The following is a 144,179-nucleotide window of genomic DNA, read 5'->3' on the forward strand; positions in this document are numbered from 1 at the left end:
ACTTAATAATGAACTGTAGTCCAATACCCTGCACATTGGCATAAAATATGTCATCTCCATTTTTGCCCCCATCCTGCCTCTATTTCTTTTTTCCAGACTGCCAAGCACTGGCCTTTTCTCTAAGAACAAAGCTGTCCTTGACTGAGTTAAAGTGCTGTGCTATATCTTTGAGTCTATAGAAAACTATGCCAGCATAGCATTTTTTTTTTTTTTGTTACCACAGGTTTCTATGGGATTTCCAGACATGAAGTTGTAAATGATGCTAATATAAATTTGCAGAGCACTTAAGGAAGGGAATTCTCAATTCTCCAGCCTTCTTTTTCTCTCCCCAGTCCAAGTATCATTAGCTGGCAGGAAACATCCACTAATCACTCTCCTTAATATAGAGTTCTTTGCACAATGGGGAGAAGCAGATTTAGCTACCTGTCGAACTCGTTATGAGTTTGACAAATGCAAGTGTTTTGTAAAGGTGTATTTAAAAGGTATTGGACACAAGGCTACAGCTGTTCCAGAATATGGCTGAAACCATATACATAAGCATCCTAACTCAGCTTGTAATCAGTCTCCCTTTGAACATGGCAAAACACTTGTGCAAACAGAGCAAGTTTTGATATTCAGTTTGTATAACTCTGTACAATTCACAAATATTGATCATGAAAAAGTGATTGCTCAAGCCTTACAGCTTCCAAGACATAAGAGAAAGAGATGGGCAGAGAAAGAGGAAAACAATAGTTCTTGCACCAATTTTTCAAAGTGACTTTATGATTATAAACTAGGGTCAAAACAGTTCAAATAGTTTGTTCTCTTTTCTCTGCCCATCTCTTTCTCTTGAGTTCTATGTCTTTAATAGTGTAAGCCTTGGGCAATCTCTTTTTCTTTTTTTTCCTTTGCTTCCACTATTTAGCTGAATGGAAGGAAATATTACATCTGCCCAAGAAAAGCATTTAACTCCGACTGCCACTCTATATGTGGCTATTCAGTAATAAATAATTCCAGATAAAATGTATCTGATAATTTCAGATAAAATGCCAGGTCAGTGTGGAAGTGCTTCAATCTTGAACATGTATATCTAACTGTAACCCCAATTTATCATAATGGAGTTTTGTCTAAGTAGATTTGTTTAGGAGTGTAAAATCGCCCTAGATCAAAGGTGATCTGAGGTTCTCCAGATGTTGTTGACTCTAATTTCTAGCAGTTTTAGTGTTTCCAGGGTGACGCTGTGGGTTATAGAGAAACAAGTGAAGAAAACAAGTTCCAATCCTGTTTCTTTTTAAAGCAGAGAACACTGACCCAAATTATTTTGTGTGTTCTTATTGAAGACTACTTTGTGTTATTAGTTGCGAAGTCGTGTCCGACCCATTGTGACCCCATGGACAATGTTCCTCCAGGTCTTCCTGTCCTCTATCATCCCCTGAAGTCCATTTAAGCTCATACCTTCTACTTCAGTGGCTCCATCCAGCCACCTCATTCTCTGTCATCCTGTTATTCTTTTGCCCTCAATCTTTCCCAGCATTAGGCTCTTCTCCAGCAAGTCCTTCCTTCTCATTAAGTGGCCAAAGTATTTGAGTTTCATCTTCAGGATCTGGCCTTCTAAAGAGCAGTCAGGGTTGATCTCCTCTAGGACTGACCACTTTGATCGCCTTGCAGTCTAAGGGACTCGCAGGAGTCTTCTCTAGCACCATAGTTCAAAGGCCTCAATTCTTTGACGCTCAGCCTTCCTTATGGTCCAACTTTCACAGCCATACATTGCAATTGAGAAAACCATAGCCTTGACTATATGCACTTTTGTTGGCAGGGTGATGTTTCTGCTTTTTAGTATGCTGTCTAGATTTGCCATAGTTTTCCTCCCCAGGAGCAAGCGTCTTTTAATTTCTTGGCTCCCCATCTGCAGTGATCTTACTACAATTAAATTCCCTAGGATCAGGGAAGGAACAGTACTGACTTGAAGCAACAGTAACTAGCATGACCAGTGATTAGGGATCCTGGGTGTTGTAGCTTGGAAACATTTGGGGGTCATTAGTTCCTCAATCCTGTCATAGAAGATGGTATTTGTTGGATATGTTCCTCTTGCGAAATTGTTTAAAGTGTTTTTTTATATCCATCTCTAAAATATGTTAAAATGAGAATGCACAAAGTGCAATAAAATAACACTAGCAAGTGGCAATAGAACTAACATAAAATAAAATTTATTCAATAAATGAAAATGATTTTTGAGTAAATACTATCATAGGAAAGCCCAGTTCCTCCTAGAGGGAGCAATTCTTCATCTGATCATTTAGGACAGCTCTCTGCAATATTGGGCATTCCATATGTGCTCCCATTATCTTCATGTTCTGTTACCAACAGCCTTTAGTCATGCTGGCTTTGGGGCTTATGAAATCTTGAGTTTTCCAGGCTAAGAAAAGCGTTTTAGGATAATTGCTTTGGTATTTTTCATTGAAAACAAAGAATCAAACCATGAGTGAGGAAACAAAGCTGAGCATCTACCACTATGATTTGCTTGGCCATCCTTCTCAGGTTAGCAGGATAACTTTTGCAGTAATTGCTCTTTTATTGAACAATCCCTGAATAAAACTTTGCTTATACTATAAATCTTTTTTTTCTTGGGACTCTAAACTTCAGCAGGGTAAACTATTCTCCATTAATCACATGGAAAAACCTTCACATCTACTATATTTGAGATGCCCGTTGTTTTATAGGGTCAATATTTTCAAGAACACCCTCTTTTCTGAGCAGATTTTCAAAAAAAGAATGTCTACTAAAGTACACATTTTCCCCAGGATTTGCAGAAGAGGATCATGACAAATGACTATGAAACCTCTGGATTGAATTCCTAAATAGTGTAAGATCTGATCAAACAGAAAATGCATATGCAAAGCCTGTTTCTTTTATAACCTTAGTTGCCCTCAGGCTGCTGAATAAAAGTTCAAGACATGTCAGCTTTTTGGCTAATATCAAATATGTTGGTTATTTTGCACAATATCATCCTATTAATGTGCCCATTATGGAAGCCATCTCATTTTTATATTTTTTTTAAAAAGATATTAAAATCCTGTATAAAAAGAGGAAAAGAATTCTTAACTGTTATATTCTACTGTACAAACATTCTGTTAAAAATTTAAGGTTGTATTTTATTAAAGCCTTCTAAATTCTCAAAAGTGTTTTATAGAAGCACGATCTTCTTTATCTTATACTGTATATGTAAAATCAAATGTCGGAAGATGTTTTGTGTTCAACCCCAAAAGACTGAACTAAACAACTAGTAAATAACATTTTATATATTTTAAATTCATCCCACAATATTGAGAACAAGAAACAATGGCACTTTCAGAAAAATAAAAATGGTGAAGTATCTTTAAAAAGTATATGTTATGAATAGACTGTCATTTCTCAAGACTGTTTGGGAATATCAGTCGACTTAACATTAAACACATAGCATCTGTTTAAAAAAAAAAAAGATAGCCAGCTCATTTTCTGAAAGTTCTTTGATTCCCAATTCCTACAATGTAGATAGAATTGGGAATACAGAATGTGCTCATTTGAGAACTACAAATTTAAGCATTCTCTTTGTTACAAACTTATCCAGACTCAAAAATGTATCTGGACTATATCTTTAAATATTTGTCATGGCACAATTCCAATTTCACCTGTTTTTTCAGACAGGAATTCTTAATCAAATCTCTAGTTTCATTTGGAGATATAGCTTATATTTAATTTACCATTTTTTCCCAATTTTTTATTTTTCGAAAGTCTTCAAAGGATATGCATTTTCTAACAATTGTGCAAGCAGAGAGTGATGAATATAAAATATAAAGAGCTTTTCCTTCTCAATTGTTAATGGGTAAGTGTTGTAAACAGTAGGGCAGGCTAGACTTATTTCCCGATAAATAATGAAGTGGGATCATTTGGCATTCTGCCCAGGAAAATCAGAATCTATCACTGAAACCTAGAAGAATGGCTTACTAGTCGAAATCTGGTTGACATTTTCTAAGAGAAGTACTTATATGAACCATGGTTGGAATCATTGCTGTGGAGAAACTTTTGAGCTAATCCAAGACAAATTACTTAATTTGTATTATTTTTATTATTTATAAGGTCTCTGTGACACGTTGAATGTCCTGAAATACTGTGATATTGGCACATATTCATTGTGGCATAACCCTAACCATCACAATGTACACATAAATGTACACATTTATGGAATTGAGCACATGGTGCCCCAATGTGGGATACCATAGGGCTCAGTCGTCCCTTTCCTGTTACAGGTAGTCCTCAACTTACAATAGTTCATTTAGTGACCATTTCATAAGCACAACTGTTTTTCTTTTTTCTGAGCAGCACCAAGGAATGATTGTATAATGCATGCATAGACAAATTCAAGAAATAATGAGCAATTGAGGTTGGTTTTTTCAATTTACTCAGCTGATTTTACATTCTTTATCCTTGGCTGATTCTACTGAACAAAAAGGGTTTTAACCGCACATGCCCTTCTACTTAACCCTAGCGGTGGAGGAATATTCAGTCAATTCCCTAGAGCTTAGATAAGCCTGGAGGTTCTTCAAATATTTTACAGCTGTAACTTCTAGGATTCCCCAGCCAGTTTAGTCTCTGAAATTACAGTCTTCCCAGCACATCTGGAAGCTACCAAAGTGAAGAAGGCTTAATGCTAACATTTTCTAACTAAAGACACTCACAGGCAGCTGCTCACTACATTCCAATAACCTAAGATGAAATTCTAATACCCATTTGCTGAGGATCACAGCAGCTTTGGCTCAGAGGAGGAGGGGGAAAAATAATATTTGAAAAATTCTTCATTTTTTTTTCCTTTTACCTATAATCTCCTTCCATCCCTACCAGGGGTGGTATTCACTTATCTTCGCTACTGGTTCTCAAATGTGAGTGTGTGCTTCGCTCGCAAGCACCACCTCCGGGCATGCGTAGAGGCTCTGCGCATGCACAGGGGATCAAAAATGGGACATAATGCATCCGGGCAGGTGGGCGGAGCCTCCCGCAGCCGCCACTACCGGTTCGCTCGAACCAGATAGAACTGGCTGAATACCACCACTGATCCCTACCATGCAAAACTTCTCTTAATCACATGTGTTCCAAGATCTTCAAAACTAGCAAACCATCCACTTTATGCACTTCAAATATGCTATATAAAGCACATGGGGAACCCACTGATTTGTAATGGAGCTATATGTCCATTAAGGACATCTAGGCTAAGGAGGATAAAGGACACAAACAAACCTGGTCTGTTGCTGCCTTTTTATTTTTGGCATTCACTGACAATCCAAAAGAAACTATTGTTAGGGCTAACAGCTCGTCCTTCCCACTGCCTTTTATACTTTAGTCACTGCCCACCCATCACCCAATCACACGCACAATCCCCTCCCATGTGATCCAGAAGTATTTATAATATTCAATAGACAGCATCTGCCTGGCCTATCCCATGTCCCTCAGGCTGCTTGGCCACGCTCACTGGGAAAGGGAGCCAGGCGCTGTGCTGGTCATCAGTCTATGACAGTCAAGGGAAGATGCAGACTTAGAATTGCTACCAGGAGAGTCTGAGTAAGATGCAGAGAGATTGGAGGTGTTTCCTCCTGCTTTTGCCAGTCTCCTTGCTGACATCGCTGTGCCTCTTAGCTGTTCGGTGGCCGCGCGACTCCCCCGGACCTCTGGAAACAGTTCGGAGCCCTGCTGTTGCTCCCACAGGTACCAGGCAGCACAGTGCCATAGTGTGCATCCTCCTTGGCTTCTCGTACAGCTGGGTAGTCACTCTCCTTGCCCCGAATGGCAGGTCCAGGCCGGCCGGCACGCCGGAGCTGACACTAGACAAATGTGAACAACCTTTTCTCCAATTCTGTCCAGGATTATCCTGATGCTTTCGTTATCAAACTTTCTTTTCCCCTCCCCTGCAGTCATGGTTCTGTTATGCTAGACGTATACTTTTCCAAGTTTCCTTGTATTATTTAAGCTATTTATTTTCCTTCCATAAAATAGTATGGCAACCCTGCAGTTTCCTAAAGAAAAAGAGCCACAACTTTTCTTTGGAAGGCAGACACTGAAGCTGAAGCTCAAATACTTTGGCAGCTAATGAGAAAAGAGGGCTCGTTGGAAAAGACCCTGATGCTAGGAAAAGTGGAAGGCAAAATGAGAAAGGGACAGCAGAGGACGAGATGGTTAGATAGTGCCATCAACACAATGAACATGACTTTGGACAAACTCCTGGAAACAGTGGAAGAGAGTAGCATGCTGTGGTCAGAACTGGCTAGGTGGCTCAGTGGCTAAGATGCTAAGCTTGTCAATCAGAAAGGTTGGCAGTTCGAATCCCTAGTATAGGTCTCCTGCATGAGAAGGTGGTTGGACTAGATGACCTCCAAGGTCCCTTCCAACTCTGTTACTGTTAAAGACTTAGTGACTGATCCACAACAACCCTGCCTTTATTTGTTAAAAAAAAAAAAACCCTTTGTTTTTCTTTACAAAGGGGAGAAAAATAATATCAGGAAACATAATGTGATTTAATTGTTTCGAAATGGAAATCGGATGACTTGGCCAGCCTCCACCTGAATTTGCTCATAGACCCATTTCCGGTTGCAGCGACATTCTGCCCCACACTTGGTTGAATTACACTTAGGACAAGGGTAAAAGCAGCCCAGGCAGTTCTTCTCTAGGCAATCACACAAATCTGTTTTATTGGAAATCAGATGGCCATGTTTGTCATATTTCTTCACAGTCCTATAAAAATAGCAGACAGAGGAACCTTGTTAGATTGATAGAATATGAAGTAAAAGAAAAAACGAAAAATGCACTGTAAAGCAAAAAAAAGAGAGAGAGAGAGAGATCTCCAGAATTCCCCTCTGATACTATTTTAATGTACAAATAAAGAACACTTTTATCTGTACCTCAGAAATGGAATGTAGCATTACCAAAGACCTATTTAAAAGAGGAGGAATAAAATTGCTTTGACAGATGGTTCCTCAGGACTGCTTAGCATGGGATTTTTTTTTAACTCAGGTAAACTATAAATGGCAGCATAAATGGTATGCCAGATTGTGTCCTGTTAGGATATGCACTTTTTTTAATATATGAAAGCAATATCCCCAGTGGAAAAGAGAAATATTAGGATTCTGATCAGCTACATAAGTCTTAAAAGCAGGGCATGCAGAGCAGCAAATTAAATTCCAATTAAGCAGAGGATTGCCAGATTGCTAATGTGGAAAACAGCCAGCCACATAGACTGGGTAGCGACTTTAATACCCATCCAAACTAACTAGAGATAAAAACTGACATGTGGCTATATTTCTTGGAGACTGCATATATATATATATACAGGTAGTTCTTGAATTATGACTGGTCCTTTAACAACCATTCAAACATATGACAGGCCTAGAATGGGTCCCAGCCAGTAAAGCACTTCTGGCCATCATAAAATGTCATTCCACCTCCTCCCCTCCCACCCTATATCACATGACCACATTTTGGACACTTGGGAACTAGCTTGCAGAGTCCTGTGATCACTTGGCCATGATTTGTATCCTTTTTGCTGGTTTCTGGCAAAAACCATCCATTCAGAAGAATGGGTTCTCATTTACAAGCATGGCATTTACTTAACGAACACAGTTTCATTTAACAACCACTGCAACAAAATGTTGTAAATTCAGGTTCAGTCACATGGGTGTCTTGATTTATGACCAGTGGTGGGATTCAGCCGGTTCTGTCCGGATCGTGCAAACAGGTAGCGGCGACTGTGGGAGGCTCCACCCACCCACCTGGACATAATACGTGACTACTGTGCTTGCGCTCACATTTGCGAACTGGTAGTGAAGGTAAATTAATCCCACCTCTGCTTATGACCGTAATGATTTATAGCCAAAAATCTGGTCCCAATTGCTATCATAAATCAAGGACTATTATATATATGTAATGTACTGTATGTACAGTATGTGTATTAGTGTGTGTGCATGCGCACGCGAGTATGTGTATACACAAACACAAATGCATATGTGTGCATGTGAAAAAAAAATAGGCTATTGCTTCTCTTTGTCAAAATAATATAATTCCTATTTTGATTTTTTTTTTCTTCATCCACTTATTAGGGTTCCAAAACCTTTTAAGATTCCCGTTTAGATGCAAAACTACATAGAACTATCAATCAACATACTGAAGATCACTTCTACACTGCTGGATGTTCTTTCTGTGGTTTCTTAGAAATGCTAAATAAAATGCACGAGGACTAGAAAAAAGTACTATATGTAGCACTCGAAATAATACTCCTAATTTACTCTTGCCCCTTAAATCACCTTTGAGGGAAAAAAAATCCTCTGGAATTTAGAAGAGACATTCTGAATATGAAACAGCGTTTCAGCCTTGAAATTTCAAATCCAGAAAACTTTGCTCACCATTAACGTTAATTGTATTTCATTTCATTAATATTCTGTGCATGTGTGTATGTGTATGCATAACACACTAAATTTAAACCAATATTTGTATTTGTCTTGGCTTCACTCTCTTGTAGTATGATACACACTACTCTCTGTGACCAAATGCAGCCTTCAGCCCAAAACCAATTGTACATCCTTAATCTTCCAAAAGACCTATAATTTAATTCTGAGCAGATTTATTGTCTTAAATACTTAAAAAAGAGAATGTTAAGGAACAATAGCCATGATTGCAGCAATCATGGTAATTTTGAATAGATTTTTTTTTCCCCGCTAACTGGAGTAGAACTTTCAAGAAGCCATGCATTAGTCTGGAACCTTAAGCATCTGATGGTGATTAAACAACCCTGTAAATTTCTATTTCCAAACCTAATTTAAAATATAGGAAGAACTTGGATACATCATCTTACTTCTTTGTCGTATTAAAACAATCCTGGTTTATCATTGACATACAGACTTTCTTTTGTTGTTCCCGAGTTTCTGGATTGAAATCTGCCAGCAGAGGTCCTGGATTTTGAAATGCCAAGCATTTTAGCTGTCGTTCAATTTGTTGCTGTCAACAAACACACTAGTGGTTATGATAAAATGTTCACAGTTACATTTAGGAATTCAGTATTAAATGAAAACAGAAACTTTAAAACAACTTTAAATTGTAAATCAGCAATCTTTTTTACAGTAATTCCTGTTAAAACATAGAATCAAATTCCCTTTTAAAGATAAAAAACATAAAATTGTATCCGGTCTGTAGTTTTGAATTGTATGTGATCTATCTTGGTGAATCTATCTTGATGAAACCATCACTACCCAGTCTACCTCAAATCAGAAGACCTACTTTTGGATTCTAGATATTTTATTCAGCATGAATTGCAGATACTTCATTAGATGAATTTAGAGGAATAGACAAATTATGTCAGAGTCAATTTACCTGACCTGCTAAACAGGCAGAAAGAACTTAACTCTTATTATTTCATTTGCAAAATAGCATTTTCAGCATAAGCTACTGTATCTGTTTAGTCCAGCGATCCGCAACCTCAGTGGGGGGAAGAGGAACCGGGCCACGCGAATGAGCAAGTTTTGCTGCATGTGCATACGAGCTTGCCACTCTGAGGCATACTTGCAAATAGGCCATGGCTCAGTAGAGGGCCATGGTCCGGGGCAGGTCAGGACCCCCGATTTAGTCCATCTGAATTATATCACATTGAAGTAAGGTTAGGGATTCTAGTAGCTAGCTGAGGCTGCTGCTAGCATGTCCCCCTGTGGTTCTGCCATTGATTAGCAGTATTCTTCTACTGTGCCTGTAGTAGAAAAAATGAACCTAACTAACAAAATAAAGACTTTACCCACTCCCAGACCCCACCTTGCCTTTTGGATATGATCAAGGTAAAACCCACTTCCTCTTTTTGCGTAATCTATCAGAGTTGAATTGACTCACCCTGGCCTTGGCAAATTCTCTCCCCCTCTTCCATCGAGACCAAAGAATAGAAGCATCCTCACCCACTCACAGTATAGCACAAGAGCAACAGGAAATTGTGACCTAGTTGTGATTTTATCAGCTGATGACCTCAATGTTTCATCTCTTTCAAAATGAACATCTCCAGCTCTGCTGCCTTCCTAAAAGTCCCACTCTGCCTGATGATAGAATTCACTACAGGAACAGGGACAAAGACCTGCTAAGCTTGCCCAAACTGACCAGACACTTAGATCCCTAGGATTTCCTGCCTTGTAGCCCTCCACTTCTATTAAAAACTGCTTTTCCATTGGTCATGGACACTTTTTTTCTAAAAGATGCATTCAGTGATCATTGCAAAACTATGGTTCTTCTCAGTGTTGTACTCCTTATTTTGGCAAAGTTCCACAACAGTGCCAAGCAAACACCCATTTCTCACAACACATTTTCCCATTTCACTTCCCAATCCTTGGGTGACAGGAGAAGAAGAGAACAAAGGGGAAGGATTGATTTAAGTTGAGTTGCCTCTATAGTCAAGCTTACTGTGACTCAGTAGCAAGGTAGGAAGTGTTGCTGCCTTTACAAATTCAAGGTAAAGACTGATGGGTTCACCAGTTTCATTTTCATCAATTAAAAAAAAAAAAACCCACCTCCAATTGTTCTCAATACTGTATGGTAAGATAGGGCTAAAAACTGTAGACACTCTTTCCTCTTGGCCAAATTTTGAAAGTACTGTATTTATTTCCTAGTGGAAATAGTCCTATGGGACTATCCCTAGTGCCGCATAATGGGGTGAGCTCCCATTACTTGTCCCAGTTTGAAAGTACGTAAGAAATGCAAGTAGAAAAATAGGGACCACCTTTGGTGGGAAGATAACAGGATTCGTGCACCTTTGGCGTTAAGTCATGCTGGCCACATGACCATGGAGATGTCTTCAGGCAGCACTGGCTCTTCAGTTTTGAAACAGATGAGCACCGCCCCCTAGACTCAGGAACGACTAACACATATGTGCGAGGGGAACCTTTACCTTTATGGGACTATCAGTCTCCTTCCTATGTTTCTTTAAAAAGTCCAAATGTCTTCTGGGAGATGGATCATTTCTGTATTAAAAAGCAGACCAATAAAAGGCTTCGCAGAGCAGACGTCTGATCTGTATTACAATCCAAGCCTGAGTGACCATAGGAATCAGCATCCAATGACAGGCTAAAAAGAGGGAAAGTTCACAACAGACTTCAGCAGTTGGACAGAGCCCTCCCACTGACCATTTAGTTGCCAGGCTCATTTCTGAGAGCCTGTAGATGATCCTTACTACAAGACTTGTGTTGGGAGAAAAGAGAAAACATCACTTCAACCGCAGAACAACCAAAAACAACTTGCAGCAAACTGGACATGAAGCAAGCAATGTTACAATTATATGACCCTTAGAAATGGTTAGGCTCTTTATCTTTGTTGTGCAAAGGGTCTCAAGATCAACACCTGTCCTTGGAATTTATGTAAGATAGACCAGGGGTCGGCAACCTTAAACACTCAAAGAGTCACAAAGGTCCTAACCAGAAGCCCCCGTTCAATTCTGGAGACAATTGAAAGTCCAGTTCCCCCATCATAGAGTCTCCCCCTTTTTCCTCTGCCAACTGGAAGTCAGTTCCCCCACCATAGAGTCTCCTCCTAGCGCGGCGTCCTTTTTCCTTTACCTGTCCTAACCGAAAGCCCTATCAACTGTGGAGCTAATTGTGGAGAAAAACATCACAGTTTCTAGCAAACCAGTGATGGCACAAGGCAGGGGTGTCAAACTTGTGTAGTCACAGCATTGTCACGTGATGTATTGTGACTTTTCCCTCGTTCGCTAAACCGGGCATGGGTGTGGCCAGCGTGTGACGCAACCGGCCTGCAGGCTGTGAGTTTGACAGCCCTGGCACAAGGGATCTGCCATCCACTCTAGCCCAAGGCCTGTAGGAAGAACCAGATATTATTGACTCATTTAAAGAAGGTCAGGGTAGGGGCAGTGGGGATTTTGTTCTAGAAGGCAGACACCACAGGAGAAGAGGCCTGCTTCTCTATCAGGCATGTCTTGTTGTCCTGCTGTGGCTAAATATTTGCTATCTGATTACTTGGAGAAAATCTCCATGGTCTGATACCTGAGCAGGTTTATACAGCATGTGGGAGATCAAACTGCATCACAGTTATTCAGGTCTTGGGACACATTTACCTGTACGTGTTTGAGACTTCAAAAATAAACCAGAAATAAAATGAAGCGTGCCTCAGGCAATTTATGCACCCAGCAGCAATAAACATCAAAGCATTCCAGCAGAAGTCTTTCTATGCTCACATATTAGTCTAATATATAGCATTACTCAAACTTAGAGTGCTTATTGTCTCCTGGTAAAAATGAAGTCTGACTAGAAAAAGTATTATTCTGCCTACCAGGTAAGGGCTGAATGCCCTGCCCTTGGAACTTATACAGGATAGACATTTCAGAAACTTTACAGGTAGTACTTCACATGGTGTGCTAATCCATAATTGTACGGGTATGTGGAAATGACCTTGGGAAAAGGGGTGTGAAGAGATGCTGCCTAGGAAATAATCAGATAACAGAGGACATAGCCTGCAGCTGCATAATGGCCAGAGAAGGAAACTCAGAAAGGAACCTCTCAGGCTATAGAAGAAACAGTGGGAGATTTGTATTTAGCAGGCTTGCAAGACTCTGTTAATGTACCTTTACAATGGAATTAGTTCATCAGTTTGTGTTTCCTGTCTGGCCTACCTGGGAAAGCTGACAGTAATATGAATTGCTTGTGTGGGGTTTAATATGGTGACAGAACTCAATTATTACGATTGAGTGGCATGACATGAGATCTCTTCAAAGTGTACTGTATGGAATAGTAGTTAACCAACAAATTTTAAAGCTGGGGAAAAACTAGTGGAGTTTGCTATGGATTGATATAGATAACAAACAGAGGGAATTTTTCCTACCTCTGTATTTTGTTTGGAATGTTATGTTCTGTCTGTGGCTCTTAAGCAACTCTTGCTAATTCTCTGTTAGTTGTATTCCAGACAAAGACAGCTTGTAAACATGGGCATAGCTTTCCTAGGACTGATATTTTGATCCTAGTTATCTTGTCATGTTGCCTACCTTGCTAATAAATCATTGGGATAGTGGAATCCTGCAACCCATAAGTAAATTGTGCATTTATTCAACATTAGGTGGGATATCTTAGAAAAATAGAGGCAACTTGTCTGTGTTAAATAGTGAGACTGAATAAATGTGTATACTACACTCTCTATGTTTTCCTCAGACCATGTTCATTTGGAGTATAAATATATTAATGCCTTTTATTAATTATTCAATTTGCAAGGTAAGTTGCTTTAGAAGTTACAGCTTTTACAGATCCAGTCATCTGTGTAAATCTAACTTACAGGGATATTATGGCTGTTTCAAGGAAATTGTGCAGGTGCCAGGAGAACATCAAGCCCATTCTGTCCAGCTTTCTGAACAGGAGGTACCATTTGGAGATATGGGGGCATTAGATGATACTTTGTGGGGAAAGAAATGCTGTCTGAAGGTTTGTCAACTGTCAATGGTTTTAGAGAAATGAGAGACTCGAGAGCAATCGATTATTTAGGTGGTCACCATAAGCATATCAGGAGCTAATAGATGCTAAAGTAAGGGTGGTAATAGAGGGGATGCCATAGAATGCTTTAACCCAGTGTTTCTCAACCACATATCTGAGTTGCCAAAGTTCATGAACATTGTTTTAATCAGATTTTGGAAGTGGCATAGGAAAAAGTGCATGGTTTGGAGGCAAGGTGGTATCAGCCCTGTTAGGCGGTATATGTGGTACCCAGGCCATTCCCTGGGTATGTAAACATCTCAGTAAGTACTGTTGGACCAAAGGTGGCTGTGACTTTGGCTCTCTGGGAATTGATTGGGCACATACCAATATTGAACTGTCTGTTTGTCTGCCTGCCTGCCTGCCTGCCTGCCTGCCTGCCTGCCTGCCTGTCTAGCTTGGGATACCTCATCCTGCCATTTGCTCAAATGGTTTTATGCTTCACCAGTTTAAAGTGTTGCCCAGCTTGATTTTACCTGCAGGGGAAAGGCTAGTAAAGAAAAAGCAGAACAGAAGGCTGAGCATCGGGGAAAAGAAAAGCTAAAACAAAAATAATCTGAAGATCAGTCACAAAACCCCCGGACCTGGAATCCACAGAAGCTGCTTTTTTTCTTGATTTATTTGCATCACATTTGGAATGGTGCAAACAGTAGCTTCACACTCAAAGGTCTTCAGTTGCAAAATACTCCTATAAATTAAAGCACCCACAGTTTATGAATGTTATAGGCTGGAAAAAATAATTATATGGGCTTTGAATGGAGAACAAGATAAGAATGAGATTATTTGGATCATTCTAAGACATCCTGGAGTGGAGGGGGGGTGGACAAAAGAAAAAGAAATACTATTTGTCTTTGTCTTGTGCTATAGTCAGCCAATAGACCAGAAGGACAAAAAGAAATTTATGTCATTCCACACACGGCACTGAATCAAGGTGTATGCAGAGAGAATTGTATTATCTTACGTCAATATGAGATATCTACAGCAAAAGGGTGCCTTTCAATACCTGTACAATTAGCACAGCCCCCCCACCAAGGCTGTGTGCTCTCTCCACTTCTCTCTATATACCAATGACTGCATCTCAAACAATCCATCTGTTAAACTATTGAAGTTGCAGATGATACATCAGTGATTGGTCCCATTCAAGACAATGATGAATCCGCATACAGATGGGAGGTTGAACAACTAACCTTGTGGTGCGACCAGAACAATCTGGAACTGAACACACTCAAAACCGTAGAAATGGTGGTAGACTTTAGGAGAAACCCTCCCATACTTCCACCTTTTACAATACTAGACAACACAGTATCAACAGTAGAGACCTTCAAATTTCTAGGTTATATCGTATCTCAAGACCTAAAATGGACACCTAACATCAAAAACATCATCAAAAAAGCACAACAAAGAATGTTCTTTCTGTGCCAACTCAGGAAGCTCAAACTGCCCAAAGAGCTGCTGATACAGCTCTACAGAGGAACTATTGAGTCTGTCATCTGCATCTCTATAACTGTCTGGTTTGGTTCTGCAACCCAACAAGACAGACACAGACTTCAGAGGATAATTAGAATTGCAGAAAAAACAATTGCTACCAACCTGCCTTCCATTGAGGACCTCTATACTGCACAAGTAATAAAGAGGGCTGTGAAAATATTTACAGATCTCTCACATCCTGGACATAAATTGTTTGAACTCCTTCCCTCAAAACGACACTATAGAGCACTGTACATCAAGACAACTAGATACAAGAACATTTTTTTCCCGAACACCATCACTCTGCTAAACAAATAATTCCCTCAACACTGTCAAAACTATTCACTAAGGCTGCATTACTATTACTATCGGTCTTCTCATCGTTCTTGTCACCCATCTCCTCCCACTTGTGACTGCATGACTGTAACTTGTTCCTTTATATCCTTGTGATTTATATTGATATTGATTGTTTCCTAGTATGATTTGATTGCTTATTGTACCATATGACTGTCACCGGGTGTTGTGCCTTGTGGTTCTTGATGAGTGTATCTTGTCTTTTTGTATACACCAAAGACAAATTCCTTGTGTGTCCAATCACACTTGGCCAATAAAGAATTCTATTCTATTCTATTCTATTCTATTCTATTATTCTATTCTATTCTATTCTATTCTATTCTATTCTATTCTATTCTATTCTATTCTATTCTATTCTATCTGAAATTGGTAATAGTGACTCAGTATTGTAGGTTATATAAATGGAGCTAAAAGGTTAGCATCATAAATGATTTATACACCACAGCTTTAGCCCAGCTTGTGAACATTTGGGCATTCTCTTCGTTTTCTTGCATCAATAATTGCAGAATCATCTGGACACCATGATGGATGCACACACGAAGAAAGTCTGAAATGAAGCATAGGCTCTGGTACAATCTTATCTGAATAAACAAGCATTAGCTCTAAGAATTCGGGTAAATTATTTGTGGGCTGGGCAATGGAAGCACTTTCTATGAAATTATGCAGCCAATGCCCCACAACTATTCAAAGAGAAGAGCAACCAGGATGATTAGGGGACTGGAGACTAAAACATATGAAGAACGGTTACAGGAACTGGGCATGGCTAGTCTAGTGAAGAGAAGGACCAGGGGAGACATGATAGCAGTCTTCCAATATTTGAGGGGCTGCTACAGAAAGGAAGGGGTCAAGCTATATTCCAAGGCACCTGAAGGCCAGACAAAGAATAATGGATGGAAACTGACTAAGGAGAGATTCAACCTAGAAATAAGGAGAAATTTTCTGACAGTGAGAACAATCAACCAATGGAACAGCTTGCCTTCGGAAGTTGTGGGAGTTTCATCACTGGAACCTTTCAGGAAGAAATTAGACTGCCATTTGTCCGAAATGGTGTAGGGTCTCATGCTTGGGAAGGAGGATGGACTCAGTGGTGGGTTTCAAAAATTTTTACTACCGGTTCTATGGGTGTGGGTTGGTGGGCATGGCATGGCTTGGTGGGCGTGGCATGGTGGGTGTGGCACGGGAAGGATATTATAAAATCTCCATTTCCACCCCACTCCGGGGGAAGGATACTAAAAAATCCCCATTTCCTCCCAATCAGCTGGGACTTGGGAGGCAAAGAGTAGATGGTGGCGGGGCTAGTCAGAATTTTTACTACCGGTTCTCTGAACTACTCAAAATTTCCGCTACCGGTTCTCCAGAACTGGTCAGAACCTGCTGAAACCCACCTCTGGTTGGATTAGATGACCTATAAGATCCCTTCCAACTCTGTTAATCTAATCTATTCTAAAATTTCTCCTGGGTGCATACTAGAGGGAAGGCAGGGATATGATAATAGCTGAATATGAGGAATGTGGCAGATTATCAATATTGGTTCAAGTTTAGTGAGACCTGAAGATAGATAGGCCAAGATTGTAGAACTTGTTTAGGCAATTGTTAGCACAGGTGAATTTACCCAAATAAAGAATAGACTGAACACAAATTATAAACCTGAAAAGAGCAAATAGATCAGAGAAGGGAACCCAAGTGAAAAGTTTCCAGGAGGTCTTGAAAGTGGGGCAAAAGGCCTTATCAGACTGAAACCAGCAGCATTATGTACATTTCTTCCCAGGTGGGCTGGAAAGATTAATCATTAAATTACTAAGCTTAACTTGGAAAACTTCTAAAAGGTGCCCATGCAGAATTTGGCTGAATTATGTATCATAATTAGGTATTAAAATGTCTATGCAACGCAAGTATGGGAGATTCAACCATTACAGTTTCTGGGTTTCTTCCTTCCTGTTGTACTTGTAACCTGCTCTTACATTTTTTTTGGGTGGGGGGTGTCCTTGGATCCCACATCTCTGGTAAAATTTTAATATTTGAAAATATCTACCTCAGTTTCTGTACCATATTTTTTTTTGCCTCTGATTGTAACTTTTGCTTTGCATCCTGGTTTAAATAAAATATTTGAAATCTGCCTTCAGATTTTTTGAATATCTTCCTGTGGATGACTGAGCTAATAAGCCAACTGTGATTTATCAAATAAATTATGGTCAAGTTCATAGTTTAGAATAATGTGTAAATGTAGTAAGTGTAATTCACTGCATTAAATCATAGTTGCTTTAAATGATGGATTGCTGAATACAGTGGCTAGAAGCATGTAAAACATTAAACTGTAAGCAAAGGCTTGCAAAGGCTTGTAAATCTGTAATGGTTGGGTTCAAATATTACACTAAGTGAAAAAGAAACCACTTTAGGACTTAGCTTTAGACAGAATACAGGCAGTATCTATCAACATGAGCTTCCCTTCTGCAGAAAGGGATCCATGACAAGAACCCACAACATTTAAACAGATTCCTAGATTATATTCTTTGTTCTCATTCAAGTCCTCTGATTTATCAAATAAATATTTGGTTTGAATCAGGTACATTTCTAACTTTAGGGTTACCTTAGGCATCCAATATATTTATATCAATACCAAATTCCAGGAAAAGGAATGTCTAGAGCAGAGGTCTTCAAACTTGGCAGCTTTAAGACTTGTGGACTTCAACTCCCAGAATTCTCCAGCCAGCATAGCTGGTCTGAAGATTCATAACAGAAAAGAATAACATATGAGTCAAAAGCAAGGCCTAATTTTTTTTTTAATCTTTAAAAGTGAATTATAAAACACTTTCTGAAAGTTATAAATACTTCGGCAAATTCTGGTTGTACCTGTTGTTTTTGCTCCAAGGTCATCTCCTTAGTGCATACGCTGCTCCCTCCTGCCAATTCCCCTTCTGCAGACGGGCTCCCCGAAGGACAGGGGCCTTCCGAACAATCACCCATTTTTAAAGGTATGAAAAAAATCTGCAATGAGAAATCCACAAATCATGGACGTAGAACTTTGTCAGGGAAAATGCCAGAATCTTGGACTGTTGAATTAAACACCATGATAATATCCATAGGTGAAGCACTCATCCAGTTTCAGTCCCCGAACTTCAGCTTGGTTTTAAGGCAGACGTGGGACTCGCTGACCTTAGGTTAAGTTGTTACATTCTAAAGCATCTAGGTTCTGCTACAGTGTGGCCAGTAGCTGGGATGACTTGAATTGTAGTCTAATAATAACTGGTATTATTACAGTTATAATGGTACAGGTAGTCCTAGATTTACTATTACAACTGAGAGCAAACTTTCTGTTGCTAAGCGAACTATTTGTTATGTGATTTCCCCCCCCATTTTATAACCTTTCTTGCTACAGTTGCTGAGTGAATCACTGCAGCTGTTAAATTAGTAACACAGTTGATCAATGAATTTGGCTTCCCCATTGACTTTGATTATCAGAAGGTCGCAAAAGATGATTTACATGACCCCGGGACATTGCAACTGTCATAAATATGAGCTCAGTTGCCAAGTGTCCAAATTTAGATCTTGTGATCGCAGGGATGCTGCAACAGTTGTAAGTGTGAAAAACGATCATAAGTCACTTTTTTCAGTGCTGTTGTAACTTTGAACAGTCATTAAACAAACTGTTGTAAGTTGAGGACTACCTGTATACCGACAGTTCCTCGCCCCTTTCTTTAATGGAATCTGCTGCCTTTATCCATTTTAAAAAGGTTCCTGAGCTTTCTATTTTAGACAGCAACGCAAAGCTGTTCACCAACAGCTTTGCACATCAATAATCCCAGGAACAAAACATTATGAGATTCAGTTTTGATCACTGGCATTTGTTAGGATTTTTTTTTAAAATTGTTGTATAGCTAAATACTTTATATCACAGGCCTTTTGCTGTCATTATTCTGTATATGATTCAGGCTCTTTGAATGTAAAACACGACTGGGAATATGTACACGTACATTGATTTGGAAAGAAACAAATGAAGAAATTATACAGCAGAATAAAATGCCACGCAATTACATTTACACACAATTAGCTTTAAATGGATTATCCCATAAAATAGAAGTTTAATTGGTCATATTAACAAGTGCTGTATTTACATTATAAAACTTCCTACAGAACAGTTTGGTAATTAATCCATATGTTTTAAATATATTTATACGTTTAAAAATATTCTGACAATTGTCCCACTGAGACAGCAGCAAACAGATACTAGGGAGAGTAAGCCCAAAGCTAAAGATATTTATTTTCAACTATACGTGCAAATGCATTATTAGCCCTGATGTTAACCTACGCCAGTGTTGCTCAACCTTCGCAGTTTGAAGATGTGTGGACTTCAACTTCAAGCTATGCTGGCTGGGCAATTCTGGGAGTTGAAGTTCACACATCTCCAAACTGGCAAGGTTGAGAAACACAAGCCTACACTATTATACAAAAAGAATTCTGCCAGAATAGAATAGAATAGAATAGAATAGAATAGAATAGAATAGAATAGAATAGAATAGAATAGAATAGAATAGAATAGAATAGAATAGAATAGAATTTTTTATTGGCCAAGTGTGATTGGACACACAAGGAATTTGTCTTGGTGCATATGCTCTCAGTGTACATAAAAAAAAAGATACTTCATCAAGAATTATAAAAAACAGCAACCACAATTAAAGTTGGAAAAGGGTTAAACAGTTTTGGAACTGGTTAATATACTACCAGTAATATCAAATATTTTTTGAACAATCCTACATTAAAGGGGAAAATTGCATTGCACTGAACTTATTTATAGAAAGATAGGGAAGCTACCAGTCCTGAACTCAAACACCATCCTCTGACATGTGCAACTGAGGCTTGATTTTAAAAAAGACAGGTGTCAAATACTGAAATTTGCATATAAATTAAAGGCCAAGAAATTCACAGTCAGGGGACAGGTGTCAAAGAGTCAAAATAACTATGGCAACCATAAGATCTTGCTCAGATGCTTCATTCCGGTTACAGCCTCAATCTTTGATTTGCTTATTTATGTTAACTAGTGGGTCAGGTTGACTCCCTTCTCTCCTCTACCTTATAATTACATTGGTTAATTTTATAAATAGAATGCCTTACTTTACAGGCAACAAATATTGCTCCATAGTTATTAGTTCAATTATTTTGTTATTTTGATCTGTCCTATCCTGCTTTCAAATATACTATAGTAATATATAGACAGTGTACATGTATCAACTGATATTTAAGTTTGATATATTTATTTTATATGCTGCTTGTCTCACTAGCCAAAGTGACTCTGGGTGGCTTAAGGTAAAGGTAAAGGTTCCCCTCCATATGTGCTAGTCATTTCATTTCAAAGCCAAAGAGCCAGCACTGTCCAAAGACGTCTCTGTGGTTATGTGGCTGGCATGACTAAATGCTAAAGGCACATGGAATGCTGTTACCTTCCCACCAAAGGTGGTTCCTATTTTTCTACTTGCATTTTTTACGTGCTTTCAAACTGCTAGGTTGGCAAAAGCTGGGACAAGTGACAGGAGCTCACTCCGTTATGCGGCACTAAGGATTCGAACCACTGAACTGCCGACTTTTGTCTTACAATGGTATAAAATCATAAATATAAAAACATTAAAAGCATTAAAAGTAAGATAAATAAATAAAATTAACATGAAATAAAGATTAAAACCAAGAGCATGGATTTATGGGACTGGATTTTATTTCTCTCTCAACCAACCAGCAGAGGGAGAATGTGTGTGTGAGCGCGTGTGCATGCACACACGTGTGTATACATATATGCACACATGTAAATCTCTGATTCTCTCTCTCTCCTCTTTTTGGAGAGAGAGAGGGAATCTTTAGGATTGATTTCATAAAATGTTTGACTTTACATTTTTTCAGTCTACTTTTTCTTTTGGTTGATTTCTCTTAAGCTTCAGGGTTTCTTTCTGTTGAGTAAATGAACATATTACTACCAGGAGTCGTGGTAGCGCAGTGGTAGAATGCAATATTGCAGGCTAACTCACTGTTTGCTCCCAGGAGTTTGATTCTGACCAGCTCAAAGTTGATTTGGGCTTCCATCCTTCTGAAGTCAGTAAAATAAGGATCCAGATTGTTGGGGGCAATATGCTGACTCTGTAAACAGCTTAGAGAGGGCTGTAAAGCACTATGAAGCGGTATATAAGTCTAAGTGCTATTGCTATTAATTGTAGGTGATGATTTCGAGCCTAAGATTTATATATCCACTTAAAGAACAGCAAACTCCACTCTCCCTGTAGCACTCCAAGGCAAACAGTGTTCTATTTTTAAGTGATAGAAAACCAAATTATCTCTGTACCATATGCAGGTAGCCACTTACTGATTGTAACAAAAATACACACAAACACAAAAGCTCAGGCTTTAGTGGAATGAGTTGTTTCTCTGCAAATCGTTGTGGACAAAGGTTCTACCTTGAAAAAAAAGCTCAGGAATATTTTTGAAACAGCAATTTAGTACCTTTTAACAGTGCTCCAAAATCTGTTAAGTGAAAGCAGGCTTTTCCTTTCTATCAGCAGGACTAACCTTCAGGAACCACTCCCAATTTTGTGGATCTTGTTTTGACTTTTCTCCCTTTAAAAAAAAAATGGAGCCATATTTCTTCGGCAGCACTACACATGTAAGGAAATACCGCCTGGAATGTGTTGTATTTCCATACACATTTCATCAACTATCACCAAAAGGAATTTCACAAACATAAACAAATAAAAAAGCCTCACATTAGTTCTGCGGTGGGAAAAAACATTCAGCATTTTCAATTGCAAATGCAGCAAATAGTAAATGCAATCTACCGTTAGGTGTCAGTGTTGTTCTATGTAGTTGAACCATTTTACCATTCTTTTATATGTTTCATTTTGCATGGACTAAATGATTGGGTTCCCGTTAGTCTAGCACTTGGAGGGATTTGAAACCACCAGATAATCCCAGATTTGTATATTAGAGTAGGACTTCAGACAAAATATCCCAGAAGAAAGTAACAGCAAATCACTTTTGTATTACTGTCAGGAGAATCCCCTGACATGTTTGTTGAATGTATCATCCTCATCCACAGAGTTGTTCCATTCACATTGTAGAAGAGGATCGCTTGCTGTCCTGCTTTACATTTCAACTACATAGAAATTGGTTGCATGTTTTTAGTTAGGAGGTCCGCAGTTCCAGCTTTAAGTTCCTTACTAACCCTTAGTTATGATGTCCAAGATTTGATGAATTCAGTTAACTTGCTTCCAATCAGGGCCGGATTTTCCTATAGGCTAACTAGGCTTCAGCCTAGGGCCTCAAGATCAAGAGGGGCCTACATTCAAATTGTTAGCAAAATTAAAATTACACTTTCACTATAGGTGAAAGGGCCTCATAAGTGGAATAGCCTAGGGCCTCTTTTCATCTAAATCCGGTCCTGCTTCCAATACAGATAATCATATTGATGATGCATCAAAACAATTTCTTCCCATCATGGATTAATGAATTTAAAGCAATCTGCCCAGACAGTTGCCTTCCCAAAATGTGAAAAGCAGACAGTCACACTGGCTACAAATTTTTAGAGCTGTAACCCAACACATCTGGAGAGCACATTAAGAAACACTGACTTAAAGCAAACTCGTAACTGTATACAGCTATTTTATTGTAATAATATAAATTATTCTGTTTCCAAACATCCATTAAGACTCAAAAACAAACATCCACCATAATTCCAAGGTTTTGGCTAGCAACAAGCTTGGAATGCAAGAAATGGACCCTGAAATGTCTGTATGTGTGTGTGACAAATAAAATTTTAAAAAATCAAGATTGCAATTTCAATTACATGGTCACAGACATCATTTTGCTTTTTGTGATCTCTCCACCTTGCACCATATAAAGTTATTCATTGCAAAATGGGATAACTATTATTTATTATTTCATTAGCTTAACCTATTATTCTTTGAAATTAGCCTGGTCATTATATGTTGTTATATTTGCATTTAAAATATTGCAGATGTGACTTTCAGTATTACAGATATATGCAGCAGCTGTATTTATATTTATCCTTAGATGCTTTGTTACTATTCTTTATTTCAGAACTAAAGGATTCAGCTGCACTTTACTTTACATGACTTCAATGACATACTTTGTGATAAGCTGCTTATTGGAAAAATAAAACTCTCCATTGTGATTGAAGTCAGGAAGTACAATTTCTGTGGTTGGAGTGATTTGGTAACATTTCATCTCCTATTCCCCAAAGACTGAAACCAGAGACAATGTCCCTAAAGCATCAGGCTTCTAGCAATGCTAGATAAATAAATCTAGTTTTACTGTAATTTCTTTCCATATTTTATAACATATGCAAGTATGCAGATCAGAATCATTTTCACATGAAATATCCACTAATGTTATTTCGTAGAGCAGCTGTTTCAAAATAAGATTGCATCAAATAGTTTCAAATATTTACTACAATAAAATCTTTTGGACAATGAGTCAATCCATCTTAAAATTGTTAGAATTTTGTATGATGTGGTTTACTGTAAAAATTAAAACATAAAATTGGACTTCCATGTAATGTATAGAAGACGGAGGTGCTTCTTATATTGTCTTTTCAACATTGCTAAAAAAAATAAACATTGATTTTTAAATTAATTTTTTTCACATATTCCACAATGAATATTCTATTGCATAATAGTTTTGGACAAAGAATGCATTAAAACTATACCAATGTTAGAATTAAAAATCTTTCTTATGCATAACCTACGGCGTTTATTTTTTTTCAGCTAATTATTTTTTGTTTACCTGCTCTACAGAAGAAAATACACAATAGTTAATATAAATAATATAAATAAGCATGAAATAATTCTGTGAAATAATTCCATTGAATTCCGTGAATTCAATGACAGATAGTAAATGACCATTACTAAAAGGTCTCTATTTGAAGTGTAAAATTAAGAATCAAGATGCTGGTTCACATTTTCAACAACAACAAAAAAAATACAACAAATGAAACATCACTTGAATGTTCACTTTCGGGTAATTATTGATCAAGTTAGCAATTCTTATTATGTCTAGATTCTTTTTTCAAAACTTACCTAACAAGATTGTTAAAATGCAATAAACAATCTGACAGCGAATTTCTGCTAGAGGCAGACACCGCATAAATTCAACTGTTAGTACTGGTACACTGTCTGAAATCCTGCTAATTGTCTCTCAGTAGCAATGCTACTTGTTTGCTCACAAATGTAATTGGGCACAATGGGCAATGTGACTGCGCTAATTAGTGCACCTTCTACTGCACCTGAGTCACATTTAACCAGGGATTCTGCAGGTAACATGAGAAGAACAGCATCGCTTCATTAAAAAAAAAAAACCTTTAAAATCAAGAATTGCAGTTTTACAATGTTCAAGTTTTTATAATTACCATACATGCATCCAGAAGATGAATGTAAGACTTTTAGCACTAGGATTTAAGTTTTTAATTTGATTTTCTGATCCAGACGAGTTTTTTTCTGATTTACCTTGGCAGGTGAAGCACAACGCAGTCAAAGCCATCAAATGAATTAAACGTTTAAACTCACAGGAGGTAAAACAACAACATGGATATGGTTACCTTTACCTTCATCACAATTCCAAGATATTCTATAACAGTGGAGAGTTTTGTATATGATTGAAAAACTGCTGAAAATGAAGATTGAATCTTTATTGATGTATTGCAATGCATTTTGGGTAGAAAGAATTGGTACATTCCAAACAACTCTCTGGCCTTCTGCCTAATTATGTTTGCTCTGATTGATGAAGTTGCTTGGATGAACAACGAAACATTTCAGATTAACAAAGTTTGGTTCAGTTGCCATGATTCAACCTTCAGACTCATAAAATAGGCTTTTGTAACTTGGCTATCTTCTAGTGAAGTGCTCGGCTTTTTATTTATTTACTTGTAAAGTAAGTCAATATTTATAAACAAATTTCCTAAACAGTGATGTCCCAAGTTCAAGATTCTTTAAAAAGCATAAAAAACCAAATAGCTTCACATTTTGCACTTTGACTGAAATGGCTAATGCCAGCCATTAACTAATTCTAATTGGCACATTTTTAATGGATATTTCAGTGGTGGCAGAAAAGAAAAGGAGCATAATGGTCACCTATCTGTTTGATTTTAAAAATCTAGTACAATCAAAATAATTTTTAAAAATAAATAAATAAATAATTTAAGCAGGTTATTCTCTTCACTAAAGGCAAGCAATTGAAATTTGTTTTCATCCAGCTTTTTCTTCCAGCTGCTGCAGAACTATAACTCTCAGTATCCCTAAATACTGGCCAGGCAACCAGAACTTCCTAGAAACTAAGCTTCAGTTCAAAATTTCAGGTTCCCAGCTTCTATCTAGTGGAATTTCAGTAGATTAAGGAGTTTCTCACGTAAGTCTTCAGAGAACAAAAACACACACTATGTACCCTACACTCCTAGACCTACCTGCTTCAAAGTAAATTATACCCAAAGAATATAATTTATTTATTTTATTTATTTTATTTTATTTTGAATTTATATACCGCACCTTCTCCCGAGGGACTCAGGGCAGTGTACAGCCTGATAAAAAACATACAATACAAACATTAAAAACAATTAAATATATATATATATATATATATATATTAATTTGGCCCCCATTTAAAATAACAAACCAATTAAATTGGGTATATTATCACCTACACATATTTAGATTTGCAGGTTGTGCCTGCTTATTTGGGAAAAAAGCTCACTGAATGCAATGGTATTTATGTCTAACCATGAAGAGACTTGGATGAGGAGTGTTAAACTCACACAGTTTTTCTTGGCACATGTAGTCTGGCTTTCCTTGGGATTTTAAGGACAAAATGTTCCTGCCTAAGCTGTAAAGGATTTCTGAAAGTACATTTGTTAAGGAAGAAGGAGCCCTAAACAATATAACAGAATAACCGAGTTGGAAGAGACTTTGGAAGTCTTCTAGTCCAAGCTCCTGTTCAAGCGGGAGACCCTATAACCAGTGGTGGGATTCAAGTAATTTAACAACCGGTTCTCTGCCCTAATGATTTCTTCCAACAACCAGTTTGCCAAACCACTTAGAAAGTTAACAACCGGTTCTCCCGAAGTGGTGCGAACTGGCTGAATCCCACCACTGCCTATAACCATTTTGAATAAATTGTATTCCAGTCCCTTCTTAAAAGGCTCCAGTGTTGGAGCATTCACACAGCACCGTAATCAGTACTAAAAATACCTCCATAGTTCCAAAACATTTCAAATCCATTTAATCTATAATTGCCATTATATATAAATTGGCCCATTTTTTTTTTTAAAGACACCTAAAACAGGCAATGCTTAAAAAGAAGTTGGTACAAAATACCATCCATATATTTTATGATCTGAAAACTCAAAATTAAGCACAAAGTAAATTTCCTCTGGGCAACATGACATACATTCCAATGTTCTGTTGAGGCTGATTGATTATTTCTGACAGATCTTTCTTGGAGGGAGGGAGAGGGAGGGAGAGAGAGGGGGGGAGGGAGGGAGGGAGAGGGAGAGAGAACAACTGTCCCAATTAGACAGCTGCTGTAACTAAAAGAATGAATAGCAAAATCAATGCTCAAGGTATCTTTTCTGATCTCCAGCTTGCTCACCTTCTCCCTGGATTAGGTCAGTAGTACAGCAATAGTATTTAAGGTCACAACAGCAAATAAGTAAATGTGGACCCCTCATATTAACAGAGCCATCCAGACTCTTGAAGGCCACTCTCTTTCCATTTTTATCCCTTCCATTCAGTTTTTCACTATGAATATACAGGATGTCCTGCCCTTAGTGCCACTAGACTAGACTCTAGTAACAAGAGAATTTGGGAAAAGAAAATGCTGCGGTTTATGCAATGTGGAAGATATTACTGCCTTTATTCAAACATCGTATTGCTTACCTTCATTAGAGTCCTTCCTTTGTTCTTTGACTGTTTAATAAATTAAGCAAAGGTTAAGATCCAAAACTAAAATTTTTAGAAAATTTGCAAAAACAATGTTTACACACACACACACACACACACACACACACACACACACGTATATATATATATATAATTTATATTTTGCTGATAAAGAAATAAAGAAATTTATTTCTTTATCAGCGAAATATAAATTTAGTATGTCATGGTTTGTTGTGAATGCGACTGCTTGAGGGCTCCTGGATTGGAGCTGAAAGGCGAAAGGGATACAATAAGCTCCCTCCCACATGCTGGGGTAGACCAGGTGTCTCGATAGAAAAACATTTAATATATATTTATATATATATAAATTATATTATAATATATTATATTACTATAAAACATATACCTTTTTTACCTCACTACAGAGAAACACATTTTCAGGTGATATATTCTTATAATGAAATTCTTATATTTTATTGTCATCATTTTCATTTAAAAAATAAAAAAGCTATAGCTCAAAAATATTTGAGTCCCATTTCCAAGGCACATCAGAGAACAACAGAATCTTCTAGCTTCCGGTTCATTTCAAACATAAAAGTTTCCTTTGTTCAATTTCCTTAATATATAATATTCTTTGAAATTCCTTTTACATAGCTTTTAGAAGTGCATTTTTACAGAGGAAGAATTTCACAAAGTATACAAATAGTTGTATAGACATTGTCCTGGGAGAAAACAATTCATTTAATACCAGTAGTTTGCTTTGCACTGAATGGTATTTTATTGCTTCCACAGTAAAACAATTGTGTGTATACCCAAAATAACATCTTTCAAATTTTCGGGAAATTTTAATTGCTATGAAGATATCTTTTTAAAAAAGAAATGTCTCAGCTGTCAATTGTCCATATTTTCCTTTAACCACATAATCATTTTAGTAATTGATTTTTTTCTTTTTTCATTTACAGATTTTTCTGTCAGCATTATGTCTGTAGCCATTATCTTTTCTTCAGGTTCAAGGGTATTATTAACAAAAACTTGTAACTAAAATAAAGCAGACAAAGATTAATAAAGGCAAGTGTTAATCTAAACAGTATATTTTATGACATAATTTAACATAATATAATGTATATCAGATACACGTAATACTTTACAGTGTAGAAGGAACTGTACACAGATAAATGGAAAGTCAAGTTACTGCCATCCTTGTCATTGTTCCAAAAGTCCTTCCAGACTTGGTTATATCACCAAGCTTGGGTCCCAGGAAACCAACAATATCTTAAGATAGATCAACTATTCATTTTCTCTGTGCTCCTGGTTTGTATATCTTTTTAATATCCTTTAATTTATAATAATGATTGATTTATATTTTATAATTGTTTTCCATAATTGTTTTTATTTGATTATTGTATTGTTTTCTATGCTTTGGCTGGAAAAACTCAAAGAAGTAGTCAAAAGTTGGAAGATGTGGAGAGATCTGGCCCATAGAATCACCAAGAGTCAGACATGACTCAATGGATAAGATCATCATCATCATCATCCCACTCAAAGCCATTTCTTGTGAGACAAGTGATTATACAAGTCAAATAAATATATAAATGGAAATGGCTTAACTCTTGTTCTTAGTAATTTTGGGAACAAAAGTAGAGGTAAAACTTTTCACTGGTGAAAAATCTAACAAGGTTGCTTTCCATCTTCTCCTTCCTGAGCAGCCCAAAACTGCTTCTAAATGCCACACAAAGTATAAAGGAATGGGATTTCATATAGTAAGTTAGAGAGAAATTCAAATGGGGATAGCTTATAAAAATAAAAGTTGACCACAGAAAGCAACTCCTTTAAGTATTAGGTGGAAGTTCAGACATCCCAGATTTATACACCAGGTGTTGGGCTAGCGGTTAAGGCACCAGGCTAGAATTTGGGATGCTTCCTTAGGCGTGAAAAACCACCTGGATATATTGGGAGTAGAATCCAGATCTCAGAAAGTAATTGACCCATTTTATTCTGCCCTGGTCAATTCCCACATGAAATATTGAGTACTGTTCTGGACACTGCAGACTGAAATTAACACCAGAAAATTGGAATAAGTTCAAAGGAGGACTCCCAAGATAATAAGGAGGCTGGAAACAATGATGACCAATTAACACCACTGCAAGAAGCTGGGGCAGATAATGATAGTCTTCAGATACAGAGAGGTAATTGACTTATATCTTAGTCCAGATATCAGGACCACAACCAATGGGCTAAAGCTACTGGAAAGTAGATTCATTTAAGATCACAGATGGAATTTCTTGACATTAAGAATCAGCCATTGAAATAGCTTGCCTTACAAAGTGGTATGTTTACTTTCAGTGGAGGTCTTCCAACTGAAGTGTGGTAGCCAACTATCCAATAAATAGTAGTAACTGTGAGAGGAATCTTGGAGTGTTAGTGGACAATTATTTAAATATGAGCCAGTGTACTGTAGCTGCCAAAAAAGACAACACAGTTCTAGGCTGCATAAACAGAGGGGTAGAATCAAGATCACATGATGTGTTAATACTACTTTATAATGCCTTGGTAAGGCCACACTTGGAATACTGCATCCAGTTTTGGTCTCCGCAATGTAAAAAAGATGTTGAGATTCTTAGAGTCTAGAAAGAGTGCAGAGAAGAGCAACAAAGATGATTAGTGTACTGGACGCTAAAACATATAAAGAATGGTTGCTGGAATTGGGTATGTCTAGTTTGATTAAAAGAAGGACTAGGGGTGACATGATAGCAGTGTTCCAATATCTCAGGGGTTGCCACAAAGAAGAGGGAGTCAAGCTATTCTCCAAAAACCTGAGGGCAGGACAAGAAGCGAAGGGTGGAAACTAATCAAGGAGAGAACCAACCTAGAACTAAGGAGAAATTTCCTGACAGTTAGAACAATTAATCAGTGGAACAACTTGCCTCTAGAAGTTGTAAATGCTCCAACACGCGAAGTCTTTAAGAAGAGCTTAGACAACCATTTCTCTGAAATGGTATAGGGTTTCCTGCCTAAGAGGGGGTTGGACTAGAAGCCCTCCAAGGTCCCTTCCATCTGTTATTCTATTTCCATTTCAAATGCTTTAGCAAATCCTGCCCTGAGCATGGCGTTGCATAGTCAGCTTCCTTTCAAGAACCTTTCAATCTCTAAGCTGTTATTTTGTGTTTTATTTATTGATCATAAGATCTTTATCCTACTTTTGTTTTGTGTCAGCAAACATACAGTAATAGTCCTTCCTATTTTCCACATAATAACAACCCTGTAAGGTGGCTTTGGGCTGAGAGATAGTGTGTGATCCAATTGGCTTTCATATCTAAGGGAGATCTAGAATTCACTATCTCCGGGTTTCTACATCAGCAGCTTAATCACTAAACCAAACTGGTTTGTATCTTAGGGCAGGGATCTCCACCCTTGCAAATTTAAGGCTTGTTGAAGTCCACAAATCTTAAAGTTGCCAAGGTTGGAGACCCCTGTTTTAGCCCCAGCATGCCATTCAAATGCTAAGTGCAGCATTTGGCATAAAATAATTGAACTCTTCCATTACAGGGCAAATCCTTTTTGTTATCTCATTGCACTATATTTTTTTATTCCACTTACCATTTGCATTTGAATGTCAGTAGTGACAGTGGTCATGAGAGCATTCAGTGTAAACCTATAACCAAGAGCATTGTTACTTTTTGTAAAGGAAAAGTATTTTGAAAAGATGCTAAGTTTATGCTGTAATATTTTCACCTTTCAATTTTTACTCAAACTTACTCTGAAAGAATAAACCTGAAGTGTTAAAACAGGTTGATTTAAGGTTATGTATTTAAGATGGGCAGCTATATAATTTTCTAAATAAACATCTGTAAAGAAAGTTCACACTGCACTTGATCTGATTCTTTCTCAGCCCATGTAGCTTTGAGTAAATCTAGCAAGCCTAAGCACATCTAGATTTTAGAATGCTAATAGGAGAAGAGAAGACTAACACTCTCAGTTTAGTACTGGTTCAGGTTGCATAGAAAAAAGATTAATAAAAATTACTTCCCAGCTTTCTGTGAGTTTACAGTCCCAGTATAAATGGATATATAGAATATTTTTTCTGGATTCATACCAGAGTGTTGCTGCCTAACTAGGGTGTAGCTCTTTATATTTTAATAAACAAACAAACAGTTTTTTTGTTGCTAAAATGTTGATGTCTAATTCTGTACATGTTGATGTCTAATTTATTCCATAATGGAATAAAATATTTCGGGACAAATGTTCTCCCCCAATCCCAAAGACATGGAACTTCACTGTCATTACCTAATGGGCAGATATGACAAATTTTCTGATACAAATGTCCATGCTGTCCAATATCCAATCTCATTCTTGACCACATTCTGAACTGCTTCGATTGTAATAACTGGTGGATTTGTCTCATCATTGTGGATATAATTCAAGTATCTGCACAGAGGTTTATTTACAATAAACATTTGTAAGAAGAAAATTAATTTCTAAAATGCTACTAAAATTTCAATTATAATTAGGCTCAGTTAAAAATAATGGAAAGAATGGGAAGGAAATCTACAAAATTACCATTGTTATAGGAATTACAAATGCATTTTGTAATGTTACATTTGGAAACTTCGGAGAAAGTTTGTATTATGTCTTGAACAACTGAATGCAAGACCCACCAAAGCTTTGATACATTCATGAAGTCACTAAAAATGTTTTTCATTTAAAAGCATATGAACCACTACCGCCACCTCCAATTATGGAACAGCACTGTAGATAGTTTCTTGTAAAAAAACAGACAACTGAGGAGATAGACAAGGATCCTTATTTTAGAACTTTTAAAATTATACTCTAGTGTTTCTCAACCTTGGCAATTTTAAGATGTATGGACTTCAATTCCCAGAATCCTCCAGTCAGCATCCTTAACGCTCCCAAGGTTGAAAAATACTGCTATAGTCAGATTTCTATTTTCAGTCAAATAGTAAGATTAAGTTTTCTGTAAGAAAGACAATCAAAAAAATGCACAGGAGGATGTAGATAAGACCAATTGTGAGATTTGTTACATGAATTTTTTCATGTTTGTTACATTTGTTACATTTATCTTGGAGACATGATTTTAAAAATGTTTTGGTTTTGCCAATTTAATCATCTGAAAATAAATTTTTGAAGAATGTGCCAAAGTGAGAATTTCTAGATATGTATAATGAAACTTTATTCAGAAAAGTGATGTTACTATCAAAGAAATGAACAAAGAAATTTGAAAAATGGAACTCATGCATCATTTTTTGTGGTTTTATGTTTTATCAAGAGAAAGAATGTTAACATAGACAGCCTGTAACTATTAAGCAAACAGTCATGTTTACAACTATTTTTTTGTTTTAAAAAAATAATTATACAATCATGAACTTAAGGAATCACTAAGTCCATATCTAGCAAAAAGTGAATGAATTTGTAACATTGTTATTGCCTTTGTCTTGTGAAATCATGAATTATTTTTTCAGTCAGTGCAAACATTAATTAAATCACCTTTGAAGTAACCATGGATTGCGAGTGCAACTCAAGGCAAAGAATATATTGGCTTTGTATGCATTTTCGGTCTCATTCTTTTTAAAAATTTTCCATATAAATTCCCATTCTTCTTCATTCCCCAACCAAACACCATAGCAACAAATAGCTGAGCTAAAACAAACAGGAACCCTGCAATTATAAATAAAACAACCTGTTAATATAAAGAGATGAAATTAATCATTGTGATCAATACAGTCCTAAGTAGAGAGCATTCTATGTTTTCACAAATACGTATTTTCAGTTAATCCAATAGTAGTCATCTACCATATCCAATTAGACCCTTCTTGCACAAAATAAATTTACATGGCTATGCATTATAAGTTGCATTTTCTGTCCCTGTCTGGTGAAAATGATAGAATCCCTAAAGCACGCAGTGTTGTTTTTCAGCTTCCATTCATATGGTTTATTAGGATTTTATTTAGCATTTATTACTTCTGTTCTGTCCCAATGCTTTGTTTTTGTTTTTCTTCTCTGTACATTTTGTGCTTATTTTTACAATAATTGTCTAGTATTTACACAGCTTTAGAACATGTTTTATGGGAAAAGAGCACATTTTATAATAAGGATGAGGGGATAAATTGTATTTACTCATGTTTGGAATTGTTCATCCACTTGTTGAAGAATTCAGAAGCTAGGTCTAAACAGTCGCGAAGCCCAAACCAGCATGCTGTTCTAAGAATTTCGTCTACATCATGTCTCCAAAGAAAAACAAAAGTGAGAAACAAAGAGAAATATATTAAATGCAGTGCATTACATCAAAGAACCAATTCTATTTAATGCATATTTCTAGCACCAGGGCTTTTTTGCAAGGTCATATTTGTAGCCCATCTCCTCTGGTCTTGATTGAATAAATAATTTGGAAAATTGGTGAGTTAATATTTCTGCCTTTCATCATGAAGATGAACTTTATAGATTTTTTCTCCTTCAATAACTTTTTATTTTTTGTTATGACAAAATGGAGACAGTGTCAAAGGAAAGGAAAAATACAGAGAAAGTGCTTTTTTAAAAAAAGTAAAGAAATGTTTTTATCATAGTTATCTTTTGTTTTGCTTTTATTTATTTTTTATTTATTTTTTGTCATTTTAAAAGCAATACCAAATAAATAAAACATTTCACTTTCTGGTATGATCAGCTCTGCTTTGTTTTGTAGTGTGTTTTTATTACTTACTTTATTGTAAGCCACCCTGAGTCAGTTTGGATTCAGGTAGCATGTAAATTGAATTAAACAAATATAATGATACACACTGTTTATTTACATGACTAATCATATATCTATACAAACAAGGACCACAACTACAATAAAAGAGCACTTAATAAGGAAAGAGACTAAAAAGATTCAATCCCTGCAACATCGTAGTATGCTATTACACACTGTCAACACACATATACACACAGCTGTAAGATATAAACAGCGGGTGGTCCAAGGGCTAAATACTCTTTGCTCTTCCTGAACCTCTCTCCAACCATTATTGGCAAATATAATTTCCTGCCATTTTAACACAAGGAAAAGATATGATTGGTTAAAAAAAACCAAGGATACCTCTAACCCTGCAAAATTAAAAAGGTATACACCAAAAACTTGGAAGCGGGGGGAGGGAATCTATAAATTTCTGATTCCATCGGGGTTATATAGGAGCTGGGACAGATGGTATGCTTGGCTGCAAAAAAAGAAATCTTAAGAAGAATGGAAATATTAACCTTAATGTGAACGTGGGTAAATATTTATAGGAGCATTGCATGGCAATTGAAAATTTTTTCTTCTGGATAAACTTTTCTTTCTTTTGATGAGTTGGTTTAATGGAGGTCTGTACTTTCTCTAGGCGAAAATTGATACTTTAAAACTCTCTATATATTATATTACTCTCTGCAATTCTAACCATATCGTTATACTTTTTTTTGTATTTTTTAATAATTTTCAATAAATTTTTTTTAAAAAAATAATAAATAAATTTCTGATTCCACCAATGTACAATTCTGATTTTTTTTAAAAAAAAATGTGTCAGACTCTCTGTCCATCTAAAACCTATTAACCCCATACACTTGGATAGACAGGTTTTGTTGGAAATGTTATATGGGCAATGTTTTTTTTTTTAAACACATGTTTTTGCAATGTTCTACACTTATTAAATTTGGGGAGAAAGTAGTGGATTATATCAATGTGACTGTGACAAAAGTTAAATTTTTCAGAAGACAATATTCTCTTCAATTACATTTATTTATTTATTTATTATTTATTTATTTATTTATTTATTTATTTATTTATTGGTTCGATTTATATGCTGCCCTTCTCCAGAGACTCAGGGTGGCTTACAATGCGTTAAGCAGTAGCCTTCATACTTTTGTATATACCTGCTTAGTAGGGCTTTCGGCCCCCCCAAGCGGTGTTCTTTTTTATACAAAGTCAGTTTATTGCCCCCACAATCCAGGTCCTCATTTTAGCTACCTCGAAAGGATGGAGGCTGAGTCAACCTTGAGCCTGGTGAGATTTGAATTTGCAGTAATTGCAGGCAGCTGGTGCTACTTAACAGACTTTAGTCTGCTGCGCCACAAAGGCTCTTGCATATTATGTGGAATTGGACAACTGTATAAGGTAAGTGGATTCTCAGTGCCTTACTATGGTCAAAAGCCAGATATTGCAGCATTTGAATGATAAATGTACGGCCCCATTTATGCAGTGGACTGAAGACCAGATTACACTTGCCATCTCTGAATGGATCGCCTATAGATGTATGAAGAACTTTATTTGTGTAATGAAATCTGGAACTCATTTATACAAGCGCAATAGTTTAAACACAAATGATAGTTTATACTAATTTTTTAGAAATAAATATACATGTACTTGAATAATGCCTACATTAGATAAGAATATATAGAATTGTAACTGTTATAATGACATATTATACGTCAGGTTTTTTTCTGTTGTATTTTTTCTTTCATTTTTTAAAAAAAGTATTTTTTTTAAAAAGCACTGTTTCTTTTTTGAGAATGTCTGTATCTGCATTATAATTATTTTTGTGTTTTATTCCTTTTCTTTTTCTATTGTTATTTTAAAAGCACTAAAATATAAGTAAATAAAAGAAATGTTAATCCCTGATCTAAGCAAGATTTCCCATGAAATAAAAACACATTTGAAGACAATTTGATGACAACACTATGTGGCTATTTTCTAAAAAAAATAATAATAAGAGAACAGAGTGTAGATATTACATAATATGAAGTATATAAATTACATTTATTTGGACATATTAATTGGAAAGGAATTTCACTGATGTCAGTGAAACTCATTACTTTGTATTAAACAAGGTCTTGGACATTTTAATCATATTTAACACCTTACTTGGTGAATGGGTTCCTATCCATTGCTTCAGAGTTCTCACGAAGAAGATTTGCATAGTGATGATATATTGGTGTTATTCGTGGTAATAAATATTGCTTTAAAGAAAAGAAAAAGACATCATTATTTTATAATTAGGAAGAGACACTGATCCTTGACTAGCAGCAAATCAAATGCTCAAAATATGTAAAGAACACATTTTTTGAGGAATTATGGTCAGCCCTATTAAACTTATTCCTTAACTATAGGTTTAATATTTCTTCTTATAATGTTACTTTCCTATTCTATTTCTCTCAAGGAAAAATAATTTCTATAGATTGACTAGACTAGACTAGACTAGACTAGACTAGACTAGACTAGACTAGACTAGACTAGAATAGCATACAATAGAATAGAATAGAATAGAATAGAATAGAATAGAATAGAATAGAATAGAATAGAATAGAATAGAATAGAATAGAATAGAATAGAATAATTTTATTGTCACTTTGAATGTACACTAATTGGCATACATTAAAAATGAAATTTCATTGCATACAGCTCTCAAAGGGTCACCACCTCCAATATATTCTCCAAATGTGCCTCCATTTCCCCGTACTTGAATTTAGGAGAATATATATGTGTTGGGGGAGTAGCCTAGCGGTGAAGATGCTCATGTCCCACTCAGAAGGTTGAGAGTTCAATCCTAGGTAGTGGCAGATGTTTCTCTCATTTAGGGTACAAAGAAAAAATATCTGCTGCAATCTCCACATAGGCATCAGGAAGGGCATCCAACCAGTAAATGCTCATCTCCACTCAGTCGCCCCAACTAAGGGACTACAGGGTCATTTTTTTTATAAAAAAAAAAAAAAGAACACATACACACACATAGCTTCTGATTGTATAATTTTTATCAAAATCTCAATGTTAGTTTATAATATTTTGCAAAATGACCAGAACAGAAGAGATCGCTACTTAGTTTTTTTCTTCTCTTAGGATATTGAGAATATTTACAATGAATATAGTCAATTTCAGCATCCATTTTAGTTACCTTTAAAATTGGAAATAATTCAGGATCTCTCAGAAGAAAATCACTCTTGAAAATGCCCAGTGCATGCAATGCTGTTGTCCACACTGCTGAATCATCTTCTTTTTTAAGGTATTTAGTTAAATACAGTGGAGTTTCATATCCAGTGTGATTGGACCTATTTAAAAGAAGTCATATTTAATTGTGTGGTTCTCAACTACTTTTCAATAAATCTCATTAATATTATTTTAGATGAATAGCATTGTTAGAATCCTATAGACAACCCTTCTATATATATTAACCATGAACAAGTATTACATGGGCTTATAAAGTTTGTAAAACAGAATCCATACACGTATACACAAGAACATATAAATAAGAGCAGTGACATAAAAAATGCTGTTTGGTAGGAGTAACATATATATAGTTCACTTTGGAAGGTATCAACATTTGTACTTTCTGAAATTTTAGTAATTAGCAGAGATTGCTAGTCCTACCATATCTTAGGAGAGTTTTTAAATCCTGAAAAAGAGTGCATTTATAATTAGCTTCAACGATATTATAATCAACAAATGGCATTTGGGGAAAAAAGGCTTTAAAACACATGAACATATACAAAGCTAACTTTCCATGTCATGTTAACTGAAACGAGCTGAAATGAATATTCCTTTTAGACAATATGATTTCACTGGGGCATGACTTTAAAAGCCATCAAAACCTATACCAGAGAACTGTCTTTTAAAAGGAAAGAAGTTGTAAAACAAAGAGGCCTGACAACTTTTGGAATCAATTTTGTCCTGTTCTACATGTTTTTTCAGTGCTTGCTACATTAGAAAACTTTTGGGACGAATGGGATTATTGATCTGTAAACACTAAGATATATACAAATATTTTGATGAAGATCTGGGGGTAAAGCAGCAACAGCATTGGGAACAAGGAAAACAAAAACACAAATGAAAAATATAGGGATTGCAGAAATAAAACAACTGCTTGTAGTTTATAACAGGGGTGAAATTCAAATTTTTTCCCTACCGGTTCTGTGGGCATGGCTTGGTGGGCGTGGCAGGGTAAGGGTTTTGCAAAATCTCCATTCCCACCCCACTCTGGGGACAGCCAGAGGTGGTATTTGCCAGTTCTCCAAACTACTCAAAAGTTCCGCTACCGGTTCTCCAGAACCTGTTAGAACCTGCTGGATTTCACCCCTGGTTGATAACCTTACTACTGATACAATAACCTTTTGTAAATAAAATCATGTAGAAATTCTGCAAAACACTTTCCCAATTTATTTGATTGCAGTCAACCTCAGAATTCTACACAGAGCACCACTTCATACATTGCGTCTGAAAATTGCCTTCAAAACCGTAATGACACTAGAGGTCTTTGCAGAGATAAAATGTATTAGGCAGTTTCCCTGTCCCATTCACAGAATTTAGAGATGTCCAGGTATCATTATCTATCACAACCTTTCCCAAGTTGAGACATTCAGCATAAAAGCCATTAGTGACGAAAAGATAGGAAAAGAACACAATATATTTCATTAGTTCAGGAGTTGTCCATCTGGAAATATCTCTTAACTTCATCTTTAATTTGCTTCTGAGTCAGTAGCCAGGTAGAAGAAAACACTGGCAGAATTCAAGATATACTCACAGTTCAAAAGCTTATGAATGGCGAGGACTTGAGTTGGATCAGGAAGCAGGCGGAGGGCAGAGAAGGCAGGTGGTCTGGGGTCAGAGCTGGAGCAGAAAAAGGGCAGGAGCAAGAAACAGGATAGAGACAGGATAGAAAGTACACATTTGGACTGCAGATTCAAAAATGCCAGTAAGAATGGTTGGCAGGAGAGGCATGTGCACGGCCAAGGCTGCAGCCCTAAATACTTTTAGTAGGAAGTCCTAAATGAGTTTTACATCAGAGTATAAATACTTAGGACTGCATTACATAGCATCAGCTCCACACAGGCTGAACAGTAAACCGACTGAATTATGAGGGATCTGTTCCTACAATAAACAACCTGGAATATATTGTAAACATGTACATTGGGTGTGATCAGGCAAGAGGCCATTCAATGTAAAGGTGAAGATAACTGGCTAACCCATTGCTCTTTGTCACTCTTTCTGCTGCCCAAGGAACTGTAGCAATTCTGTCCTTTCCCCCAGTGCTGGTGACCTGTTTTCAACTACAGGCTCTTGCTACCCCTTTATAGTGAAAAAACTACAATGTAGCAGAAAAGTGGGTAAAGACATAATAATAAACTTTCCTTGTTCCCAGCAACCTTGTTAAAGATTTCTTTTTTCTTTCTCCTATGCATTCATAATATTTGTACAAAAATGTTTTTTTCTGAATAAATGCTTGTACAGTAGCCCTATACATCATCTTGCACTTGTGTGGTTTGCAAAAATTTCTGTAGGGGTTGCCAGCCTGCAAATAATGTGCACCTTTCCTGTGCACAGGTGCAATCTCCTAAGTAAAGTGGTAAGAAGAAATTGCATGTGGCTACAGAAGTTGATTCACATTCCCATGTATCCCTTCTATTTGTGGATTCACACTGGTTCAGGGCCTAAATTAAGGGAAAGGGCATGGATTAAGGGAGCCTTTCATAGTGCTGAGTTCTCTAGTCACCAAGGTTAGGAAAGGTATTTCAAAGCCCTATTTCTTTCCTCAACTCTTGTTGATTAATCCAGCTGATCAAAGGATCCATGGAATGTGGTACATTGTGCTACCTGCGCTTGAAACTCAAGATAGTGCAAGAAGAAAGTGTAGAGGAAAAAGTATCAGATTTTTTTAAAGGAGATCAGAATGAATTCAGAACTCAATTATAAATGTAGAAAAAACAACTATGGTGCATAACTTACCAAACCAAATGAGAGGCATCTTCCATTAACTGTAATCTGCTGACAGAAGGAATAGCCTGCAAAGATACCCATGTATTACAGTTTATTTAAAACTGTTATTTTCAAGTCTTTATACAGTAGTAGTTCAAAGTATCTGCAGTACTACTTCAGATTCCTAAAAACATTTATTATATTGATCTGCAATTCAATGTGAATTTTAAATATATATATATGACAGGTTCCAATTTGAACTAGTAATATTTCTAGTCATTCACAAATATCTCCTAAACTTTACCAATCGATGGAATCTCTAAATTACATACATGCACAAAGAATATAGGCTACCCATTTCCTCATTCCAGTAAGATAAACGTGCCAGACTGCTGAGACCTTGACATGCCTGCTGGAACAATATAATTAAAATGGGTGTATAAAAGCCATCAGTATATTTGTATCTTTTTTTCCTGATTCATTTTTTTCCTTCCTCCCATAGACATGTAGGAAGCCAAATCCATGGTTGTATAAAACAATATACTAGTTTAATTCATGTCCTCAATACCTAAATTATATTCAGTGATCCTTATCAGGACTACATCCTTCTGAACTTTCCTTTCACTTAAGACATTTTGGAAGAGATTATATTCTTCATTGCCTTTTAGAATATGGATTTAATACATACCGAACATTGACATTTTTGTATAGGAATGGAGACTAAGAGTAAAATTGATACCTTAAACCTTGCAAATGCTTGTGCTCTTTGACTCCTAAAATTCCCAGACATTCCAAGAATTATCCCTAGGCTCATCTACTTTAGGAATATGGCTCTCTCTATGACCAGAATTAGCTAAATAACAGAATACCAGAATTGGAAAGGACCTTGCAGGTCTTCTAGTCCAACCTCCTGCTCAGGCAGGAGACCCTATTCTATTTCAGACAAGTGGTTGTCCAATCTCTTCTTTAAAACCTCCAGTGATGGAACACAATGAAGGAAAATCATGATCCAATGTGCCTTGAGAAAATGCTGTACTGCAGAATAACATAATCATTCATATAATAATCATCTACATTCTCATGATTAAAAACTATCATACCTTTGGATCATCTTCAAGCACTTTGGCTAATCTTCTCCAATAGTTTTGATCATAGTTGACTCTATAGTAACCACTAATATTCACATTTAAAACAATCCAATCTTGTGCTGAATCTGATATTTTCATTTCAGGAAATATTTCTGTAAGCACATAAAAGGAAGAAAACTTAGCACATTTTTTTAAAATACTGCCCTTCTGAAAATCTACATATGCTCATGATAACATGTTGCATAGTTTCTAAAGTAAGAAAAAGAAGCAAATAAACCAAGTGTAGCTTATCACATTGCTCACACATATACTGTATAGTTCTCAAAACCATAACATTTATGAAAGTCATTGATACAATTTTTTTTCATAATCATATCATGCTAAAATATTTGGATCTGTTTAGAGTACTGAAATTCTTTTTCCATCTTTTGAAAGATGTAAAAGTATAATAAATGGATTCCTGATTACAGCATCCATTTTCCCTTTTCCTAGCCAAAGATGGTAGAATTGGCTTTTGGTAAGAAAAGGACCTGCCACAGTTCCTTGGTTGTACTAACACAATAGAACAAGATTCACTATATCTGTCCTAAACTAAGCTTTACTCTCTTAAAGTGCTTTTCTAATCACCAATTTAATTCTCTTCTCAGCTGCCTTCCACTTTCTTTTCTACTAGGAGTCTCAAATGGTTTTTAATCAAACTCTTGTTGCCATTCTCTAACATGCCCATATTGTTCATTATATCTGTTCCCCACCCCCACCTCCCCAATTCTTCTGTTAAAGAACCTATATGGAAAGCAAAGGAAATTACAGTAACTCATCATCGATATTTTGGCTATAATTTGCATCTTTCAAAAGTTCAGAATCATATATTCCAGACAGTAAAGACTTTCTTAAATTTAGGAAAACATACTTACTACTACGTTTATCAAGCCATACTAAAGGTTGTAATGTTCCATTTCTTATCCAAGAAATAGGAATAATCCACGTGCTACTTAATAAAAATAACAATTGATAATTAATCCATCAGCCAAAGTAAAACACCATTCAAATGCTATTACATAAATAAAGAAAAAAAAGTTCTGAGAAAAAAACTCTCTTTTTTGGGGGGAAATTTTTATAGTTCAAATGTGCAATGCAATTTCTGTTTATACCTAAAAGCTGCATAACTCATACTCCACTGTGCAACTGTGAACTGGAACTTTTGTGTGTACTTGAATTCAATGGATTTCATCTACATTTAAGGCTAATATAATGCAAATATGCATGGGGCTTTCTTACTTCTAGTAGAGTAATATCTATAAGTGTATAAGAAACCTCTACTTTTTATACCTGACAATGGAATGCACAATTATGCTCATGGATTTCTCTTTTCAAAAGTTTCTTTTCTAAGTCATGCTCCTTGTATGGAAATAAATAGTACTGATTCAACAAAACCTGTTCTCATTGCACATTTGCACATTGCAAAGATAAGAAAGCTCTACTATGTAATTTTAACTCTTGTTCAGATGAGTACATGCTGCATTCCAATGACATAGCTGAGACAAATCTATTAATGCCAGCTTTTTCCAGGTTTCAACCCAACTACATAAGCTGCTTGTTTAAAAATGCTATATTTTCAGCTAGAATATTAGAAAACCTCTTTTGTAACTTCCTTAAGGCCATCCAGCATAGTCAGTGACTGATATTTGATTATATTCTCATATAAATTTTTACACATTCAATGCAAGCTGCTGAAAATAAGGACTGTGATAGTAATAAACATTCCAGAACATGACAGCTGAAGGATATTTACGCTTATATTTTCTTTAAAAAATAAATGGTATTATAGATAATATTAGCCTCAGATTAAGTCCTGGCTCTAAACTCCATTGTTTACTTTATTTCTAATTCACATTCCCTCTAATAGCTTAATACAGATTAAAGCATAATGAATCAACTCAGTTTGGGTGATTCTCCAACTTATGGTTTGTACAATAAAAAAATCAGCTGAATAGCCAAGTATCCCAAATTCCTGCTCAGATGTAATATAAGATTCATTTTGGCATTTATAAGTAATGTCTGAGAAACAAATTTCAAACTTTGTTTCAGAGGGTAAGGTCAAATCATAGTTTGCAGATTTGAGAGCTGCAGAAAATAATAAATTGTGTTCAAAGAAAAAGATAGTTTGTACTGGAAAAGTGTGCCAACTCAACTTATTTCTATCGTTGAAAACCTGCAGATCATATATTTTAAAAATTCACACAAAACTTATTACCATTATCTGTATTTACATATGGTTTACCACACAATTCGGACTTATTTAGTAATTTTGATTATTGGATCTTTCCTAAGGATCTAGGAAAGTTAATATATATGTCTTTTTGTCTGTCTCTCTGTCTACGCACACGCACACACACACACACACACACACACACACACACACAAACCTGCACACACTGTTACAAGTAATGCAACCTCTTTAATTGATGAGAACTGAGATTCTATCCATTCCTATTGTGTTCAAATACTTTTCCAAATCTTTTGGAATGGTACCAAATACATCAACTAGTATTTGCACCCTATTTTTACACATTCACTCAATCTCTATTTAAAGTCTTTACATTGTTCTTATTATTACTTAAAAAAACACGTACTCTGAGTTGTGTTCTCCTTTTTCAGCAAAAAATGGTTCCTGGCTAATATTGCCAGTTGAGAAATCTACTGTCAGGAGTGGATAGCCTTTCTGGCAGGTCCAAGAATCCATTATTATTTTTACTGAAGTTGGCAACTGGAAGTCATTTTGCTCATCTATTACCTTCCAAAAAATGTTTAGGATTAAAATACAGTTTTTATGTTAAATACATATATATAGAAACTTTCAAGAAACATGAATCATTCAGATCCCAGCAGTTTTGAGATCAAGTCCATGTTGCAGATCAATTTTCATCAACCGTGTCTCTTGCAATATGAAAGCAGTGAAAATGCCGAATTAGATGCTGAATCAATGGCTGTGAGTTAGACTTTGGTCAAAGAAAGCACTCTTAAGCAAGAATCTCCTTAGGTACTGGCAGAGATTCAGACTTTCTGCAGAACTGCAACATCACACAAGATACTGATGGAAAATTGATAAAAGGCTAATCTCCAAATTAGAAGATCAACACTTTGATCTTCAAAAAAGGAACATAATCTTGATATGGTAATCTAAATCAGCTCAATATGTTATCAGAGGATAGTTGATTATTGGAACTATCCAAGGTTCTGAAATTCCATTATGACTCAGACTTCTATCTTGCTTAATAAAGAGCCAAGCTCTGTGTTAATTGTAATGCATAGTTACAAGGGCATATTCTTCATTTGGTACCAATCAAATGAACTGGTACTGATTTATTAGTGGCACAAAAAGGTATATTTAAGGACCAATGTGATGCAGGCAAATTATATGCTTCAATATGACTGTATTGCTTCAAAATGTGAGGTTAAGTTCTATACTTAGTTGCAGAAATTCATTGGGTGATGTAGCACCATCTCTCTACCCAAGCTACAACATAAGGTTGATGTTGTTAGGACAGATATTTGGAAAAGGATTCTGACACTTCGAAAAGCAGGATACAAATCAGCTAAACATGAATAAGCTAATGGAATATTTCTGTAAGTCAGTTTAAAGTTATTATGTTTAACCTGTATTTCAGATTAAAGTTGTTCCACCTAGTAGTCACTATACAAAAACACTATTATAATTACTAACCACTAATCAGAAACAAGGATTAATCCAATGGCAAACCACTCTCAGACACTATCTAAGCTCTATAAATTTTCAGTCATTGTTGTGCAGGTCAAAGGTATATTTATGCTCTATTAAGTATTTTAACGCTTCCATATACAATATTACACAGCTTTATAAACTGTGTGCATTTCCCTATCTGTTACACCCACAAAATGAGGGGTCCCTGGTGCTCTCTGAGCTTGATTGTTTTCTTGTGATGATGCACTGATAATGTTACCTAGTTTGAGTAATGAAATGTCTGCAAGAAAACAACCAAGCTCGGAGAGTACCAAGCAATCCCTCATTTTAACCCCAAGCTACAAATATTCTCCTTTATTAGTACACCCACAGAAGAAATCCTAGAAAAATAATTGAGGATCTTCATGAGTCTCAAAGCTTAAAAACAGGCTTCCATGCTATTATTCACATCCAATACAATAGAAACACTCCAAGTACTAATATGTGTGCAATATTAAGACTGGGAGAGCAAAACATGGGTAAAGTCAGTATAGTTGCTCCAGTCCCCACACTAACACAACAATGAATACATGGCACTGCCCATCATAAGGAGCCTGGTGGTGCAGTGGACTAAACTACTGTTAAAGTAGTATTTAGCTGCCAGCTGCCTGCAATTACTGCAAGTTCAATTCTCACCAGGCTCAAGGTTGACTCAGCCTTCCATCCTTCCGAGGTAGGTAAAATGAGGACCTGGTTTGTGGGGGCAATAAGCTGACTTTGTATAAAATAGAACACTGCTTGGTGGGGAGCGAAAGCCCTACTAAGCAGGTATATACAAAAGTATGAAGGCTATTGCTTAACGCATTGTAAGCCGCCCTGAGTCTCCGTAGAAGGGCGGCATATAAATCAAACTAATAAATAAATAAATAATAAATAAGGAGATATTATCAGAGGAACATAAATCTTACTGCCACATGACAGACATGTGTTCCTTACTCTTACAAAAGGAACAATTTTAACAAGAGGCTAAATAAAAACTAGAATTAATACAATCTGAGAGGCATATATAAAAGGCAGAAAAAATTAAGCTTGAAGGAACATTTTTTGAAAATTCAGCTGGGACTTAGAAGATGAAGAAATGGCTACGAAGGAAATCCAGAAACTTTTGCTTTCTACAAAGCCCTACTAAAATCAACCATAATCTCCCCGTCCCCTCATTATCATTATTTTTTTGGGGTGTGTGGATAATGGGATTGTCAATGAGCCAATGTTGGCTCTTAGATTCAGTTTCCTCTGTGGGACTAAACTCCTCATTATATCCCGGCAGAATTAACTTCCCCAGATATTATTAAGGCAGTTCTAATTTTATCTAATACCATTTTTTTTCCTATGCATGTTAGGTAGAAAAACTTATCAACCTATTTTCAGTCACATGGGCATAGCAACTAATATCTGGTGCAAATGAGCATTTTTCTTCCTATAGGTATTTTATCTCCTATATCTGTGATGGCGAACCTATGGCAGGCGTGCCAGAGGTGGCATACAAATCTCTCTCTGCCGGCACACACGCCATCACCCCAAGTCAGATCTCCGTGGCATTTCTTTCATGAGCTTCTGTTTCCCTGCAAACGATAAAACAGAAGCTCACAAAAGAAAAAGATGTTACTTTTTGCCACACTGCTGGTGGGATGCCCCGCCGCCTGCCGGCCAACTGGTCTTCGGGTCTCCACTGCACCTGTGTGCATGTGCACACACGTGTTGCCGCATGCACACCTTCATGCCTGTGCACACCTTTCTGTTTGGACATGCGCTTGTGCGCAGTTCTAGCACTCGGTGTCTAAAAGGTTCGCCATCACTGTCCTATATCTTAAGTTATAGCAGAAATCTGCCATAGGATTGATATGTACTTCAAACATTTTTTATAATGTACTTTTGCTTTCTAGATGGAGTACCTGGCTGCCTGCAGAAGATGAGGATTATTCCAAAGAGAAATAAATGTGTGGACATATACAAATACTGACAAACTTGTTTTAAGTTAGCTATACATTAATTGCCACATTAAAAAGACCACAAACAACAACTATCCAGACATAGGCCAAAACTGAAAACTAAGGATTCAAGGAGAATTGTCAGCAACAGTTGGTGATGCTAACTTCAGAGAATAGAGCATCCAATGGTCATGACTGAAGTTTAAATTCCTTTTACTTACAGCCAACAATTCCCAATTCATTAAAATCAAAAGTCTAGCAAATGCATTGTAAATTTAACCACCTTTTGAATGTGAGTCCACAGATCATCTTGGACAGCATTGGAAAAGGAAAATGCACTCAGATATGACTGTAGTAAAACAAGAATATGATTATTGGTTAGTTTGTAAAGTTTCAATATAATGCAATGTATTATAAGAAATTTATAATATTTTCTAAACTTACATTCACTGCTTTGATAAATAATCCTTCAGTCATAAAGTTGGAAAGCATCCGGATGATAACAGCCCCCTAAAATAGACACATTAATAAACTTAGGAAGATGTTTACTTACATACATTCAAAATGTTTTAAACACCTACACTGAATGAAAATGGTACGCACTAAATTTAAAATTGTTTCACTTTCATGCAGATTATGATATCTGATAAGAGGGGTCCCCAACCTGTGGGCCACAGCCATGGGCTAATTGCCACTGGGCCATGTGAGTGGCTGGCCGGTGCATATGCCATTGCATGCGTGCACAACCCCACTCATGCGAGCATCGTCATGGGTGTCCACAGCCCCATTCACATGAGCTTTGTCATGGGCGACGCTGGCCCCATTCTCACAAGTCTCATTGCGGGCGCTCACGGCCCCACTTGTGCAAGTCTCATCATGAACACTTGCAGCCCCACTTGCGCTCACATCACCATGAGCACTTTCACGTGTGTGTACATGCATTTGCCCCTCCCACAAAATCATCCCTTCTTTTTCCCCTCCCCCCATTCCAGGCCGCCAACCCAGAAAGGTTGGGGAACTCTGTCTTATAACATCAAGAGAATAATTTACTTTTCTCATGCACTGTAAAAATATTCTTCTGAATCATAAATGAAATTTACAATAATATATGATTTACCTTATGGTAAGTGACTGCATTGAACACTTCAAATAATGAATCTGTTTGATGGGTGTCTGAATCTGATATAGACTGATTTAATTCCCAATTATCTTTATCCAACATAGGTAGTGTAAGTTGCTTGCTAAAAAGTTTATCCTGCAAATAACCATAAAATGTTAATTTTGCTCATGCAAACCCAAATTTAGAATTCTATGGTAACATTCGTAAATGTATTTAGTTCTCTCTGCATTCCTTTCTAACATCATTAATCTTGTTCATATCAAACTCAAAAAAACTTGCTTAAACTGAAATCTATACAGAAAGGAAGCATAAATGTTAACTCTATCCATCTCAATCAATCCACTTATTCACTGAACCTATTATACCATCTCGTAAAGCCTTCACGTTCACCTCTGAAGCATAAATTAATTCTAATCTATTAAGTGCTGCTTTACAAGTGCTGTATACACTTTAAATAGCAGTGTATACAGACAGAATATGTGTGATTTAAGACAAGGAGTAGTACTAGTACACCAGGCTATAAATTACTTGTAAGCAATCAGTTATGGTACTTGATGCAAAAATGCATGCAAATTGGTAAAGTTTACAAAACTAAGTTAGGCATAGCAAGCTTATATTTGCATTGTATCAGGCTGCAGATAAGGACTCACATACCACTAGCAACTCAGCAGTGACAGAAGCAGGGAGAAAGTTGTGACAAAGCTCATACTTATAGAATTATAAAGTTGGAAGGAAGCTAATCCAATTCCCTGCTCAATATAGATTCAAATACAATATTGCTACCGTAACAGAAGAGCATTCAGCTGCTGTTTGAAAACCTCTCATTTTTTTTAATTTTAATTTTTGATTTATATGCCGCCCTTCTCCGGAGACTCAGGGCGGCTTACAATGCGCTAAGCAATAGCCTTAATTCTTTTGTATATTTATACAAAGTCAGTTTATTGCCCCCACAAACTGGGTCTTCAATTTACCTACCTTAGAAAGGATGGAAGGCTAGTCAACCTTGAGCCTTGGCAAGATTCGAACCTGCAGTAATTGCAGGCAGCTGGTCTTAATAATCAGCTTAATAACAGGGTGCCTTAGACCACTGTACTACCAAGGCTCTTGGTAGAATGAGGAAGAATTCACCATTTCATATCATAGTAAATAAAGTAGCCTGAATACAGAGGTCTCTCCGAGCGTAGAGCCTCTATTACATAGTTTTCATTAACTTAAAAGCACTTAAAGGTAAATGCAGAGTTTGAATGAAAGATACACAGGAAAGGTTGGTTTAATTCACACCTACCAGTGGCATGATATTTTCAATGTAGTCTAGACCTAGATGTTCAAAGTAAGTTGCAAATCCCTCATTAAGCCATATGTCGTTCCACCAATCCATGGTAACTAGGTTTCCAAACCACTTAAAATAGGAAGGGAGGGGAGGAAGAGTCTTTAAATGCATTCTTTCAACTGCTGTTCTCATTCATCTGGCAAGAGAGCAGTTCAAGGTTTTACTTAATGGGCACAACTTGTCACAAAGGAGTGGTGCAATATCTATAGGTTGATAGGAGTTTTAGAAAATACATTAAAGATGCCACAAGGATTAAAATAGGGAATTAAAGAAAAAGAAATCTAGGCTTTTCTTACATAATCCAGTGCAACTATCTGAAAGGGTCCCATAAATGCAAAACTAGGTGTCAATGAATGTACTCACTTTTTGTAATGTAATTATCAGTTTCTAAACCATGACTGACAAGATAAATTTAATTACAGTCAGGGCAAAAATTGCTTCCCTCTCCTCCTCAAGCTGCTATTCCAAGTATCCCTTTTTAGAGCCCTGTAATCCGTTAATTCAGGGTAGAGCCAGGGTGACCAGATGGAGTTGAGCATTTACTGATTGGATGCCCTTCCTGACATCACATGGAGCTCCCAGCATATATTTTTTTTCTTTGCATGCTACTCCAGGTGCTCTGTGTGTGTGTGTGTATGCACGCATGCGCGTGCGCCCAGAGGTGAGTTTTAGCAGGCTCTGACCAGTTCTGGAGAACCGGTAGTAAAAATTCTGACTGGCCCTGCCCTCATCTATTCTCTGCCTCCCGAGTCCCAGCTGATCAGGAGGAAATGGAGATTTTGCAGTAACCTTCTCCTGGAGTGGGGAGGGAATGGAGATTTTACAGTATCCTTCCCCTGGAGTGGGGAGGGAATGGAGATTTTACAGTATCCTTCCCCTACCACACTCACCAAGCTATGCCTTGCCCACCAAGCCACACCCACAGAACTGGTAGTAATTTTTTTTGAAATTCATTGGCGCACACTCACACCCACCCACCCACACACACACATATGTATGTATATACATGTATATAACACAGGGAAGTTAACAGCACCCAAGGAATTAATCCTGTATCTAATTTTATCCAAGATCTTCTTTGCTTAATCTGAAAGAACTGGAAATCATTTCGGTTTTAGTTTTTTTTATCAAATAGTAGGATTAGAATTTATATATTAATGATTCTTTAGTGTCTTCAAGAAAGACACTAATTTCTTAAGATTTAAGACTTAATTTCCATATGGTAATGTTTTATTCTTTTGGTCCTGCAAAAACAGTCCTGATCTATTTCATATATCATTCATTCTTGCAATTATATAGTTTTTAAAAAATCAGATCCGTTTTAGTAGCCTGTACTTGCTACAGCTTCTTAATGAATTGGGATGAAGAAGTCACAAAAGAAACAAAGACTCCCTCTCTTAATGTAAACAGTCCTTCCACTTTTCCAATGATTGTTGCCTACGTGCTATACTGTCTGTGCTTCACAGAGAGCAAAATGTTTTTTGATTTATTGTAATCTACCAGATATCAATGATCCTTTTCCAGGGTACAGTAAAGAATGTCAAAATTATCTCACTGAAAATACCAGACTATTTCATTTGGTGTATCTGTATCAAAACAATACATTATTAGTAGTTTCATTAATTCTATGCAATAATAATCCTGTGGATGTGTTTTTCAATTATTTATTGACAACCAGATATTTTTATTGCTTTTATTTTAGTTTTATATTATTATTTTGACTGTTAATATTATATTTCTTTCTGTTTTGGCCTCTCATTTAATATACGTACTTTGAACCTTAGTTGTATGTTAGGATACATAATACGTAATGCTATTTATTATGAGGCTGTTACTACAAGCAAATATTTTTAAAACTAGCTTTGAAACTGCTTCTTTCATTCTTGTAGAATCCTTCTCTCCTTCCAGCATAATGTTTTTTTTCCTGATTAATATGTGTTTCTTAATGTGAGCAGCTTTTAAGACGTGTGGACTTCAACTCCCAGGATTCCCCAGCATACTAGAAAATCTGGGCGTCCAAACATCGAAAAATTGCTGAAGCTGAGAAACACTAGTTTACAGTGCTTGATCAACATTCCCAATTTGTTACTCTCCAGATCAGTTGAGCCCAAAATTTCTGTTGCTAAGGAACACAGCAGTTAAATGAGTTGCGCTTCATTTTACGATTTTTCCCCCTACAGTTGTTAAGCAAATCATTTAACAGTTACATGTATCAGTTGGTCGTTAAGCTTCCCCCACTGACTTTGCTTGTCAGAAGCCCTCTGGGAATGTTACATATGGTGATCACATGACCCCAGGCCAGTATAATTGTCATAAATACATGCCAGTTGCCAAGCACCCAAGTTTTGATCATGTGAGCATGGGGATGCTGCAACAATGATAAATGTGGGGAAAAAATGTGGGGGGGAAAAAGGTCATAAGTCACTTTTTTCAGTTGTAATTGAAACAGCTGTTGTAACTTCAAACAATCACTAAATGAATAGTTGTAAATCAAGGCCTGTCTGTAATTAGGAAGTAACATTTCAGGGGTGGGTTTCGCTTACCTTTGCTACTGGTTCGTGCACGCACCACTTCTGCGCATGCACAGATCGTATTTGATTGCGTTCGGGCAGGTGGGCGGAGCCTCCCACCGCTGCTACTGGATCGCCCAAACCGGGGCGAACCAGTAGCAACCCACCCACTGTAACATTTGGATTGTAAGGATCAATGGAAATACTGTACAGGATATTTTACTGCATACCTGGTGTGCTACCTCATGAGCAACAATTCGGCAAATCTGAATTTTATTTACTACATATTTATCCTCTGGATCATTCAATAAGGACGTTTCATGGAAAATCATTAGTCCCCAGTTTTCCATTGCACCGTGATTCATAAGAGGTACTGCAACAAAATCTAATAGAATTTGAATAAAAAGAATCACTTTAACATTTTAATTCTTAATGTCAGGTTTTCAGGCCGTCTTCAAATAAATTGCGTCTCAAACAAAGTCTTTTTTGAAACAAACTTCCATTTTATTTAGCACAGCAACTTTTACACTGACTTCATGCAGCCAGCACTGACGTGCTGACCTAAAATCCCTCCTCTTCCTTCCCCCACTCCTCTGCATTCATTGGCCATCTTCCCAATCATTCACCCCTAATCTACTGCTCCAGTTCAAAGAATTTCCCCCCTCCCATCCATCTCCTAGGGCAGCTAAAATAAGTAGGTGAAAGGCAACCATCCCGTTGCAGACACTTGCGTTCTCCTTCTTATGTCAGCACTAGGATAAATGCATCTTGACATGCTGACACTTAAAATATTACATACTGTAAATCCTCTTTACATACCACAAGATACTCAAGATTAATAGTATCATTCACTTAAATCTACAAATGCTACTTTCATGTAATTTAGCCAATTTCTATTTCAAATATGTTTATTTTATTTTCTCTGGCAAGATTCACATATTATGCTAAGTGAGTATGAGTGAATTGTTCAACAATGTCTAGAGGGCTCATCACACATAGTGATAAACCACAAAGCAAGATTTATAAACCACAATGCTAGGTCCACACATAGTCACTCACATTAATAATTACACAGGAACTTAGAAGAATGTCTTACATGCATTCACACAAGAGTCTGAAATTACTGATTCTCTCAACAGTGTTTCAACCCAAAACCTCCCCAAGCCTTTTTAGGGATGCCAAAGATTCAATCTGGGATTGAAACTTATACACACGAAGTATGTACTCTATATCTGATAATAGGGCGTTATTCATTTATAACAACCTAAAATGACCTCTGTTGAATGAACACAGGGAATTCCAAATTCAGAATCTTTCTGTACAAATCCAGGCAGTAAATCTATGGGAAGAAATACAGAGCTGACCTTTTGGATAGGAAAGGAGAAGAGCTGTGGTGGTGCAGTAGTAAGAATGCAGGCTAACTCTGCCCATTGCAGGAGTTTGATCCTGACCGGCTCAAGGTTGACTCAGCTTTCCATCCTTCCAAGGTCAGTAAAACAAGGAGTCAAATTGTTGGGGGCAATATGCTGACATTTTAAACTGCTCAGAGAGTGCTTTAAAGCACCATGGAGCAATATATAAGTCTAAGTGCTATTGCTGTTGCTAAATGCTAATTAGCAAGCCATTAAGAAAACTTTCAAAAAAATTTACAGCTCTGAGAAAGGGGAAAGCATGAGAAAGACACTAAAAATAATGCCTTGATTTTGTTTTGTATAAGATGGGACAAACTTGGGGAGGCTTCCAAACTTCTATTATTCTACCTTACTAGATTCCTGGAATCCTGTTGTGTATTTTTCTTGACAGCCTATCTCGAAGGGCTGACATTATAAATAATATTTAGCATCTACAAGAAGCTTCATGTAATAATTTGATACATATTATCATGAGTTTCCATAGTCCCCTAAAGATATTGACAACATGAATCCCAGAAAACTGGGCAGTTTGTTTGTTTGTCTGTTTGTTTTCTAGTAATTATAACCCAACCCCAAAGGATTCTGGGCAGCTTACAACATCAAACAAAAACAAAACAAAATATTTCCTTAATAATAAACAGCTAAATCCAGAGCAGTATTTTAAAAATCCCCAAATGAAAGTTATTCACATTCAGTCGGCTGGAACTAAAAGACATTGAAATGCAACAGTAATTGTAACAAGATGGGAGCTCCATGGAGGCTGGCTGGGAAATTCTGGGAGTTAAAAGTCCATGCATCTTAAAATTGCCAAGATTGGGAACCCCTGGATAAGAGTGCAGTACTCCATAAAATGGAGACTATTATAGGAAGGCCTGGTATTTCACCCCCATCTTTCAACAGAGCCTTTCTTGATGAGCAGAACTGTAGTTGCTGCCCTATCTGGCCATTTTTTAAACATTCTGGTAATCCAGAAATATCAAACTCCCACAAATGTGGTGATACTCTATAGGCCAGCAACTTCCAACTTTTCTGGTTTGGTGGACTGGTAGAGGCAGGGAAGGGAGAGGGGATGGTTTTGTGCATACACCACTTTCACAAATGCAGCTTAACGTGTGCGACTAGCCCACCACCTCCACAGCCCAATTTTCAACAAGCTGTGGCCTGGAACTGAGCCACAGACCACAGGTTGGGGATCCCTCCATAGGCAATTGTGTACTGTCTGTCTGAAAAACCTTTGTATGATCTATTGTAAGTCATTCTAACCATTTTTAAACAGAGAAGCAAGGTAATAAATATTCCAAATACAATATAATAAAATGTGGTATGTCAAAGAACCAATGACTTTCTGAACAATAGTAATGCAGGCTTTTTCATAGTTACATTACAAATTACTAAATTAAGGCCAGAAATAAGATACAACAGTATTTTTGAAGCTACTATGTTTGCAAGTCACAATAGTTTTTTAAACATTTTTAAAAGTTAACATGCTAGCATACCTGTTTTTGAAAGAGGATAACTGATGTTTAGTAAGTCTTCCAGATATGAAAACACCGGCCCTATGATATTTAGAGCATAATTAGCAAATCCTTTTTTAACTGCACCCTTCCGAGCCCAAATACGTATCTATTAGAAAGAAGTATTATTTCAGATAGTAAGAATCAAGCCCATAATTAGCTTATCTTTTCCCTTAGTATATGTCTGTTTTATACTGTACACATACCTTCTAATACCTTTTAGTTTTGTCATACAGTCAGCCATATGTTTAGACTGGATTTAGCATTTTTATCCTCCTATTATTGTTATTTGGTTAGCATTGCACTTTTCTTAACTATTGTGAGGTACCCAGAGTTGTTGGGAGTCAGAAAGCATGCAAATTTGATAATATATAAATGTAAATGAATAACGACAACCGTTGATTGGTTTCACATAACATAGTAAGCTATATATTAAGGTTTGCAAACCACAATGGCTGACTTGTGCAGTATTTAATTTAAAATTAGGATACTCACATTTTAGCTTAGAACAACACATGACTGACTATGTTTACTGTGATTTTATGTTGCTCAATTGCAAAAAAGTTCTGAGTGGCTCACAAGTAATACAAAAAGAATAACAAGGACATTTTTTAAAAAAAAATATCCCCAAATCAGTAACAACTATTATTGCCTTCTACACAGAAAAGACTTACTACACTATCAAACGCCAAAGCTTTCTGGAACAATCAGGCCTTAGTGGTTTCCCTGAATGCTAATTAGGTTGGAGCTTACCTTCACTTTTCCAAAAAAGAGGACAGCAATAGAAAAGGTATGACCTCATGGTCCTTGGTGATGGCAACCCCACATGAATGGGGTTCAGAAAGTGTTCTTTCCACTAGACTTTATTGCATAGAAAGAAACCCCTACGAGACAGCAGTCTTGCAAGTATATAGGTCTCAAACAATGTAGGGCTTTTAAGATAAGCTCTGATGCTGCTTGAATTGCACTGGAAACCAAATGACGACCAATGTGATGATGGCCTCATTCAGTGAAATCAAGAAACGTTTCTAATTTGAAACAGTTGGTTCCATTTGAACCAACTGCAGCTTCCAGCAGATTTTTCAAGCACAATCTCAAGTTCAGCAAATTGCAGTAGCCCAACTGAATTGTGACTAAGGCATAAGTAATTCTATTTACTGAATGAACTATAAGAAGGTGGGTTCAGCCAACTCTCTGAACCATAAAGACCTTTTACAAAGGGTTGAGATACAATAACAGTTCGTCATGGTGTAAGGCCTGAAGGACTGTTTACATCAACTGTTTTTCCCATGTGGTACAATCAAGTGGGATAGGTAAACTTCAAGTCCCACTGATTAAACTGAGCCATCTTACAGGACACAAGAAGTGTGCTTTTTCTCTTGAAGTGCCAGATCTCCAGAACAATATCCTCCCCAGAGATTTGTATGGCTTCACCCTTATGATATTTATAAAACTGTAAAAATATGATCCTGGAGATAGGGCAATTGTATCAAACTAAATGTTAGTTTAACACAAAGTATGATTCCAGCTTAAGCATGGGTAAAAATCAAGTTTGCATCCAATCATATTTAAACTGGCAAGACAACCCTGAATTAATCATTATGAAAAATAAGCACTTGTTCAGAGCACCAAGGGAAGGGAAGGCATTACAGTTTTTCCTCTGTCTATGATACTATTAACTCTTTCACTGTCACACTCAAGTTGAGTAAAAAAAAATGTACCGGTAATCGTCCTTATTTGCTGTGTTCAACTTTAATCTGCATTGTTATAAAATATTTTTTTCACACAGGGAGTAAAAAAAAGTTTAAACATTTGTTTTGAAGGTGTTGTCTGATAATACATTTGTTTCCATCTCTTGGCTTGAGAGTGGGGCAACATTTGTGAGCCAGGGTTAGGGCATCATCTGGTCTTAATCTGAGCCCAAAGCAAACATGCAAACATGTTTATCACAGGTAAACTATTCAGAATTCTATCACGCAAGTGAGACTTTTGTAATTGCTGCAAATAAAGATGAACTTAGAGCAGGGATGGGCAACTATGGCAATTTTATGATCTGTGGACTTCTGGCTGGTTCAGGAATTCTGGGAGTTGAAGTCCACAGGTCATGAAGTTGCCATAGTTGCCCACCCGTTTTAGAGGCTGGTGCTTTGCTTTACAACATGTTATCTGCCTATTTATTTATTATAATGTTTTGTATAAAGGGGAAATCTCAGGAATACTTTTGTGCACACAGTTGCATTGTGTCTTTTCATTGATCTATATACTGTATGTATGTATGTATGTATGTATGTATGTATGTATGTATGTATGTGTGTATTATTGAATCAATTAAATTTAAGAATATCTGCTGTAACACAAAACTTAAACACAAATGCAAATACATACTGATAGTATAATGTAATCTCAAGAGCTTTATTTACCTGATTGCCTCTTTCAGTTGTGGTGACATAATCAAAATTACAGACCACAAAAGCAGTGATATACGTAGACATTTTCAGGGTTTTTTCAAATGTTGTGATAGTCCAGTTAATTGGTGTAGTTTCATTCATCAAAGCAGTCAGTGCACTGTCGTTCACATCTTTATACTCAGATACATCTATTTAAAAATAAAGAAGCAACCCAAATATATGTTAGCTATTTTTTTTTATTATTTTTTTTTTTGGTACCTTCCAGTCACTTTTTGGCTTCTGGTGACTGCCTGCCTGCATAAGTCCCCAACTATTTTGCAAGGTTTTTTCAGATTGTACATCTAGAATTTGTCTTTTAGTTTCTAACCTGATGCTTTAATCTCTACGCCAAAGTGATTCTTATGTTAGCTACATACATAAAATACTGTATTTCAAAAATAAATGGTGTCGTTTATTATTTTCCATATACTTCATATTGCATTGCAGAATTGAGGAATCCATAGCCCATGTCAGGTCTCCACTTCCAACAATCCCAAAATTATAGTTATCAAGGTATTATCAAGATATCAAGTTATCAAGATGAGGTAAAACATCATATTTTTAAAATAAAGTCAGTCAAAGGTAATGGGCTATGCCTAAAATACGTTAAAATTTCAAAAGTCCAGTAATGCAGCTACAAAGAAAGTGGCTTGCTTCTATCATACTGCATACTGATGGGAAAGATAGGTGCAATATATTTGCTTCTACCAATAATACACCAATACTCTTTTTTTTTTCAGAGCAGAAAAGATTTAAAATTGAAATCCACTCCTTAGGATAATTCATAGTCTCTTCAAACTCTGCAATGAAATTCATAACCTCCTTCATAAACACATTTCTCCAAGACAGCCACTGTGATATAAAGGTTACATAGATAGTAACATTCCAATCCGCCGTCAGCCATGGAACTTTACTAGGTGATTCTGAATCAATCACTCTTCTCATCATGGCCAACCTCAAGGTAGATATGGTGCAGAGATGAAATTCAGCAGTTTCAGACAGGTTCTGGAGAACCAGTAGCAGAAATTTTGAGTAGTTCAGAAAACCGGCAAATACCGCCTCTGGCTGGCCCCAGAGTGGGGAGGGAATGGGGATTTTGCAGTATCCTTCCCCTGGAGTGGGGAGGGAATGGAGATTTTGCAGTATCCTTCCCCTGCCATGCCCACCAAGCCACACCACGCCCACCAAGCCACCCCCACAGAACCGGTAATTAAAAATTTTGAATTTCACCACTGATGTGGTGAGAATATGAAAGCAGACTCCCTTATCTCCATCTCTCATGAAAGCAACCTTCATCTTCTTAAGGGGGAAAAAACCTCAAAGTTTTCTGAAATACACAGCCAATTTGAAGCATCTGCAAAAGATGCGAGTGAATTCAGAATCATATATGAAAGTGCTTCCTGTGTTGTAGATAGTGTGTAAATCTAGCTTCTATTTTCCACCAAAAGCGAATGAATATTATTGCACTTATCGATTTATATTTCTAGTATAGCATCAGGAAACACTTGTTATAAGCAACATCAAGTTGGAAGGATATTTAATTTTCTAATCTGGTGCTACTTGATTATCAAGCCACACAGTTTCTTTGGTATTTGTAGCTGAACTCATTTGTAGCTGAACTAGAATTTGTTCCAGATGTGATTGCTGTGAATCACTGCGCAAGCAAAACAAATGAAAATAAAGAGAAAAAAAAATCAAAGCTGAGCAAATAGTTCAGTTTTCAATGTGCTGGCATTCAGAATTTACATAACCAGAGCATCTTACTGCCTTTTTAGAAAGCACATTTGGGATAACCATGATCTGGATTACTGAGAATCTCCATAGACATTATTCACTGAGGTATGGTTGGTCCCTATCCTGCTCCTTTTTTTTTGAAAGGCCATAAAAATGTGACTTTGACAGTGGGCCTGAGGACCACAAATGGAAATGGAGCTGACCAAGGGCCTAATTTAATTGTATTGTTCTACTATGGGGATAGATGGTACTATTGTTGCTACAACCTGGGTAACATAATATTGCCATCTAGTTCGGCTTCAGAAGCTAAACAGGGATGGGCTTGATTAGTACTTGGACGGGACATGATCAGGATTTTCCATAACTATAGTCCAAACTTGGAAGTGGAAAAAACATTACAGAAGAATTACTGTACGGTGTTAACACTTCCCTATTGCTACTAAGAAAGCTACAAAATTGTATGTTCATGAAACCAGCATGAGCTGTGCTCAGCTTCAAATAAAACTTTATTTATATTAAATCTTTACTTACCTAAAGCTAGCATATTGGAAAGTGCAACATAGCTGGGATGGTGAACAATGCTGATATTAAAAGTAGCTTTCATTGCAGGTTCATCAAAACATGGGTAAACATGTCTTGCAGCTGTTGGTTGTAGCTGTGAAACAATCATCCACCTAATTAGAATACAAATAGAAATCAGTTGAATCATTTTAAAACAGTCATGCAAGCAAAACCAGATATTTGCATAGATACCTTCAAGGTGGTGCTCCTCTAATCCAACCCAATAGCCAGTGAAGTTATTCACACATACCCTTAAATCCTTGATGTCATCATAAAATGATACATGGGACATTAACATCCCAATATGCAAGAAACTTCCAGATTGCCATCCATACCTTCTTGCGTCTATCTTCCGTTCAGCACAAATCTCCTAATTTACTATCTATAATCAGTCTTTACACTACAACTACATTTGTTCTGACTCACTTAACCCAGATAATCAATGATAAAATTAAATCAGGCATTCAATAGACTGAGTCACCCTCCATCAAGTTCAATAGACAAAACAGTCATGCCAGATTATTCCCAGGGAGGAGATAGCAATAGCACTTAGACTTATATACTAATTCATAGTGCTTTACAGCCCTCTCTAAATGGTTTTTACAGAGTCAGCATATTGTCCCCTTTTTACCGATCTTGGAAGGATGGAAGGTTGAGTCAACCTTGATATTTATAACCTTGATATTTGATAGTTGGAGGCTCCAACTGGTCCAGAACGTAGCCGCACGGGTGATTATGGACGCAGCTTGTTACACCCATGTAACACCTCTCCTATGCGAGCTGCACTGGCTCCCGGTGGTCTTCCGGGTGCGATTCAAGGTGTTAGTTATCACCTTTAAAGCGCTCCATGGCTTAGGACCTGGGTACCTACGAGACCGTCTTTTGCCACCAATAGCCTCCCACCGACCAGTTCGTTCTCACAGGGAGGGACTACTCAGGGTACCGTCAGTCAAATTAAGTCGACTGGCGACTCCCAGGGGGAGGGCCTTCTCTGTGGGGGCTCCAACCCTTTGGAATGAACTGCCCCCGGAGATACGGAATATCCCTGATCTCCGTGCTTTCCGCCGTGCCCTCAAGACCCTGATGTTCCAACAGGCAGGGCTAAACATACAAACATGTGAATGATGATTTTTTAAATGTTATCTAATTCTGGGTTTTATTTAATTGACCAAACTAAGTAATAATTTTAATTAGCAATTTTATGATGTTTGTGTGTCTATATTTTTCTTGACTGTACACGGCCTTGAGTCCTACGGGAGAAAGGCGGTATAGAAATATAATATAATAATAATAATAAATATTAAAAAGCAGATCATAGAAACAGAGCAGCAAAATACCACTGATTATCACCTATCACAACTCAAGGCATTCACATGGATGATAAAGCTCCAGGCAATACTGAAAGCTTTTTTATGCAATGGGTGGCAGGACTATGCTTGAAGCAGATCCTCAGAAGCAACAAGGAACAGGAGAATGATGCCAAGTTGGGAACCAAAGACTGCAAGAAACCCAGATATCTACTTTGCCCCTACATCTACACCAACAGCATAATCACAGCCCCAGCAACCATATACACAAGGTTAGAGGTGCCTTCACATGTTCTTCCTCCAACGTGATACATGCTATCATCTGCCAGCAATGCTCCTCTGGATTCAACATAAGACAAATAGACCAGATTTTGCAGAAAAGATCTAATGAACACAACTCAAGACTCAAAGCAAGGGCAAAGCAAAATTGGAGTATTTCAACCTTCCAGGATACTCCATAGCAGATCTCAAAGGCTTTAACAATATTGTTAGGAAAGAAATTCAAAAGATATGGGAGTTCAGGATATCTCAGAAGGTCTCAACAAACACAATGGATATTTTTTACACAATTATTAATTGATAAGGTATTTGTAATCTGTCTCGCATGTACCCTGCATCTGCATAACCAACCTATTTTGTCTTCTGTTCCCCCAATTCCCCACTTCACCTCAAATGAATCCTAATCTAGCTATTCTGTGCATCTGATGAAGTGAACAGCAGGTCATGACAGCTTATGCCTTTTTAATAGAAAGCATGTCAGAAATGATGCTACTGGAATTCCAAATTTTTGCCATAATAGACTAATATAGCTCTTTTCCTACAATCCCCCAAAATAAAATACACACATACTTAACATCTTTTGAAGTATAAAAGAAAGGAATATTAAATTATTCTAATAATTATGGAATGCATTTGTTCACTGCTACAAATAACGCCTCTCTCAGAGGCTTACAAAGTAGAAAATTTAAAAGAGCCATGATAAACTTAAGAACATAAAACAAAACTTTATAACAGTGAAATAAGAAAAAATAAATAAAACAACATTGCCCTGAGCAGGTTAAAATTTCTTTGGATCAGCTCCATTATCTGTATCTTCCTCAGGGATTGCATTGATTGATGAATAGTGGCCACTAGAAATATTTTTTCATATATGATCCAGAGGTTGCAGTAATTCTGGATGGAGCAGGTAGTCATGTAAGTATAGTTTAGTGGTCAAAACTATAAATAACTATAAACACAGGGCAATAGTATAGGTACAATATATTTCAATGATGGGAACCAGGTAAAGTTTAAATATTATACCAACCAAAGGCCCTTTTATATAGGCTTTTACCTGTTGTATCAGAAACCATGGATCCACAAGGACCCTCAAATCATAACCCTATTCCTTCAGGGATGGTGCTTTCCTGCTTCCCGTCCTGCCTATCTAGAGGTAGGAAATCTCATCGGAATTGATGGAGAACATTGGTGGACAAACAGTGCATCTAACTTGGCACACTTCAGCTTCAGCCTGTTCTGTCTCAAGTTGGAGATGGGAATGCACCTGTCTCCCCCGACTTGCCACTTCAAGTCTAATTTACCACCAAAAGAAATGAACATGTTCATACAAAAGTTTCATGCTCCATTATTTTGAAGACTCAAACGGCAGATGGCATGAAACATTATAGAAATAAAGTCCCAGGGGAGTTACCATCCAGGCTGCTGAAACACTGTATCATACAATGCACATGCCATTGTATTTGGCATTATGAATGCTATTTCTCAAAGCATATTTATTAACCCTTAGCTTAATTAAAAATTCTTCTAAAGAAATGAAGAGTCCTTCTTGGTTTCAGAAATGCTACTTCCCTTTAGGTGAATGGAAAGCGGAGGTGTTTTAAAGCATATGGACTCAGGCTAAATATACCTACTTGTTTTGTTTAGGTCAAAACCCTCGCTTTTCAGTCTTAATTCCAATACAAAAATGGGAAAATGTAATCAACAACAAAGGTTTTTTTAAAAAATACATGCAGTGTCTTTTAAATATGCCCCCATTTTTCATTCTTATTTTTACTTTCTCTTTAGTCATAAATTACATACACACACGCTCACACACACACACACAAATATATATTCACACAGAAACAGCTTTATGGATAAAGATGTCATGGAAATTTGCCAAAGAAAGGAGTACACCAATTGCAACTCTTTATGCTTTCCAAGAAACAGGACACACACACACACACACACACCAACCAATAAAAAAGATTCTTTGGGGCTGAGAGGTGGGAAATCTAAGAGACCTAATTCATGAACAAGATTTAGGGAAGCGTGTCGAAATAAAAAAAAAAAGTTATTTTGCTATTGTAAAACCAAAGCCACACCTTTGCAACAGACCAGCTGAGGGTTCCATTGTTAAAGAGGAGGATGGAACATGAAGATAAGCAGGCAACTCAAGTGCTGGATTAGGATGGAATGCCTGTGGTTTCTCAATTTATTAGCAAAGTTTCCTCCTTGAGGCTTCCCCCCCCACTCACACCCACACCAATCTGTATGTGAAGAGATTAGGGCTTCCTCAGGGTTTCTGCTGCAACAGCATTAAAAGGGCTTTGGGGGCAGCAGAAACTTCACTGTTCTTGCAGCACTCAAGCTGATCTTATTTTATCTGTGCAAGTGGGAGAGCCAGGGGTGAGGGGGAGGGAATTTGTAGCTTCAAGTCATTATTTTTCCATTACAATATATTCCATATGCCTTATGGTTCGTGTTATAGTTAAAACTTACCCAGTTTTAAATGTACCTTAATGGGCTGCCTGAAAATTTCATAGAGAGAAAGTTACTTGTATTCATCTGGAGTTCTGAAGCTTTGCATAGTAATGCATGGCAGTTTCACTGATTAAATTACAGTAGGAAAGACAGGTTGGTGAACTATAAATCATGTTTTACATGCCACACACCATGGTGATTATGTTTTACATGGTTAAGTTCTTTTCAGAGCAGCTTTAAGTATATAAGTATTATACTATAAATATTATGCTTAATGTCCCCACGCAGGAAACTCCCATGCTGTGTTTGATTTTAGTGTAACATTGTATAAACCCAGAAAGTGTCATTTGTAAATCATGACTTATGAGAAGAGTGGGTAAGCTGCAGCCCTCGAAAACACCACCACCATCCTACCCTTACTGTTGAAAAGTAAAGGTACAATTTCCCACCATCTTGATCATCAAATTGAATAATTAAAACTCGGACCACATATTTTCTGAATAGTTTTTATCCTATAATTAGCTATAATTGCACTCAACAATGAACTAAAGGGCCACCATCAGTGAGCTGTTGAACAGCATTACTTGGTCTGTTGTGTGGATGTTTGGGTGGTTTAGGTGGTGGGGAATTTGTGGTGGGTGGGGGCAGAGGTGGGTTTCAGCAACTTCTGACCACTTCTGGAGAACCAGTAGCAAAAATTTTGAGTAGTTTGGAGACCCGGTAGTAAAAATTCTGACTGGCCCCACTCCATCTATTCTCTGCCTTCCAAGTCCCAGCTGATCAGGAGGAAATGGGGATTTTGCAGTATCCTTCCCCTGCCATACCCACCAAGCCACACCACAGAACCGGTAGTAAAAAATTTTGAAACCCACTACTGGGTGGGAGTGTGTTTGGGGATTGTTTTGTTTGTTGGTCTTTGGGTGTTAAGTGAATTTCGTTGTATGGGTAATACTGTGTATAACATACAATGACAATAAAATTATTTTTATTATCAAACTGTGGTGTAGACCGGCTCATTCATTTTCTCTCCCTCTCCCTCTCTCTCTCCCTCCCTCCCTCCTTCTCCTTCTTTCTCTCCCTCTTCCTTTTTTCTCTCTCTCTTAGGAATTCCCAAAAGTTCCTTCAAAACACCAACTCCCTTTCCACATACTGTATGCAGTATGATTTGATCTACATTGTGGTTCTCAGTTTCAGGGGAAAAAAATGTTAGTGCAGGTAGTCCTCCCTTAAACTGCCTCATTTGGGACCAGCAAGTCCGTTGTTTGGTGACATGGTTATTAAGTGAAACATCGGATGAACATAACTTGCAATTTTACTGCCAGCTTCTTCGTTGATTTTCCTTCTGAGAAGCTGTGAAGGTCGCAAACGGCAATCATGTAACTGCAAGATGCTGCAATGGTGCTAAATGCCTGCCAATTGTGAAGCATTCAAAGCTCAATCACATGACTGTAGGGATGCTGCAACAACTGTAACTTTTTCAGCAGGATCACAAACAGTTGTCAAACAGGAAAGTTGTTAAATAGGGAGTACCTGTATTACTTTTGATTGCAAAAAAAGTTATCCAGCTCTATTTTATGTATTAGCACTACATAGGAATCCGGTCAACTGCAGATTAGTCAACACATCATGCTCAATGCACCAGTACGTAGCAGAATATATGAGCCCCACCTATAATACTTCACAGTTTCTATTTGTTCAAGGAAGTAAAGGATGAGCCTGGTCCAACCTAGTGTTTTCCAGATGTGTCAGATGACAATTCCAGGAAAGAATAACCACACAAGTCAGAGAGAATGCCAGGATAGGAAAGAGTGGATTAGTTATTAGCATGTTTCAAAACACACTGTTTTTGGACAGCAAACATACTGCCAAATGAGGACAGGAGTTGACCTTATGTCTCACTTGCTCAGAAGATAAAATAACATGGATTGTCAAGGGCATTACAGAAAAAGAAAGCAGGTTTATTTTAATTTCAACAAGTTTTCAAATAAAAAGAATGCTCGCCTTGTGCAAATAAATAACATCTTGACTTCAGGTTTGGTGCATCTTGCAATGTGTCACTGCTCATTCTGTCCTCCTTTCCTACTACCAGGTCCATTCCAGATTGTAATTTGCTACAACTGCTCTTGCTTTTTGTAACATTCTATGGGAGATTATTCTGAAATGTTATCTGCGATGTTTGCAGCTTTACAAGTTTGTTTCCTCCAGCCCTGTTTTTGCATGCAATTCTTACAAATTATTTTGACATTCCTTCCTCCTTTTTAAACAAAGTAGTGTTAAGGTGCGGGCCTAGAAACCAAGAGACTGGGCGTTGTACTTACCTGATATGCCCCTTCTCTGCACGCTGTCACGACAGTCAGACATGGGTAATAGACAGGGAGCTGGCCAATTGGACCGAGTCTACTGGACGCTCAAGCTCCGCCTCTTCCTGCTTGGCTCCAGTTTTGAGGCGAAGGGCTCCAGCAGACTGACGTGTCTATAGAAAAAAGCAGAAGAGAAATGAGATAAACTCCTTCCCCCATAATGTCCCCGGATATAGACCAGGGTGGGGCTGACTGCCGTGACAGCGTGCAGAGAAGGGGCGTATCAGGTAAGTACAACGCCCATTCTCCTGCCTGGCTGTCACGGCAGTCAGACATGGGATATACCAAAGCTTCATGTCCTATAGGGAGGGATCTGGTCGGACCCGTTGCAAGACTCGTCTCCCGAAGGCGGCATCAGCAGAAGCGAAGGTGTCCAGGCAGTAATGCCGGATAAACGGAGTCACCGAGGACCAAATGGCAGCTTTGCAGATTTCTTCCCACGGAGCTTGAGTAGCCCAAGCCGCAGAAGTGGCCGCGCTTCTGGTAGAATGTGCCGTGATCCAGCGTGGAACCGGTAAGGAACGGGCATCATAAGCTGTAGAAATAGTGGCCCGAAGCCACCGACCAACCATGGCGGAAGAGACCTTTGATCCCATGGACGACGGTTGGAATGAAATGAAGAGTGCTTCTGATCTCCGAAAAGGTAAGGTATGAGAGAGGTAAAACTTTAAGGCCCTGCGGACATCGAGGGTGTGCCAGCGGCGTTCCAGTTGATGTTGTGGGAGAGGGCAAAAATTTGGGAGCACAAGCTCTTGCGACCTATGAAAGATGGAATTGATTTTAGGTATGAAGGCCGGGTCCAAACGAAGCACAACTCTGTCCTTGTGGAAAATGCAGAGATCAGATTGAACTGAAAGGGAAGCGAGTTCAGAAATGCGACGAGCTGAGGTAATAGCCACTAAAAAAGACACTTTAAAAGACAGGCATTTCAAGTTGACATCACGGAGGGGTTCAAAGGGAGGCGAGGTAAGGGCAGTGAGAACCTTGTTGAGGTCCCACGTGGGGAACCTGTGAACCACTGGAGGGCACAAATTGGTGGCACCCCTCAAAAAACTCCGGATAAGGGGATCTTTGGAAATTGGCATAGAAGATCCCAATTGAAGGACCGAGGATAAGGCGGCGACCTGGCGTCGCAAGGTATTGGGGGCAAGGCCAGAGGCGAAGCCCTGTTGAAGGAACCCCACGAGATGGACCACTGAGGCTGATGAAGGATCCAGGTTGTTCCTGGAGCACCAGCGGAGGAAGGCCTTCCAGGTAGAATCGTAAATACGGACCGTGGAAGGACGACGAGCTGCCATGATGATGGGGATGGCTGCAGGTGGAACCTGGGATGCTGTCAGACGGAGCCGCTCAACCTCCAGGCGGTCAAGTGGAAGGATTGCGGGTCGGGGTGGAAGAGGTTGCCCTGTTGCAGAGTGATCAGATTGTCTGGGATCCTCCAAGGAGGAGCTACGGACAACTCCACCAAGTCCGCAAACCAAGGCCTGCGAGGCCAATAGGGTGCCAGGAGTTCCGCTCTGTCCAGTAGGAGTTTGCGAATCACTCTGGCAATGAGGGGAAGAGGAGGGAAAGCATACAGGAGGAACCCTTGAGGCCAGGGGTTGCGGAATGCATCCACCGCCTCTGCCCCTGGAGTCAGGAACCGAGAAACAAAGCGGGGTAGCTGGTGATTGTCGCTGGAGGCGAATAGGTCCACCTGAGGTAGGCCGAAGCACTCTGCCAGTAATTGGAAGAGATCGGGTGGCAGACTCCATTCCGTGGGATCCAGAGGAGCGTGACTGAAGGCATCTGCTCGAACGTTGTCCTTCCCCGCTATGAAGTCGGCCCGGAGGGAGAGGAGGTGGGACTTGGCCCATAGACCCAGACGACGAGTTTCTCCCATGAGAAGTTTGGAGTGCGTTCCCCCCATGCGGTTGATGTGAGCCTTGGTCGAGATGTTGTCCGTTAAGACCAGGACATCCCGACCGGTGATGAGAAGCTCGAAGTGGAGGAGGGCCAGATAGACCGCTCGTAGCTCGAGGATGTTGATGCTGAGGGATTGTTCCTGTAGGGACCAGCGTCCCTGAGCTGAGACGGAGTTGAGGTGGGCTCCCCAACCTTGGAGGCTCGTGTCGGTTGTGATGATGGCATGCTGCGGTTCAGGAACTTGGTCCCCCGAGACAAGGCCGGGGAAGACCACCAGCGAAGGGACTCGAGTACCACAGAGGGAAGTCGAATTTTCCTGGAGGAGGTGGAAGAAGCCGACTTTTGAAAGGGAAGAAGGAGCCATTGGAGGTCTCTGCTATGGAGCTGAGACCACGGGACTATCCCGTAAGTTGATACCATTTTGCCGAGCAAGGTGGAAAGGTCAGAGAGAGACGCATAGTGTCCATGCCGGAGACGGCGGGCCAGAGAAGAGAGACTCTCCACTCGGTCTCGAGATAAGAAAACCTCCATTGTGGTGGTATCAAGAACAGCCCCAAGGTGCAGGATCCGAGTTGTAGGGACTAATTGGCTTTTAGCCCAATTTACAGAAAATCTGTGCTCTTGTAAGGAGTGGAGCGTATGGTTCAAGTCCCTCAGGGCCTGGTCAGATGACCGAGAAAGGATGAGGATATCATCCAAATAGAACATGGCTCTAATCAGGGTGGAGCAGATATGGGCCATAAGGGCAGCCATTATCTTAGAGAAGACCCTGGGGGGCCGATGATAAACCAAAGGGTAGGGCACTATACTGAAAGTGACGCCCATTGTAACAAAAGCGAAGGAATTTGCGGTGACTAGGCCGAATTGGAACGTGGAGGTAAGCTTCAGTTAAGTCAATTGATGTCATATAGTCTCCCTGGCGAATGCCCAAGAGGATCGTTTGCAGGGAGTGCATCTTAAACCGGCGATAGACGATGTGCCGGTTTAAGGATTTTAGATCGAGGATAGCCCTCCATCCGCCCGAAGCCTTGGGGACAAGGAAGAGACGGGAATAGAAGCCCTGCCCCCTCTGGGAAGAGGGGACGGGCTGGATAGCTCCAATATCCAAGAGATGCTGGATGGCAGAGTCCATCCGAGCATTCTTGACAGGATCCCAGGAGGGAGGGCAGGGAAGGAAAAGCTTCGGAGGGATGGAGAGGAACTCGAGAGAAAGGTGGACCTGACCCAGGCGTCTGACACAGAGGAATCCCATTGGGAAACAAAAAGGGATAAACGCCCCCCTATAGATTGAGGGGAGTCAGCATTAGTGGGACCTCCTGAAGGGACGGCCCCTTCCCCCTCGAAAGGGCCGCCTGAACCCCACCCGGGGATTGGGCCTGACCTGTTGATCCGGTGGGGCTGGACCTCTGGAGGAGAAGGACCGCTGAGGACGTTGAGGTAGGTAAGACTCCGTGCTCCGGTACGGTGTAGAACGAAAGGAAGAAGTAGAATGGTAATCAGGCCGGCGGTTGAGAGCAGGCAATATTTTGTGGTGATCCTTCGTTTCCACCAACAGTGGGTCAAGCTGAGCACCGAACAATTTGTCCCCGGAGAAGGGGAAGGAAGCCAATCGCCACTTACTTCTGATATCAGCTTGCCAGTTGCGGAGCCATAGGAGGCGACGGGAGGTGATGGAGGTACCGATTGCCTTGGCAGAGAAGCGAGCCGCGTTCAGGGTTGCATCCGCGGAGAACTCCACTGCAGCCATAATCTTGTTCAAGTCCTGATGGGAACGGTGGTCAGAAGGTGGCAAGCGGGCCTGCAACTGTCATAACCAGAGGATGGTTGCTCGATTAAAAAACGAAGCAGCCGACGATGCTTGCACAGACCAGGCAGAAGCCTGATGCCCTTTGATCAAGGTACGTTCTGCCTTCTTTTCCTCAGGGCGCAGACACTCCTCCGGAGGACCTGCAATGGGGGATGGAGAAGAGAGAGCCAGCACTGGAGAATCCATGGAGGGGACCTGGAGGAGCTGAGAGAAATCAGAAGCCATATTATAAAACTTCTTGTCCAGATTGTTGGGGAGAGGGCCCGAGCTAGGGAGAGACCATTGGCGAAGAACGACATCAGAAAATAATTTTGGGGCAGGAACCACTTCCTTAGGAACAGAAGGTTCCTTGAAAAGAGCTGAGGTGGGATATGCTGAGGCTGATGAATTATCAGGCAAGGAAGAGGAACCCCCCAAGCGTGTGATATTCTGGGCCTTGAAGAGCAGGGACCGAAACATATGAGGACGGAAAAGGCCTATGAAGGCTGGTTGGTCCGGTTCTAGGCCCTCATCATCAGACAAGTTGTGGTCCACAATAAGTTCTCCTTCAGAAAGAGAATCATGGCTAGCAGAATCCACTATTTCACCTGACTCAGTCACTGCCTCCTCTACTTCCTGATGAGAATGATCTCTGAAGGAAAGATTATGATCAGCAGTAGGAAGAACCTCAGAAGGGGTTCTCTGTTGCAGGCCCTGAGCAATGCCCTGGCGAATGGCTTCAGATATCAATCCGGCTAAGGCAGGAGGAATATTGGAAAAAGCTTGGTAGGCCGGATCAGGCTGCGGAATGGAAGGGCCAGGATTGCTAGGTTGGTCAGTAGGGGAAGAAGGAGGGACCTCAATGGCCACAGGGAAGACAGAGTCAACCTCAGCATTGAGGGGAAACCCCTCGTGGACCGATCTATCCGGAGATAAGGCCGGGGTAGGCCGAAGTGTAGCTTCCCCAGTGAAGGCAGGCCTGTTGGTCATAGGTTCTGGTGGGTGAGGATCAGGGCCTACACTGGAAGAAGCCTGGGCCCTTTGAAAGGCCTTTTCTATGGCCTTGTGTCTTCTTTCTTCCTCCCTGGAAGGCTTGCTAGGAGGGAGAGGAGGAGGAGCAGAGAAGGCAGACCCTTTCTTTGTTTTAGCGGGTCTGCCCCTAGAAGGACCCTCTTCAGGATCATCCCCATGGGCCCGTTTCCCCTTGGAATGGGAACGATGAGAATGGCGCGAATTCATTGCATCCGCCATTTTGAATGAGGCGCGAACGACTTCAGGCAATGAAATGGCCGCCAGAGAAATAAAGGCAATACTTGCGCTTAAGAAGACTGTTCACACCGCCGATCGTGGTCAAAGCGCCAGATAGAGCTGCTAAGCACTCGGCTTTGGAGCGCAGCGTTCACCGCCAAAAACAAGGCGGGATGGCCCGGGAGCAGCCGCGATCTTAAAATTGGAAAGGCTGCCTGCAATCGTCTGCCGGTAAGAGCGGGAAAGCCAGGGGATGCGGCAGGGTGAACCTGTGCGTGCGCCAGCGAGGCCGCCCAATGGCGGCTAGCAAAGTAAATGGCGGCCGCAACTGATAAGGGAGAAGGCAAAATCCGTAGTCGTAGTCGTTCCGAAGTCAAATATCATATAAATGCGAAGAAAGCTGGAGAAAACTATAGACACGGCTGTCCAAGGCAGACCGAGTCGAAAAACTGGAGCCAAGCAGGAAGAGGCGGAGCTTGAGCGTCCAGTAGACTCGGTCCGATTGGCCAGCTCCCTGTCTATTACCCATGTCTGACTGCCGTGACAGCCAGGCAGGAGAATCTGAGTTCTAGTCCCATTTCACGCTTGAAAAAGTGGCTGAGTGACCAGTCCCTCTGTCTCAGCTCAAACCACTTCTTAGGTTGTTGTTGTCGGGAAACTAAGAGGAGGAAGGAATATTAGATATGTTTTCCACCTTGAGTTCCTTATAAAGTAATGAAGACAGGATAAAAATCTAACAAAATAAATAAATCATTTGTGAAAATGATGTCCTTCTAAAGGAGAAGGGGTACTGACTGCCTTGTCATATGCCTTACACTACTGAATTTATTTCGTTTTTATCCACTTTATTTTTCTTACTTTTTGGTTTATTCTTCAAAGATGGCAGAGCCTGTAAAATTCTTACCTGTCTCATATGCCAGGGTTATGTGGGAAAACATCAGGCAAATCTATCTATGTAATTGACGGGCAATGGCTGCAGATATCACTAAGCAGCTACATTAGGACAGAAAAGTGGGGACACCAGGGTGCAAATAGCAGAAAAGAGAGCTGAGACATCCACCTTTCATCCTACTGGTACAACCTAGTCAACTACAGAAAGATAGGAAAGTCATCCATGTCTCTGTAGAAAGTTAGCACTCACCCCACTCCTAGAAGAATGAAATATTCTAGGAAATATTAAAAAGGCAGTATATTTCCCGTAAAAGAAAAATAGAAATCTTAAGGGACACAGAAACTCAGCCCCAGCAGATATTTTGGTGCCATCTTATCTACAAGACAAAAGACCTTCAGCTCCAGGGTGATAGGATTAACCCTCACTCAAGATCCAAACCAGGACAAAGCCATTAAGCCATAATAGGAATTGCCCAAAGCCCTTTCATTACATCACCCAGCAAGATTCAACCAAGCCTGAGACTCAAGACAACCTACAAAGTTACCCCTGCATGGTCCCATGGGAGTCTGACAATCAATCAGGATACATTTCTTGCCACAGAAACAGGAAGCAAGTTCAAAGCCCAAGAGATGGTATACATCTCTCTCCCTCTCTTACCCATGTGCTTGATTGCCCAGGATCTCAAACCATGTAGTCCTGTCCACCATTAAACCATCTTTCCAAACAGCCTCCATGTTTCCAGTGCCTTTCTCCCCACTTGGAACTGAACCCAGATTTCTTCCAACACTCCTTTGATGTGCTCTTTCCATTAGAAATTTTGAGATACTGTATTTTTTGGAGTATAAGACTCACTGGAGTATAAGACGCACCTACCTTTTTTGGTGAGGAAAAGAAGAAAAAGAAATCTCCCTCTGCCTCTGAGCAATTTTGCCTCATTGCAGCAAACAGCAAACAGCCTGCTTTACTTTCTTTTTCATTTTCAGCATAGCTTGATTAGCACAAGGAAAAAAATCTGTTCCAGCAATTTACCTCTTTGCAACAAGCAGCAGAGCCCTGCGCAAAACAGCTGAGAGCAAATCTCACCTGAGAGTTAGGAGGCTGATCCAATCAACTTGTGCTAATTAGCCTGTGCTGAAGCTGAAAGGAGCTGTTTTTTCTTGCTGTTTGCTTGCAAGGAGGTAATTGCTGCGAGGCAGAGGCCAAAGGGTGGGGCCAGTGGGTGGCTGAGGCTACATTAGGTGTATAAGACGCATCTAAATTTTCACCCCCTTTTAGGGGGAAAAAGGTGTGTCTTAATACGGTAGTTTCAAACTGATAGTGCAAATATTGCCCCAGTTTTACAATTTTGACAATCTTTCACTTTTTATCTAGAGAAGTGATGATAGGATTTAAAAAGCCAATTCAAATATGCCCATTTTTCTGTTTAATCAATTTTGCCAAGCACCTACCCAACTGACAATAAAATAGCGCTCACCACTTACAATAAAATACTTGTTTTTACTACAATAAAATACTCCTTCAAAAATGAGAGGGTCAATCTATTTGCGAAAGCACCAAAAGGCACAACAAGAAACAGTGAATAGAAACTAACCAAAGACAGAAGCAACCTAGGACTAAGGAGAAATTTCCTAATGGTGAGAGCAATCAACCAATGGAATAGCTTGCCTTCAGACGTTGTGGGTGCTCCATCATTAAAGGCTTTCAAAAAGAGATGGGACAACTATTTGTCTGAAATGATAGAGAGTCTCCTGCTCAAGGAAATTGGACTAGAAGACCTCTGAGTTCCCTTCCAACTCTATTATTCTATGTTCTCTATGTTCTAAATTGGGTGCTTCACAGCAGAATCAATACAGCTGGCTGGACCACACATACATTAAATTCAGGGCCTGTATGATCAAGCTGTACCATTGTCCCATCATGTATCTTTTTCTCCCAGGAAGGAACAAGAAGTAGCCAACAGTGCAGCAGTTATAAAAGGTCTTGAGCAACTCCAGGGAGTATCAGCTGATCAGAGAAGTGTTACTTAATACCCTTTATAATTTTAAAACAAGTCAACCAGATGGATGCATTGTCACCGAAATTCATTTCATTCTATTTTGGAGACAGGGCATCCTTTTTCTTATATTTATTTATCTGCATGATGATAATGGTACGGTGCAGGGGTGAAATCCATTTTTTTTTCCCTACCGGTCCTGTGGGCGTGGCATGGCGGGCGTGGCAGGGGAAGGATATTGCAAAATCTCCATTCCCACCCCTCTCCAGGGGAAGGATACTGCAAAATCTCCATTTCCTCCCCTCCTGGGGGAAGGATATTGCAAAATCTCCATTCCCACCACATTCTGGAGCCAGCCAGAGATGATATTTGCCGGTTCTCCGAACTACTCAAAATTTCCGCTACCGGTTCTCCAGAACCTGTTAGAACTTGTTGGATTTCTCCTCTGGTACGGTGGCCTTAGAATAACTCCCTAGATGTGCGTTTTGCCTTTCTTTCCGGGATAGGATTCGAAGTAGCGAGTTCTCACCAGCCCTGTTATAAGCCTTCAAGCGGCATCCTTGGGAACAAGACCTTACCTCCTCTCGCCTTCGTCCTTGTAGGTGTTCAGGAAGAGCCCGAAGTAGTCCGGCCCCGGCTGAATCTTCCCCTGAAAGGCGAACCGCAGCTCGTAGAGGCTGCCCGCTCTCAGGCTCTCCAGCAGTTCGAGCACCAGGTACTGGTTCCCAGGGGCCGTCCACACCTCCCCCAACGGGATGCTGCGGGTGGAGTTGGCGGGCGCCTCTTCCAGCGGACCCCACACCGAAGCGCCCTGGTAAGTCAGCTCGGCGCTGTGCAGGAGAACCGCGGAGGTGGCTTCGCGGCACCGCACCGTGATGTTCACCTGTCCCGAGTGCGTGCGGGGTTTGGGGAGGCCGGGCGCCAGGTGAGGCCAGAGCAAGAGCGAGTAGTGGATCGGCGTGACGTGCCGGGGCAAGCGCTGCTGGTCCCAGGGTCCCGGGGGCCGCGCCGTGGGCTCCGCGCTAGCGTTGGCCCAGGGCGTCGTCGGAACGCCTGGCCTCAGCTGCTCGGGTTCTTTCGGTCCCAGCGCGCAACGCCCGTAGAGGATCGCCAGCACTAGGAGCGCCACCAGCAAGGCAACCGGGAGCAGCGCCAGCAGCAGCGCGGATTTCTTTCCCAGGTAGAAGCCCGAGCGCAGTTTGGCGCTCATGACGACGCCCGGCTTCCTTCTCCGCGGGTGAAAGGAGGAAAAAGAGAGAGAGAAAGAAAGAGAGAGAGAGAGAGAGAGAGAGAAAGAGAAAGGCGAAGAACTGCGCTTGAAGACGCGGGGGGCGAAATAAAAGCGGGAGGGAAGGGGAGGGAGGGAGGAGGGGTAGAGGTGGGGCGCCTCTTTCGCGAAACAGCTGAGAAGTGGGGGGGGGAAGGCCTCGGGGCCTCTTTAGAAACTCAGGACCGAAGGCATCGGCAACCGCACTTGGCCCAGAAAGTATTCCGTTCCGTGCAGTTCGAGGCAAAACCGGGCTCTGGAAATGGCCAGCCGAAAGGCTGCATCCCGCAGCTTCCAGACCGAGAGCCTCTCGAAGTAAGGCGGTCTTTGGCTAAGCGCAAGTCCTGCCGCACCCAGAGTCCCATCCCAATGTAGCAACACACACACACACACACACGCCTCCCACCCACACCTCCCGGGCTCCCCGGCTATCCTATTTCTCCGGAAGACCGAGGAAGCCTTTGGGGGGGGGGGTGGCTTTCCTCGGCTTGTGAGACCCAGCAGCGGCGGGGGAGGCTTCTCATCCGCCATCCTTCCTTTCCTTGGTGGCAGGCGTCCTAATCTGGAGGGCGAAATGGGCGGACGGTGAATAGAGAATGTACTTAAACGTGTCAGCTGGGACTCTTCACGGAAAGGGATGCTGGAGAAGTTTTGGTCCGCGAAGGTCTAAAAAACAGCATATAAAACAGGTTCTGCCAAACTGTAACCCGAATATTTGAGAACTTCTGCTTTATGGGGGGGGGGGGTAGCACCGGTAAAAAAAAAAAAATCCAATAAATTTGGGTAAAGAAAGTTTATCAAGAAGAGGTGAAATATTTTCCAAAAAATGCTTCATAACTGCTAGCGAAATTGAGGATGTGATATTATTATTATTATTATTATTATTATTATTATTATTATTATTATTATTATTATTAGTAGTAGTAGTAGTAGTAGTAGTAGTAGTAGTAGTAGTAGTATTAGTATTACTATTACTATTATTATTATTGCAATACCCAAAGGGCTACCCCGCTATTTAGAAATTCTAAATTTGCCAGACTTGAACATTTTGACTCTACATAAAACCACCTTACTCAGAACAGCTTATATCTCCCACGATACCTTAACAGTTCCTAGGTCCTTGGTTAGGACTCGAGCTGCTGAGCTATTAACCAGCCTCACAAGCTGTGAATCTCACTAAAGATTAAATAATAATAATAATAATAATAATAATAATAATAAAGCAGCTTATGACAATAAATCATGCCTTGCACCCTAAAAGTGATGTTGACCGATTATATTTACCAAGAGCAGAGGGTGGTCGAGGACTCCTACAAGTAAAGCAGACTGTGGAAGAAGAAAAATGCAGCTTGAATGATTACATCCAGAAAAGTGAAGAACCAATGATTAAGGAAGTAAATAAAGGAGGCCTTTTAAAGACAACTAAAACAAAAGCAGAATCTAAGAAAGAAGTAATTGAGCAGCGAGCTGAAAATTGGAAACACAAAGCTCTGCATGGCCAATACTTGAAAAGTATTGAAGGCAAAGCTGACCAGAAACTAACTTGGAACTGGTTAAGATCAGGAGTACTGAAAAAAAAGAAACAGAAAGCTTTATTTTGGCAGCTCAAGAACAAGCCCTAGCCACAAACTGCATGAAGGCAAAAATTCAACATGTTACCACCAACAGCAAATGAGAAAGATGAGACAGTCGACCACCTGATCAGTGGGTGCAGCAAAATTTCACAAACCGACTACCTACAACGCCATGACCGTGTTGCTATGATCATTCACTGGAAATTGTGCCAGAAGTTTGGATCTGAGTACAGCAAAAACCACTGGGAACATCAGGTTGAGAAAGTTTTAGAGAATGAGAAACTCAAGATCTTGTGGGACTTTAGGATTCAGACTGACAGGCACTTGGTCCACAACACACCTGACATAACAATAATTGAAAAGAAAAAAGTATGGTTCATTGACATTGCAATACCTGGTGATGCACGGATTGAAGATAAGCAGCAAGAAAAAATCACAAAGTACCGGGACTTGCAAATTGAAGTTGAGCGACTGTGGAAAAAGAAATTGTATGTTGTCCCGATTGTAATTGGAGCCCTTGGAGCAATACCCAAAGGGCTGCCCTGCTATTTAGAAATTCTAAATTTGCCGGACTTGAACATTTTGACTCTACAAAAAACCACCTTACTCGGAACAGCTTACATCCTCCGACGATACCTTAACAGTTCCTAGGTCCTTGGTTAGGACTCGAGCTGCTGAGCTATTAACCAGCCTCAAAGGCTGTGAATCTCACTAAAGATTAACCAATAAATAATAATAATAATAATAATAATAATAATAATAATAATAATAAAATAATAATAATAATAATAATAATAATAATAATAATAATAATAATAATAATAATAATAATAATAATAATTTTATTTCTATACCGCCCTTCTCCCGAAGGACTCAGGGCGGTGTACAGCCTATTAAAAGCCCAAAGACAATTAAAATTATTTAAAATTATTAAATAATTTCGGCTCAATATTAACCCCCCCCCCAAAAAAATTTAAAACATCCAATTTAAAATCATTACATTGATAGCCTGGCCTGGCGGAACAGCAGGGTCTTAAGGGCACAGCGAAATACCCTGGGGTCGGAGATCTTACGCATTTCCGCATAAGATATGATAAAGATATGATAAAGAACGTGAGAACAATGATCTCTATAATAGCTTTCTCCAACTGAATGCCTGGTGGATTACTATTTGTATATTATGGAGCAGGCAGGGCCTCTGAAGCCTGGTGAGAGAATTATGTTCCTGAAAAGCAAACAAAGATTACTTGGGTCTTCCTTTTTTCAAACTTTCTCCAGAGCAGGGTCCTTGTTTTACTTCATTGTGCCATACATGCTCCACCTACATTGGACTGTTTATACATTCCACATCTTAAAAGATTTTTAATTTAAACCTTCAGAACTCTTCCATATCACATAGTTTCCTAGGGGGTCATATGAGAAATAAAGGGAAAAGTGCTATGGGATTTCCAGGGAATTTTTAATTGGAGGCTTCTTTTTTTGTGTGTCTTTTTTTCTCAATTAGTTACATCTGATTTTATTTGCCTTATATTTAATAAATAAAATGAAGGAAAACTTATACTAGTTAAAGTTCTATCACTATTTTTCTTTGTACTCAGACATAATCAAACTGTAAACATTGATTTGACAGAAATGAAATGCCTTATGTTTAGCAAACCATTCTATCAGTGAAGTGGCGCTACACAATTTTTCTAGTGGCTCATTCTAGTTGAACTCCATTTTTTTTTAAAAAAAAAATATCCATCCAATTGGATATTGTGCTCAAAAATAATCTCTTTTCGCTTTTACCACAAGGTCTAGCAAGTATCCTGTCTGGTGAATTTTTGAAGAAGTTTCTTAGAAGAAAAAGAGTTAAAAATACATTAATGTCCAAATATTTTGTGCTTCACCCCAAAGTATGGCTGTTTGTCAAACTGGCAACTACTCTATTGTCTGCATTCCAGGGCCATTTTCTGGCAGAACATTCAACCTTAGTCATTTCTAATTGCTTGAGATTAATGGGCCCTGCCTCTCTAGGCTAAAGGATAGTCTAGTCCAGCATTTAACGTTGTATAGGGCCATTCATATGTATCAAGAAGGTCATAAGTTTATATAGAAAGGTGATTATTTGAGGTGTTTTAATTTTCTAATGCTGACTTTTTTTTTTGGTCTATGGTGTAATAACTGGAACTGTACACTATGTACCAGTCATCACAGAATTATTATATTCCAGATTATTCAACTTTTTCTTGTTTGTAACAGCAGCAGCAACATCACACTTCTGAAATCCTTTCCCGATCAGTCCTTGGCTACTAAATATGTATATGTAATTTGCATTTCTTTTTGTGTCTGTTTAATCTTCAACTTTCCCATTTGCTTATATTGAACAGCATTCCCTATTTTAAGATTAATTCAACCAATGTGGAGAGATACTATTAGAGCTTTCACTTTACTCATCTTTACTACCCCTAACATTTATGAATAATTTTAAAAATATTGGTCCCAACATGAATCCTGGGGACTTCATTCTCAATATCTTTTCATTGAAAATCATTCATTCCTATTCTCTAATTCCTATTCTGTTCCCACTTGTAGTCTATGAAAGCTCTGATTGGTCAGGATTGAAGGATTTGGAAGCTATAACTACAATGCCTAATATTGTGCTTTAGCTGTATATTTAAACATTATGAGAAATCCATATCATATTGGGATTCCTTTGATGTTTTCAAAGAGTCTTCACATTCCAACTGGGATGATTTAAAGAAACTAGGAGAGATCCAAGACTAAAGTCAACACATCAATCCAAAGAGCTTAAATACCCAGTAAAAATCTCAGTTTATGGAGTGGTATCAAGTGGTTTGAGACCAAAATACCATGCAATGGGGTGAGCTCCAGTCCTTACCACAGCTCCTGCCTACCTAGCAGTTTGAAAGCATGCAAAGACAAATAGCTAAATAGGTGCCACTTCGATGGGAAAGTAACAGCATTTCATGTGCCTTTGGCACATAATCATGCTGGCCACATCACCATGGAAATGTCTTTGGATAATGCTGGGTCCGTCAACTAAGAAACTGAGATGAGCACTGCTGCCTAGAGTCAGACACACCAGACAGGAGAAATCTTTATCTATAAATGACATAGGGAACTTACCTTTGACAGTGGCAGCATTATGTGGGAGCTGAAGTGTTGGAGAGCCAACATCTTGAAGTAGTAAAGCTGAAGACACCACTTGCAATTTTGCTTGACGACCATGCATAGACCACTCAATTAAACATTTGCAATGAGTTGTTTAGACTATTTACAGTATATTGCCTGAAGATGGAAAAAATAGCACTTTACCTATGCAAATGGTGTAGCAAATAATTCATATAGACTTTGAAGGATCATTTATGGCCCATCATTTTTAGTTGTGGTGGATGTAAGTTCAAACAGATCAGAGATATTTCCAATGATCTCAATATGCATACAGCAGATGTGTTACTAAAACTCTTTGTGAGAACAGTGTTTCATAGCAGTGACTATTAAAAGCCTACAATTTATAGTGGAATAGTTTCAGGCATTTCTGGAAAGAAATGGAATCAAACATAGAACATTAGTGCTGTAGCACCTTGCTACAAATGGATTAGCTGAAAGATTCAAAGTTTGTTCAAAGTTTTAAGAATGCTTTGTGACTACTTTCTATGGAAAATATAACACTGATTCAAAAAATTGAATTTTTTCTACTTAATATTGCAATATAATACATACAGTACAAGAGCAAATAAAAGGTAAGAAATGTTGTTCTTAGGCTGCTTCTTAGATCCAACATACTTTGAGAGGCATATGGGACAAATATTGTAGCAGAAATAACTCAGAACTTCTCATACAGAAACCTGACACTTCTGTACTAGACTAACTATACTAACAAAAGCTAGAGTGTAAGTGAACAACCAAAACAAAGAAGGAACTCAAACTTTTATAGCGACTGCTCATGATAGCATTTGGGGATGACACACAGACCAGCTGAAAAGAACAGAGGTACACAAGGTAGTCGTGACTGATATGGTTGGAGACTTAGCTGTAATTCCAATGTTAACCACAAGTAACACCTTCCCCCAAAGCAGACTCGTAGCCAATGGTTTATCCATAGTTGCCAGTAAAAGTCAGAAACATCAAATATTTCTATTTGTGATGATTTTTAATTTCATTTGCATATGAAACCACCAAGGTACATAAAACATATAATAATTTATTAAGATAGTGGCAAAAATTGTGAATCTAATGAAAAGAATTGGTTCGCATTCAGCAAGACAACACATATTTAGAATATGGTTTTGGGAAAAAATTTTTTTTAAATAATTCAAGCAATCCAATTAGGAATGAGTAATAATGTCCACAGTAAAGTATAAAAATATTAAAGTAGCAAGGAAGGGGGCAGAAAGAAAAAGAAATTTGTTCTAATTCTTTCTTATTCTCCTTTTAGATTTTTCTCAAAGTCTCTCTATCTATCCATCCATCTATCTATCTATCTATCTATCTATCTATCTATCTATCTATCTACCTATCTACCTACCAACCAACCTATCCCTTTTCCATTTATTTGCATGTTTTACTTAATCAATAATAAGAGGTATTTAAAAATAAAAATTTCAATAGATTCTTAGATTACATCTTTTTTTTAACAAAATACATTTTAGGAATAACTTCATTGGATTTATGAGGTTGGAAATACAGTGGAATCAATTCATTGCAATCAACAGTTTTATTTAAATGTATCAATCAGTTTGGAAAAGAAGTTATTGAATGCATTAACTTAACTTGACGTTTAATATTTTTGGACGTTTGAATCCTTTTGAAGCTTATCTTTATCACATGGGAGTTGACACCAAAAAGGCTATTTCTGTACTTTACTTACAGCCAAAAGACTTATTGTTCAGTATTGGAAAGATATACGGTACATACGGCTCCAACTATTCAGAATTAATACAGATAAAGAGCTATTGTTATTATTGTTTAAGCAAGTCTGTATGGTTAACTGGGGCTGCCTCTATTTGTAATTCTTGCAAACTCTCTAAAGCAGAGGTATCCAAGCTTGGCATCTTTCAAGACTTTCAAGACTTGGCTGGCTGGGAATTCTGGAAGTTGAAGTTCACAAGTCTTAAAAATTTACCAAAGTTGGACATCCTGCTCTAGAGTTCACTGCAACAAAATGTCTACTCCTGACTATCATCATTTGACTGATTAAAGAAAAGACACAGCAGAAGTAACACGAAGTCATCTGGGTCAAAGAAAAGGACTTTCAATAAATTCTTCCAAAAACTCTAAAGCTGTTTGTTTACAGAAATGCAATAACACTACACACTATACAGCACTGTTGTTCCATTGCATGATAATAATACTTTCATATTTTTTCAGTCTCTCATTTGCTATTTTTGTTCCAGAGCTCCAAAGTGAAAAACATTAAGGATTCATTTGTAAATTTCTCTTTTAAAAATGACAAAAGTTGACCTCAAAATTATCACTTTAAAATGGAAAACAATTTTTAAAGGTAAACTACGGCAGAATTTAGAAATGGGTGAACCAGTTATTGAAATCAGTTTATATAGGCTTTGCCTGTATATGTCTAACAGGAATATAATTGTTGGTGTGAAAAAGTGATGGAAGAGATATTATAAACAATATAATGAATAATACAAAACACTGTTCCTTTTAGGAATGATGGTTCTCCTATTGTTTATTAGGATTCTTCTACTACATAATTATAATCATATGGACTAGAACAGTTGTTAGAATTTACAGGAATATGTTATAGCACCATCACTAAGGAAGACGTTGAATTTTGAAAAACCTCTATGCCAAGAATTCATGACAATTCTCAGTGAACATATATAGAGACCTTTTCCAGGTTAATCTGTCCCTGATGTGGCCCTTCAGGTTCACCAATGGTGAATCCATTACCACCATTGCCAAATCTATCCACTTTCTGTTGGTCATGTTCTTCTCTTTCCTTTCATTGGCAGCAATTGCCACTTTAATTTGCAATCAGTTGCAATTCTAAGTCAATCCCCATATCTCAATCTAAATAATCTTACACACCACTCAGTTCAGCTGGCAATATTGCTTGACATGTGTTAAACATCAAGAATAGAACAGTTAACTGGAAAATATGATGAAAGGCAGGGAAAAGTAAAGATAAGAACAGTAGGGAACAATTTACACTATAACTATGTATCAAAAGGCAAGAACTTTCCAGAGCCACTAGAAGCAATGCTGTGGGTAATTAGCATGGCAATCCCAAAGGAAATGGTCTTCCAGTCTGGGATTATGCCCTTAATGACAACAGTATAGAGATGAAAAATAGAACACAGGGTGAGTCTCCTTGCTTCTGTGCCATAAAAACATACAAATAAACAAAACCAATTTGGTGGACATGAATAATGAATCCAGCCATTTGGGGAAAACAAAACCCGCACCCCCTTTTCTCCAGGAATTGTGTGGTATTCCATGAGCTACTTTATTAGGAGAACACTGGATAATCAGTGTATCATTAGCTTCTAATCCATTGGGCAGGTACCGTGTTTCCCCGAAAATAAGATCCCGTCTTATATTTTTTTGAACACCGAAATAAGCTCTTGGCCTTATTTTCGGAGAGGTCTTATTATTTTGGGGTGCTTGGAAGAAACCAGAGGAAATGGCAGGGACCGGCTGCACATGCGTTTAAATATTTTCAGGGAGGGCTTATTTTAGTGCACGCACTCAAAAATGAGCATATTATCAGGGGAATGTCTTATTTTAGGAGAAACAAGGTAAGTAGAAGTAGACATGGCTGGGCTACAGAATCAAGAGGTGTTTAGGAGGGATATTTTTGTGCTGCCAGATATGGATCATGATTTGTGTAATGCTTTTCCAGTTATTCATCTTCTTTTTCTTGGAGGCTTAGACAGGAACTGCCAGGCAACTGGTAGACTCTATTGAAAAAGAAGCTCAAGGTGCAGAAGACTTTGGTAACAAATGAGAAAAAGAAAAATGCTGGGTTTTGGCATCTTGTTGCCAACTCAGCTCCATAAAGTGATTCTGGGCAGGAGGAAACTTGGTCTCATTCAAGAATGGTACAAACATGTTTACAGCTTATGGAGCATCATTTCTAGTGATACAGAACCTGTCCATAACTTCAAAGTCTCTCGCTGACTGGCCCCATTCATGGCAGAACTGAAAAGCACTAAAGCAGTTGGCAATCTAGTGCCAGTGGAACCAGGGGCGGTATTCACTTACCTTTGCTGCCGGTTTGCAAATGTGAGTGTGTTCTTTCCGCGCATGTACAGAGCACCAAAAATGTGGATAAATGGGATGTGATTACGTCCAGGCGGGTGGGTGGAGCCTCCCGCAGCCGTCGCTACCAGTTCACCCAAACTGGATAGAACCGGCTGAATACCACCACTGATTGGAACGCTAAAACTCTCTAGAGTAGTAGATTCCTGTTCTAACTTTCTTATTTAACCTTATCAGTCAATCCTTACTGATACATAAAGATGAGGGTAATCAACAGGAGTTCCATTTTTTTTTAAGAAGGGTGATTAATTCCACCAATTATCTGTACACTTAACATTTCTAAATAAGATTTAATATAACAATAAGAGTATCAGAAATACTGTTTACAAACCTATGTTTGGAAAAGTAGGCATTATTTCTGACATAGGGCAAAATAGAATAAAATGAGTTGAGTAAATGAGAACTAAGCAAACATCTGCACTCAGCAAAGGGGGATCAGGTTTTTTTTGAGGAAAAATTCATTTGCAATATTAGTCAGTTGTATTTATTAAATATTCCTTGTAAATAATATGATTCAACTTAAAAAATTAAATTTTAGAATGTGTGCAGTAAGGATATTTCAACAAGATGTGCATAAATTGTAAAATGTACCATGTCTCCTAATCATCTGTTTTATGAACATAATTTAAAGGTAATATTTGGATTTAGATTGAGAACATATTTATTTTAATTCATTTTGTGAATTTGTGTCTGATTATAAAAGCCTTATGCCTCCAGTTCTGATAACAAAGAGCAAGATGAACTGTGATTTTGAGGAAATGTACTCTATACTTTTACCTCATTTGTTTGCGTTAATTTCAGTCCCACTGTAAACATCAACTGTTCTAATGAAATCCATCAGGCAGGCATGCATAGGATGAATTCAAAGCTCTTTCATTCTATCCTTATTCAACATCAGTAGCTTAAATAAACCATTTTTAAATGTAAAGTTGGTCTAAGCTCCTGCATATCTCCATCCAGGTCACCTTCTTTACTCTCTACAATTACTTATAATGTCCCTTACGGCTTGGGTCCTCACTAGTTGTGAAATCTGCCTACCCAGTATATACCATCTACGTTAGAGCTCTATAGTTACCAATCAGCCAAGCAACTGGGCTGGAAGGAGATAGACCAGAGGCCAGCTTGCTTTCTGATGTCAGAATGTCTTTATAATATTAACATTTTAAAAGACTGTAAAACACTGCTCTTCTGCAGTGTTTTTTAGATAAACAAAAACCCCCGTTAGGTGGAATGCAGTCCTGAGAGTTTAATTGTGGTTTAACATACTATGTTTTATCATTGTAAACAAACTAGAAATTTGACAGCAGATATGGAAATGATTATGTAAATAAATACACCGTTAATATTCATATTTCCTAAACAACTAATTTGCAGTACTGTGTACAGCTGTGACTGCTTCTTCTTGAAGAATACACTGCAGAATTGGAAAAGATACATAAAAGAGCAACCAGGTTAAATTGGCTTCCTTGGTCGTAGCGATCATAATGCTCAGGATTTTAGTGAGATGAGGAGTGCAACATTTTTGTGGCCCTCTAGAAACTGGTTAAGTATTATGCAGGTTAGTGCCAAGAAAAATATCTCCTTTTGTTATCCCAGGAGCACTGGAGGGGTGCCGAGCCCAATCAAAACATACCAGAGGTGGAAACATTTGTAAAGCTTTATTTACGTGCAAAGAAGGATGCAGGGACTAATCACCAAAGTAGCACGCACTGTCCTTCGATGAGCTGTTTTTTTTTTATACCCCACTATATTAGGCAAACAAAATCACAAGTTTCTAAATATCTAATCACAGTCCAGCTAAATGTCACGCTACACTGGGATATTCAGGAAGCAGGAATGCTTGGATAGTTAACTAATTATACCTCAACAGCAAAACAAAGCCATAAATTCTGAAATCACTAGCCAATTATTATATTCCCATAATGCTTTTATGTTGTTTCAGCATCTGGAGGTACAGAGGTTTGAAAGATAACAAACCTGCTTGTGCTGCATACATCTAAGACTTATCCAGTCTTATCTATTAGCTTCTGAAATGCTCCATTGTTACACTCTAAAGCACTTGCAGTTAAGGTTTCTGCTAGTCTAATTACGCATCAGATCTGCTTATCATCTACTGTTTTCTGCTTAGCAACAGTCAGGGTCGTCCAGAGAACAAACATGGAGAAAGTTGGTTCAGCTGGTCCATTACTTTTTTCAAGGGAGAGCCAATACTGATTTGCAGGTAATTTTGAACTCACGAATGAAGGCAAATATACGGGTCCCAGGATAATGTTGCAGGATCTGATCTTGGTGGCTCATCAGGACCAGAGGTTTAGTCTTCTGAGCTTTTGGACTCATGCTGGAGCCTATCCTCAGGGAACATCTCTACCAGAATGTGTGGTAGAGGATAGCAATTCCAATAGCACTTAGACTTAGAGGTGAAACTTGAAAAATTAGAATATCGTGCAAAAGTTCATTTATTTCAGTAATGCAACTTAAAAGGTGAAACTAATATGAGATAGATTCATTACATGCAAAGCGAGATAGTTCAGGCCTTGATTTGTCATAATTTTGATGATTATGGCTTACAGCTCATGAAAACCCCAAATTCACAATCTCAGAAAATTAGAATATTGTGAAAAGGTTCAATATTCTAGGCTCAAAGTGTCCCACTCTAATCAGCTAAGTAAGCCATAACACCTGCAAAGGGTTCCTGAGCCTTTAAATGGTCTCTCAGTCTGGTTCAGTAGGAATCACAATTATGGGAAAGACTGCTGACCTGACAGTTGTGCAGAAAACCATCATTGACACCCTCCATAAGGAGGGAAAGTCTCAAAAGGTAATTGCAAAAGAAGTTGGATGTTCCCAAAGTGCTGTATCAAAGCACATTAATAGAAAGTTATGTGGAAGAGAAAAGTGTGGAAGAAAAAGGTGCACAAGCAGCAGGGATGGCCACAGCCTGGAGAGGATTGTCAGGAAAAGGCCATTCAAAAGTGTTGGGGACTTTCACAAGGAATGGACTGAGGCTGGAGTCAGTGCATCAAGAGCCACCACACACAGACGGATCCTGGACATGGGCTTCAAATGTTGTATTCCCCTTGTCAAGCCGCTCCTGAACAACAAACAACATAAGAAGCGTCTTACCTGGGCTAAAGAAAAAAAGAACTAGTCTGTTGCTCAGTGGTCCAAAGTCCCCTTTTCTGGATGAGAGCAATTTTTGCATCTCATTTGGAAACCAAGGACCCAAAGTCTGAAGGAAGAATGGAGAGGCACACACTGCAAGATGCTTGAAGTCCAGTGTGAAGTTTCCACAGTCTGTGTTGATTTGGGGAGCCATGTCATCTGCTGGTGTTGGTCCATTGTGCTTCATTAAGTCCAGGGTCAACACAGCCGTCTACCAGGAGTTTTTGGAGCACTTCGTGCTTCCTTCCGCAGACAAGCTTTATGGGGATGCTGACTTCATTTTCCAGCAGGACTTGGCACCTGGCCACACTGCCAAAAGTACCAAAATCTGGTTCAATGACCATGGGATTACTGTGCTTGATTGGCCAGCAAACTCGCCTGACCTGAACCCCATACAGAATCTATGGGGCATTGCCAAGAGAAAGATGAGAGACATGAGACCGAACAATGCAGAAGAGCTGAAGGCCGCTATTGAAGCATCCTGGTCTTCCGTAACACCTCAGCAGTGTCACAGGCTGATAGCATCCATGCCACGCCGCATTGAGGCAGTAATTGATGCAAAAGGGCCCCAAACCAAGTACTGAGTACATATGCACGCTTATACTTTTCAGAAGTCCAATATTGTTCTATGTACAATCCTTGTTTTATTGATTTCATGTAATATTCTAATTTTCTGAGATTGTGAATGTGGAGTTTTCATGAGCTGTAAGCCATAATCATCAAAATTAAAATGGATTATTGTAATGCTCTCTACATGGGGCTCCCCTTGAGAAGCACCCGAAGGCTCCAACTGGTCCAGAATGTGGCCGCGCGGGTGGTAATGGGAGCAATGTGGCGCTCTCATGTAACCCCCCTCCTGCACGAGCTGCACTGGCTCCCAGTGGTTTTCCGGGTGCGCTTCAAGGTTTTGGTTACTATCTTTAGAGCGCTCCATGGCTCAGGACCAGGGTACTTACGAAACCGCCTCCTGCCACCAATAGCCTCTCACCAACCAGTTTGCTCCCATAGAGAGGGACTCCTCAGGGTGCCGTCGGCCAAACAATGTCGACTGATGGCCCCCAGGGGGAGAGCCTTTTCTGTGGGGGCACCTACCATCTGGAACGGGCTTCCCCCGGAGTTACGAAACATCCAAGACTTACGCATATTCCGCCGTGCCCTGAAAACATTTCTATTCCAACAAGCTGGTCTGGCCTAACTCTCCCTTTTTAATTGGCTTTTAAACTGGCTTTTAAATTGGGTTTTAAACCTCTTTAGATAAATTTGGATGTTTTTAATCTTTGAGCCTAAATTACTTAATCTGTTTCTTAATAGTTTTTAACTAATATGAAAAATAAATAAATAAATAAATAAAAATTATGACATATCAAGGCTTGAATTATCTCGCTTTGCATGTAATGAGTCTATCTCATATATTAGTTTCACCTTTTAAGTTGCATTACTGAAATAAATGAACTTTTGCACGATATTCTAATTTTTTGAGTTTCACCTGTATATACCACTTCATAGTGCTTTACAGCCCTCTCTATGTGATATATAGAGTCAGTATATTGCCCCCCAAAAATTGAGTCCTCATTTTACCAACCTTGGAAGAATGGAAGGCTGAGGCGACTTTGAGCCGGTGAGAATCAAACTGCTGCCAGTCAGCAGAATTAGCCTGCAATACTGCATTCTAACCACTGCGCCACCACGGCTCTTCCCAAAATTGGATCCTGCAATTTTGAACTACTGTTTGCAAACATTTACTACGTTAAATATTAAGCTGTAGAAAACCAGCAGTTTCTGGAAAAGGATGCTAGTTAACGGACAATACAAGATTGTTCTCTTTTAGAAATGGAAACATATGTTCCCCCCCCCCCACAAGCTAGAAGTCCTGGAACATAACTCAGACACCAAAAAGTAGTCCATAATGGAAGGTCAGGAAATCCTACATGCATAACATTATTAAATGAAATTGGCACCTGCAAATACACATTTGGATTGCATGTAAAAGTACTTCTACATTTGGACACACTGAAATGATTAAACATACATAATATTTGAATTAGGTCAAAGATGAACTAAAAAAATAACAGCATTTAAGAGTCTCAGAGCATCTATAAATCCAGGCATCTCCTACATTCCAGGTCTGGTAGTTGGCTCCAGTCCAATAAACACAAGCTATCGTAACTTCCTAGCTTGCATTTAAAAAAGAAAATAAACACTTTTAATAATTAGGAAGTATTAAAATAAGGTGTTTAAATATGCTTGTAGAATTTTAGTATGTGTGTGTGTATATATTTCTTTGCTAAATATGGGCGGCAGGGACATGCTCAAAAGTTTAGTTTTAAAGAGAAAAGCAATTGTAATCATTCTGTAAATAGAAAAAGGAAACCATAGAAAGTGGGTGTTGTGTTTCTGTTTGACAAATGAAATTGTTTAGGTCATGTTTGTATTTTTTGACCACCCACTAAATGATAGAATTCATGAAAAAAACTAAGAGTAAAAATGTGGGATGGATCAAGAAGTATTTCACTGAAATATAATTTAACTTCAGAAAATGGCTGGCTGTATTTTAGAACGGGGACTCAAATGGGGCAAAAATAAGAGAAATTAGAAAAACATCTTGACTGGGTTTGTACAACGTGTTTAGCCCTGATGCAATTTGTTTGCTTTAGGGTATTTGCCAGAAACCAGTCACTGTGATTTATTTAACAAACTTTAGTTAAACCAAAATGTGATGTAGTCTGATATGCAAACTTCATCTATATGTACTGCAGTTTAGGCTTATCTAGAAAGAGCCAGTTATCTAGAGCAATTGCAAACATTCAGAAACTTGTATTTGTTACAACTTTGACATAGTTATTCAAATTCAAAAACAACATCTTCATTTGTTAATTGAGATGAGCAATGACTAATTAGTAACCAAACAGAAATAGACGTCCTCCAAACTTTTTAAAAATATTACTACCCCATATTTCATAAAACGAAATAATCCAACTAAAATGACAATAGGCTAGGCAAAGGAAAAGATGATTTATGCTAAGAGAACTAAAGAAAAATACAAAATTTATCTAGATCATCCAGGGCCAAAGACCAAAAGGCAAATAAAGGTTTTACCCTGTATGTGTGTGTCTGCTAGAGAGGGCATTTGATTTCTGGATGCCAAAATTCATAGCTGTCATCAGTATAACTCAAGCTGTGAAAATATCCAGTGCACATCTGGTTTGACTTTAAGGGATGGGTTACAATTATTCCATCTTGAAGTCACAGGTAATGTGTTGTCAGAAATTACAGCTTTTCATTCTGCTTTGCACTCAAGCAGCTTTGATTATTAGATGGACCACTGTTGGGAGGACAGGGGAAATACTACCCATCTAACTCAATTTAATATAACCAATTCAAGCTTCATTAAAATCCAATGATTTTCCTTTTTATGAACATCTTTCAGTTGGAGTTTCCTTAGAGTTGTATATTGTTATAGCTTTTCCATTTCTGCAGACTCTGAATGAAGTAGAGTATTAATATCAAAAATTTAAAAAACTTATATTAATACACTGAAAACCAATTAGGTCTTATACATCACCATCCACATAGAATGAGTAGAATCACCCCCTAAACATCTTTTCTAAGAAGCATGGTTTTTTTAATAGCTCTCCAAAACTGTAATAAATAGATGACTGATAGCTTGGGCTAAGCCGTTTCAAATGTTTGTAAGCAACTGGGGTGACTCAGGTAATACCATGGTAAAGATTGGGACATTAAGATGTGACATAGACAGAGGACAAATAATGAAATGGAACAGGAAGGCAGAAAATGGAAAATGGATTGGATTACTGCAATGCCCTCTACATGGGGCTGCCCTTGGGGTGCACCCGGAGAATCCAGCTGGTCCAGAATGTGGCCGCAAGGGTTGTTACGGGAGCTTCCTGTTACTCCCGTGTAACACCTCTCCTGCGCGAGCTGCACTGGCTGCTGGTGGCCCTTCGGATCCGCTTCAAGGTGCTGGTACTTACCTATAAAGCCCTTCATGGCATGGGCCCAGGGTACTTGCAAGACCACCTCCTACCGGCCTCCCACTGCCCAGTCCGCTCACATAGGACTGCCATCCTCCGGGTGCCATCGGCCAGACAATGTCGGCTGGCGGCCCCCAGGATGAGAGCATTCTCTGTGGTCGCACCGATCCTCTGGAATGGGTTACCCACCGGGCTCCGGACGGCCCGCAACCTCCGCACTTTCCGCGCCCACCTGAAGACATGGCTTTTTCAGCAAATTCCCTGATCTGCCACGTGGTTTTAATTTTCTGGGAATTTTAAATTGGCTTGTTTTAGTACTATTTTATTGTTATGTTGTTTCTATTCTGTGAGCCGCCCCGAGTCCTATGGGAGAAGGGTGGCATATAAATTTGATAAAATAAATAAATAAAATGGAAACTAAACCCCTCAAATTAACAGCCCATAGTAAATGGCTAGGAAATGGGAAATGATTGTAGAAATGTGCATTGCAAGGATTTTTTTATCCCTTCTCTCCCCCTTTTCCCTCATTTCCCACACTTTAATAGCTAGCATTAAAAGCTTTGAGACATAGTTGGCCACACAAATCTCACATATAAACTATCTTTGGCAGAAGAGTTCCTGTTTCATACTGGCAGAAGTTTCATCCTAAAAAGTTAATCCTGGTACAGAACCTCCTTCCATAAACAATTTTTACATCTATTCTCTTTTCTTCACTTATCATGGCTGAATCTGTATACACTTTGCCTTTATATTATTTAAATGAAAAAATGCACAAATGTTTTCAATTATTAAATGCTACCATTAGTAACTAGATTTCTTTGGCTGATCTTGAAAAAGTTAAGCAGTGTCAAAACTAGTACTAGGCACATGGGGGACCACCAGGAAAGTTCAGCCTAGACAGGAAAGGAACAAACACATCTGGAAAAAGGCAACAGCAAAATGCTTCTATATTGTTGCTAAACAAATGATATGGATACAGCCATCAGATGTAGCCATCAGAATTTAAACTCAACTGGAAGGGACCTTTATATTTTATCTTGTTCCCAAAGCCACCAATGTAACTATCTCAAGTTTGGAAGGGCCTGTGCAGGTAATATAACAGTATGATTTTATTAAAATACAGGACCACAGAATCCTAATGGCTGTTGGGGTTGGCTAAAACGCTCAAGCCACTCCCCAAAAACCACAAATGTGCCTGGGAAATCACCAATACACATGACCAAAGGGAAAATGACCCTTCTGTATAATTAAGCTGTTAAACCATTCAAGTCTTCACTTGCAATATAAACGTGAATTCTTAAAAAGAAATGGATGTCAGAAGCTGTTACTTGCTTCCTAAATATAAACCCATAATAATCATTGCTACAGAATCCACATAATACTTTCTTCAAATCAGCTTATTCCATCTCACTGGGATTAATACTCTCTCAAATTTTAAAATTTAACAGATTAATATTAGCTGCCCTGTTTTGTTGGTGATGGGACTGCTCCTTTCAATTTTTGTTCCATACTCCTTTCCAGCAGTTGCCTTTTTTTTTTTTTCTTACAGGTCCTGCAATATTTGTTATAAATCTTTTTGGCAAACACATTTATTTGAAAACCAGTTTGCTGCCAGAAGTTTACAGCCAAAAAGTCTGAATGTTGAGCACTGCACTTTTGCAGGGCAGAATAACCTTTTGAAGGTTATTCACAACTGTCATTTACCAAAAGCTCAAGGAGTCTGTTACTAACAGCTATTTGCTCAGTTTAATGTTTTCTAGGTAAATCATGTTTTGGCCTGATGTAGTATGTTAGCAAACTGAAGTGAATTAGAACAGTTTTTAAACTTGTTCAGGCCATGGAAACAAGCTAGCTCAAAAATAAAAAATTCTGCCCGTCCCTCATCAAAAGGCAAAGCTCTAGTGACTGAAAATTGCCAATAAACAAAACTTGAGCTAATTGCCACTAACTGCTGCCTGTCCGTAACAAAACAAAAAAAAAAAGACAGAGAAATTGCTGCCAGAACATCTGCCTTGCCCACACAAACCTTCAGTTGACCTTCCCCAGAGGAAGGAGAAAGGGAGGGACAGGATGGCTTTGCAAAAGGCAGATCAGGCATGCATAAGTAATGGCTGTGTGGGTTTTTTTTTTTTTGGCAAGATTAACTCACATAGACAATGTTTTCCTAGATCAGCTGATCTCAAAATATGGTCTGGGGATCCTTGAGGTTAGGTTTAGTGAGAACCCTTCAGGGGGTCCATGAAGTAAAATTTTTTTTTTTTAATTGCTCAGTTAAAATTTCTGATATTGACAATGATCTACACAGTGACCTATTGGCACATAACCTACATAAAACAGACATCTTTGGGATTCTTGGGATTTTTTAAGAATGTAAAGAGGACTTGAGAGAAAAATGTTTGAGAACTATTGCCCTAGATAAGGCCGTTGCCATCATTTTTTTTTGCCCTTTCTGCTATACCTTAGAAAAACTGCTTCAAATGCCCCTGGCTGCATTTGGGGTTGAACTTTTTAAAAATTATTTTTATTATTTGCCCCAAATCTCTCATGGAACTCCAAATTGTCATGCTATGCGGAAATAACTTTCAGAGGCATGAGAAAGAACTGCAGTTTAGGCAGCCATCATGCAAAATGTTAACTAAACTAAACTAAAGGAAAAGAGCTTGGGAAGTCTTGGAATTCTCTCATTTTCTGGGAAGTAAAAGTAAAGGAGGGGAGAAATGCTTTCAGAATCGCAAGACTGATGGCAGCTCTTTGAGATAGTCCAAAGAAGCAGAAGCCACCAATACTAACATTAAATTTCTTCTAAGGATATAGTGAATCTCACCTGTTGTTTGCCATGCCCTCTTCCCCAGCCTCTACCTCACAATCATCCAAGTCGCTCCCTCAGCCTTGCTTTACCTCACCTTTAAAGAGGTCAAATTTCAGCCTTCGGTTCCAATGCAGCCAATTGTTGCTCACCTGTCAAGCCATGCAGTCAGCTGATTCGGTGCGCAGCCAGAGGGAGGCAGGAAAGAAGATAGGGATACAACTCTATTTTCCCTTGTGCCACCCAACCCTCAGGTTTCTGGAAGTGAAGACCCGCAACTTCCCCAAATTTCATTCCCATGGGAGTCATGTGTCCCAGCATTCTGTAGGTTAGCCCTTTTAAATGATATTGCTTCAGTAACTGTTTCCCTGTATCTTTTGCCCAAATGAAAATCACAAACACAAGCTCTGAACTGGCCAACAACTCCTTCCCTTCTGATGCCCACATTCCCTCATATTAAACAATGCTTATTTGAGATTATTTTATTAAAGTAAGACTGGATTCATACCTCTAAACAATCTCAAGGAAAGTACGTATTGCCCCAATTTCATCTCTACACCCCTCCCCTGAAAAATAGATTGGAAGAAGAAGAGGGGCCCAAATCCACCTTAGTTAGCTTCTATAATTGATTCTGGATTGGAATCTCAGATTCCCCGGAACTGACTTAATACTGGAACATTACACAATGCTGGTTTCACAGAAACAAGAATAGTTTTTAAATACACAAACTAAATGCATTCAGAGATATTCATTATTTAAAACGTAGTCCACCCTGATTCCTCATTGATAATTATTCCTGGTGTAGTTAGTGATGCAAGAGTAAAAATAAAAATATGTCATCTTATTTTAAATTGTAGCCTTGGGGATGGAAACTCCAATGGAAAATGATGCCTCACATGCTGCCAAATATTTAATACACATTGCTCAATAACTCTGAACCAGACCGTTTTCTGTACTGAGAAGAATGCCTATATTTCATAAGGGCATGAAAAGGAAAATAGAAGTTATTCTGAAGCTGTATTATGCAGAAAATTTCAGCAAGGAATCTTTATTTGAAACAGATTCCGGCTATGAAATTGAAGAAATTTAAGACGTATTTCCTGTTCAGTACATAGAAAGTTCCAGCTGCTAGAAAAACTATTCAGTAACTTGTATACTTTTCTTTTCCTTCAAGTTTAAAAGGCAGTTGAAAATGTTATATGAACCTATTAATTTGCAACTGAGATTGTTTATTATCAGTGTTTCACAGGACAATCAATTTCTGAATAATAGATTTGGAACTATTTTAAAACAATTGTAATGGCTGAAAAGTAGCATGTGCCAAATCCAGTGTCCTCTTCTGTACACCCAAATAGTAATGCAGAAGGAATTTGTATATTACAAAATATGCATTACTAAGGATATTTTTTTCTTTTTGCCTCACGAGTTTTACAAAAAATAGACAGGAATCTCTTGGAGGAGGCATGATTAAATCCTTCCAGATGGTTTAAACTCCAACCCCCTTACATAGATATGCTTTTTTTCATAATGTTTCCCTTTATCTTTTAGTAACCAGTAAAAAGTTGTGGTCTAACTATCATAGCACAGCATCCCTAGTTCTCATCACCTGACCCTATCAGATTAAAATGGTACGTCAGTATGTGACTGCTTCAAAACTCATCAAATTTGGTATTCAGTGCATTTTGATGCAAAAATGTTGTCCAGGACTCATTGTTTGTTTGGTACTCAACACTCGGTGATAGGAAAAGAGGGATAGCTGCGGAGAATGGACAGGAAATTAACAGTGCTGGGAAGGTCGCTGCCTTTTCAAAAAGCACCTTTGGGATAACCATGATCTGGATGATTGAGAATCTCCATAGACAATCAGAAAACCAAGGTGCACCCCAGAATGAGGGCAGATTGCAAAATGACTTGGCATTCACAAGCAGTAACTAGAGCCTAACACCACCAAGGACTTGGTCACCTGATACCAGTGGTAAGTATTGATGGCTGGATGTTGATATCACTCTCAAACAGTGTTCCCACCATCTCTGAGAGTGGCCTACCTTCTGTTTCTCACCATAGCTACTCCTACCCATCACAACCTGCCTGCTCTTTTCTTACCAATTCCCAACCCCAGTTCCTGCATTCAGATCAGAACACTGATATCCTTTCCTAATCATCATCTGTCACACAAACACAAAACATTTATACCCCCAAACTGTAGCCTCCCAGCCTCTTCCAAGGTTCTAGCCATATCCAATCCCCCCCCTCCTTTCTAGGTGATAAGGCAATTACATACCCAGACAAAGTGTAATCTGGGAAGATCTCCTAGCATCAACAGAGAGACACTCAGATCCCAGTCCACTGAATGATAAATTAGGATTTTTAGAGGCCTCTGAAATACAATACAGTGGCCTCCAACAGAAATGGTTGCTCGCCAGCTTGGGAGGCAATTTTTTAAAAATATTTTGTTGGGCAAATTGAGTACTCATTAGAACAGAAAAGTAGAATACAAATCAAATCAGTAATTAAAGTTACATTTTTGATGGGATATGAAGGAAAGAATTGAGTCTCACTATCCTCTGCAGTCTCTCCTGGACATTATGAGAATCCTCAAGAGAAAAAAAAAACTACCTTGAAGGATGTTCTATCTTGCACATTTGTAGTTGCAGAATTTTTTTATCACACTATAACTGACTAAAATTAATCCTGATCTGATCCTTCAGTTTAATTTATTAAAACAGACATAATTTCATCACCAAGGATATTCAACTTTTTAAAACTCTTGAGCAAATATAAAGAGTGGTAAACAACATGTTGAGATTCAATTATAAAAGAAGCCAAGAATACAACTGAGATGTCTACCAGCAAGAGAAGTATGAATATAAAGGGCAGCATAACATATGTTCAAAAGAAGTATGGTTGTGGATGAATCCTGACATAAACAAAATTGTAGAAGCCAGAGGAGAGGGAGCGTATGAAGAATCTGAAGAGACAGAGTAAAAGAGAAGAATCATTTTGGAGAGAATATGGATGTAGAAAAGAAAAATAGATATTTGAAAATTAATCTAAATTATATCAACGTCTTATTCAGAAAACATTAGATCATGAATAGGAAGAGAATTAAGCTACATGTGTAAAATGAAAACAGTGAAGACACAAGCATAATAATAACTACCAAGACCCTCCAGTCTTGTATAGTTCTTTGCTGCTTTCCATATCCAAAGCAAAATGTTATATGAAATACACACATTTATGTTGAAAGAGCTGCAATTCTGCCTGTCCCTATTGGAGAATGCTGGATAACCTTAAATAAAACTTGTACTTCGCAAAAAAATATAATTTCATTTTAGTTAAGACAAAAAATATCCTATTAATAATTGTCAGATTTTAAACAAATATTTCCAATACAATTCATGATAATTTATTCAAAAAGCAAAAGAAAATACAACAGTTGAATGTTGTCATGCAACACATCAGACGAAGAAATATGATTAGGATTGTTGTACTAGTTACAGTATAGAGTTTAAGACTAAACTCTATACAAAAAGAGGTTATACAAAGTAAATAAATATTCTGAATTCTTTTCCAGAAAATTATATATTTTACATTTGATATACTTTAAAAGGACATTGAAATATTATTTAGAATTCACAAAAGAACCACTTCTTTTAAATTTACTAAGCAAAACACAATTTCACAGTTTTACTGCAGAAGATTTCTATGGAGTATGCTGATCTTTTATTCAATTAACAAAACATTGGTTTGGTAAACATTTGTGAGCAGCTAGTAATTTTTCATTTTTTACCTGGAGTGCACAAATTATTTAAAAGAGGGCAAGTTTGGCACTTTTATACTGATGTCACCAATATTAATATTTCTTGGGATCTCAGGAAGATTCATATTCTTTACAGCTGACACAGCCCGGGCTGGGGCTCCTGCTAAACCAGCCTGTATACAGAAGAAAAAAATACCACTAAGATGGCATTCATTACAATTTACTGTGAAGCATACAATAAATCATAAAGACATGAATATTAAATATTAGAAAAACCAGGTGATATTTTGGATTGGAATGAAATGGAAAATTCTAAAATATTTATCTGGAAAGGGGAAGTGGATGCACTTCACACAAAATCTAAAATATGGTTAATATGTGCAATGGCAACAATGAAAAATTAACATGTTGTCTGTAAAATAATCAGTTTGAGGTTAATTAACATTAAAGCTCATGCTAGCTTTGATTTTTACTGTTTCTAGGTATTGCACCATATACAGTAAATAGCTCGGGCCAGTTTTCCGATCCTTGCAAATGGTAAAGTTGACAATTACTACAATATTGACAATTGGCATTTACTATACAATAGTAAATTGACAATTACTCAGTTCTTACAGGATCTGTTTCCTTTCAAACAGTTTTCTTACAACATTAGATTTTAATCAAATTCTCAACATTATACAAAAATAAACTTTTCACATGATTTTAACCTGTTAGGTGTTTAGCTTCAAGGTTAAAAAAAACCACTAGTTTGATCTAAATCTGTTCTAATTATATGTTTAGAAATATGACTGCTAAACCATGATCTAATAAATTCCCTTCCCCACACATGGTACTGTCCTTTCCAAACTGCAGATATGTACAGCAAATTATTCCTGAACAAAAACTTGCTAGAACCACAATCAAAATTCAGGTCATTTTTTTCCCATGTAGGAAAAAAATTAGAATTATTCTCTACATACAGTACAATTAATTTTGAAGGATGTTGTTTCAATGCAAATTTATTTTATTATTTCACCTAATACTTAAGCTTTAAGCCATTGTTTTACTATAAGTGGTAATATAAAAATAATAATGGAGTGGACAATGTATAAAGCTGTCTTGCATACTGTTATCAGAGTTCTTCAAATGTTTTGTATTTGTAAGAGAACACTTCAAAATTGAATACCTACTAAAACAAAATAATAAATGAAGCTTTCCAAAGATGTTGTAACAATTTGAAATACCATCTGACTATACTTGCACATATTTTTACAATATTGAGATAATTAGAAGAAATTTTTAATATTGAGACATTACATTCCCTGGACTAACTTATATGAATAGTAAAGTACTCACAATTCATGTCTTCTACAACATTAAGCCTTTCTATATTTGCTTGGAACTTTGACATTCAGACACAGAAAATCTTTCTTAGTCCCCAAAAGCAGCTTTACTTAGGGCTTTCTAGAAGAAAGCACTACTGTTTTTTTGTCTGGGATTAACACTTGTTAATATATTTCAGTACCATTTTTTAAAAAAATGCTCCCTGAGAAAAATTTTAATTTAAAATTCTGTATATCACACTTGCATGTGACTTCGTTCTATGTATCTGATTATTTTATTTCATAGCATTCATTTTCTTTAAATATAAGTAATCTAAATTTATTTTAGATCCTATTCATCTTTTCATAAAGAAAAAAATGAAATGCTAACTGATCATAACGTTAACCATGTCTGCGTGAACATACATAAATATAATAAATATTTATATTTCACATAAATATTCCTAGGAGTTGGGCCATTAATTCAGAATTGTTCATTAGCTGCCATTAATTTTTCCTCCCAAAAGTTCAATTTGGTCAAGAACATTTAATCATAACAATATTTGCAAAATTCATAAAAGGATTATTGAGTAATATGTTTAAATAGAGGTTAACACATTCTTGTGTAGAAAACATAATTGCCTTTTTTCCCCAAGAAAATGCAATCTCTGCTTTTTCAACAGCTGGAACTTCCAAGCCCCAATCTTGTATTTTTGCAAGCAAGAGAAAAGCACACCAGTGTCAAGCATACAAATATTTCCCTTTAATATCCATCCCATTTTTTATAGTTTTAGTAGACCTAAAACAATTTGATACTCCTTGACAGTGCAAAATAACATTGTTTTATAATGATTCTTTAAACATTTTGTTTCTCTTGGTGGAATTCCAAATACCAGAGAACTGTTTTATTTTTATTTTTAAAGAAAATTGGTTTACACTCTTTCTGGCACATACTTTCTTTAAGCAAGGAAAATAATCTACATGTGCAACTACATCTACTTAAATAAAGCATATTTAGAAATACTTTGTATGAACTAGGATTCCTGTCAGCTATTAAAGATATTGATAGACAATGTCTAATAGCATTTCTATGGCAAGAATTCAGTAGATGTATCTATGTATTACTATAAACGGGGCAACCCACTTCAATTGTAGTTCACTGAACTGACAGCTGCCTTTCATCCACCACCACAATTTAAAGTACAAACTAAAAATCACACTATACTTCTAAGACATAGTGAATTGTTCTGGAGTTATAATTACGGTAAACAAAAAATCTACTAATGATGCATAGCTATAGGCAATTGTGCCACACATGCATTTCTTTTCATGGGCCCATCCAATTAATATGGAAAGAAGTAAAAGAGATGAGGAATATAACATTAAAAAAATCCAATTTTCTTCCATCACCCAGCTCATGATTACCGACTCCCTTTCTAGCTAACTTCTATTTTGAGAGCTGGAAAGAAAGACAAAAAGTTACAGCAATTGACAAAGGGATGCAACATTCCTCATCTTAGCAGTTGTTCTTGAATGCATCAATTAGTCATTTTCTTACATGTATTAGAAAAGTTATAAAATATCCCATAAATTACATCATAAACAAGTTGCTGATAGGCACATTTGTGTGGTTCTAATTACCCAATAAGTAAAAACCAAGCTGAATCTTAAACCTAAGGTATTGCTCATAATATCATAATGAGCACAAATGTTCCAGTATGCCCACATAGTATTAGAAATACAGTGTGAATTTATATACAGCTAAAATTACAACTAATCAAACAACATTTGCCCAGCTGCTTTGTAATCTCAATTTAAATAACCATATAAGTTTGATATGTACTTCAAAATTCAATAGTCACTGAAAGACACAGGGTTGATTCCATAACAATATCCCCAATAAGGGCATGGACAAGGGGTGACTGATTTCCTTTCGTGTTCTTTGAAAACATTCACAGATTGTAGCCTCTTAGTTTTGGCAAGATCCTTCCATTTTTTAAGCTAATCAATCATCAGCATGATCTCTAACCCAATCAAACAGCAAGATTCCCCCAGCCTTCAAAAGAGTGTCTTTTCAGAGCTTGAAGAGTTGCTTATGAAAGGATGGCTGAGAAAGTCACCTCTTGTCTCTCTGACTTTCACTGACATTTGTCTGAATCAAACCTATAACAGGTTGCCTTCAGTGATGCTTGTAATCACAAATTACAGACTGAGCACTCTAACATGTTAAAAAGGCAGAGATGATCATACATTTAACCCAGCTAACACAAGTGGGAAAGTCATAGTCTTTCTAATTACAAAAACTGACATTTAGCAATGCAAAGCATATTTTAGATTCTTTTCAGGACACTATTTAGTAATATGGAAGTTGTATATTGTATTCCTTTTTTATACAGCACATTACATTGACACATAAGTGCTTAACTTTATTGTTTGCTTAAATCATAATTATCCTCCAAATGACATTGTAACAACTCTATTTCAAGCTTTTTTTTACAAGATAAATGGATAGATCAACCTCCCAAGTATTTGTGCTTGTTATAAAAGGCAGATCCTTTTATATGCACGATTTTTTGAATTCATTCCTCCAACATATTTTATAGTAGATATGACAACTGTTTGTGTTTTCTATCAGCCCTTCTTCCCAGAACAAGTATGATTCAAAGCAGCAGGGTTATGAATAAGATGGAAGGATGCAGTACAGAATATAAAAGTATGATCATGTTCTCTTCTCATGAGGTTAAATAAATGAACAGAATTAGAGGAAAAAACAAAATGAAGTCTGCAAGTATATCAAAATGCCAAACAGATAGAAGACTTACACATACTCTTAGAAATTTCAAGCACTTGGATCACAGCGATAGTAATGGATGGACATGAATTTTTTTAAAAATTTGATTTATCTCCTTTTAAGTTGCCAGACCCAAAAATAAAAACAGAATGCATATAAGCAGAAAATAAAAGAGCAATATTACATAAAAATAAAGAAAGAACCCTTATCTTGAAGAATATATTTATAGAATAAAAAATGGACTGTTTGGAATGCTCTTAACTAGACTTTATTTATCGGGAGGATCTAAAACTGTATCTTAATTTTGGCCGCTTTTAGCACAAACATGGGATATTGTGAAGCATACAAACTTTAACTAGAAATAGATACCTAGTTACATGATTTTTTATGATTATAAGAGAAAATACTACAGAAATGTTTAGCTATTAAATGATGTATAACGTTTTCCTACAAAGAGTGATACAAACAAATATGCTGTTTTAGGATTTTACATGCTATTGATTAAGATTATACCTGACATATAGCATAGACTGAGCTTTAAATGCTTTCTTATTTCAGTATTCTATCATTTGCTAGCAAATGTAATAAAACTTCCTCAGGAACATTAACTAGCCATAGTAAATCTTAGCCCAATCAAAACTTATTGCCAATAATTTCTCAAAGCCCTAAAATGTTTTTCTTTTCTAAATATTATTCTTGTATTTAATTTCTTCAGATTTTGATTTTCAAAATGGATATCTAATTTAAAATATTCATTGTTAAATAGAATTTATATTTTTCTAACTAACAAAAGTTTTCAGAGAAAAAAAGAGCTTACGGTACATAAAAAAGTCTTTAAACCACAGTTGCTACTATGGCTGTCTACTTAAATACACATAATTATTACTGGAACTATCCAACTGTGTACACTTGTAACACAGCATAGAAGCGTTACATAGGAGCAGACATTTTGTCACACTACTGGTAACAGCTTAAAAATACAAAATTCACTTCAAAGCCTTTACCTGCTATAAACTCCCTAGCATTCTTGTGTAGTTTTAAAAATTGGGAGAAAAAATTACCAACAACCTTAACATAGAACATCCTGTGAAAACTGAGGATTTTAGCTTTAAAAAATTCTGATTCTCCACATCTTTTTTTTACTATAATCCAATGCAAAATTGTTCCTGTTAGGGGGAGCCCCTGAAAAAGGGGTGATGGTGATAGGGATAGGACAAACGGGGAAAAAAGATGTTCATTCATAGAATGAATTTAGGTGTCTTTCATTTGAACAAGGGGTCTATTATATTCAACTCTTCAAAAATATTTATGTCTAACAACTGATTAATCTTACAATATAAAACCTAACGTGCAGAGTTTGTACTACTGCATTGTCAGTAAGGATTAGAAATGGCAACAGTTCTAAATAAATATTAAAGAATCGATGGTGACTAACATTTGATGAACTTCCACAATTTCTCCCTACTGGAGCATGCATTTTCAATGGCTGGCCTTTGAAAATGCATCTCCAGTAGGGAGAAATTGTTATATCAAAGGTATTAATTATAGTACAGGATAGCAAAAGCTTTCAAAAGGATTTGAAATCAGTTTAAAATCTTATTTTCACATCTTCATTTTTTTAATAAAAAAATAGAATCTAACAGATATTAATCTAATTATGGACATAATGTATAATTATGGTTAAGACAGATGCTTGGTTACTCTAGAAAGAAACAAAAGGCATGGGAGAATAGAGTGGATATGATATCATTCTGATTTCTGACTAGCTGATTATAACCAAACAATTGGGAACAACATATCTATATCAAATAAATTAGATTTGTTAATGATGTGGGCATACAAATGATAAAATTACATTTTAAAGATAGAAATTCCAAAGCTGAACACTAATGAAAGGAGAAAACAAAAGTAAAAATATATGAAGTTAATGACAATCTATTAAATACACTACAGCAATAAAAGATGAAGGAAACCAGCACAAAAAGTGGGCTACGAAGACTAATATGGGTTTATCAACACATAATTTTTGAGTCTGGCCTAATTTATCAATTGCCTTTGACATCATTTTGCTTTCCCTTATTTTAAAGCAGCACATTTTTTTCTGAAAATTAGCAATACCTGTATCTACCTGTCCTGTCTGGGAGACTGAAAGATAAAGGTCTGTAAAGAGAAGAATGGAAAGAACTAGAAAAGATCAGGTGGTTTGAAAAAATGAGGACTGACTTAAAACGACCAAATTCACACCCAGCTGAAGACTACAGAAAAAACACAAGAATACCAATTCTTCCAGGGAACACCTTCCATGTCACTGATAGTGCCTGACACTCAACCCAAATTTTCCCTTTTACCAAAGCCTAAAGCTTTATTAATTTGGCTTATTTTTCTTTTGCAGAAAGGGTATCAAAAATGGACAAGTAAATTTGCTTTTGTCTTGTTAAAAGAAGCAAAAGATACTTCTGCTTTACCACTTCAGTTGATATATGTTGGGGAAGCAGGACCTTCGGTTCTTTGTAAAGTTGTCTACCCATTTATTTTAAAGCAAGGCCACTCCCTTTGAACAAAATTATCCAGGATTATTAGCTAGATTATGAAGTGAAGCCCAGCTGCCTAAAAGTGCAGCAAAGCTGACACTGCTATTGAATGTATTTGAAAAAATGGTATTTGAGTATCAACTGGAAATAATAGGGTCATGACGTAGTTTCAAAGACCCACATGCAGTATTTTGTGCATGCATCAGGGCCCAACACGATCCCAAAAAGTCATTCCACTTACACTTCAGGATAGTATACAGTGCAGTTGTGGGATGGGGAAGGAATCAGTAACATGCACACATAGTGTGCAAGCAGAAGGGGTATTTTGGATCAAACGCCAAAGATTAGGATTAGGAAATGGCATGAAAACAACAGTATCTTCTCCAAAGTAAATACCAAGGAGGTTTTAAGGTTTTAAGGAGGTTTTAAAGGGTTTCGTTAGTTCATTCAGAGATTATATTGCCTTTTCTTCATTATTGATTTATTTTGCTCTGTAATAAGCGCTGATAGAAAGTAGAAGTAGTGAAGTACTGTTCCATTAGTACTTTGTTAAATATCTGTCAAGTTTAATTTGCATACACAGAAAACAATCATTCAGTGAGGCAACAGAAATTAAGATTAACCTGACCACTACACTGAAATACTTCATTATTTAAAATTCCAGAACAGGTTAATCCCTTAAAACATAATTTAATAAATAGGAACATATTTATAGTTTACTAAAACTGCACTTCAAAAAAGAATAAAGAGCTCATTTATCTCTTGAACCACACAAAGAAATTACTATATATTTAGACAAGTCTGATTCCAATTTTATTATACTTTTATTAAGTTTTTGCCCCAGCATATAACCTCGTAGCATCGGTATGCAAATTTCTGTGCTTCTCAGTCAGTGCTGCACAGCTCTTTAGCTAGAAAATAGCTTAAATAAAAAAGATAAAAATGCAACCAAATGTTGAATAGAGATTTTATGAATTTTCAAAGTAATTTACTTGAAAATAGTTTATCATTGGGATACCTTTTTTATATGTAGCATGTATTTTATATATATATATATATATATATATATATATATATATATATATATATATATATATATATATATATATATATATATATATATAAATTATAAAAAGATAAAAAATACTGTACAAATACCTATTTATATATCACAATATTTATGTACCTGTTTCTATATCACAAATTTACCCAAAAGGAAGATAACCCTTAGTCAATCTAATTGAAATTAATTCTGGAGATTGTCTACCTCTCTACTGGCCCATTAAATATTTACATATAACACATATATTTGCATGTGCTTCTCTCTCTCTCTCCCCTCTTCAGTATATAAAATTAATAATTACCTGCATATGCACACATATGTATATGTTTTCTCTCTCACACACACAACACATGCTCTTCTTTCTTTCTAGCAGAAATAGCAAATAAAGTAGCAGAAACGCAAATGGAAGAAATTGCAAGACAAAACAGAATGTAGAGGAAGCAATGGAAAGTAGCTGAACCAAGGAAAGAAAGAAAAATACAAATGGCAGAAAACTCAACTGATATTTTGCACTGTGCTCAGCAAGCACAAATCTTGTGTGTGCTTATTCTGCAGGGAGTGAAACTCTAACCAATAACATTTACTCTCAAATAGGAAAACTTAGGACTTTTTAAAATCAGTATGAAATCCAGTAACACTCTATTTCTTTTTAGTAGCCTCCATAGCAAACTGTGATAATGACACAATCATGATTTACACACGGTGACATCAGATAAATGGTGCAATCATCCTTGATGTCTGTGCATGTACATAAGTTGCAACATTTGCATGATGATGCCATCATGTTCATTTTGTCATTTATCTCTTCCTCCCAGCCACCCATATTTTTGCACAAGTCATGGGAAAATATGCTAGCTGTCCCAACCTTTTGTTGCCCTCCACTAGAGATGAGTTGCTGTAGCAAGATAAAAGAAAGGAAGAATTCAAACTATCCATTATGCCTGCCTTACCAAGAATCAGGAGAGGATAAAAATGTCCCAAGTCCACAATTAGAAAGTAGCTTGCTTAAAGCTGACCTTGACAACAGTAAGTAGCTGACATTGCAGATGGAAAATGTTCATGGACTCTGCATTTTTCTGAAGAGAGACAAAAGCAGTAGATACCAGCTTTTGTCAATCTCCTGTTTCTGTTCTAGCAATTCCCTTGGATTATTTGCAGATTGCTGCCTACAGTTTCTTCCTTTTGGGTAAATATGGTCAAATTAGAATTTAAAGACTTGACCAAAGGTGTTTTTTGTCACTGAAACTAAGATAGCTGCAATCTTGACAGGTTTTCTTTTGCAAGCAAATAGCCATGAGAGGGCAGGAAGAGGAATGTAGTTCTGGGGTAGGAAGAAAGCTTCTCTCCACAGGGCTGCTAAAGAGTAAATAAAGTTACTGAGAGGCAAAAGAATAGAAAATTTATTTAATGTTTCATTTAATTTGGTATATGGAATTCATGATGTTATTTATAGTTCTTTTTATACCCCCATTTTGTGGAAAGAAAATCAGTAGTTTTGTTGATTCTTTAACAAACATTTTTACTTAACTCCAGATTAAACTACTCTTTTTTTAAAAAAGAAAAAGTAATGCTATGATAACACATCGTATTTTAGGATTAGCTAAGGTTCTTAGGGTTTCCTCAATTTTTTTTTTGCTCTGAAGGCTTATCTGGAATGCTGGGAACATACAGTCAGGTCCAGAAATATTGGGACATCGACACAATTCTAACATCTTTGGCTCTATACACCACCACAATGGAGTTGGAATGAAACAAACACAATGTGCGTTAACTGCAGACTGTCAGCTTTAATTTGAGGGTATGTACATCCAACTCAGGTGAACGGTGTAGGACTTACAGCAGTTTGCATATGTGCCTCCCATTTGTTAAGGGACCAAAAGTAATGGGACAATTGGCTTCTCAGCTGTTCCATGGCCAGGTGTGTGATATTCCCTCATTACCCCAATTACAATGTGCAGATAAAAGGCCCAGAGTTCATTTCAAGTGCGCTATTTGCATTTGGAATCTGTTGCTGTCAACTCTCAAGATGAGATCCAAAGAGCTGACACTATCAGTGAAGCAAGCCATCATTAGGCTGAAGAAACAAAACAAACCCATCAGAGAGATATCAAGAACATTAGACGTGGCCAAAACAACTGTTTGAAACATTCTCAAAAAGAAGGAATGCACCGGTGAGCTCAGCAACACCAAAAGACCTGGGAGACCACGGAAAACAAGTGTGGTGGATGACCGAAGAATTCTTTCCTTGGTGAAGAAAACACCCTTCACAACAGTTGGCCAGATCAAGAACACTCTCCAGAAGACTTCACCAGAGTGAATACAGAGGGTTCACCACAAGATGTAAACCATTGGTGAGCCTCAAAAACAGGAAGGCCAGATTAGAGTTTGCCAAATAACATCTAACAAAGCCTTTACAGTTCTGGAACAAGATTCTATGGACAGATGAGACCAAGATCAACTTGTACCAGAGTGATGGGAAGAGAAGAGTATGGAGAAGGAAAGGAACTGTTCATGATCCTAAGCATACCACCTCATCAGTGAAGCATGGTGGTGGTAGTGTCATGGCGTGGGCATGTATGGCTGCCAATGGAACTGGTTCTCTTGTATTTATTGATGATGTGACTGCTGACAAAAGCAGCAGGATGAATTCTGAAGTGTTTCGGGCAATATTATCTGCTCACATTCAGTCAAATGCTGCAGAACTCATTGGACGGCGCTTCACAGTGCAGATGGACAATGACCCAAAGCATACTGCAAAAGCAACCAAAGAGTTTTTGAAGGGACAGAAGTGGAATGTTATGCAATGGCCAAGTCAATCACCTGACCTGAATCCCATTGAGCATGCATTTCACTTGCTGAAGACAAAACTGAAGGGAAAATGCCCCAAGAACAAGCAGGAACTGAAGACAGTTGCAGTAGAGGCCTGGCAGAGCATCACCAGGGATGAAACCCAGCGTCTGGTGATGTCTATGTGTTCCAGACTTCAGGCTGTGATTGACTGCAAAGGATTTGCAACCAAGTATTAAGAAGGGAAAGTTTGATTTATGATTATTATTCTGTCCCATTACTTTTGGTCCCTTAACAAGTGGGAGGCACATATGCAAACTGCTGTAAGTCCTACACCGTTCACCTGAGTTGGATGTACATACCCTCAAATTAAAGCTGACAGTCTGCAGTTAACGCACATTGTATTTGTTTCATTCCAACTCCATTGTGGTGGTGTATAGAGCCAAAGATGTTAGAATTGTGTCGATGTCCCAATATTTCTGGACCTGAATGTATTATGGGCACTTTCAAAAATGACCTGTCAAAGCTTTTTCAGACTTGGCTTAAGATGTAGACTTCAACTCCCAGAATTCTAGCTGGGTAATTGTGGAAAGTCCACAGATCTTAAAGTTGCCAAATTTGAAAAACACTGGTCTGAACTATTCTAACACAAAATTTAGCAGAAGTTAAAATATTTTAGGCTGCTCTTTGCCACACTTTCTAGCTTCTGAAGATTAAACAAAAGATACTTCCAAACAAAGAAAATGGTTGGTATTTTATAACATGCTAGCTTCTCATTTATTCTTTTAATTAAATGTATCTAAAAACATTAATATCAAATTGTGTACAGCACAACAAAAATGTGGTACACAACAAAAAATGTATCCACAAGTACACTAGTACGTAAATTATGATTATCGCCATTTTAAACAAGCTTTGAGAGTCAGAAGCCTTGACTGAAGGAAGCTCAGAAATATTTCTATAGATAAATGCAAATGGGAATCTGATAGAAGAAAAATGAAATGTTCAGCTATTTAAGTACTCAACAAAGGCTTTATCATGCCACATTCTAAATGCTAATTTGTAGCAATCAAAATAGCCAAGTATTAACAAGTAGATAATTATTTTGGATCATGCAACTGTATGATCATGCTCCAATTGGCTTTACTACCTTTTATTCTTACCTCAGATTTTTCCAGTTTATTTTGAGCATCAATTTGGGTGACTATTTCATTCATGTTGGTCTCCAAAACCATTCCACCCATCACCATTTCAGCCAGGATATTATGAACCTAAAAAGAACACCCAATAAACAATGGTTGCACAGATTATATCAATCCATCAGTTATATTTTATTATGCTTTTCTAAAGTATACTTATCTTAACATAAATCAACTTTTCTAATACAACATTTGTAATAAATCAAATATGTTTCTTTCATGTGAAGTACAAGTGCAGTGTATCACCAAAAATATTCAGATTCATGTCCAAACTCTGCTATGAAAAATCATTGGGTGACTTTGGGACAGCGACTTGAAATCAACCTAACCTACCTCGTTGATTGCTGATGTGAGTGGTAGGGGGAACAGGACTATTATACATACCTCTTTGAATTCCTAGAAGAAAAATGGAATATAAATCTAATGAAAAGAATTTTATTGTTCTGATTGCTACATCAACTAAGAGAGATTTTTTTAAAAATGATATTAAAATTTATCAACTTTTCACACCATGTGTCAGACAATTGATCACTACAGGCAAAATAAAACCAGGGATACTGAAACCAACTTTTTAAAATAATTTATGCAATTCAAAGAACATTTGTATATGATACATAAAAACCATATAGTTAGAAACCACTGTCTTGGTATATTGTATGACCAATTTATCACTTTATTTTGACTTCACTTGCTTTTAAAGTTTTCTTCTTATGGATAATGTATTGTCTCAGGTATGATTTCATTTTATTAATATAATACTGAAAATATGTTTGTCTTGATAAAAGTTACTCATGAAAGAAGGCAGGGATGACACCTAGGAGTATAATGATAAATGTGTAACAAATGGCTCTGCCAGCTCCACTGTCACTGCCATGCTGTCACCAAGCAGCTGATAGGTACACTAGATGTCACAACTCAGCTCTACTCTCAAGCAATTCACAAAATTCCTGAAAATTTAACGATCGGCTCTCACAAGCAGGTACAAGCTGACAGCAGAATACCACTATTTTCCGCTGGATGACCAAACCAATCTGTCCCAATCTGGGTGACTTTTTGATGTGAGGACTTCTCATAATTCTCCAACTCCCCAATCAAAGCACTGCTAAAAATTCTTGGGATTAAAATCCACATATTGGGAGAGTACAAAGGTTATGAAAGCCTGTGCTGAGTTAACAGAAAAGGTCTGCAGGATAGGTACAGAGTTTTACTTATCTAAATTGTATAACCCACTTGGACAGTTAAATTATAGCTGACTATAGAAATTTCAATATAAAAAGAAAATTAGGTATTCTTCACTCCTGCCTTTACCACATTCTAATTAGTTGAAAAAAGAGATAGTAACATACTATTCCAAATAGAATACTGTATGTGGAAGAACAATCATTGTTTTTAGTTTATTTACAGCATAGTCTTCTGAATCTTTAACACAATATTCAAGAGGCTGATTTCAAATAAAGCATGAAAGGATTCCATTCTTAATAATTAGAATGTACTGCAGGTAATCATTTTACACTTCTTTACAAAGAAATTCTACAGATAAGCTTTAGAATGCCACATATGTTATTTAATGTTTTGGTAAACTAAAAATTACTACCATATCTATAATTGAATTTTGAAAAAAAGGTATCTAACAGAAGCAGAAACATCTGGCAGAAACAAATGTTTCTTATCAGAATATCATGACTTTATGTTACAGCATCTCACCACAGTACCTTATCCACATGGAAAATTAAATCCAGTTCACAGACATTCTCAAAACACTTGTCTAAAGTTTCTACAAAAACCTGTAAACGAAAAAAACAAAGGGTCAAAGGTATAGCAACTCAACCTCGACATTATGAACAAACATGGAAACCAAGTACTTTTTACTATAAAGAATTCAGGAAGTCAAATATATCTATATGCCTTGACTCTTGGAAGATCTCAGAAACATTACAGGTAGTCCTTGCTTAATAACTGCAATTCAGACTGGCAGTTTTGTTCCTAAGTGACATGGTTGTATACAGAAAAAAATCACAACCTCACCAATTTATAATGATAGTCCTGGTAGCGGTTAAGCATGACATCATGTGATCATCACTTGCAACTCCCTGCTGGCTTTCCCATTGACTTTGCTTGTCAGAAGCCTGTGGTAAAGCTTGTAAACAGCAATCATGTGACTGTGAGACACTGTGACTGTCATAATTGTACATGAGTTGCCAAGTGCCTGAATTGCGATCACATGACAGCGGATGCTGTGATGGCCACAACTTCAAGGATTCGTCATAAGCCCTCCTGTTCAGCACTGTCTTAACTTCAAACAGTTGCTGTATGAATGGTCATTAAGCAAGGGTACCGGTAGAGATCAAATTTCATTAACATAATGATCTAGCACTTACATAGAAATGTAAGTGTAATAGAATAACTCCTATTTTGACAATGCAGAAGAGCTAAATCATTGTCGAAAATATCATTTTTAGTCTACTACTTGTCCCCGAAAATGGGGCATGCAGAGGGTGAAAACAGAATGCGCGGAGGCGGAAAATGGGGTGCGTGGAGGCGGCAATAGGTGGTAGCGGTGATGGGCACCAATGGGCGGTGGCGATCCCTGCAGCCTGGAACAGCTAATAGGTATTCTGGGAGGCAGATCCAAACACCAATCAGCTACTCGTGCTAAATCAGGCTCGTGCAAAATCATGCTGTTTGCTGCAAGGAGGCAAATTGCTGGGAGGCAAAGACAATTTTTTTTTCTTGTTTTCCTTCCCAAAAGCTAGGTGCATCTTATACTTCGAAACGTCTTATAGTCCGAAAAATATGGTATATGCTAGACAGTTTGGGCTTGTTCAGTTTAACTATAGCTTTGAGTATAGCCACAGCTTTTTTACGCATTCTAAAACAGAAATGGTTTGCAAATTCTTTTTTGTAGTAATAGAAGATTGGAAAAATGTTAACTTTACCTCATTTTCATGATATAACAGCCTATTCATCAATCAATATTTTAAAAACCAGCTTATAATGTTCATTGTCTGTTGTCATGATTTCTTCAAATGAATCCTTGTCAGAGAATGAGAAGTACAATGTCAAGGGCAGCTCTTTGTCAGACTTCAGACTTGGCCTGGAATTCTGGGTTTGTAACTGACACCTTGACCCTAATTGACACTTCTCAATCCTCAATCCCTTAATGAGACAAATATTTTTGCCAGACAGGAAAGCTAATTCAGAATTGGAAAAAAAAAAAGGCTAAAAAGTCCAATGGCGGTAGACATTTCTTTTAATGGAATATATAGAACCCCTACTGAGTTTAGAATAGTATTTCTGCATATAAGCCCTTAACAAATGCATAGTTGCTGAGAATTAACTTTATCTGTAGTATTATGTTCCTGTTTCCAGTGCCTATTTCCTTCACTCACCTCAAGATTATTCACTTATATCATCTCTCATTTTTGTTGCTGGACTTAATCCCCCATGTGGATTTTTGATTACTTATGTTTATTATTTATGTCTTCATATATGAACTTTATCAAACTGTACAGTCAGGTTTCCACTATTTGTAAAGACACCTGTTTGTTAAGTACTAGAAAAAAGTATCCTATTTGCAATCTACACAACATATTAAACTTTAATTTTAGTGTATGGTAGGTTTTTTAATTAGAAATCTGAGAAATGTACGGTAAGTATCACACTGGCATAAATCTCTAATTTTGCTGTAATAATATCCTGCTTTCTGTTGCTTGTTAAACTCAAATAGCAGCAACCAAATTGCTTCTCTGGTCTGTTTTCCCAAAAATTTAGAACAATGAAAATCATTTGAGGAAATATTTTGCTCTGGATCTGCTGCTTGAAGCTATGCAGCAGATATTTGAAGGTTCAATGCAGTTGTTTTAATGTCCTCCTGAGATCTTTTGAGTATCTCTGTGCATTTGCAAAAGACATTTCTGGGAATATGTATTTTGTGATGGCCTTAGAACAGCTGTGCATGTCAAGTTTTCCCCAACAGGATTGAATGGAAATGCCACAAAAGACTCCAGTAATTTCTTATAAATATCTTCACTGTAGAAAAAGCTATGAAGTAATATGAAATAATTCCTTTAGCTACTGTATATTGACAGCAAGTTTTGTATATTGTGGACCTCTGTTGTTTGTACCTCTGTCTCCTATCCACCTTATGCAATGAATTACATGAGCTCTTTGAGGCAGGAGCCATTCCACTTGGCTCTTGTTATGATAACAAACAGATCTAATTTTAAAAAATCCTGACCATGTAAGAATTAATTCTCCCAGTGTTGTGGATTTGAGTTGTTGCTTTCTGGTGCAAGGAGATGGAGTAAAACACATCAAATTATAATGATGTGGGTATATTACAAATATTCTAAGCCTAATGTCAAAATAGCTTTTAGCTAAAGAGAAAAGTTACACTAAGACAAATTATCCATCTAAAAGTATTATTGAAATAGGATAAAATAAGAGCATTCAAGTGTGTGCACAACTAAGCATTTTCTGGTAGTGATGTTAACAATTCTTAATTCTACAATTCACAATGTAGTATGTTGGCAGCATTTTAAAAACTAAAACAGTGCACACAAAGAGACTGATGGAAAATTAAGGCAGCGAGATTATAGAAATTAAAGTTACATAGCTGCAAACGTATGCTTTCAACTGCACAGATGAATGGAAGCCACTAAAAACATACTTTGTTGTTTGTCAGTGAATAAAGGGACATTCATTTTCAAATCACCGCAATCAGAAAAGTAAGTAAAATTAGACTCTAATGGTAGGTTAGCACCTAGCTCCCTCTACTGCTTTATTCTGAAACCAACAGTTAACAAGTTTATATATTAGGGTAGTACATGTTTTTTAAAAAGAGCATTAGCTCTCACATATAGTTGTCACACTGCTATTTTATGAATTAAAATAATCGGACCTTTACTTTTTATGTTTACTGAAAGTCTAAAAAATGTACATGCTTTAAGGAAACAGTTACCAAATTAGTGAGACTCTTAAAGGTATGCATAAAAGCCTGAAAAAAGTTGGGTTATTTTAAGGAATAAAAAGATGCTTGCTCACACAGAATTCAAAACACTTCAAAATTACTTTAGAAGTATGCACATTCCTATTATATATATATATAAAAACAATTATTTAATTCACAGAAGTTAGGAGGCCCAAGTATAGTCAGAGAAAAATGTATGAGATATCTTCTTTATGTAAGCAATAGAAAAAAATTGTATAAAACTTCACATTTTATTCAAAGCTATCTGGAGTAGAATATGACCCCACACTTATATATAGAATATAATTACAGTATAATTAGAGGCATTACCCACAGAAGCCTAAGTGGGAGCCCCTATGCCCCCCGAGGAAGTACCTATTCAATCAATCTACCACACATACTTGATGGACTCTGTTGGTTACCAAACTGTTATTTCTGAAACTCTGATAGATGGTTTTACAGGGTGTGATGACCCGTGGTGTAGCACAAAGGCAACATAGCCAGAAAATAAGTATAAGTCCCTTTATTAGCTCCAAACTTTGCCCCCAATGTCTCTTTACTCTCCGGTCTGGCGAAAAACCCTTCCACAAACCTGTAAGCAGACAAAACTTCCAACCATAAATCCAACAGGGCAAGATCAGGTAATTAATCCAGGAGGGCAAGCAAGATAAGGAATTCCAGAATTGAAGTAGCACAGCCGTAAATTAAACCAGTTGGGAGAATGCCAGGAACTCAGATAAAGCAGTCAACACGAACATGAACTCAGCTTTTGTTCCTGACAACCATCCCTTCCATTTGCCTCTCCTTTTAAACTCCAGCTCCAGGTGTATCTTGTGAAGGGGATCAGGGCCCTTTCCTCCCTCATAAGTCATGCAACCCATGTTGCTCTCTTCTCCGTTCTTTCCTGCATACCCTAGGATGAGGAGGGGGTGGGCTTTGGTCTTCATCAAAACCCCCTCTCCCTTGTTCTAACTCTCCCCTGCTCTGCCCAGCCTGACTTTGCCCTTCCCCAGTTTCCTCCACAGCCAATGGAGCCACTCTCTTGCTCTCCGTCAGCTGTTCCTCTTCCATCTCAGAGTCAGGGGCATGACACAGGGCCTTACAACTGCTAGCTGGAGCAAGGCGGCAATGACCTTCAAGTAGATTACACCTATGTGGATTTTTCTCTGCTTGTGGATCCCAGAAAGTTTCCTCTCGTTCAAATATGCTACAGGAGATGAGACAGCAGAAAAGATGCCTAGAGATGCAATTCAATCTATGCAAGCCTTCCCTTGAAAACCACCTGGAAAATACAACTGGCTCAAAATGAAGTGGTATAAATAACTGCTACTCTGCAAACTGCAAAGGTTCCCTGTAGGCTTCTGAAAGCATTCAAGTGTTGCTTATACCAATAAAACCCTTCAAAGCATGATTTGCAGGACTACTTATCTCTGACTTTCTCTCTCCATCCCATTAGATCTGACAGAATGAGCATGCCTTGGTGTCCCCAATGAAACAATGTGATCTAATGAGACTCACAAATTTTGCTTTCACTGTCCTGGCACCTGCCCTTTACTACAGCATATTCCATGATATTCAAAAGGCCCCAATCATGCTAGGCTTCCATAAAACTTTAAACACTTGGTTTCATCCTAAAGAACTGGTGTAGGATGTGGAGTAAGTCCACCTGGAACAACGTTCTAGGTTTTTGAAAACGTTTTGTGCTCTGCTTATACTGGTTTATATTGCTGTTCTTTAATTTTCATTAACTTTTTCTATTTTTATGTTAACCACCCAAAAATGCACTTAATGAGCTTAGTGGCCACAAAATAAATAAAAGAACAGGACTATCTCTATACGTAGGCAGTCCAGAAGTGGTTTTGACCAGTTATGGATGAGCTTGTTCATAATACCATAACAGAAACCATATCCTACTTATGCTATCCCAAGAAACTCACGATCCCTAAACTTGATTTAAAAAACAATTTTAAAAAGCAGTACAATTTCCAAATAAGTCTCAGTTGCAACATCAGATTTCAAAAATTCCAGCTTTGTCCTTAATTACATTCTTCCAGATACTTACTCCTTTATTGGGTAATATATCAATGTGTGAATAGGAAACTTGCAAGCAAGTGAAATAAACAAAATGCAAATTTTGTTTTGCAACAGCAAAAGAATATGATTATATATTATATTTTGAAATCATGGAGAACTACATATAGTCAACATACAATCATTCGTTTACTGACCCAAGTTACAATGGCACTGAAAAAAATGAGTTATGATGGTTTTTCATACTTAGGACTGTTGCAGCATCCCCATAGTCATGTGATCAATCAGAATAGAGCTGGAAGGGACATTGGCGGTCTTCTAATACAACCCCCTGCTCAAGCAAGAGACCGTATATCATTTCAGATGTCTTATCCAGTCTTTTCTTAAAAACCTCCACTGATGAAGCACCAACAACTTCTGAAGGCAAACTGTTCCACTGGGCAATTGTCCTCACTGTTAGAAAGTTTCTCCTTAATTCTAGGTTGTTACTCTCCTTGATTAGTTTCCCTTCATTGTTTCTTATCTTGTCTTCGGGTGCTTGGGAAAATAAGTTGACCCCCTCTTCTTTATGGCAGCCCCTCAAATACGGGAATACTATCATATCACCCCTAGTTCTTTTTTTCTCTAGACTAGCAATCCCAATTCCTGCAACCTTTCTCCATGTTTTTATCTCCAAGCCCTTAATCAACTTAGTTGCTTTTTTTTTGCACCTTTTCCAACATCTTTTTTTAACATGGTGATCAAAGCTGGATGCAGTATTCCAGATGTGATCTTACTAAGGATTTATAAAGCGGTACTAATACTTCATGGGATTTAGATGCTTGGAAAATGGCATGTATTTATAAGGGTTGCAGTGTCCCAGAGTCACATGACCACCTTTTGTGACCTTTTTGACAAGCAAAGTCAACTGGGAAGCCAGATTCACTTAACAACCATGTTATTAAGTTAACAACTGTAGTAATTCACTTAACAACTGTGGCAAGAAAGATCATAAAATGGGGCAAAATTCACTTAGCTGTCTTGCTTAGCAACAAAAATGTTGGGTTCAGTTGTAATTGTAAATCGAGGACTACCTGTAATCTTTTACAAACTTAAAATTATCTATCTTATATTCATTTTATCATATCATTTTCCAATCACAAATATGACCAAGATTTTTTTACATTCCAAAGGATGTTTTGGAGCGTACTCAACTCTTTAACCTTTGCATTAGGATGTTACAACTGTAGTTATTTCCTGATACTTGTATTAATACTTAACACTGAGAAAATATTCAAATAAAAATACTGAGAAATTTGAAAATGTAAGGTCAATGAATAAGAGATCAGTTTAATTGTCATCCAATTACTGTATTATTTTAGCAAAACAGTACTTCTCAGAATTTCTAATCTTCATTATCAAGTAAAAAAAAAACCAAAGAACAAGGACAGAATACAATATTGTGACCCTCTCGTAGATGACTTACTTGTATTAGATCTAGAATCCCAAGTTCACTTTCTGAAGAATCAACGCAGAAAACAAAGTACAATGTAGCATAATGGCGATATATCAATTTGTTGTCAGATCCACCTATTAATCTAAAGCAGAATACAGCATCAAAGAGCAATTAACAACATTCCAATGGTCTTGGTTGGTAGCTAAGAGAGAAAAACATGATGCATAATTGTGGCAAAAAAAATAATGAAGGATGTCAAAGGCAAACCATTAACATTCAAAGCATTTAAATATACTAGTAGATATATGTTCTGATTTATGTTTTACAATGGGATTGACGATCTTTTTGCAGCCAGGGACTGCAGGTTTTTTAGAAATACATTATTTTAAACACATGGGAGAAACGGTTACTATACCTTTGGTGGGGGTAGTTTAAGTAAAACAGAAGCAATATGCCTTAGCTTAAACTTAAATGTTGGGTTCCTTTTTTTAAAATCAGAAAAAGGTGGTGCTGGCACTATTTGCTGTTAAATGTCAGAGGCCTAAGACTGAGAGCTGGAATAGCAGACCACATGCAGGTTATACCTTTCCATCCCATTGAATAAAAAGATGCAAATATATGTAGAATCGATCAACAATGATATTCAAAAGTTGTTGTGCACAAGGCAGCTATTCAACAAGGGTATTATTTAAAAGGTGATAAAGATTTTCAGTTCTGGAAGATTGCATAAATTTTATTTAATAAAAAAATTAATGATAATCTCAATATATATATTTACACTACTGTTATTTTGATATATAAGAAATGTTCCACAATAGTAGATATAGAAACACTGTGAGGATAAATTTTACCATAGTCTCCCCTTTATAAACATATCGTGTTCACACAATAAAAAATGAAAAAATTAGAAAGTTCTTAGCAAGATCTAGAATGACTAAGAGAAAGAATCTGTAAACTGAGTGCTAATGAGGATTTGAGATCACACAATAAATAATGGTCTAACCAAACATTTACATGCTTTTCAATGATGGAGTTCAACTATGTCAATCCCTGTGATTTAAGGTTCAAATTCTGCTTCTAGCTAATGGTATCAGAAAAGTGTGAAAGAACCCAAATGCCATGTTTCCAGTTATATAGGTTCCATATTTCTCTCTTTTAATCTTTGAGAGTCTAGCTTCTAATTTGATCATACTTACAAGCCTCCTTCTAAGAAATTACAAACATTTTCATCACGTTTTGATACTAAGTGGAATGTTTCTCTGATAATCTGTTGTTGTATATCTTCACTCTGAAAAGAAAGGAAACATATTGATGTTTCCAAATACAAGCATTCCTCTATCATCATATATAGCACAACTTTTATAACAAAACCACATTATTTATTAAAAATGTAAGCCATCCATTTCCCAGTGACTCTAGGTGATTGAAAAGTAAAAATATTTTCTTTCACAAGGAAAGAGACAAAAATAAAAGATGACAAGAATCAGACAGGAATGAAAAAGAATCAAGCACACTCAATACAAGGGGGTGTTATTTACGCTTGCAAAAGGCCTTGGGAAGAGCTTAAATAGCAACTGAAAAGCTGTTGTGTTCTCACAGTTAATGTCAGACCAGACCCAAACAAACTTATGTTAAAACCCTCAAAAAGTTCAGATTCATTGTGGTACTTTAAATACCTTGGAATGCTGCTCCAGGTGAAAATGTATGCTGTATTGAGCATTTGGAGTGTATACATGTAAGAGTTTGTTTTTACATTATATAAAATTATATCTTATAAACCTAGTGAATCAGATGTTCCCTTCAATATCCAAATTTGTTCCAATGTTGGCTAAATTCTTTGGAATTTGGCTGATATGCCAAGTTCTTGATCACTCTATTTAATACTCCCTATCAAATACCCATAACAAATATTTTTCATATCTTTTACTTTCTGGCCACAAAGCCACTTTTGGTAGCATTTGGTAGCACTTTAACCAGCATCAGTAAAGATGTTGTAATAAAAATGTTCTTTTGTAAACAGTCCAGAGTCTCTTGGATAAAATGGACAGTGTATAAGTTTAAAATAAAAGATGTATATAGTAGATGTATATAAAATAAACATCTACTATGAAAAACCTTGCTGTCTCCATGGTCCTGTTTAATTCCCAAAAAAACATATTTTCACATGTAGCCACTCCTTTAGGAAGCTAGCATACAAACATTCATGATTTATTGCGTATCTATGGTGCTAATCAGAACTGTCATATTTACATAACAAAACATTCATACATACCATCATACACAGTTGGTTACATGTAGAAAAAACACATTTTTCTATATATCAGCAAAGCCACATTATACCAATTTTAACAGAAAATAAGCAACTCTTAAGTTTTGCATTTCTCTTCGATAAACATATATTTGCTGTTGTTTTCTCTCTCCCATCAGGTACCTAATAGCAGCAAGCTAAACACTCAACTTTTTAATTTATAAAGAGATACAAAGAATTCAAGACCTCAGTGCCTTCCGCCGTGCCCTGAAGACCTTCCTTTTTCAGCAAGCTGGGCTGGCTTAATGCTTTTTAAATGTTTTTAATATGTTTTGTTATTGTTTTTTAACGTTGGGGCCAAATTTATATATATCTTTTAAAATTGCTTTTAATGTTTGTATTTATGTTTTTTACTTTGGCTGTACACTGCCCTGAGTCCTTCGGGAGAAGGGCGGTCTATAAATTTAAAAATAAATAAATAAATTAAATAAATAAATAAATAACAGTGCACAGGATAAACTTATGTTATCCCAATGCTGGCTAAGCATCGTATATCATTGACATGAAAAAAGCTTTAGTTCTCAGGCAACATGAGAAGTTCATTGCATCCAAGCAGGCTCTCCTGTTTCCTACCTTACCTTTAAAAAAAAAAAAAAAGCTTCAAAATCAGATTACAACCTGTATCATTCCCAGCCCATTTGGCCAATGGTGAGACGTTGGAAGCTCCAGGTGAGCAAAGTTGCATAGCAACCGGGCTGGGAACAACAAGAGCTGCAATCCCTAAACGTTTCGAAAACACCAGATTGCTACAGCGGTCATAATATATTTTATAAAAATTTAGATTTCTTTTTTTTTTTTTTTTACTTTTGACTTCGCCCCTGAATTTTCTTTTGTAAAGCAAAGTTATAAACATAAACCAATGTTTTACCCTCCTTGAACCTCCTTCAGATTTTCTCCTATTCAGGTGTGTCCTTTATATTTCCTATGAGAATTAATATGGGCACTTGGATGTATTGGAAACAACTGCTCTAACTCAGAAGGTTGCCTGCCGTCTGTGCAACCTGAGATCCGCCGTTATCTTCTCCGCCTCTCGCGCAGAAGCCGCTGGATAAGAAACCCTGAAGAATACGAACCGGGGGAAGAGGCGCTATTGTACACGTAAACATTTAGCCAACAGCCTCCCTTCCGTCTTTTCCTCCTAGAGCCGAATCGGGTTCCTTAATCTGGCGCTCGCCGCAAGACGAAGGATTCTGAGGGGAGACTTTTCAGCCCGCCCCGCATTGACTTCCTCGTCACGGCGTCGAATCATTCCCAGCCCAACCCGTGCCTTCAGGCGGCTTGGACGGCGCCCATTCAACCCGTTTCCTGGGCTCGTTACGAATGATAAAGCCATCGCTCGCCCGCCCCGGAGACTAAAAGCTGGCTAATTTATGGTTTTCCGTGTTTGTCGTGCGAACGGAGCCCCCTTCCCCTCAGCTACCCAAGGCCGGCCTCTCCCCTCCCGACACTCACATAGCGCTGGTAGAATTTGGAAAGGCGCGGCTTCCCATGGTTGTTGAAAATGAGGATCGCTTTAATCATGGTGAGGGCGGCGGTTGAAGATCCCCCCCACTGAGGCGCGAGGAGGGGGGGCTCGCGTACCCCACTCTGCGGCGCGCGACACGGCAAAGCCCCTCCCCTCCTCCGCTCCGTCCCCTCCCTCTCTAAGCCTCGAGCGAGCGAAGGCGGAGTCAAGAGGCAGAACCGTTCTACGGGCTGGAGGCCGAAGGAGAACGTCACTTGACTAACTCGGGATAACGGCGGCCGGGAGGGACCAAAAAAAAAAAACCCTCGAAGGCTGAACTCACCGTCACGTGCTCCTAATGTCAGACGTTGAGAAAGGGACGGGGGAGGGGCGCCACTTCCGCTTTCGCCATCACTATGTCGGAGACCAGCGAGAAGCCGGAGACACTGCCGGTTGCTGCGGCTCCTGGCTGTTCTCCCGAGGAGGGGGGCCGAGGGGAAGGTGGGGAAGAAGAAACCTCGGAAAATGGAGGAGGAGGAGCCGTCGCGGTAGGGGCCCTCGACGCGACTCCCCCCTCGGCTCTTTCCCCGGTGGCCGAAGAACCTACGGGAGACACGAAGAAGAAAAGTAAACCGGCGGGAGGAGGAAAGAACACCTGTCGGGCAGGGCGGGGGGGGGGCGGCCCCGGGAAACTGGGCGTCGTAGATATAGCAGCCTTTTTTCACCTTCCCAGTTTCCTGTTGATTGTTCCCCTCTCCGCTTTGTGATTCCCAGAGTCTGCGTGAAAGTGCTCCCCCCTCCCCCGATCTAGGCCTCATTTTTTTTAATTTTATTCTTTATTTATTTTTATTTATTTGTCAAGTACGTATTAGGTCAGAGATCTTCAAACTTGGCAGCTTTAAGACTTGTGGACTTCAACTCCCAGAATTCTCCAGCCAGCATAGCTGTGGCTATGCTAGCTATGCTGGCTGGAGAATTCTGGGAGTTGAAGTCCACAAGTCTTAAAGCTGCCAAGTTTGAAGACCTCTGTATTAGGTAATGTATATAAGCATGGATTGAATACATAAAATGAATACAAATAAAGGGAGCATTAGGACAGGCACGCTAGGCACTCTGGTGAACATTAGGACAGGCATGCTATGCACGCCCTTTACAGACCTCTTAGGAATGGGGTGAGGTCTACAGTAGACAGTCTAAGGTTAAAATTTGGGAGGTTTTGGTAGAGGTGGGTTTCAGCAGGTTCTGACCAGTTCTGGAGAACCGGTAGCTGCGATTTTGAGTAGTTTGGCAAACCGGTAGTAAAAATTCTGGTTGGCCCTGCCCCCATTTATTCTCTCCCTCCTGAGTCCCAGCAGATCGGGAGGAAATGGGGAGTTTGCAGTATCCTTCCCCTGGAGTGGAGTGGGAATGGAGATTTTACAGTATCCTTTCCATGCCATGCCCACCAAGCCATGCCATGCCCACCAAGCCACACCCACAGAACCGGTAGTAAAAAAAAATTTGAAACCCACCACTGGGTTTTGGGGTGAAACCACGGAGTCAGGTAGTGCATTCCAGACATTGGCCACTCTGTTGCTGAAGTCATATTTTATGCTATTGAGTTTGGAGCGATTATATCATTATAATAAATTCACAATTTGCTTATTTAGGGACAGAGAAAATTAATAGTAGAACTTTACTGGTTTGATTGAAACTATTCATAGATGCCAGGTTCCTCTTAAATTCTTTTCTAGCTGTTAAGTCAATTATTATTTTTTTAAAAAGTATATAGTTAAAAGCACAATGTACAAGCTTAGGGCCACATGCAAAGTACCTTTAGCCATCATCATGGAGTAGTGTCCGGAGCCCTTTGAAAAGTTGCTGATTTGCATCTTTCCAATGAAGAGAAGCTGTTAGATGCATGGCAATATGTGACTTTTCTTTTAATATAATTTTTATTGAATTACATGATAATACAATTCAACAGTTTTCGGTTTAGCGGTGTTCATGAATATATACAAATTATATACATGGTGTTCCCTAATTTACCCTCCCTTATTCTACCTTTTACTTTTATCTTCCATCCACTTATACCACATTTCCCACACCATGTAATATTCCGAGTTCTCTTTTTAATATTTTTCTAATTACACGCTCTTCCGGTGGCAGTCCTTTCTCTTTCTAATACTGTGCATGTGACATTTTTATTAGATTTTAGAATTACCTATATCTTGGAATGTGCAAGGTCCATTTTAAAATCATAAAGAATGCCATATACTTCATTGTGACCTTAATCCCATTTCAGCTCATCTCTATTTTAAATCGGCAAAAGGGACCATCTTCTTTTACTTGCAGTTGAAGGATAAGCTGGGCAAGAATAAGAAAGGCAATGATGGGGACAGGGTTGTATTACCCTCTTGCGTTTGGAACAGGGGTGAAATTTTTTCTTGAGAGTAAAGTTTTTTATAGTATTTTTGAATTATCGTCTTCTTTTCCTCATTTCTGTAACATATTGTCCCCTCTTCATCTTGTAAATATTTTATCACCTTTTTCTCCTTCTCTTTTTTCAATTTATATGCTAAACATCTTCCTGGTTTATCTGCATTTTCAAAAAAGTTCTGTTTAGTTGCTCTTAGTTTATTTGCTAATTGTTCCTGCTCATTTAAATTTGTTTCATATTTTTTCACTTCCATCAACTTCTTAATTTTTTTATTTTGTATATCTTTTTGGAGTTCTTTTTCTAATTTCTTATACTCCTCTTCCAGTCTTATCTGTTTCTGTCTTTTCTTTATATACTTTTTTCCCAAATAAGTTATTGCCAGACCTCTAATATAAGCTTTCATAATGTCCCATACAATCTGAAGTGATATGTCCTCTTTTTTATTTACTTTAAAGAAAAACTCTAATTCTTTTTCCATAAGCTGTTGAAAATTTTTTTCATTTAATATTGTTGCATTTAAAGTCCATCTTGTCTTTTTCTTTTGACCATTGGGTTATGATCCGCCCAAATATTTAAGTCAATATTTGCTGCTTGAATATTATCCATAAATTCTGTTGACATCCATATCATATCTAACCTCGCCCATGGTAAGTGTCTATTTGAATAAAAAGTATATTGCTTTTCTTTCAAATGCTTTTGTCTCCATATATCTTGAATACTCAATTCTGCCATCACTGTAAAAAAAGATCTCGGCAATATTCTTCTAGACTTATTAGTCTTCGTTGTTTTATAGTCCAAGTCCACCTCTACTATGGCATTAAAATCACCCATTATACATATATATTCATAATCCAGTTCTAATATTTTTTGTGTAATCTTCAATAAAATTCTTCTCGTTTTTCATCTGGTCCATATACTGCAATAAGTAATATTTGTTTTAAGTTCATTTTTATTTCCACCATCAAAATCCTACCTTCATCATCTTCAAAACATAATTTTGGTTCTAACCAGCAGCAGAAATTTTGAGTAGTTCGGAGACCAGCAAATACCACCTCTGGCTCTCCCCAGAGTGGGGTGGGAATGGAGATTTTGCAATATCCTTCCCCCAGAAGTGGGGTGGGAATGGAGATTTTGCAGTATCCTTCTCCTGCCACGCCCACCAAACCACACCCACAGAACCGGTAATAAAAAAATTTGGATTTCACCACTGGTTTGGAATTTATCGCTATCACAAATCCATTAGGTTATATTATTACAGGTTGTTAGTAAACATTTTAGTCTCTGCAACTACATTTTATTTTACAGTTTTTAGCAGCAATTCTATATGTATGGTAGCTGAGCTGGATATTTCTTTTATAACTATTTGATTAATTATTTCCTATTTATTGTGGTCATGAGATTTATCTTGGTTTTACCTTCTAAATATATATATTTTAAATAGAGCAGTGCAAATTGGCATAATAAGCCATTGGGAAGCAGTTTGGTGTAGTGGTTCAGACATCAGGCTAGAAACCTGGAGACTAGGATGTCAAATTCTGTCTCAGGCATAAAGCCAATTGGGCAATCTTGGGCTTGTCATTTTTTCTCTGCCCTAGGAAGGAGATAATGGCAAACTATTTCTAAAAAACCTTGCAGAGAAAGCTACAGGGGCTTGTCCAGAAAGTCTCTGAGAATCTGATGTGATTGAGTGGAAGAAAAAATTACAGATGAGGGTGTTTGCTTTTATCTCTAAAGCCCATTCTGTATTTTTGAGACTTGATTCAGTATACTTTAGCACATATTATGTTTGATTTTTCAGTTTTTCATTTACAACATATTTTGTTTTCTAGTTGATGTGTTGCTCAAAGCTGTTGGAGATACTCCTATAATGAAGACCAAGAAATGGACTGTAGAAAAAACTCGAACAATACAAAGCCTAATTGACTTCATCAAAAAATTTCTCAAACTTTTGGCATCTGAACAGCTGGTATGTAATTATGTTCTCATGCTTAAATAAGAAACTGAAGGAAAGCATAACTTTTTTTAAAACAAAAATCTGAATATGAGTGCCAAAATTGGCAATATATGGTGGCGCAGGGGTTAGAGTGCAGTACTGCAGGCTATTTCTGCTGAGTGCTGGCTGCCTGCAGTTTGGCAGTTCAAAACTCACCAGGCTCAAGGTTGACTCAGCCTTCCATCCTTCTGAGGTTGGTAATATGAGAACCCAGATTGTTGGGGGCAATATGTTGACTCCAACATATTGGAGAGGGCGGTATATAAGTCTAAGTGCTATTGTTATTGTTGTATACTGTATAGTGCCATCCCATTTGAAACTATTATATAGATAAACATTCATAAAGTCAGTTTCCTCATGGCATCAAAATTAATTGTGGCTGTAAAAGGTTCCCTAAGCTAAGCCCATGTGACTGGCGTGAAGTTCATATACTGCAGGATAATAAAACTGTATGCACTATCAGATATGGGAATAAAGATAGATATTATGTTGGACTTGTTTGCCATACTAGTAGTCCATGATGTCACACAACTTGTTGAATGATTGAAAGTTAATTGGTCCCATTTTCTGATTTTGTCCCATAAAACTAAGTTTTTTGGTTTTAAGAATTAGATTTCATTTTATATTGATTGATGGGCACCTTGATTGGCACTTTGGCTCAGTTCCCAGAATCGAGATAGAGAAAAGATCCTGATAATTATTGCCCAAATCATTTATTAAAAATGATTAGCAAATTACATATTAAACATCTTTGTGTAATGCTACTTAAGTGGATACAAGATCAAAATTGGTAGGAGAGGAACAAACAAGATTTAGACAGGGATTCCTTCATTGAGCAAGTAGTAACTTTACATCATCTTGTAATGTTTGTATATGGTCTGAGCATCCTATTATATGTACTCTTAAGTGTTAGTCTTGAGAGTAATTATGGGAAAAATCTGATTACAATTTTTAACTGTTTTATTATTTTTACTATTATTTTTATTCCAATTCTAAGTAAGCCATTGGTTAGAATGCCATTTAGAATGCAAGGAGCCATAGTGGCACAGTGGTTGGAATGCAATATTACAAGCTAACTCTGTCCACAGCCTGGAGTTTGACCCTGACCGGCTCAAGGTCGACTCAGCCTTCCATCCTTCTGGGGTTGGTAAAAAGAGGGCCCGGTTTGTTGGGTGCAATATACTGATTCTGTAAACTGCTTAGAGAGGGCTGTAAAGCTCTGTGAAGTGGTATATAAGTCTAAGTGCTATTGCTATTGCTATTTAACTGGCCTGGTTAGAGAGTCATTAGGTTGAAACAGGGATATGCTTTGGTTCTGCTTATAGTTAACTTGCACATTAATGTTTCACCTACCTAAGCTTGCTTAATGGCCTGCCCCACGCCTTCCCTATGTTAAGTAATAGGGTCATTCTTTTGGGAACGGAAGTGGGACTGAAAAGAGCCTTATGTTCATTTGTCCAGTGTTGTGAAGTAGAAAGTTTACAAATTAACTTCCATAAAATCAAGGCAATGGTATTTGCCAAGATGGTCAAGGAACTTCCACACATGATACAACCTGAAATTAACTTAAGCCAAATATACACTACAACTTACCTGATTTGGATTTCTACACAGCTGTAAACTCTTCAGAAATAATTTCTAAATTTCAAAGCTACCCAGAAGTATTTCCACTACAACTGGACGTTGGAGTTCTAAAAGTGGAGAGTTGAGTATGGCTCTCAATCCAAATTATAATCTTAAACTATTTTCCCCTGAAAAATCTTAACATTGATTCTACCAGAAAGCCATAAAATGTCAGTGGAGCACATGGGTTATAATTCTGCTAAAAAGTGTTCAGAAATAGCACATAAATGTTGTACAGTTGAAGCAGCACTAAATACTGCCACCTAAAATTTTTCACAAATTTATTAGATTATTGCTGTTCCCTATGAAGATCTAAACATCTGAGCTAATTTATTCTAGCCTGCTGTAATAGAACACAGCTTCAAAAAAAATACCATGTGAAAGATTACATCATTATCCCTGTGACATAAGAACAGTAGACAATATTATTCATGTATGTAGTCACATTTACAAAAATCTGAGGGCAGGATTACATTTCTGCTGTTTTGGAAACTTTGAGGGAAAAGAAGATGAACTATGTATTTACCCATTTACCATTTGATTCTTGTTCAATGCTATGTGTAACGTAAATACATTTTATTCAGTTCCTACATTGGTAGAATTTGCTGAAGATGCCATAACATATTTTGTGAAAACAGTGGTTTTTATTCTTTTATGTAGCTGTTTATATTGCTATGTATTGGTCAGTGATCATAAATTTAAATGAGTTGAATTCTACACAATGGCTTGTATAAAGGGCCCAAAAGATTTTGTCTGTGTTTTTCATTATTAACAAAAATTATAACTGTAATAACACAAGCCAAAAAAAAGGGGGGGGGGGGGTTTGAAAGAAAACACTATTCCAAATATTAGGATAGATTTAAAATTCCTATTTGTTGGAGGTTACAAATTTTCCACTGAGCCCAATTTATTCTTTTCAATCACCTATTGTTTAATGATGCTACTGAATATGATGTGAAGCAGGAAGTACCAATTTAGCAGCCCAGTTTCTTGGATCATCAGTAAGCTGTTTTTCTAATTTCAATAACTGCAACACTTTTTGGGGTGGAGGAAGGAGTTCAGTAGCAGTATATCCTCTGTCTTGTATTTGGGGATGTTATTCTTCTCTTTAACCTGATAACCGCAATACAAAATTATCATCAGTATGTCTGCTGAATTAGTCTTTCTGAATAAGTATAAAATACTTGGATTGTTATGCAACATTTTGAAGATAAAAAAATAGGAGCACTGATGATGATGTTGTGTAATGAAACGTCTGCAAGCAAACAACCAAGCCCAGAGGGCGTAAGGATTCCACAGATAGAAAATATGTTAAATATTAAAGGAAATAATGGTCATAATATTGTTGAGCAACATACTTGTGTTTGGAGTTGATAAAAAGTTACCAATGTGGTATTTCTTTCTCATGCAGTTTATTTACGTGAATCAGTCCTTTGCTCCTTTACCAGATCAGGAGGTTGGAACACTATATGAGGTGACTACTGGTTTACAAAATTATTCCTGCTTCTTATGGTAGGAATTAAAAGGTCATTTGGTGCTAGAGAATTTAGTACTGGGGGGGGGGGGTGGATACCAACTTTTAACCAAATTAACCAACAGACTTAATTCTAAAATCTTGCAATGCCTCTTTTAAAGGCACTAAATGTTTAGGAAATTTGGTAAAGACTTCTACAAAATGTTTTTTTAAAAAATTTGGAAGCACCACATTTAAGGATATGGTTTAAGAGTACCAGAGCCCTCTCATGTTTTTAAGATGTATCACAAATAACAGTGTAATCAAAACTTTTTAAAATTTATTGTCAATAGATGGCAGCATTTCACAAGAAAACCATTGTATAACTGACTTAACTAACTACAATAGAATTTGCTAATATAAATTTTAATTAAATATTAACATTTGTTGCTTCACTGCTTGTTAAACTTTTTTTTCTTGTTTTCTTACAGTGTTTTGGAAGCGATGGCAAACTTGTATTGCATTATTGTAAAACTCAGGCCTGGGGATGAATTAATAGCTAAAGTTGCTTAAGACTATTAGATAGTGGATTGGCTAAAATAATCTTCAAAGACATTCCCCATGGACAAATGGAAGAAATATCTGCACTAGTTCTTTTTTTTTTTCTTCTTCTCTCTTCTCTGCGTCAGCATAGGAGAAAAGCACAGAAACGTATACTGAGGAATGTTTATAGTACAATTTCTTTGATGATTTTCTTGCAGAAATTAATCTGCAATCTTTACAGCTGAATTTAGCATTTATTGTTCCAAAATTTGGCACGTCTGTTCCTGGGAAACAGGTTCATGCCTGACATGGAGAGTACATTTCACCAAGCTGTGTGGAGTTTACAGTCTCGCTCTTTGAAGGAGCTTTATTATACATGGAAAGCTTAAAGCATCTACATCTGAGATAAATGGACACATTTTCTATTTGGTCTTGTCTGTGATTCTTTATTTTAAATGCATTTTATCACACTCTCTAAATCAAACATGCAGTAAACGTTCTCACCATGTATTTCTCAGTAGGTGCTGATAAGCAAACACTATTATCATAAAACTTCATTTCAACTTACTTTTTTTTTCTTTTTTGGTTTTAAACCAAATATTACGTTCCCAAGCACACACAAATTTCCCTGTAATTTTTGCATTCTTTTTTAAAGTCTGTAAGTGGAAAATAATCACATTCTTCTAATTAAGCTCAGATATAATCTTCACACATTAAATTTCAGAACCACTTCAAAAGCAAACCACATTCTGCATTTTTTCCTATCCAAGGTATAAATATTTTTTCTAATGTGTGACCTTTGTTACTTCTTTCCATTTATATATTAATCCAAATGTTATGTGCAAAGCCACCTTCCTCATTGAAGTCTGTCAACCTTTATATTTCATATTTATATCTTTCAACAGGTTGCTTCAAGTGGAGCCTACAGAATCTTGTTACATTAAGGAAATAACTATCAAATAATGACCTTTAAGAGATATCATTGATCAGATTTTCTCTATTTTAGAGAATGAATAAGAACTATATCAGTAGTATTTTAATATTTAATCATAATCATATTCAGTCAAAAGTGAAATTAATAGTATCTTGCTTTTTAGCTATGGTCTGCACTAACTTGTTCCTCTTTTAAACTGTCTAAACTATTCTTTAATCAAAATTGATAAAGCACAATTTACCAAATAAAGATTGAATATGGGGGCGAGAAAGGAACCATGTTAAAAGCAGGAAAATTGTTTCAAGCATAATTGCTGTGAAGGAGGTCAATCATTTTAGATCTTCGTTTTCTATTTGTTTTGGTAAGGTTATTTTTTTAGTATTTTTCAAGCCAAGATTGCAGAAATTATTTATGTGTTAAATTTATTCGCTACCTGTCTCACTGTGGCTACTCCAGAAGGCTTCTGAGAATTGTCTATGATATATTGAAGTTATTTAATGGTTTTCCTTATTCCCTCTCATATTCTCATCTGCCATTGTAAATGGTTTTTTGCCGCTTCACTTTTGGGAGTCAATTATGAGCAGTTCAAATCCAAAAGCAGAGTAATACTAATATAAAATCATGACAACATGAATCAGCCAGATCCCATCTCATCCTTGCCTCAATCTCCAAATACACATTAAAGCATTGTGTTTTTAAAAGTTTCTTGCACACTAGAAGCAAGGATATGGTTCTTCATTTGGTGAAATGGTATTCCGCAGAAAGAGAGCTTTACTTCTTTAATTTAGGTGGATGCTAAATCCAGCCCATGGATGACCTACAATTTTCCATTTCAAAATAGCTCTTAATATTCTTCCTTGGCTCTGCAGGCTTGCATGTTAGAATTGGGCAGTATCTGACAGGCTATAAGTTTCTCACTACCAAACTAAATGCTAACCTCCTGGAACAGAATCATGACCTCCTGTATTGAGGCCAAAATGTCAAAATATGCAACCATACATATGTCAGCCTTTCTTGATCGGAGGCACCTGTCCAGGTTGCTTCAAGTATGGAAAGAATGCTATTAATAAGGAAATCAAACATCAATATGTGTGTTTAATTCAGACAAAAATGCAAACAGATGTACCAGTCCATTGGAAAACAAATTCCAAAGAAATTAATACTGCTTTTGAATCACAACATTTTTACACGCTGACTGTTAAGTTTTTGAAGGACCAACCAGCAATATTTCTTCTTGCACCTTTAATATTTAGTATCAATTTTGTGGATCTTTTTAGCATTTAGCATGTACTAACATTCTGTATTTAGTTGATTTGTGCAACCTTTTTGAAAGCCACATGTATGTTTCCGCTGAAAATTTATGTCGTTTCCAGATAGTTCACATAAAATTGGATTTCAAGATTTTTAGTACTAGAAGAAATATAAAATTTAAAGTATATAAATATTTAAAATATTCAAAATGCTAATTCAAAATGTTGCCTAGCAATTTGATTTTGGAAATAAATTCAGTTGGATTATTCCTATTCAGAAATCCCATCAGCCTTTCCTCTTTAGGTCCTCTATTCTGCACCAAATAACAATGTTTTATTTCATACAGGCAGCAGGATGCACTGGTAAAGACTGGTAAAATCAGCATGGTCAGCTTTTAAATAGGAGCATTAAAAAGTTATGCCTGACCAACTCTCCAGTTGTGAAAATAACTAAATGTATAAACTCAGCATGTTTAAATTCAGAAAAAAGCATTAAACAAGGTGATTAGGACTGTCAGATTTCACTGAAATAAAGTATGTATATTTGAGGGGTTCTAAATGGAAGGATTATTTTGTGCTTTCAATACCCCAGCTGCAAATAATAACTGCAATGTTAAGTTTTTCAGATGGGTTCTTAGTATAGCTTAACACAACGCAAAGAATTTAGCTAACATTACCTTATAAATGTAAAGATTAGCAGTAATGGTTACATATAATACACCACAGAAGGATTTAATAGTTGTGCAAAAAGTATGCACATATGTGTGTTGATACAGTCTGTTATACCAACGGGTCAGAATCTTTTCATTCCAGTTCAGAATAGATGATACACAACTTTACTACATGGACTTTATGCTGAAATTTCAGCTGATGATGCTACTGCCCTCTCTTGGTTGCCATGCCAGAAGTATGAATGATGTAAGTGGGAGCTTATCTTTCGAGCTAATGATTGACTTAGTGCATTTTGACAGAAGAACTTCAAACAGTTTTTATGTTTGCTTTGGGATTTTGCACCTGTTTTCTCCTGCTGCAATATTATTTTTAGCCAAGTTTAGCGATCTCTGGATGTAGCTGACCCCTAACTGCATCATTTCACCTTGGAGCACACACCCCGATGCTTGCACAAAGCCTTGCTAAATCTTAATTCCAGTTTCAAAACGGCGTTACTGTGCCTACTGTGATAGAAGGAGGACAATTCCCCCCCCCCGCTTCCTCAAATTATTACTTTGGCACTTTTAAGCCAGCCAGTTGAAGGATATGGGAGAGAACTAGTAAGCAACCTGCAGTATCGAGCACATTTCTATTATTCGATTAAATAATCGTTCTGCGTTTTCCGGATCTCATTGACTATTGCCCCACGAAAAGTGGACATTTAAAGCTCCACTGTCGCCTAAAACGAAGTGAGGGCCGATCGGGGTGAAGAGAACGAACGGACGTGGCATCTCTTTTAAGATTTGCTGGATAATCCGATCGAACCGGGAGGCTTCGCCTTCTATTGTAGTTGTTAAGATGAGCAATAATCGGTTACATATGAGAATCTTTGGGGGCCGAGACCTCCTCCCTTCTTCCATTGATGAGGCCTCGCGTTGTGCATTCGCCCCACAATTCCGTTTGCTCTGCAGAGTTTGAGCGCCGTATCGCTTAGGACCTTATCTTGTATGAAATGGGGCCGGGAGGCAATAAGAGAGGCGGACGTTCAGTTTTGGAAAAGCGGAGGGCTCTCAAAAGAGCAGCTCCTGGACTCTTTGGCGGCGACGCTGGGGGTGTCTTTTATTTTAGCCTGCCCAGGGACCTATAGCTGACTGAAAGGGCCGAGTTGGTACCTCCCTCTGCTCTCCTTAGATATTTGGTACGTTCCTCCTCTGAGCGCCAGAAAGAGAGAGAGAGAGAGAGAGAGGCGAGCGGAGCCGGCGGCTTTCAGTGCGAGCGTTGCTTTGGCGTTGCGGTGCGGGGTGGAGAGCCGAGCTTTCATTGTCCATCTAGCGGGAAGACTTTCTTGCAAGGGAGCGGCGGCCCAGAGCTATGGACTACTCGATGCAGGGAGAAGCGTGGAAAGCGCAGACCTTGAAGGAGCTGATCGAGATCCTGCATCACTTGTTTGCGAGCGATAAAGTCAATGTGGCAGAAGTGCAAACTTTAATGGAATCTTACGAGAGCAACCCAGAGGACTGGACCAAATATGCCCAGTTTGACCAATTCAGGTAATTGGGGAGTGGGGTGGGGTGGGGTGGGGTGGGGTGGGGGGGTGTACCACAGGGAGAGAGGAAATGAATGCCTGCTACGCGGAATTATAACCTCGGAGGCTTCAGTTGCTCCTGAAGGCAGAGAAAGAAATACGTTTGGTGCGCAGCCTTTAGATGCAAACTCGCTCTCTTCCGTTGCCCCCTCCCGATTTAAGGTGTGCCAAATTCTGTTCATGAGAATCACGTTACACGTATCTAATTTGCAGCTTTCATTTAAAAAAAAACATGCATAATTCATCCCTGATGGATCATGTTTTGTTACCAACCTGATTCCCTTGGCTGCAAATGAGATTAAGTGCAATTTTGGTTTAAAAAAGAAAAAGAAAAAGAACTTGGATCGAGTGCCACGCAATCCAGCGCTGGTTGGTAATTTAGAAATGAATGGGGTATCTTAGAAACAGCTGGGGAGAGCTGCATTGGCAACACTCCCAGGCTGTCTAGCTCCAGACCTCTACTTGCAATGTGATCCTTTTTATGCTGCAGGATCTCCTTGGTTCCCATTCGAAGTGCCCCCGTTAGGGGAATCAAAGTGGCACTAGACTAACCAACCTTTGTGTCAAAGGAGGTGATGCTAGTTTTGTGCTGCCTTTGCAGCTGATCTGTTAGGATCTGCCTTACCTGCTACAATTTTTCTACCAGTTTGTGCATCTGATTATTAGGTGTGAAATTATGTTGATCGCCTGGTTTTCATTTTTCAAGATTTTCTTCATTTATACATATTATAACTTGACGAATGCATCTGAAAGGGAATTTGGAGCAATATAACATGTCTGTTGCAAAAGTGTGAATATAATTTAAAAGAATCTTCAGCTGTCTAGTAAAGATGTAGAGTGATGCTGCCAAATGCAATTGAAAATCACATCACACAGAACGGCAAACTACAGTACCACCTTGTAATTCCCATGTAATGCTGCAAAGTCATCATACTTGATTTGGATGCTGGTTTGATTCATAATCCATAGGATGTACTTATAAATTGTATTCACAAACTTCCTAACAAAATTGCATGTTGTATGAACCCAGCCTGTATGGTTAGTTTCTAGCTGTATGTCTTTTACATCCAGAAACTTCATATGAACACAGCTGTCCGGTTGCAATTGACCCGATTAGTGTTTTCTGTCAGTAGTTACTGTCATGTTGATGGGGTCCTGTATGACTGCAACAGGTATTGGATTCTCTTTCCATGTGGGAATGAAATCATAGGATTAGACATCCTCACTCAGTAGAGCTATTTGACACTTGCAGGTTGATTTTTAACAAAAAAGAACTTTGTTCCTCTGACCTTGAGTAACCGAAAGCTAAGTGGCACAGTTGAAATATCTGAATGACCATGCACATTTGTGAATAGCCACTATAATAAAATAGTTATTGCTACCCATCAATTACGCAATTCGTTTCCCTTGAACCTTATGGTTATCACCTACCATCTCCCATATCTACAGTCATATCTCCAAACATATTTCTGCCTCAACAGAAACTTCATGTGTATGGTTTTAGTCTAGCAAATGTTGTTATTTAAGCATTGTGAGACTCTTTGTGATCTATGTCACAACAGTCCAACAGGCATATTTCTCTGAAAGATGATAAGTAATATTAAAGAAAAAATAAGCTGCATCCAGTGATGTTGAGTATAGCAACATATATCACGTATATCGGTTTCTGCAATACAGAAAGTAGGTAAGTACATGCAGATCCAACTCTCCTGGCTTGTAGGGGTTTGTGAAGTAATTCTCTAAAGCAGTGTTTCTCAACCTTGGTAGCTTGAAGATGGGTGGACTTCAACTCCCAGAATCCCCCAGGCAGCAACGCTGGCTGGGGGATTCTGGGAGTTGAAGTCCACCCATCTTCAAGCTTCCAAGATTGAGAAACACTGCTCTAAAGCATAAAGCTGTATCTTTCAGGCAGTAGCATATTCCCACTACCGATTTGAGTGAATCAATTGTTGTTGATCCTTGCATAGCCTTCTTATACCTGGTATTGGTCGTAGTGCTTGGAAATGCTGGCAATCACAGCCAAGAGAAAGCACCAGGTCAGAAATGCTGCCCTAACCATTAAGTTATCCTTTATGTAATAGAGAAAGGTCAAAAAGTGAGTTCTTAAGGTACATCCAACTCAATATGGTTGTTACATAAGTTAAGGATTGGCACAAGTTGAATATTATTTTATGACCTGGTCATGTTTGGCAAAATACCAAAGATACTTCCCAAAGTTTTGGAGAGTGACAACTGCTATATAGATGACCTCAGTGGCTGATATAGCTGGCGTGACTCCTTATCAGTTTTCACCTTCCAAAGTAAACAATGGCATTGATTACTTTTCTCTGTAAGCTCCTAAAGAGCGTATGTGATCTTCACTCATTGGTTAGTAAATGCGCAACTGTCAATCAAGGCCATCTTAGTTGCACAGGGTATCTTGCAAAATTATCTTTCTCCTGTCCTTCAAGTTTACCTGTGAAAAATGTTCCAAATACCACTGAATAAAGAATCCTAAATACTTTTGTAAAGTAACTTATCTTGATCTACAGAAATCAAAATTTCTGTTAACTTTCACATCTTTCTGGGCATCCTCATTACTTTTGTTGTATACTCTGTTAAAAATTAGTTAATGAAGTAAATAATTGGATTATTAGGATTTACAAATTTTAATTTGGAAATGAAATGGAATGTTACTATCGCTCCCCACACTTTGTGTCATAGATGATTAAATGCTATATATTTCTGTTTGCGACAAAGGGCAGGTATGGAGAGCCTGTGGTTTTAGCAATGCCTCAAGGATAGTAACATCCAGAAGCCTACATCCCTGTTCAGACTAACTAGGGTTGAAGGCAGATGAATACATCTGGAAGGCCAGGAGATCCCTACTACAGATATATAGGGAAAGAAGATTTAATCATGATTTAATTATGAGCTAATGGTTGCTTGGCATTTCATTGGTTGTCTCCTTTCCCTAAAGTAAATATATTCCATAAATTTAAAGGAAACTGCTTATTTGAGGCTCAGGTGATTGGAATGGCAAGACTGGAGTGACCAAAAAGCTAAGGGAGTTGCTAGTGACCAACTCTGCAAATTGAGTATTGGATCATTTATATCACCCATCATACTGACAATTAAAAAGAAATAATAGCAAGGCCTCTGAGATGCAAACTCTACATTTTCTGATTCATAAGCACTAGTTTTGGATGGCAATGGAAATTTAGGTTTAAAGCCATTTGTAGACTCCAGCATTTTGGTTGGTTTGATACACTCCCTTAATGGCATATTACCATACTAGGTGGTATGATGAAATTACCTGATATTGTATTACATCAATGCAAGCATGAATATTATCAGGATTACAAGTAATAAAGCAAGCCACAATAAAGCAAGTTATTAAATGCAGGAAGTCTTTAAAAAGTAAGTAATATATGTTTGTACAATAAAGAGCTATGATTAGTTCCTCAGAATAGACAATTGTCTATTCTGAGGAACTAATCATAGCTCTTTATTGTACATAGTTATAGGGTTATGGTTATAGTAATAATTCTCAAGAATTATCTCATATTTAAAATGCTACAAGGTCCTGCTAACAAAAGTCACAGTTTTGTAGTTTATGTACTTTCCTCTCTAAGTCCCTATGAAGAGAGTTTGAAGGAATGAGTTATGTTTAGCCTTGAGAAAAAATCTGAGGGGTAAGATAAAATGATAACACACTTCAAATACCTGAGAGAAGGTCACATAAAATGGGGCAGGACCTGTTTTCTCTCATTCCAGAAGACAAGAGTTTGGATACTGGGTTTAAATTACAAAAGGCAGATTATGAAGTGAGGGAAAAACCTTTCTAACTGTGCACTTTGACAATGGAACCAATTATCCAGGGAGGTTCTCCTTCATTGGTTATGTTTATTCAGAGTCTATAATCTTGCTGAATAATTGGTTGATCATGACTCTATCTTGAGCAACATTTGTTTTCCTAAAGCATTCCTTGAAGTAAGTAAGAATCCTTGTTTTCTTCTTCTTGAACCCTTTTGTAGCCTCTACTCCAGCTGATGGTCCTCAATACTCTGGTAAAATTCAAAGTAGATACCACAATCCCAAGTCTGATTATTCCTCTTGTTCATAAACTATCCTGCAGAGCGCTTTACAAAAAGGCCCTCTGCTCACAAAAATACTGTTACCCATGCAACACACCACAGCTCTGTATAAACCGATAAGGAATTTAGTTTTATCAGTGATCAGATTGGAATGGAATAGTTTCCAATCCATCTGTGTCATTTTCAATGGTATCAGTAGTGTGTGTGTATGTGTATGTTCAAAACTGGCAAAATAGCAGTTACAGAACTGCTAAGAGATTGATGTTACACACACACATACGAAGGGACAAGGAAGGTGGATGGCCTTTGACACATATACACCCTGAAGATGCCACTGGTCCAGGGGTGAAATCCTGCAGGTTCTGGAGAACCAGTAGTGGAAACTTTGAGCAGTTTGGAGAACTGGTAGCAGAAATTTTGAGTAGTTTGGAGAACCAGCAAATACCACCTCTGGCTGGCCCCAGAGTGGGGTGGGAATTGAGATTTTGCAATATCCTTCCCCCAGGAGTGGGAGGGAATGAGGATTTTGCAGTATCCTTCCCCTGGAGTGGGTTGGGAATGGAGATTTTACAGTATCCTTCCCCTGCCACGCCACCAAGCCACGCCCACAGAACCAGAAGTTAAAAAATTTGGATTTCACCACTGGACTGGTCACTTTGGGTAAACAAAAATCTATTTTTGAGTCATAGTGTATCATAGTATCATGAAATAGCCATATCTAGTACATACATCCCTACTTCGTATTTACATTGTGAACTGGGCCTATCAGTAAAAAAAAAAACTGACTTAAGATGCTTGATGCTCATCTCCCAAAATATTTTTTAATTTTAATAAAAAAAATAATTTTACTAAGGAGTACAATATACAAGTAAAGGTAATGCAAACTACAAAAGAGCAAAACAGAAAAAAAAGAAAAAAGAAGATAAAAAGGAATATCTCCCTTCTTCCCAGCAAGTAGCAAACAACTTTAACAATTTACCATCAGCTTTTCAAATCCAACAATCTCTTAATCCCATATCTCACCTCATTCTCTATAAACATATCTAAAACTCCTTGTTGTCTGCCCTAATCAGCAAAAAGTCTATTAAGAGCTACCAAAAATGGCCACCTATTATAAACTTAACCATATAAGCCCACTTAATTTCCTTCTTTTCATTCATATCTCCTGTTCTATTCTTCAACAAATCTCTAAAACCTTATCCCTCAAACGTACTTGGTAAACAACCAATAAAGGCTACCAGAAAAGTTAACATAATCATTTTAAATTTAATCAAAAAAATTTAAAACATATAACCAATAACAAAAGGTTATAACAAATAACCTTTTATCCACATAACTGTTTATTATTAACACAAAACCCTAAAATATCATATTAATATAATCAGAAAAAAATTGTCAAAAATAGAAGTCTTATTTTATTTATTTATTTGTTTGTTTCTTAAACTTCTATGCTGCCTATCTTGCCTAGACAGCTCTGTCATTCAATAAAAATACCATATGAAACATTAAAACAATAAAGACCGTACATTTCAAATTGTTATAATTCAATTGACCAAGATGGAGGGGGAGGGAGCACAGTACACACAGGGAGGAGATGGGGTCTGTTTAACTTGGGGGTCAGCAACCTTCGGCTCTGGAGCAGCATGTGGCTCTTTCACCCCTCTGCTGCGCCTCCCTGTCACTCAAAATATGCATTACAACCACCAATGTGGGACATCTGTTGGCATACGATTTATTGAGCTTTTCAACCCCTGATAGGCCAACCATGGATAAATCCAAGAAAAGAAAAGTTTCAGAAGAAAACAGAAAGTTTAATTCAACTACATATGCTAGTTTTGTGGCCGCTCAAGAAATAATCAGGCACAGGAAGGGTTTTGCGGCTCCCGATGTTTTCTTTTCTGTGGGAAACGGGTCCAAATGGCTCTTTGAGTGTTTAGACTCCTGGTCTAACTCATTAACCATCTCCAAGATGCCATTCCCCCATTGATGCTCCAGGCCAGTTGGCAGAGCCAAGTTGTCAAACCCTTTTGGAAGGCCAAGTAAGTGTGAGGATTTCATCTGGGGAGGCACAATGTTCCCACAGCAGAAAAGGCTCTTCTCCTGGATCCTGCCAGCTGAAATTCCTTGACCAAAGAATCCATAACATCTTCTTATGAATAAAGCAAAACTTTAAAGCACCATGTTGCAGTCCTAATCAGAAAAAATCCATTAAAAATCGTCAGAATTAACAACCTACCTGTTTAACTTTGGCCAAATAACCCACCCTATATTGCTTCCCCTTACTCCCAAAAAACTTGATCTTAAGTCCCTACAAATACCCATAATACCCCAACGCGTGTTTTTTTAAATTTTTTTGTCTTTTCTCAAAAAAACCCAACTCTTTAAGTATTAACAAGTCTCTGTTGTAAATCCAATGTAAAAAGGTTATATATGTATTTGTGTATTGTACTCTTTAATAAAGATTGTATATGCCACTCTTATGGTCTGTTTTCTGCACAGCCTCCTTAATTAATATCAACATGTTTTAATTAATATCAACATGTTTTGTTCAGCATCTTGTTCCATATCTGTCTTATAGCCTATCATTTTCATTTTCACATTTAAATCAATTTTTTTCTTGTCCAGAACCTATGGTGCTTCCATAGCACCATTTAGATTTTTATTAATGCCAGAAATCTTTAAGCATATCTTTTGAATCACTTTTTACATTTACTTCTGGATGCATCCATTATATCATTTGCTTCTAATGCCTTCTAGGATCCAGACTTCAAAAACCCAACTTTTTTTCCTCTCAAAGAATGCAAACATCTAGTTTCCCACAGAAAGGATTTTATAATTTATTTCCAATTTTTATTCCAAAAAATTCTTTATTCTTTAACTTTCTAAAAACACTCCAAACATTATTTCCTGTATTCCAAAAAATAATATTTCTCCAAGTGCTTAGAATTTTATTTAAAACTTCTTTTACTAAGGAGAAGGAACCTTACCCAGTGAATACAGTAGAAACATGCTGATCTAAAGAGTCTTAATATTTCCCCCAAAAATAAAAAGGTTAAGAAATGAGGTTTGGCCAAGCTTTTTGTCCTTAAAAGACCATGTCACAAATCACGATGAATATGTCTGGTCTAACAAAGAGAAGGACTAGGGTTGACTTGATACCAGTCTTCCAATGTTTGTGGGACTGCCTATAGGGGGTCAACCTATTTTCCAAATCACCTGAGGGCAGGACAAGAAGCAACAGATGGAAATTTATCAGAGAAAGATCTGACCTAGAACTAAGGAAAAATTTCCTGAAAGTGAGAACAATTAACTAATGCAACAGCTTCCCTTCAGAAATTTTAAAGAAGAGATTGGACAGTCATTTTTCCAGAATGGTATAGGATCTCTTACTTAAGCAGGGGGTTGGATTGGAAAACCTCAAGGTCTCTTCCAACTCTGTTATACTGTTAACTGTTACTTTGACTCCCAACCACTCAACAAGTCAAACTGTCTGCAAAACCATGGTTCCTGCAATCTACTCAACAAGACCAGCTGTCTGGAGTGCATGTGAGTTATCTCACAATCTTTCCTTTCTCTGAAGAGATTTTGCAAATTCAGATATAGCACCCAACCACTATTTCGGTCATAAATGCTGCCTTCTGCCTAACTCCCCATAGCACTCACCAAAAGTCCCCCTCATTACCCAAGTATTGACTTAGGTTTTATAATGTTATTATTAATTACATAAGTGAAATACAATGTCATGTAATAAAAGCGCTAAGCCAAATTTTATTTTCTAGGACTGGGTCATCTTGTTATGTTGTATATCATATATTGGTTGCAGTATTTTTGATAACACATTGCCTGTACATAAGTGAGTTTCCTGCAGTTCAATTCTTTCAATTTTTTCATTTTGGAAAAAGTCTCTCTCCAAATACTTTCTAAAGTGCTCCATGTTTGGATAGTGCTCTGATCTAAAACTATGTCCATTCAGCTGATAATATTTTCCTAGACCAAGATGCCCTTCGCACAGTCACTCATGCCCTGGTTACTTCGCGCTTGGATTACTGCAACTCCCTCTACATGGGGCTGCCCTTGAGGTGCACCCGGAGGCTCCAGCTGGTCCAGAATGTGGCCGCGCGGGTTGTTACGGGAGCTCCCCGTTACTCCTGTGCAACACCCCTCCTACGTGAGCTGCACTGGTTACTAGTGGTCCTCCGGATCCGCTTCAAGGTGCTGGTACTTACCTTTAAAGCCCTACATGGCTTAGGTCTGGGGTATTTGCAGGACCATCTCCTACCCGCCTCCCACCGTCCTGTCCGCTCTCACAGGGCTGCCCTCCTCAGGGTACCGTTGACCAGACAATGTCGGCTGACAACGTCCAGGGGTAGAGCGTTCTCTGTGGGCACTCCTGCCCTCTGGAATGAATTACCCACCGAGCTTCGGATGGCGCCTGACCTCCGCTCCTTCCGTTGAGGCCTAAAGACTTGGCTGTTTCAACAAATGGGTTGTTTCTGATTCCTGGGTTTTATTATTTATTTGTCTCTGTTTTAATTTGGTTTTAATTGGGCTTTTTTTATTATTGTATGTTTTTTAACCTGTGTTCGCCGCCCTGAGTCCTTAGGGAGAAGGGCGGCATATAAATATTTGTAAATAAAATAAATAAATAAATGCATTAGGAAACTGTCCTTATTTGCAGCTTTTTAAAAACCAGCCTTAATTCAAATGTTTTGGAGAATTTCTGTTCAGTTTTTTTCTTCTGTTCTGCGAGCTCTATTCTGTTATCTTGAATCTAACTAAAGAACTTCCTAATCAGAGACTCTTGAGTAACTCCTGTCCTTGACACTTCTTATCTTGTTTGTCATAATCTCTTGTTATATATAAAATTGGTATTTTATCAGGAAGATCTCTTCCTTTCTCGTTGGTTGCCTTCATGCATACGTGTCCAGGCATGTATGTACACATTATATTTTGTTACATAACTTTTCCTTTGGGGTATATACCTAACACAGAAAAGTAACTTTCCTTAATATGACTATGAACATTTGCAAATTATCTAATCTGAGAAGTATTTGGGTTACATTATTAATTGGGTTGTGAATTAGCTTTTAAGTTTGTTTTGAATTCTATAGCACTATATAAACGGGTTTTTTTTAATGATTTGATGCTGTTTAGTCCCTCTGGACTTCCTTTTAGATGAGAGAGGGATCTTGGAAAATATTAGTATAGTATAAAGAGGCGGAGAAAATGCATGTAATGTAATGCTGCTGGTGGAAAATAATTATCTTTGTTCATCCAGTGTTCCAGAAGTATCCATCTGTATAGGGTGAAGTGTCAGGAATGGGGAACCGAAAAGGAAAATCCCCCCCACATACACACACACCTTAGAGAAAAACTCCACAAGTAGACTCGCATATTCATTGGAGCTCACTAACCCTTAAAGTAGTGTTTTCAAAAGAAGACAAGGGAAAAATCTTGAAGGCTGGTGTCCACTATTTATCACATAGTCTAATGGAGAAGAGACCAGACTAGAAACCAGGAAACCATGAGTTCTAGTCCTGCCTTAGGCATGAAAGCAGGCTGGGTGACTGTGAGCCAGGAACTCTCTCTCAGCCCAACCCACCTCACAGGTTGTTGCTGGCAAGAAAATAGGAAGAGAAAGGAGTATGACGTACGTTCACCACCTTAAGTTATTTATAAAAAATAATAAAGGTGGGATTTAAAAAACCCCTAAATAAATAAATGTATGCTTTAGTTTATGTCCTACTGTTTAAATCATTTGAAATGTGATTCTTGTCCAGCATCTGCCTGTAAGGTAATTCAGTATTCAAAAGGAGGCAAAACTAGTGAATAAAATGGTTTAAAATCTCAATAATCTTTAACACAAAGTGCTTTTGGAGCAGAATGGCAGCCTGCCTGTGCCATTTCATGTCTTCTTAAAAATTATTTCTGCTTCTCGAGGGTAAAACTTACAAAGGCTCCCTGATGTTTTATCATTTCAGATACACAAGAAATCTTGTAGATAAAGGAAATGGAAAATTTAATCTGATGATCTTATGCTGGGGAGAAGGCCATGGCAGGTTTGTAATTGAGAAGATTTTCAAAAATCTATGGACGCGATTATACAATGTGAATACACTTGAATGTACCCTGAAAAGAATGTTGTTTATGTTGTAACTTGGTAATAGATGGTTAAAGTCCACCTTTCCAACAGATTGATATCTTTTAAATTCACAGATCAAAAACCAAATGTGCAACAGTTGTCAATGGCCACGTTTTTGTATACTGGATTACTTCTCATGATCACTGGTCATCTGGTGAGGCTTCATTAGTGCTTGCTGATTTCTCTTGAAGAAGATTTTGTCTTTCCGAAAGAGTATAATGT

The 144,179-nt window shown here is 37.8% G+C and overlaps 5 protein-coding genes across 7 annotated transcripts in view; 2 read left to right on the forward strand and 3 right to left on the reverse strand.

Moving 5' to 3' along the window:
- Positions 1 to 6,521: 6,521 nt before the first annotated feature.
- On the reverse strand, positions 6,522 to 24,455 carry ARL14EPL (ARF like GTPase 14 effector protein like). Its single transcript, XM_070935716.1, has 4 exons — positions 24,388 to 24,455; positions 18,168 to 18,300; positions 8,852 to 8,994; positions 6,522 to 6,738 (listed from the first exon to the last, which is right to left on the reverse strand). The coding sequence occupies exons 1-4, from the start codon at positions 24,453 to 24,455 to the stop codon at positions 6,522 to 6,524; spliced, it is 561 nt and encodes a 186-aa protein (XP_070791817.1).
- Positions 24,456 to 28,129: 3,674 nt separating this feature from the next.
- On the reverse strand, positions 28,130 to 74,788 carry LVRN (laeverin). Its single transcript, XM_070938722.1, has 20 exons — positions 74,157 to 74,788; positions 59,316 to 59,458; positions 57,024 to 57,199; positions 54,586 to 54,712; positions 51,908 to 52,062; positions 49,123 to 49,236; positions 47,835 to 47,972; positions 47,162 to 47,227; positions 47,001 to 47,066; positions 43,663 to 43,823; positions 41,944 to 42,020; positions 41,042 to 41,181; positions 39,972 to 40,027; positions 37,147 to 37,300; positions 36,120 to 36,214; positions 33,371 to 33,478; positions 32,741 to 32,911; positions 31,523 to 31,663; positions 30,836 to 30,890; positions 28,130 to 28,276 (listed from the first exon to the last, which is right to left on the reverse strand). The coding sequence occupies exons 1-20, from the start codon at positions 74,786 to 74,788 to the stop codon at positions 28,130 to 28,132; spliced, it is 2,922 nt and encodes a 973-aa protein (XP_070794823.1).
- A 21,755-nt stretch (positions 74,789 to 96,543) lies between these two features.
- Positions 96,544 to 121,491, reverse strand: AP3S1 (adaptor related protein complex 3 subunit sigma 1). Of its 3 annotated transcripts, none has more exons than XM_070938725.1 (7): positions 121,297 to 121,491; positions 118,733 to 118,824; positions 117,567 to 117,678; positions 110,814 to 110,885; positions 109,066 to 109,173; positions 97,457 to 97,599; positions 96,544 to 96,634 (listed from the first exon to the last, which is right to left on the reverse strand). In XM_070938725.1, the coding sequence occupies exons 1-6, from the start codon at positions 121,363 to 121,365 to the stop codon at positions 97,471 to 97,473; spliced, it is 582 nt and encodes a 193-aa protein (XP_070794826.1). In that variant the 5' UTR covers positions 121,366 to 121,491; the 3' UTR covers positions 96,544 to 96,634; positions 97,457 to 97,470. The 3 variants fall into 3 exon arrangements, with proteins under 3 accessions (XP_070794826.1, XP_070794825.1, XP_070794827.1); XM_070938726.1 differs by lacking the exon at positions 96,544 to 96,634 and adding an exon at positions 103,640 to 103,681 and having other exon boundaries at positions 97,547 to 97,599; XM_070938724.1 differs by lacking the exon at positions 96,544 to 96,634 and having other exon boundaries at positions 97,050 to 97,599.
- Positions 121,492 to 121,662: 171 nt separating this feature from the next.
- ATG12 (autophagy related 12) lies at positions 121,663 to 129,748 on the forward strand. Its single transcript, XM_070935718.1, has 4 exons — positions 121,663 to 121,915; positions 125,537 to 125,673; positions 128,735 to 128,797; positions 129,268 to 129,748. The coding sequence occupies exons 1-4, from the start codon at positions 121,705 to 121,707 to the stop codon at positions 129,325 to 129,327; spliced, it is 471 nt and encodes a 156-aa protein (XP_070791819.1). The 5' UTR covers positions 121,663 to 121,704; the 3' UTR covers positions 129,328 to 129,748.
- Positions 129,749 to 133,397: 3,649 nt separating this feature from the next.
- CDO1 (cysteine dioxygenase type 1) overlaps positions 133,398 to 144,179 on the forward strand; it is a 21,265-nt gene continuing 10,483 nt past the window's right edge. Inside the window, exons 1-2 of the mRNA XM_070935719.1 lie at positions 133,398 to 133,704; positions 143,797 to 143,874. Of these exons, the coding sequence (XP_070791820.1) occupies positions 133,526 to 133,704; positions 143,797 to 143,874 (257 nt within the window). The 5' untranslated portion in view covers positions 133,398 to 133,525. The remainder of the gene's footprint in view (positions 133,705 to 143,796; positions 143,875 to 144,179) is intronic.

The sequence above is a fragment of the Pituophis catenifer genome, unplaced genomic scaffold (assembly GCF_029215685.1).
Source record: "Pituophis catenifer annectens isolate HBS135680 unplaced genomic scaffold, rPitCat1.0.hap2 SCAF_2, whole genome shotgun sequence".
Taxonomy (NCBI): Eukaryota; Metazoa; Chordata; class Lepidosauria; order Squamata; family Colubridae; genus Pituophis; species Pituophis catenifer.

What these genes read in the sequence shown, in the direction of transcription:
- ARL14EPL (XM_070935716.1), bottom strand. Translation starts at nt 24,455, where the DNA reads ATGCGGTGTCTGCCTCTAGCAGAAATTCGCTGTCAGATTGTTTATTGC. An exon ending in CCTTGGAGCAAAAACAACAG is followed by an intron (nt 8,995 to 18,167) that starts GTACAACCAGAA and finishes GTTTGTTGACAG; the next exon opens with CAACAAATTGAACGACAGCT. An exon ending in TGTTTTAATACGACAAAGAA is followed by an intron (nt 6,739 to 8,851) that starts GTAAGATGATGT and finishes CTATTTTTATAG; the next exon opens with GACTGTGAAGAAATATGACA.
- LVRN (XM_070938722.1), bottom strand. Translation starts at nt 74,788, where the DNA reads ATGAGCGCCAAACTGCGCTCGGGCTTCTACCTGGGAAAGAAATCCGCG. An exon ending in ATGCAGTCACTTACCATAAG is followed by an intron (nt 47,228 to 47,834) that starts GTAAATCATATA and finishes TGTCTATTTTAG; the next exon opens with GGGGCTGTTATCATCCGGAT. An exon ending in TGCTTGAAGATGATCCAAAG is followed by an intron (nt 40,028 to 41,041) that starts GTATGATAGTTT and finishes GTATCTTTGCAG; the next exon opens with GCTATTCCTTCTGTCAGCAG.
- AP3S1 (XM_070938725.1), bottom strand. Translation starts at nt 121,365, where the DNA reads ATGATTAAAGCGATCCTCATTTTCAACAACCATGGGAAGCCGCGCCTT. An exon ending in TAATTTTCCATGTGGATAAG is followed by an intron (nt 109,174 to 110,813) that starts GTACTGTGGTGA and finishes TGTTCTTTTTAG; the next exon opens with GTTCATAATATCCTGGCTGA. An exon ending in ATAAACTGGAAAAATCTGAG is followed by an intron (nt 97,600 to 109,065) that starts GTAAGAATAAAA and finishes TTCTGTATACAG; the next exon opens with GCTGGTTTAGCAGGAGCCCC.
- ATG12 (XM_070935718.1), top strand. Translation starts at nt 121,705, where the DNA reads ATGTCGGAGACCAGCGAGAAGCCGGAGACACTGCCGGTTGCTGCGGCT. An exon ending in TTTTGGCATCTGAACAGCTG is followed by an intron (nt 125,674 to 128,734) that starts GTATGTAATTAT and finishes TTTCTCATGCAG; the next exon opens with TTTATTTACGTGAATCAGTC. An exon ending in AGGTTGGAACACTATATGAG is followed by an intron (nt 128,798 to 129,267) that starts GTGACTACTGGT and finishes GTTTTCTTACAG; the next exon opens with TGTTTTGGAAGCGATGGCAA.